Genomic DNA, 144,179 nt, shown 5'->3' on the forward strand with positions numbered 1-144,179 from the left:
CGCATTTCTTACACACTGGGTGCAAGGCAGAGCTTACAATGAATGGTGCACAAACTGGCTTTTGGCTATCTATCTATATATCTATCTAATATCTATCTATCTATCTATCTATCTCATATCTATTTCATATCTATCTATCTATCTATCTATCTATCTATCTATCTATCTATCTATCTATCTATCTATCTATCTATCTATCTATCTATCTATCATCTATCTATCTATCTATCTATCTACAGTGAAGGAAATAAGTATTTGATCCCTTGCTGATTTTGTAAGTTTGCCCACTGTCAAAGACATGAACAGTCTAGAATTTTTAGGATAGGTTAATTTTACCAGTGAGAGATAGATTATATAAAAAAAAAAATAATAATCACATTGTCAAAATTATATATATTTATTTGCATTGTGCACAGAGAAATAAGTATTTGATCCCTTTGCCAAACAAGACTTAATACTTGGTGGCAAAACCCTTGTTGGCACGCACAGCAGTCAGACATTTTTAGTAGTTGATGATGAGGTTTGCACACATGTTAGATGGAATTTTGGCCCACTCCTCTTTGCAGATCATCTTTAAATCATTAAGATTTCGAGGCTGTCGCTTGGCAACTCGGATGTTCAGCTCCCTCCATAATTTTTCGATGGGATTAAGGTCTGGAGACTGGCTAGGCCACTCCATGACCTTAATGTGCTTCTTTTTGAGCCACTCCTTTGTTGCCTTGGCTGTATGTTTTGGGTAATTGTCGTGCTGGAAGACCCAGCCACGAGCCATTTTTAATGTCCTAGTGATGGGAAGGAGGTTGTCACTCAGGATTTGACGGTACATGGCTCCATCCATTCTCCCATTGATGCGGTGAAGTAGTCCTGTGCCCTTAGCAGAGAAACACCCCCAAAACATAATGTTTCCACCTTCATGCTTGACAGTGGGGACGGTGTTCTTTGGGTCATAGGCAGCATTTCTCTTCCTCCAAAAACGGCGAGTTGAGTTAATGCCAAAGAGCTAAATTTTAGTCTCATCTGACCACAGCACCTTCTCCCAATCACTCTCAGAATCATCCAGATGTTCATTTGCAAACTTCAGACGGGCCTGTACATGTGCCTTCTTGAGCAGGGGGACCTTGCGGGCACTGCAGGATTTTAATCCATTACGGCGTAATGTGTTACCAATGGTTTTCTTGGTGACTGTGGTCCCAGCTGCCTTGAGATCATTAACAAGTTCCCCCCGTGTAGTTTTCGGCTGAGCTCTCACCTTCCTCTGGATCAAGGATACCCCACGAGTTGAGATTTTGCATGGAGCCCCAGATCGATGTCGATTGACAGTCATTTTGTATGTCTTCCATTTTCTTACTATATCACCAACAGTTGTCTCCTTCTCACCCAGCGTCTTACTTATGGTTTTGTAGCCCATTCCAGCCTTGTGCAGGTCTATGATCTTGTCCCTGACATCCTTAGAAAGCTCTTTGGTCTTGCCCATGTTGTAGAGGTTAGAGTCAGACTGATTAATTGAGTCTGTGGACAGGAGTCTTTTATACATGTGACCATGTAAGACAGCTGTCTTTAATGCAGGCACCAAGTTGATTTGGAGCGTGTAACTGGTCTGGAGGAGGCTGAACTCTTAATGGTTGATAGGGGATCAAATACTTATTTCTCTGTGCACAATGCAAATAAATATATATAATTTTGACAATGTGATATTCTTTTTTTTTTTTTTATATAATCTATCTCTCACTGGTAAAATTAACCTAGCCTAAACATTCTAGACTGTTCATGACTTTGACAGTGGGCAAACGTACAAAATCAGCAAGGGATCAAATACTTATTTCCTCCACTGTATCTATCTCATCTATCTCATATCTATTTCATATCTATCTATCTATCTATCTATCTATCTATCTATCTATCTATCTATCTATCTATCTATCTAATATCTATCTATTTCATTATCTAATATCGATCTATCTATCTTAGATCTTTCTATCTATCTATCTATCTATCTATCTATCTATCTATCTATCTATCTATCTATCTATCTATCTATCTAATATTTATCTATCTATCTAATATCTATCTATTTAATTATCTCATATCTATCTATCTATCTATCTATCTATCTATCTATCTATCTATCTATCTATCTATCTATCTATCTATCTATCTATCTATCTATCATCTATTTAATATCTATCTATCTATCTCATATCTGTCTGTGGGCGTGTTTTTACTTTAGACCATGTTGGCGTTGTCCAGAGGAGTGTATGACGCTGACCAATCAGTGACCAATCAGCGTCATACACTTCTCTCCATTCATTTACACTGCACTAGCGATATAGCTATATCGCTATGTGCAGCTACATACACAAAGACTAACATTACTGCAGTGTCCTGATTATGAATATACATTACCTCCAGGCAGGACGTGATGTGTATTCAGAATCCTGACACGTCTAAAGTAAAACACGCCCACTTAGGCATTAAGAAACGAATTAGCATAAAGCTAAAAATTGCTCATAAAGTGGTAAAAATAGATTGTTTTTCTAAATAAAAAGCACTACTCTCACCTACATTATAGCACCGATCTCCTTATGTAGTAGATAGGGCACTTATAATGTGGTGACAGAGTCTCTTTAAAGAGACTCTGTCACCACATTATAAGTGCCCTATCTACTACATAAGGAGATGGGCGCTGTAATGTAGGTGACAGTAATGCTTTTTATTTAAAAAAAACTATCTTTTTTCACAAAGTTAGGAGCGATTTAAGTTTATGCTAATGAGCTTTCTTAATGCCCAAGTGGGCGTACTTTTACTTTCGACCAAGTGGGCGTTGTACAGAGGAGTGCATGACGCTGACCAATCGGCATCATGCACTCCTCTCCATTCATTTACACTGCACTAGCGATATAGATATATCGCTATGTGCAGCCTCATACACAAACCCTAACATTACTACAGTGTCCTGATAATGAATACACATGAAATCCAGCCTGGACGTCATGTGTACTTCTGACTCGTTTTTGTGAGATTCCAGCAACGGATACGAAATCTCGCGAGATCACGGAGCTAAACGAGATTTGGTTTCACTTGCCGGAATCTCACAAAAAAAGATTCAGAAGTGTCAGGATTCTGAGTACACATGACGTCCAGGCTGGATGGTCATGTGTATTCATTATCAGGACACTGTAGTAATGTTAGGGCTTGTGTATGAAGTTGCACATAGTGATATATCTATATCGCTAGTGCAGTGTAAATGAATGGAGAGGAGTATATGATGCTGATTGGTCAGCGTCACACACTCCTCTGTACAACGCCCACTTGGTCGAAAGTAAAAGTACGCCCACTTGGGCATTAAGAAAGCTCATTAGCATAAACCAAAATCGCTCCTAACGTTGTGAAAAAAGATCGTTTTTTTAAATAAAAAGCATTGCTGTCACCTACATTACAGCGCCCATCTCCTTATGTAGGAGATAGGGCACTTATAATGTGGTGACAGAGTCTCTTTAACCTTTCCCCTGTCCTGTTATGGGTATGGGCAGGCTTGAAGAATTGAAGGAGATTCCATTTTTCCCTGTCGGATCGGATTGCATTAGTTAAAAATGATTGTTTTGCCTAAAATCCTTGACAGTCTTATCAATTGTCCTGTAATTCCAAAAGCATGGTTTGGGTCAATTGACTCTATGATATCAGATTTTTTGGGGGATGGTAAAAAACCCAGAATTAATTGTACGATATTTATGATATTTGCCGATATTTATGAATTTCATGACGCTGGATAATTGCAGGATTGTGAGTACTCAAGTGGTAGAATGTGGCACAAGGTTTAGGTAACGCTTAAGAAGTATGAGGTGAAATTTACAACATTTTCTTCACTATGGTATAACCCTTTTGGGTTAAAAAAAAGGCATCACTAAATTATCACAATTATTGGATAACAGTAAAATCATTAGTTTTAATCACTTAAAGTATTTATATGCACTGACTGACAATATGGATTAATTTAAATATCTCCAACTACATCATGCATTACGTGCAGAGGTGTTGGAGTAGTTTGTAGTGGATAATTGGACATTTTCCTACATTTTGGAAAACACAAAAACTAGAAAGGGGTGTTTAGGAAAAACTTAGGACTGTCACCTTAAACAGTGACTTACTTGAGGATAAAATATTAAAATGGTCTTGGGATTTGGGTACTCTCTCTAAAACGCAATGGGATGAATTTTGGACTACTCTAGTTAGTTCCAGGCTGTGCTCTTCATATAATTTGGTACTATAGAAAATATTACACGTATACTATACGCCAAACTTTTTGTATAAAATTGGTAAACGTGACTCAATCTGCCGTAACTGTGGAGAACAAGACGTAGGTCTAGTACACCTCTTGTGGCGCTGTCCAAAATTGTTCCGTTTTTGGCAAAAAGTTATAGAACATATCACCTCGATTTATGATATTCCTGTGCAATTGTCTATTTTAAAATTGGGGCTGTGGGAATCCTTTCTGGGTACTTGGCAGATCACTATGTTTATCAATTCATTATTATATATCGCAAAATAACGTATCGCCAAAGGTTGGCTGGCTAGAAATTCTCCACAAGTATTAATTTGGAAGAAATTAGTTAATGAGATGAACTCTTTTGAAACATATGACTTCAGGAAGAAACTTGTTAGGGAAATTACAAATCTTTATGAGTGTTGGCATTAGGGGCGTAACTAGGAAAGACTGGGCCCCATAGCAAATTCTTGACAGGGGGCCCCCCTGGGTGCCACAAGCAGCCCACCTTATAGATAGTGCCCCCTGTAGAATGTGCCATACAGCCCCCTGTAGAGAGTGCTATATAGCCCCGCCTATTGACAGTGTCACAACCCAACTACATCATGCATTACGTGCAGAGGTGTTGGAGTAGTTTGTAGTGGATAATTGGACATTTTCCTACATTTTGGAAAACACAAAAACTAGAAAGGGGTGTTTAGGAAAAACTTAGGACTGTCACCTTAAACAGTGACTTACTTGAGGATAAAATATTAAAATGGTCTTGGGATTTGGGTACTCTCTCTAAAACGCAATGGGATGAATTTTGGACTACTCTAGTTAGTTCCAGGCTGTGCTCTTCATATAATTTGGTACTATAGAAAATATTACACGTATACTATACGCCAAACTTTTTGTATAAAATTGGTAAACGTGACTCAATCTGCCGTAACTGTGGAGAACAAGACGTAGGTCTAGTACACCTCTTGTGGCGCTGTCCAAAATTGTTCCGTTTTTGGCAAAAAGTTATAGAACATATCACCTCGATTTATGATATTCCTGTGCAATTGTCTTTTTTAAAATTGGGGCTGTGGGAATCCTTTCTGGGTACTTGGCAGATCACTATGTTTATCAATTCATTATTATATATCGCAAAATAACGTATCGCCAAAGGTTGGCTGGCTAGAAATTCTCCATAAGTATTAATTTGGAAGAAATTAGTTAATGAGATGAACTCTTTTGAAACATATGACTTCAGGAAGAAACTTGTTAGGGAAATTACAAATCTTTATGAGTGTTGGCATTAGGGGCGTAACTAGGAAAGACTGGGCCCCATAGCAAATTCTTGACAGGGGGCCCCCCTGGGTGCCACAAGCAGCCCACCTTATAGATAGTGCCCCCTGTAGAATGTGCCATACAGCCCCCTGTAGAGAGTGCTATATAGCCCCGCCTATTGACAGTGTCACAACCCATTTGTAAATAGCGCCCCCCACCTCCCCCTTGAGGATAGTGCCATACAGCCCCCCTGTAGATATCGCCATAAAGCCCCCACTGTATATAGCGCTATACAGCTCCCACTGTATATTGTGCCACACAGCCCCCCTCCATTGTATATAGTGCCTTACAGCCCCCCTTAGTAGATAGTGCCACACACAGACCACTGTAGATTGCGCCAAACTCAGCCCCCTATAGAAAGAGCCACAGCCCTCCCCCTTATAAATAGTGCCATGCAGTTCCATGTGCATAGTGACACACAGATCCCACTTGTGTATAGTGGCACACAGCCCCCACCCTTGTGTATAGTGCCACACAGCCCCCTCTTGTGTATAGTGCCACAAGGCAATGGCGCATCCGAGAAAATTGTATCAGCAGGGAGATGTCAATCAAACATGGAAAGGTGGGTTTGGAGGCAGGACTATGTGCCTCTTAAGGATAACGGCACTGCTCCATGATCCTTTAATGAGTAATTAGCATATAGTGTGCGCCGTTTTAAAAGTGAATGTTAAAGATTTTGCTGCATCTGAAAAAAACATGCAAGGAAATGTTTGGAAATATTGTCAGGTCATGTATTACCGTATGGTGGCGGTTCTAGGGGTTAAAACTACCAGACAGGTTCCCATGAAATATACAATGAATTGAGAACAATTCCATCTGCCCTGCAATTTTGTTATTATAAATATATCCTCCAGAACAAAGCTCTGACATATATACAGCACCAGAACAAAGCTCATACATATATACAGCACCATAACCAAGTTAATACATATATACGGCATGAGAGCCAAGCTCAATACATATATACAGCACCAGAACAAAGCCCATACATATATACAGCACCAGAACAAACCTCAGTGCATAAACACAGTACTAGAACCAAGCACATACATATATACAGCATCAGAACGAACCTCAGTACATAAATACAGCACCAGAACATCCTTAGTACATAAATACAACACCAGAACCAAGCTCAGTACATATATACAGCACCAGAACAAATACAGCTCAATTTAGTGCAACCCCTGCCGTATAGGTTTGTATGGCGTAAAACTACAGCTCCCAGCATGGCCCGAACAATAGTAAGGATATGCTGGGAGATGCTGTTTGCTCAAAAAAAAAATCATACCACCCATCATCTCGCTGCAGATCATACAGTGACTACAGTGCTGATTAGAGGCAGAATAAACATTTACATTAAGTGACTCACCGGTCACGTCTCAGATTCTAGTTATTTTCTTCTCTCTCTGGTCCAAACATCTATGATGAATTTCTCAAGGCCATGACCCATTTCTGCAGTTTTTCGCTCACATGTCTTCAGCTTCTCACTTTTAAAACAGTTCTGCACCTGTAAATGAAGTTAAAATTCTCAACACCTCTAAATATAATAAAGCACCATACATTGCACCTCTAACTATAATAGCGCCATACACTGTGTCCCTTATTATAATAGTACCATACACTGTGTCCCACACACACACCATGCCCCCATAGCCCCCTGTAGATAGTGACCCCCATAGAGCCTCTGTAGATAGTGCCCTACATAGAAGCCCATGTAGATAGTGTCCCACATACAGCCCTCTGTAGATAGTACCCACATATGGACTGCAGAGCTGCAAGGCAATAGTGCTAACCACTGAGCCACTGCGCTGCCCTAAATATAGCTTTCCCTATAGATAGTGCTCCACGTATAGCCCACCTCTGTAGATAGTGTCTCACATATAGCTCCCCCTGTAGACAGTGCCCTACATATAGCCCCCTGTAGCTAGTGCCCCACAGGTAACCCACCCCTGAATATAGTGTCCCACGTATAGCCCACCTCTATAGAAAGTGCCCTAGAAATAGCTCCCCTATAGATAGGGCTCTACATATAGCCCACCCTTGTATATAGTGTCTCACATATAGTGCCCCACATATAGACCCCCCTGTAGATAGTGCCCCACATATAGCCCACCTCTGTAGATAATACCTCACATATAGCTCCCCCTGTATATAATGTCCCGCATATAGCCCACCCCTGTAGACCTGTAGCTAGTGCCCCACAGGTAATCCACCCCTGTGTATAGTGTCCCACATATAGCCCATCCCTATAGATAGTACCCTACAAATAGATCCCCTTTGGATAGTGCTCTACATATAGCCTATCCCTGTATATAGTGTCCCACATATAGCTCCCCCTGTATATAGTGCCCCACATATAGACCCCCCTGTATATAGTGGCCAACACCCCCACATATAGACCCCCTGTATATAGTGTCCCACATCCCGAGATATGGACCCCCCTGTAGATAGCGGCCCACATCCCCACATATAGACCCCCCCTGTATATAGTGGTCCACATATAGACCCCCCTGTATATAGTGCCCCACATCCCCACATATAGACCCCTCCTGTAGATAGTGCCCCACATCCCCACATATAGACCCCTCCTGTAGATAGTGCCCCACATCCCCACATATAGATCACCCTGTATACAGTGGCCCACATCCCCACATATAGACCCCCCCTGTAGATAATGGCACAGTTTTATTAGAAAAAAAACAAAAAACTTTACATACTCACATGATCCCGTTCCCGCGCCGTCCAATGGCAATGCAGATCTGCTCTCTTCTGAGCAGGTCTGCTGGACGCGTCTTTCAAAGGCGCTGATTGGCAGGGCAGAATGACTTGCCCCGTCAATCAGAGCTTTTCAAGCATGGAAGCGGCGCCATGACGTCATCGCGTCGTTGAAAGGCACTGATTGGCGGGGCAAGTAATTTTGCCCAGCCAATCAGCGTCATTGTACTGCGCTGAATGGTCAGGCACGGAATGCGCTAATGCATGTATTTGTACCTGTGTGCTATAGACGCAGGTACAATTACTGCACGACAGGGTAGCTGTCGCTATCACCGGGGCCCCCTCCGGTGCTAGCGATGCCTACGGGCATGAGGGGTCCCGTGTTGCCCGGCCCATACATGTTAGAGGCTCGGCGGCGCGGGCCCCCTAGTAGCGGCGCTACCACTGTAGCAACCATAACGGCTGCTAGCGGCGCCACCGGGCATATGGGGGGTGTGTCGGCTGGCAGCACGGGCCCCCTCAAGCCGCGGGCCCCGTAGCAGCCGCTACGGCTGCTACTGCGGAGGTTACGCCACTGGTTAGCATAGTTAAAATATTATTTTTTTTTCATTTTCTTTTTCTCTCTCTCTAACTTTCGTCTCATCGCCCTCTTATGGTGTTGGGTTAGGGGGTTAAGGGAAATATAATAAGAATTTTTATGCCTTACTGTTTTATTTGCAGATATTCTTTGAAAGTTTGTTTCGGTACTCATGGTTTTGCATATACAGCAAGATAAATGTGTACCTTTATCTTTTGCGCTTATAGTAGACATGGTTTGAAATATGATATTGTACAAGTGTTTTTTATTTACAGTAGATATTTCTTTTTTAAATAAAAAGTTGAATAAAAAAAAAACGAAAAGATGATTTATTATAATCACAGCAGGTATGATAAAAACATGCATCAATAAAATATCATGCACAGCATGCCAAGAGGGCTGCTACTTGGTGTGCTGTGCATGAGAATTTATTAATGCGTGCTTTTATCATACCTGTTGTGAGTATAATAGATCCCTTTTTATTTGCTTAAAAGTGTGTTGCAATACTACACTATCACATTTTATTTGCCTGGAATAGATTAAATCCAACCTACTGACGAAGGTAGTTGGAGGGAGAACTACTGGCCTCAGAACACCTTGCGGAGGTTGCTCACATCCATTTTATCACCTTCAACATCTACCCTGAAGGGACAAACATTGTGGAGTCTACCGTGTGAGTAGTGCCTTACCAGATAACGTCTATGTGGTGAAGTACAAATTTACATGGATTGAATTTTATGTTGTGGGGACTCTAACTTTTAACTGTCACCTGCTCCATTTATCTATACTGGATTTGCTGTTTAAATAAATATTTATTTAGAATTTCTGCCCCCCTTCTCCACATGTAGCATTATTATTTATAGATATGCATAGTTTTCCTCGAGCATAGGACTGTGGCCCATCTTCTACTTGCTACTAAAATTGCATTAGCGAGAAACTAAACAAGCCCTGTAGTTCCTACCATACAGATAGTGGTCCACATGGTGAACAACACTATCAAATGAGAGAATGATGACATTCAAAACTTGGGACGGTTGGAACAAGTATATGGAAAAAATCCAAAATATATTGTAATCCTTTTTTCCCTAGCAAGAAATTCTGTTTGTTACTTTTTGTTAAGTTGTTTTAATAAAACTGTGGATATCCCTCAGTTCAACCTGTTTATCTGCAATAATACATACTTTAATTCACACATATACAGTGGATCTAAAAAATCTACACACCCCTGTTAAAATTCCAAGTTTTTATCATGTCAAAAAATCAGTACAAGATTAATCATTTCAGAACTTTTTCCACCTTTAACCCCTTAGGGTATGTTCACACGGCTTATTTACGGACGTAATTCGGGTGTTTTACACCTCGATTTACGTCCGAAAATGTGCCTCGATAGCGTTGGCAAACATCTGCCCATTCATTAGAATGGGTCTTACGATGTTCTGTGCACACGGTCATTTTTTTTACGCCCCGCTGTCAAAAGGCGGGGAGTAAAAAAGACGCCCGCGTCAAAGAAGTGCCTGTCACTTCTTCAGACGTAAATGGAGCCATTTTCCATGGACTCCATGGAAAACCAGCTCCATTTAACGTTCGTAATGGACGCAGCAAAAAGCGCCTCAACATGCCATTACGCCTGAAATTACGGAGCTGTTTTCTCCTGAAAACAGCCCCGTAACTTCAGCTGTTACGTACGCTGCTGTGTGAACATACCCTTAGTGTCTAAGCCTGTTTTGGCCTTGTGGACACAGCCGATTTTTGCAAATCTGACATGTGTCAATTTATGTGGTAATAACTCCAGAATGCTTTTGCCTATCCAAGCGATTCTGAGATTATTTTCTCGTGACATGTTGTACTTTATGATACTGAAAACATTTTGTCGTTAAATTCAATATTTATTTGTAAAAAACACCAAAATTTAGAGAAAATTTGCAAAAATCTGCATTTTTCTATATTGTAATGTATCTGCTTGTAAAACAGATAGTAATACCACACAAAATAGTCACTAGTTACCATTTCCCATATGTCTACTTTATGTTTGCATTATTTTTTGAACGTGCTTTTATTTTTCTAGGATGTTACAAGGCTTAGAACTTTAGCTGCAATTTCTCGCATTTTCAAGAAAATTTCAAAAGGCGATTTTTTCAGGGACCAGTTCAGTTCTGAAGAGGCTTTGTGGGCCTTATATATTAGAATCCCCCTATAAAACACCCCATTTTAAAAACTGCACACTTCAAAGTATTCAAAACAGCATTCAGAAATTATTTTAACCCTTTAGGCATTTCACAGGAAATAAAGCAAAGTAGAGGTTAAATTTACAAATTTAAATATTTTTTTTACAAAATTCATTTGTAATACAGTTTTTTTTTGAAAAACAGAAGGTTTTACCAGAGAAACGCAACTCAATATTTATTGCCCAGATTCTGCAATTTTTAGAAATATCCCACATGTGGCCCTAGTGCGCTACTGGACTGAAACACAGGCCTCAGAAGCAAAGGAGCACCTAGTGGATTTTGAGGCCTCTATTTTATTAGAATATATTTTAGGCACCATGTCAGGTTTGAAGAGGTCTTGTGGTGCCAAAACAGTGGAAACCACCCAAAAGTGACCCCATTTTGGAAACTACACCCCTCAAGGAATTTTTCAAGAGGTACAGTTAGCATTTTTAGCCCACATGTTTTTTGTTACATTTATTGGAACTGGTCTGTGAAAATGAAAATCTACTTTTTTTCTGAAAAAACATACGATGTTTTTGTTTTTACAAGGCATAAAGGAGAAAAAGCACCCCAACATTTGTAAAGCAATGTCTCCCGATTACGGGAATACCCCATATGTGGTAATAAACTGCTGTTTGGACCCACGGCAGGGCTCAGAAGGGAAAGAGGGCCATTCGGATTTTGGAGCGCAGATTTTGCTGGAATGGTTTTTGGTGCCATGTCGTGTTTGCAAAGCCCTGGAGGGAACATAACAGTGGAAACTCCCCAAAAGTGACCCCATTTTGGGAACAACACCTCTCAAGGACTTTTTCTAGGGGTATAGTTAGCATTTTGACCCTACACGGTTTTTGCTGAATTTATGGGAATTATGCCGTGAAATTGAAAATGTAAATTTTTTTCTAATAAAATATCGTTTTAGCTCAGATTTTTTCAATTTGACAACAGATAAAGGAGAAAAAACACCCCAATATTTGTAAAGCAAACTCTTCTGAGCACAGCAATACCCCATATGTGGTAATAAACTGCTGTTTGGACACATGGCGGAAGTTAGAAAGGACGGAGCGCCATTTGACTTTTGGAGCTCAAGTTTTGCTGGAATGTCACATTTTCAAAGCCACTGAGAGGCCAAAATAGTGCAAACCCGGCAAAAGTGACCCCATTTGGGAAACTATACCCCTCGTGGAATTTATCTAGCGGTATAGTGAGCAATTTTTTGCTGAATTATTGGGATTATGCAGTGAAAATGAAAATCTACATTCTTTCCACTAAAATGTTGAATTGTTTTCATTTTCACAAGGAATAAAGGAGAAAAAGCGCCCCAACAATTGTAAAGCAATTTCTCCCGAGTACGGCAATACCCCATATGTGGTTATAAACTGCTGCTTGGATACACCGCAGGGCTCAGAATGGCAGGAGTGCTACTTGGCATGTAGATTTTGGTTGATTGTTTTTTGGGCGCCATGTCGCATTTGCAGAGCCCCTGAGGTACCCGTACAGTAGAAACCCCTGAGAAGTGACTAAAATTTGTAAACTTTACCCCTCAGGGTAATCATCTAGGGGTGTACTGAGCATTTTGATACCACAGGTGTTTCATAGATTGTATTAGAATGAGGCAGTGAAAATGAAAAAAAAAAAAAAATTCCGAAAAATATGTAGTTTTGCACCCAATAGGAGAAAAAACAACACATAATTTGTTACCCAATTTCTCCCGAGTACGGCAATACCCCATGTGTGGCCCTAAACTGCTGTTTGGGCACATGGCAGAGCTCAAAATGGAAGGAGTGCCATGTGGCTTTTAGAGCACAGATTTTGCTGGACTGGTGTACGGGTGCCATGTCACATTTGCAGAGCTCCCTTAGGTACCAGAGTAGAGTGTAAAACCATGAGAAGTGACCCCATTTTGTAAACTACACCCCTCAAGGCATTTGTCATTTGCCTGGACATATGACAGGGCTTAGGAGTGAAAGGCGCATGTGAGACATATTTTGGTGATTTTCACAGCATTAGCCCACAATGGCAGAGCTCTGGGATCAAGTAGTAAAACAAACCCCCAAGTAGTGACCCCCATTTTGGAAACTGCACCCCTCAAGGCATTTTGACCACACAGGTTTTTTTTTTCTAATAGAAATGAACGCTCAGTGAAAAGTGAAAATTGCAAATTTACACAGGTATGTGCCATTTTAGTGCACAATATTTTGTGCCCACTTTGTGCCGCTGACATCTATGCGTGCACGCTTCCGTGGTGTACAGAAGAATATCTGCTGTTGAAGAAATATCGCTGGCATCCTGGCCAGAGTGACCAAGCTACAGACCCCTGATGATAAGTATAGAAACGCGTAGGGTCAGGTTAAGTGAGGAATTTTTGCGTAGGGGACAGTGGTATTGATGTGTACCTTAGCATCAGGAGATTTAGGTGCGGTAACTGCAGGCTCCGGTGTGTTTTAGGGTCTTATCCACTGTTACACCAATGTTTAAACGCTGATTCCATATCGGTATCTTTGAAGTACACCCAGTCATAGAGGGTTCACAAATGAATCAGGACTGGGAGTGTTTGTTTAATACGTTTTTAAATACACACGGTGGGGCTTTTCACAGTGGTGATTGTACCCCTGTTTTTAGAGAGTTATGAAATAAAAGTTATACGTTTTACTCATAAATCACTTCAGTGAATTTGCCCACTTTGTGTCACTGAAGACAAATACCTCAAACTGTTAAGCGGGTTCTCTCGGGTATGGCGATGCCATATATGTGGACGTATACTGCTGCTTGGGCACGCTGCAGGGCTCAGAAGGGAGGGAGCGCCATTTGGCTTTTGGAGCGTGGATTTTGCTCGCTAGTTGTTTTGTTTGGGGGTTTTGCTGGTATTTCAGTTATGATGTGGGGGCATATGTGAGCTGTGCGGAGTACATCAGGGTATAATAAGAGCGTATAATAATTGGGTAAATAAATAATGATCCACAGATGTATGGCCGGTGTCGCACTGATAAATGGTGCCAGATCTTGTCCGCTTTTGGGCACTCTGCACATTTTGCATCGCCATATTCTGAGAGCCAGAACTTCTTTATTTTTTCTCCACCGGAGCTGTGTGAGGGCTTATTTGTTGCGGTACAATCTGTAGACTTCATTGGTACCATTTTGGGGTACATGCGATTTTTTGATCACTTTGTATTTCATTTTTTTGGCAAGCAAGGTGACCAAAAACCTGCAATTCTGAAGTTTTTTTTTTGGTTTTTTTATGGTGTTCGCCATGCGCTATGAATGACAATTTTACTTTATTCTGCGGGTCAGTACGATTATGCTGATACCATATGTATATAGTTTCTCTTATGCTTTGCAGCGTCTGCACGATAAAATCACTTTTGTTTCAAATAATTTATTTTTTGTGTCACCATATTCTGAGAGCCATAACTGAGGGCTTGTTTTTTGCGGGACGGGCTGCGGTTTTTAATGGTATAATTTTGGGGTACATGAAACTTTTAGATCCCTTTTTTTATTCTGTTTTGCGAGGGGCAGTGACTAACAAACAGCGATTCTGGAATAGTTTTTTCTAAAAAAAATTTACGGTGTTCACCGTACGGGTAAAATAGCGTGATATTTCTATAGTTTGGGTTGTTACGGACGTGGGGATACCACATATGTGTACTTTTTTTATGTTTTTTGGTTTTTCCTATATTAAAAGACTTATTATAGGAAAAAAAGGCTGTTATAGTGTTTTTTAACATGAAACTTAGTTTTTTTTACTTTTTTACAACATTTTTATTAACTTGTTTTAACTTTTTTTTCTGTCCCACTAGGGAACTTGAAGGCATGAAGCCCTGATCGCTATTCTAATACACTGCACTACCTACATTGTGCAGTGTATTAGAGCTGTCAGCTATTCACTGACAGCAAGCCAATAGGCTTCCGTACTAGGGGCCTAATAGGCTTCCGTACTAGGAAGCGATTGTTAGGCTATGGTTGCCATAGCAACTATCGGAGCACCCACGGGTGCCGATGGTTTTCATTAACAACCACAGGGTACGATCTAATCACTTAGATGCAGCGATAGCTGCATCTAAGGGGTTAATCGGCCGGATCGGAGCCTAGCTCCGGTCCTGACCGTTAGGGCACGATGTCAGCTGTGACAAACAGCTGACACCCGCGCCCGTGGCAACCATCGTAGTTGCCGAAGGCTACAAGACACATCGATGCATCGATCGCGTTGATGGATGCATCGAAGGAGTTAATCGGCCGGATCGGAGCCTAGCTCCGGTCCTGACCGTTGCAGAGGGGCATCGGACAGTTGATTACAGGTGGTGATAGCGCTGGCTCAGCTTCTGAGCCAGCGCCATCACATACACACGTTATGGAGCTGTGATTGGTCAGTCTGCTTTGACTGACCAATCACAGCGATCGCCGACAGGAGATTTCTATATATAATGTGTATATATAGGCATGTGCTGAAAAAAAGCTAATAAACATATAGAATATGGAATATAGCATATAGAAATAAAAAACAATGGTGTAAAGTGGCCAAAACAGTGTACTATTCCCCATTTAAAGGGGTTGTCCACTACCGGACAACTGATGATGTATCCACTAGATAGGTCATCAGTATATGATCTGTGGGGGTCTGAAACCTGGGCCCGCACTGACCAGCTGCTCCGGTGGCCTGCAGGAAGCGGATGCCATTGCACAGTATGCCGGTAGCAGTTGTCTCCGTACATTGCATAGCGGTTGTGCTGCTGAACTGCAGATCTGCTACTATTCACTGCAGCTCGGTCGCTATTCCGTTTCCGGAGACAACTGCTTCCGACATGGGCATCTGGAGGCCACCGGAGCAGCTGACTAGTGCAGGGTCTGGGTGTCGGACCCCCACAGATCATATACTGATGACCTAGCCAGTGGATAGGTAATTTGTCCTTTAGTGGACAACCCCTTTAAAAATAACTACATTGTTTTTGTCTAAAAAAAAAAAAAAGTCAAAAGTTCTAAAAATGTTTTTATAATTATATCTTTATTTTCTTTTATGTAGTTATATTTTTAGTTTAAATATACTCTTAAAAACTATAAGAAATATTTGAATTGTAATATGCTGTTGAACACTTAAAATAGATCTTAAAAGCTGTTTATTCTATTGTTTAATGTGACGTCCTGACAAATGGCAGCTTGAACATAATTAGGTTATTTGAAGCTGGTGTGGTTAAATGCATTACCAGTTCTGAGTGAATAAAAGTAAATTGTTCTGTCATTTACATTACACTTCAAATTCATCATATGATTTTGGTAGCTTTGTGCATTATGTAAAAACATGTCTCTATCAGATTCCCTCCAGTGATGAAGTCAGTAGAATTGTCGCTCATCAATCAATTATCTGTAGAATTCAATATATTCAAGCATTATGCCTATTTTATAGTGACAGTAATGATCTGCCTACACTTTCAATTGTAATTTAATTTAATTCATTTATACGTTATGCTCAGTACAAGCATCCAAAATGAACGCTCTACTGAATTAAATCACATTTTGCATACAGAAACAAGCAAATGGTGGTCATATATGGAAACGTGACACAGTATTTGTGTTTTGTTTTTTTTTTTGTTTTTTTGTGGCACTTTCTCTAGTATTCATTTTGTAGCATTCAATCAACTGAATATGAATTTGCATATAATTTTAAGGACATCAGCATGACTATACCAGTTAAATTGTGCCTAACCTTTCAGATGACTTTTCAGAATAAGCTGTCGTATGTGTGTACATGAGGAATAACACTATTTCTGGCCAGTATATGACTTGTATTCTGCATTATTTAGCAGATTTCCCCTCTAGAGATTCTATCTATTATTCTCCATTTTCTATGAGCTCGTGGGTGGAGCCTAATTGCTAGAAGCTGCAGCAACATGGGGAACATCATACAGCAGTGTAGCTGTGAATCCAGCACTGGGGTGAGATAAAACACTTAGGGCTGATTCAGACGAACGTGACGTTTTTGCGCACGCAAAAAACGCTGCGTTTTGCGCGCGTGTCAGCAGCGTGTGGCATGCGTATTTGGGGCGTGTGTGCGTGTATTACACTCGTACGGCATGCGTTTTTCCGGCGCGTATAAAAAACGCAAGGAGGTGTTATGTTTTCGCCAGCCTACAAAAAGCCCAACAATGCAACACCCCTGCTTGATGTGCGCACCTGAGCTGCAGCATTTTTGAGCTTTTGGTGCAACAGGGTGTTCGAACCACTATTAGCGGTTACTTTGCATGCCCCACTGCATTGATGCCACCTAGCTTGCTGGCCCGTGTTCTCTTAGCATGGATGGTTTCCCGGAGATTTGGGCAACGGCGTACCATGCTACTGCCGCACCGGCGGAGAAGAGGTAGGATGTGGGTTCACCCAATAGTGGCCCAACGCACCTCAAAAGGCCATTTTCATACCCTGTATGCTGACCTCCGTCGTCTCCCAGATAAATTTTGCTCCTTTTGCCGCCTGTCTGTGCCCGCCTTTGATATGCTGCTTGAGCTGGTTCGCCCAGGAATAACCTATCAGGACACCAACATGTGGAGCTGTATTTCCCCAGAGGAGCGTCTCCTTGTCACCTTGCGGTATGTTCGGTTTCTTAATCCAGGTTACACATTGGTTTATGTGCTTCATGTCCTACCTAACATGTTGGCTTTGTTGTTTGTGTTCCTGATTTCATGTTGATTTTTGGCGACAGGCAATAGCTACCATTCCCTTCATTTCGAAATCCTTCTTGGAGTGTCCACTATTTCCGGCATTGTCCCAGCAACCTGTGTGGTCCTGTGGCTGAGATTGAAGAGCAGCGTGATGCCTCATCAAACGGCCCAATACTGGCTTCGAATAGCCCAGCAGTTTGAAACCGACACCCAATTTCCCCATTGTATTGGTGCACTCGATGGGAAGCACATCCGTGTCCAGAAACCCCCCCACTCTGGGTCTCGATACTTCAACTACAAGCAGTTTTTTTCCATAGTCTTGCTGGCCTTGTCGGACTGTAATTTCTGCTTTACCATCGTCGACATCGGGTCCTATGGAAGCTCCGCGGATGCCCGCATATTTCGCTCGTCCAGAATGGGCCAGCGTCTAATGTCTAACCAACTTGATGTTCCCGAGCCTAACATCCTCCCTGACACCAGCGGTCCACCCGTTCCTTATGTTATGGTTGCAGATGAGGGTTTTGCCCTCAGCAGACAAGTCATGCGTCCATATGCGCGAAGGGGCTTGGATAACCGTAGACGCATTTTCAATAACCGGCTAGGCCGAGCACGGAAAAATGTGGAATGCGCCTTTGGCATCATGTGCAGCAAGTGGAGGGTCCTGATGACAGCAATGCAAATGTCGCCGGCCAATGTGACATCTGTGATCAAAGCCTGTGTTGTGCTGCACAACTTTTACCCGCATCCATGATGCCGCTCAAGATGGGGAATATATGTTAACAACTGTACCCACCACCAGCATCGCCCAGCCTGGTCGGCCAGCCTGGAGATGTACCCTGGCAGAACGTAGCCATTTGAGGTGTGGTGAAGTTAGAATTCTTTCGTAGAACGTCTGTTTATCCCTCTAGTCCTTTTTTGTTTGGGGGGGGGGGCAAAACTTGAGGCCCCTTGACGTAGGTTGCGAGCTTAAACCTCGGGTGGGGTTTGGAATTCCCTTTTTTAAAGCCACCAATTCCTTGACATAACATCCTTTTGTGTAGCCAAAGGATTTCCTGCCCTATGTCAGCGCCTCTTTCTGCGTGAGTGAAGCTAGGTATGGGCAACCAATAACTATAATAATACCTCAGTTCCTGGTATTCCAAACCCCTTCCGATCAACGAAGACCTCAACGATGTGGTGGAGAAATGTCATACCGTCCAAACCTCTTACGCCATGGCATCTCATAGCGGTAGAGGCTATAGAAATCGGTGAGATATGTAAAAGAAGGATTGTCCACACGGGAGTGAAATATATAACTTGGTCGCTTATGTTATTTTCACATAAACTACATAACACAAAAAAACATAGTGGGATTACATACCCCAACAAAATTTGGCACCAACATGATGCATTTCACATACTAACCAGGAATGGTTACAAGGCTGTCATGGCTTTCGGATATTTGCCCTTAGTATACACGGGCTTGCTCATGCGCCCCTACAGATTATGATATGCATGGGGCGGCGATGTGTATGCGGACATATCAGCAGCACTATGCTGTCCCCGGGCCTGATGAGGATGTTCCTGAGCAGCATAGTGGTGCTGATACTGTAGCTGGTAGCCGTGAGCCTGGATGGGAGCCTGAAAGCTTGGGGCAGGTAGGGAGTAGGGAGGGAAGTGACGGACAGGGCCAGCCATCGGCCCAGGGGAGAGGTGTCTTGGCACTGGAGCATATTGCGGCATCTGCGATATGGCAGGGGCAGGTTGTGAGGGCCCTGGCAAATGGACCCCCGCGGAGGGCATAACAACACTACGCCACTGCTCTATATCAGTGAAGCACCGCCCTGGACTAAGCGGGGTGTAGCACTGTCGAGGAGCGACAGCATGTTCGACTGTAGCCGCGCCAGCCTATGCTCTGGTACCCGGCGCATTAAAGGTGCCATGCTGCGACAAAAGAAATCGCAGTTGTCCTCATCAGCTGCACCCCGCAGGTACTTCAGAACATGCGCGTCCACCTGTGCACCTGCGGACGGGTTCACAGGGCGTCTGCTTAGGGGTGCTGCATGTGTAGGTGGCACTTGGTCCAGTGGGCCCGCTTCTGGCGCTGAGGCGACTGGGACAGGCTCCTCTCTGGTGGGGTCCGGGGTTAGGGTGTCCAGATTGTCGCTAGTTCTAGAATATAGGGGAGACGTCAGTTGAGGAACACATTTTACTGTTCAAAAACAAAGCATCTTTGCCGTATATGACATTTTTGCTAGGTCACATTTGCTAAAAGGGCCAACCACGAGTACTTACGGTCGCATGTCCATTATTTCCCGCAAGAACAACAGCTGCTCATAATAGATATAGCGGCGCTTCCTGGTGCCACCTTCTGCGCTGCGGCCGCTGGAACCATATTCTCGCCGGAACTGGTCCCTGATACTTCTCCACCGTCTCTTTACATCCTCCACTGTATAAATAATAAAGAACACATCATTCAAGCACCACACAAGATGTTACTACGCACACAGGCACTGCATAGAAACGACAGTATGACACCTACACACAAGAACAGACATTACTTTCAGCTACTAAAGATGCCACTGAACCGAAACGTTGCCCATGAGAGACATTGTTTCCACAGGCACACAATAGTCAATGTGGATGGCATTATACACGTATATCTAGACACACATATATACACTCACCAATGCGTTGGCGGTCGCGGGTGCGGCTGTCGGCCCAATCCTGCTCGAACAGCGCCTCGGCAATATGCTCCCATGCAACCTCTTTGAGTGTGCGGTCATGGTATGACTCCGCACGGGTGTTCCATACCTCCGGGCGCTCCTGAACTAAAGCGATCAGCTTAGCCACATCCATGTGGCGTGGCATGGCTGCAAGCTGATTGTGGTGCAGGAGTATACGGTGTGGCCTCTTTTTTAAAACCTAGTCTCTAAGCTACTTCCTGCTTTTCTGCTGTTTTGGACTCATTAGCATAGAGACAACGTGTCCTGCATGAAAAACGCGCGTTCCACGCAGGTGCCTCCGTATGACATGCGTGATTTTCACATACCCATTGACTTCAATGGGTGCGTGATGCGCAAAATACGCAGAGATATTGAACTTGTCGCGCTTTTTACGCAGCGAACAAACGCTGCGCAAAAACCACGGACTGTCTGTACTGCCCCATTGACTTTTATTGGGCTGTGCGTGGCGCGCGAAAACAACGCGCCCTGCACGGACGCAAATCACGCTAGTGTGAATCCGCCCTTAGGATGTGCACACGAGCTATTTTCAGACATAATGGAGGCGTTTTACGCCTCAAATTATGCCTGAAAAGACGGCTCCAATACGTCTGCAAACATCTGCCCATTGCTTGCAATGGGTCTTACGATGTTCTGTGCAGACGAGGTATAATTTTACGCGCCGCTGTCAAAAGACGGTGCGTAAAATTACGCCCGCGTCAAGGAAGTGCAGGACACTTCTTGGGACGTAATTGGAGCCGTTTTTCATTGACTAAATTGAAAAACAGGTCCAATTACGTCCGTAACAGACGCCGCGAAAACCGCGTGCACTTGTAAAAACGTCTGAAATTCAGGAGCTGTTTTCGCCTGAAAACAGCTCTGTAATTTCAGACGTATTTTGCGTTGCTGTGTGAACATACCCTTACTAGAAACTCAGTCTGTGTCTCTCCCCTCTTTATCACTCTGGTCCTTCTCTCCTCCTCCTACTCCCACTACCATCTCCATAGGCTTATTTGGGCAGCTCTAACCTGTTCCTTCAACAGGGGCTGGCTGGCAAATTTTAGCCTGGGGGCAAGCCCACAGCGCTGGCCCATGAGTAGCGGCCCATCCTAATCCTACTTACCTCCATTTGCCGTCTAACGAGGTAACTGGACTTTAAATCCAGCCATTGTTAAAAGAAAAGTGGTGGCTGGTTGTGATGTTTTCATATTGGAATCACACATGCATGTGCAGTCCCAGATACAGGGCTAGAATAATCAAGAGAACTTGGTCCCCTGTATGAACGTGGCGGGAGGTCATAAATGTGCACTGCTGCTACATTCATTCTCTAAGGGACTGCCAGAAATAGCCGAGCTAGTCTATCTCCGGCAGTCCCATAGAGAATAAATGGTGTGGCAGTGCGCATGCATGACCTGCCGCCACTTTCATACAGGTGACTTGGGAACCACGTTCTCTTGATTTAGGGAACCCCAGCAATCAAACACCTATCACCTTTCCACAGGATAGGTGATAAGTTGTTGTAGTGGGATAACCCCTTTAGAATCTGTAGTAACCCCTTTAGAATCTGCCTTTTTGTGGTTAGTGAGGTTTTTTTTTCCAAACATAGCGTGCTCTAGGTGTGGTGTTTTTTTTTTAGCCTTTTTTCTCATAGGCTTCTCTATAGGACTTCAAAAAATCCAGGAAAAAAGTGTACACAGAATGCCACTTAATAAAAAATGCCACAAAAAAAACACTAGTATAAATGCACCAAAAGAAACTGTAATATTTTAACAAACACAGGCATTTTAACCCCTTCCCTCTTTGGTCACTTTTGACCTTCCTGACAGAACCTCATTTTTCAAATCTGACATGTTTCAATTTAAGTGGTAATAACTTTGGAATGCTTTTACCTATCCAAGCGATTCTCAAATTATTTTCTTGTGACACATTGGACTTTATATTACTGGAAAAATTTGCTCAAAACATTCAGTATTTAATTGTGAAAAATACCAAAATTTGGCGAAATATTGCAAAGATTAGCATTTTTCTAAATTTAAATGTATCTGCTTGTAAGACAGGCAGTTATACCACACAAAATTGTTGCTAATTAACATCCCCCATATGTCTACTTTATGTTTTCATCATTTTTTGAACATCCTTTTATTTTTCTTGGACGTTACAAGGCTTAGAACTTTAGCAGCAATTTCTCACATTTTCAAGAAAATTTCAAAAGGCTATTTTTACAGGGGCCAGTTCAGTTGTGAAGTGGCTTTGAGGGCCTTATATATTAGAAACCCCCAAAAAGTCGCCCCATTTTAAAAACTTCACCCCTCAAAGTATTCAAAACAGCATTTAGAAAGTTTCTTAACCCTTTAGATGTTTCACAGGAATTAAAGCAAAGTAGAGGTGAAATTTTTGTAGAAATTCATTTTTAGTTCATTTTTTTGTAACACAGAAGGTTTTACCAGAGAAACGCAACTCAATATTTATTGCCCAGGTTCTGCAGATTTAGGAAATATCCCACATGTGGCCCTAGTGTGGTGATGGACTGAAGCACCGTCCTCAGAAGCAAAGGAGAACCTAGAGGATTTTGGGGCCTTCTTTTTATTAGAACATATTTTAGGCAGCATGTCAGGTTTGACGGGCTCTTGCGGTGCCAAAACAGTGGAATTCCCACAAAAGTGACCCCATTTGGGAAACTAAACACCTCAAGGAAATTATAGGGGGTATAGTGAGCATTTTTACCCACAAGGACTAAAGGAAAAAAAAGCACTGCAAAGTTTGTAAAGCAATTTCTCAACACAGTACCCCACATGTCGTCATAAACGGCTGTTTGGACACACAGCAGGGCTTAGAAGGGAAAGAGCGCTATTTGGCTTTTGGTGCTCAAATTTAGCAGGAATGGTTTGTGCGGGCCATGTCGCATTTACAAAGCCCCTGAGGGGACAAAACAGTGGAAACCCCCCACCCCCACAAGTGACCCCATTTTGCAAACTACATCCATTGAGGAAATTATCTAGAGGTATTGTGAGCATTTTGACCACACAGTTTTTTTGCAGAAATTATTGGAATTAGGCCGTAAAAATTAAAATCTCAATTTTTTTCAAAGAAAATGTAGGTTTAGCTAATTTTTTTTCTTTTCCACAAGGACTAATGGAGAAAAAGCACCGCAAAATCTGGAAAGCAATTTCTCCTGAGTACGGCAATACCCCATATGGTTTTTTTTTGCAGGACGTGCTGTAGTTATTATTGGTACCATTTTGGGGTACATGCGACTTTTTGATCACTTTTTATCCTATTTTTTGGGTTGAAAGTGACCAAAAAAACTGCAATTCTGGCATAGTTTTTTAGGTTTTTTTTATACAGCGTTCAACATGCGTTATAAACTACATGTTAACTTTATTCTGCGGGTCAGTACAATTCCGGCGATACCTAATTTATAGCACTTTTTTATGTTTTACAACTTTTTTGCACAATAAAATTACTTTTGTAAAAAGAATGTATTTTTTCTGTCGCCATGTTGTGAGAACCATGAAGTTTTAATTTTTTCGTCGACAGAGCTGTAGGAGGGCTTGTTTTTTGCGAGACGAGCTATAGTTTTTATAGGTACCATTTTTGGATACATGCGACTTTTTGATCACTTTTTAGTCCAATATTTGTAGGGCAAAGTGACCAAAAAACAGAACTTCTGGTATAGCGTGGAATAAATAACATAATATTTTTATAGTTCAGGCGGTTTACGGATGCGGTGATACCAAATATGTATGGTTTATTTATTTTTTTCAATAATAAAGGACTTCATAAGGGAACAGGGCGATTGCGTTTTATTTTATTACTTGAAACTTTTATTATATGTTTTAAAACTTTTTTTTGCACTTTTTTTCTTCTCATTATTTCAATTTAAACTTGGGCAGTTGTGTTTCTTGTAAAAGGGCTATATGGGCATCCATTTTTAGATGCCTTAAAATGTTTTCCCTCTTTGCTGGAGTGCTGATACCCCTTCACATTCCACGATACTATCTTGAGCTCAGACGTCATAATTTAGTACACACAAATTGATTTCATTTTTTAAAATCTGAACGTGAGACCCCTCCCCCTTGGGGTTCCAAACCTCCCCCACCCCACATTTACCCCCTTTCTACCTTTGTGTCAACCTTCCACCTCACATACGGTAACATAGTAAGTTGTTTCTACCTGCCACTTTTTCCCCGCCTTGCCCCTCCACCGCCTCCACCCCCTCCCCAATCAGCTTTATATGTCCCATATCACCTTTTTATATATATATTAGTGTTTGGTTAAGTGTTTTAAAGTGAACCCAGTGAACTTCACAAATTTAAATATTACTTTTCTCTGGTGGCATCATACGCTACTGACTGTATTATGCTATATCTCTTTTTTAATAGTAAGGGTATATTCACACACACTCTATTTACAGACGTAATTCGGGCGTTTTACGCCTCGAATTACATCTGAAAATACGGCTCCAAACCGCCGACAAACATCTGCCCATTGAAATCAATGGGGTTACGATGTTCTGTGCACACGGGCAATTTTTTTACGCGACGCTGTCAAAAGACGGCGCGTAAAAAGACACCCACGTCAAAGAAGTACATGTCACTTCTTGAGATGTAATTGGAGCCGTTTTTCATTGGCACCATTGAAAAACAGCTCCAATTACGTCCGTAATTGCCGCCGCGAGAAACGCGAGTACGAGCAATTACGTCTGAAATTCAGGAGCTGTTTTCTCCTGAAAACAGCTCCGTAATTTCAGCCGTAATGGACGCTGCCGTGTGAACATACCCTTAGTGTTATAGTGCTTTATGTATGTATTTGTTGTGATTTTTATCGTACGCTGTGACATTTTCCATGCTCTTTCTCTATTCAAATATTAGTATTTTCCCTCAGTATTAATGTACTTCCATAGACACTAAAAGGCTATTTTTCTTCTTTTTTTTTCTTTGTCACCCCCCCCCCCCTTCTACTTTGATAATAGCTTAGACATTCATATCTATTCCTCAGCTCCCTAAACTATTTTGCCCATTGCATTTTTCTTGTATCTCTAAATGTAGAAATAGTGTCAGGCTATCGACATTAACATGCAAGTCCCCATTCCTTTTTAATGAACAGTCCTGAGTCTTTCGTTTCCATGAAAGTCATCAATACTCCATGCAATATTGGAGTTTTTAATTTTTAATAAATTTGCAAATATTTCTAACATTTTGTTTTCACTTTGTCATTATGGGGTATTGAGTGCAGAATGATAGGGGAAAACTTGATTTTATTTTTCATTTTAGCACAAGGCATCAACATAACAAAATGTGAAAAAAGTGAATGGGTCTGAAGACTTTCCGAATGCACTGTATGTATAATTTATTTTATTTGTCTGCTTTGGGGTCTGAATTAGTTTTAGGGGGCAGGTCCTGGGTCAGAATAAATTTTAAAGGCTGGTCTAGAGTCTGATTTATTATAGGGGTCTGGTCGGGGGTCTAAATTAAATTTAGGGTTCTGGTATGAGGTCTGCATTAATTTAGAGGTCTTTTTTTTACATTTACATTTTTTTTAGGGGGCTGGTATGGGATTAGAATTGGGTTACAGGTATGGTCTGAGTTATTTTAGGGGTCTGGTCTGGTTTTCACGCTAAAAATAAATAAATAATAATAATAATAATAAATCTTAATGTAAACAGTTCTAGAAAGGTTGCAAAACATTAACGAATCAACATCTTTCTTGTTGGTGTTTAGTTTAGACCTACACCTGACTGCAGACAAAATTAGTTGAGTACCTTTAGTGTTTAGCAATGTAAAATACTATAAATAGACATGTATAAAAAGTCTTATAGATTTGCATCAATGTCTATAACCTTGGTGTAGGCTGTCATGATATTCACAACAGCAGAGCCAGATAGAAGACAATGAATTGTGCATCTGACATGAAGTCAGGGCTGGCCTCAGGATAAATGGCGTCCTGTACGAAATTTTCTTTCGGCGCCCCACCCCATCATACAAAAAAGCCCCATAAAAGAGAATGATGCCCCCCACACAGTATAATGCCCTTTTTAATGCATCCACACAGTATATTGCCCCCCCCCCCACACAGTGTAATGGCCCTTTAGTCTTCCCCACACAGTGTAATGGCCCTTTAGTCTTCCCTACACAGTATAATGCCACTTTAGTGCCCCCATACAGTATAATGCCCCCATAGCTGCTCCATACAGTATAATTCCTCCATAGCTGCCCCCCCCAGAGTATAATGCCCCCTTTAGGGCCACACACACACAGTATAATACCACCTTTACTGCCCCACATTATAATACCATCTTATGCACCCACACAGTATAATGCCCCGTTTAGTGCCCCCACACAGTATATTGGCTTCATTAGTGCCCCCCACACAGTATAATGCCCCATAGCTGACCCATACAGTGTAATGCCACCATAGCTGCCCCCAGCATTTTTCCCCCTTTAATGCCCTCACACAGTGTAATGCCCCATATTGCCCTCTTCCATAGTATAATGTCCCATTTAGTGCCCCCCAGACAGTATAATGTCACCCAAGTGTCCCCACTTATAAGTATAAATGCCTTGGAGGCCCGGGGAGTGAAATTTTTCACTGGGCGCTCCTTCTCTGCTTCGGCCCCGGCACTACTCTGAGTCTGACATACATTGCATTGCAATGTCATGTGACACGTCACAAGTCGGTTTCAGTGCAGCACCAGCACCGGAGCAGAGAAGAGCTGCCCAAGCCGGAAGGCAGCTGCAGAGTCGTCAGTCCTGGGCACCAGGGCCGGTTGTAGACAAAGTGTGAAATGCTGAATTACTGTACCAATAAAGCAGTAAATTCAGAAGGTGGTGTGCAGAGAACTACATCGCTGATTTCTAGCGCGTCCGGGAGTGTTGCAAGCCCCAAAGCAAATGTCCGCCTCTCACAAAAAATATTATATATATATATATATATATATATATATATATATATATTAATATATAAGGTAATATTATTAAATATTACCTGCATACTATTACTGAACACAACTCACTATTATAAGACCAATAATAGCACAAAATAAGTTCCACATATTACCGCCACATCATAACCACATACTGACTGAATAATACCCCATACTGTTACTGAATAATACCACCACACCATAACCACATAGTGACTGAATAATACTGCCATACTGTTTCTGAATAATACTGCACACCATAACCACATAGTGGCTGACTAATACCCCCATACTGATTCTAAATAATACTTGTAAAGCATTTGCCAGACACAGCTTCTGTGTCGAGCGCCCGTGGGCAATCAGTCTGCACCTGCTCCTATGTCTGTGAGTCTGACTCAATCTTCCACCACTCACGATGGCAGGCTTAGGAGTGGGAGAGCCTATCACAGCCTGGCCAGACGGAGCTAGCTCCCGCCCACTGTCTAATTATACCTGCCTTTCCTGTTCCTCCTTTGCCTGTGATTCTTCTCTGCTTATTTCCTGGCCTTGCTGCTACTGCTTGTACTACTCATCCTCTGCTTGTTATAGACCTTGGCTTTCTGACCACTCTCCTGCTCAGTGTTTTGTACCTCGTTCCCTCCAGGTTTGACTCGGCTCGTTCACTACTTTTGTTGCTCACGGTGTCCCCGTGGGCAGCTGCCCCGTTTCCCTAGCTTCTGTGTACCCTTGTCTGTTTGTCTGTCTTGCACTTACTGAGCGTAGGGACCGTCGCCCAGTTGTACCCCGTCGCCTAGGATGGGTCGTTGCAAGTAGGCAGGGACTGAGTGGCGGGTAGATTAGGTCTCACCTGTCTGTCTCCCTACCCCGTCACTACAATACTGCCACAACATAATCACATAGTGATTGAATAATACCCCCATACTGTAACTATATAATACTGCCAGACCATAACCACATAGTGACTGAATAATACCCCCATACTGTTATTAAATAATATCGCCACACCATAGCCACATAGTGACTGAATAATACCCCCATACTGTTACTGAATAATACCACCACACCACAACCACGTAGTGACTGAATAATACCCCCATAAAGTTACCAAATAAAATGCACTATGCAAAGACCAATATTACCACCATATAGTGGTAGATACCAGTTATACACAGGATAAAAAAGTAATCACCATAAAAGTGATTACGACACATTTATATCCAGTGACTCACAGGTGATATTTTCTCTAATTAGGGTCGTTGACTTTCCCTTTTTTTCTGCATCCGGCCCAGACCACTGTGTCGACTTATTCCAGCCATGATTCGTCTCTGCAGAATTTGACAAACAGACATGTTGGTTTCTCGCTTTTCAAGCACGCTACCCACCTATACCCCATCCTCTAAACAAACTCATAATCCACAGTGTCCCAGATGGTAATATTAATCCCTCAGTGCTCGACACAATAAAAGTGTCCCCACAGTAATAATACCCCCTTTGTGCCCAGTGTCGCTAGTGCCACTAATTCCACTGTCGATAGCACCACACACAGCCCCCCTCTTGTAAATAGTGCCACAGAGCTCTCCCCCTGTATAGTATCACACTGCTCCCCCTTGTGGATAGTGCCATACAGCCCTCCCCCTGTATAGTGCCACACAGCCTCCCTTAGTAGATAGTATCACACAGCCCTACCCCCTGTATAGCGCCACACTGCCCTGCCCCTTGTACAGTGCCACACAGCCCTCCCCCTGTATAGTGCCACACAGCCCCCCTCTTGTATAGTGCCACACAGCCCTCCCCTCTTGTATAGTGCCACACAGCCCTCCCCTCCTGTATAGTGCCGCACATCCCCTTTTGTAGATAGTGCCACACAGCCTTCCTCCCTGTACAGTGCCACACAGCCGCCCCTTGTAGATAGTTCCACACAGCAATCCCCTCCATTTTAGATACACAGCCCCCCTCTTGTAGATAGTGCCGCAGAGCCCCCCAAAAAAATGTACTTATCTAGCCCCGTTCCCGCGATGGACAGAGCGCTCCATGTTCTCCAGATAGGACACATGCGTAGGCCAGCTTGATGCAGTGACGTCATAACGCCGGCCTGCGCAGGGACTCTGCATGGCCTGCAGCCTATACTATTTAATTGTATCTGCGTCCTGAGGATGCAGATGCAAGTGAATGTGGCAATCGCTGGCACCGGGGCCCCCTACGGTACGAGCGACGCTACCGGGCATGAAGGTGCCAGTGCCACCCAGCCCATAAATTTTATGCCACGGATACTGTAGCAGCTGCCGGGCACTTCAGAAACGCAAGGGGAGGGGAGCCAGCACAGCGCCCCCTTCCTCTTGCTGGAGTGATGCGCCCTATGCGATCGCACAGGTTGCATACCCCAAAGACCGGCACTGCATGAAGCCTACTGCATTAGAACATGATAAAAGGTGATCAAAGGGATTATTAAAATATAGGAAATTTGTTGTACACCCTACAACCCAAAGAAAGTCTGTTTCTTGTCACTAGAAATACACTTCCAGTTATTGTGTCAAACTATCCATTACCAAAATGATTTGACTGTTTTGCTTAAAGGAACAGTGTCATGGCAAATAATTTTTTTATATGTTAAAGATGTTAGTGCTGTAATAAAAACGTTTATATTCATTTGTGTGTTTGTGTTTTACTGTTTCTTATTTTTACACTTTTTCTTCCCTATGGGGGCTGCCATTTTTTGTTCCATTTCTGTGTGTGTCGATTAACGACACACACAGACATGGAGTACGGCAGCCACAGTCCCATAGGGACTGTGAACGGCTCCCGTCCCATTCACGTCCGTGTACGGCGTCTGTGTGGGAACTGCGCATGCGCCGCTCCCACACAGTCCTATTCGAAATTGGCGCCGTCCGGCGCCATTTTCCTGTGGACCGGAAGTCGCGGCCGGACTGTAATATTACTACTTCCGGTCGCGGCTTCCGGACTTGTGCACATGGAACAGCGGCAGCAAAGGGAGCGGACGGGCCGGAGGGAGCCGCGGCGGCAGGAGCAGGTAAGCGATTTCAATGTATGTTAGTGTTTGTGTGTGTTTACTACTGTATGTAAACCTACTACACTGTGGGTTACCTCAAAAAATGGCGACACACAGTGTAGGAGGTTAAACCTTTCAAACCCCTCGTTTATCCCGGCACTAGCCAGGATAAAGGAGGGGGGGATGCTGAGAGCTCACTAGAGCGAGAGCTTTTAACCCAATGTTGCAATGCTGCAATTTTGGGAACTAGCTCCATCTAGTGACCAAAAATGGGTAGTATTATAAATTTGAAAAAATTTATAATATTTCCTGACTCGCGAAAAAAATAAAAAAAATTTGAACAATGTTTAATCACCCACACACTAAATGTTTAAATTTAAAAAAAAAAACATGTTTTTCGGGCGACACCATGCCTTTAAAGTTGGCTTCACTCATAATGTATAAAATACTGTGAATCTGTCAAAAAAATCCATATATGTTGCATGTAAATTTTGTTATGGATTTCAATAAAGATTTGGCTCCAGCAAAATACACAACAGTGAGGGCATGCTGCAGTTTCAGAAATCTGAACCATGCCTAAAATCCACTGAAGATGCTTAGCACTGTTTGCCAATGGGGTTTGTTAGAACACAATAAATTGCATTGTACTGTACTTTGTTCAAACTCTGCAACCAAAATTATGCAATGTGTGAACACAGCCTCTGTGTGCTGCCATACAGCCTCTATCAGGTCTCATATGCACATATTCTCCCTAAAAAGCAAAACATGAAATATGATTGAGCGTGTAACAATTTATTTATCTCTCAGATTTGCGTGTAATGCAACAAAAATACCCTTTGAATGCTTCTATATGGAATCTGAGGTATATGGAGGCACCTCATGTACCTCTTGTACATATTACAAAAGCCGTACTATGGCCGCATGCATGAGCCGTAAAAGTAAAAGAAAAACTAAAATGCTAAATATAATTGAATCAAGTTATAGAGATATAAACTGTAAAGAGTTGTTTGCACTTTAACTTTAAAGTACACTCTGAATTCACATGACAGAATCCAATGAATTCCACTACCTTGTCAGGTCTATTGATATCCATAACATTAAAATCAATAAAATGTTCAGCTGACCATATTGACTGAATAGTCTTTTCGCATTGCCCAGGGTCAAATAATATTGATTTTAATCATACAACCAGCTTCAGTGGTTACTGGATACCAGCCACTTGTTCTCCCCTATGGCAGATAGTATAGAGTGTTCTGGCATTCATAGTCATATCATACTAGATGACTTCACTGGTGTTCTTTGGAGGCCAGTCTGGCTCAATTATAACAGCATGATATTAATCCATATCCTCATTTAAATATCGGTGAAATGGAAACATTAAGCTGTAGAGATCTGATGTTCATTACATTTTTTTCTAGGCTAATTACTAGATTCATCCTTAATTATTCTCTGCATTGCTTTTGCCAGGATATTCTCTAGCCATTTTCTTTGACAAATGCCTCCTTTTCATGATCCAAAGGTCATTTTTTAAAATTCATAGCTCATTTTGAATTGTTAAAATGCCTTGCCCACAGGGATATTACCTCAACACATTCGACAGAAGATTGCAGCTTGTCCCTTAGATCTTGCAGACTGTATTTTGTCCCGAAAATTTCCTGCACTTGCTTGCGCCAACCATCAGCAAACTTTAATCATTATCACTACTACAAACTCTTTATTTAGCACATTCTCACAGTCATAGCTCCAATTAAAGTCCCTTTATTGTTCCTTTAGCAAGCTTTACTTCATAATGCAAGATGGTGGGAAGAAAAGTAAAAAAAAACATTATTTCAGAACCAAAATTAACTACAGTGTCATTTTACAGAGATAGGATGCAATACATCTTCCAAATCACTCTTCTGTTCCTATTGAAACCATGTTCTGCTAAAAGAGAATTTAGAAGTACCAACAGTATATAGCCAGCAGGAACTAGACATTAATATTGTCAACTTCTGCTCCCTCAGGATAAGGATGGATTTAAACCTGTACTGTACAGACTATAACAGGATTAGACCAAGGTTTTCAGCACTTCTAAACTTCAAAGCAGTACAAGGATAAGGAAAATGTGCTGCCTTTAATCTTCTTTTACAAGAAACTTCTATTACATGTTACCTTCTAGCTCAATATTTTGTCCAATTACTCTGGACTTTAAATGGTATAATATTACAAACATTAGCAGTGGTATTAGCATGCCTAATGATCTGTCCTCTACAGTAATCTGCCAAAGTTCAGCTATAAGGCAGGTTACAGGCACACAGTTACATCAGTTCATCATATTGTGATTGCTCATTATCATTGCTTTATGTGAACAGACCAAAGTAATGCACTGTTCTTTGTATGCTAAAACTCTGAATTAATATTTCTGGCCTATTTACCTGGGGATAGTGTGTTGTTATACTAATAAGGGAGGGATGTGCTATATAGAACCCTATTTTTAGGTACATTTAATGACATTTAAAGTCATCGAAGTGTAGTTCAGGTTCACTGCATGGGGAGCCATTACTTAATACACACTTAGGCCTAATGCAAATGACTGTGCAATTGCGGAGCTGCAATTGCGGAGCGTGCAATTCCCATCAATTGTGCAGGAAGTGTGATAGCTTCCTAATGGGGACATGATAACTGGATCGGAACGCATCTGACTCAACCGATGACTTATAATGTGGTACACAGGAAGAAGAACCAATAACGTCAACATTCCAAAAAAGCTTCAAAAATTAAGCAAATAATAAATATTTGCTTTTTTTTAATGCTGACGGTATTGCTACCGTGAATCCTTAAGTGTGCTGGAGCTGGCCCATAAAGACAGTCTGTTGCAATCTTACATCCCGTATTTAAAGGGACGGTGGTGCTGTTTCCATCCCTATTTCTACATTATTATGTGGTACGTCAGTTTTCTGTCAAGGTCCCTGTATTTTTTAATCTGATGCAGATTGCTCTATTCTTGCCTTCAAAAATACTGTGACCCCTGACAATAAAACTAAAAACGCCAGTGTCAATGGAGCCTAATATAGTTAGAAAAAGGACAAATATTTACAGCGCAAAGTTTGTAAGGTATTGTAGCCACAAATATTATATAAACTTAAAGAATAACTGTCGTTTCAGCTAACTTTTGGCATGTCATAGTGACATGTCAGAAGTTTTGATCGGTTGGGGTCTGAGTGCTGAGACCCCCACCGATCATTAAATAGAACAGGCAGAAGCACTCACTAGAGCTCTTTGCCTTTTCAGCTGCGATCGAAAATATTTATATGACTGAAGACGGGCTCACATTGAAAGTCTGAGAGTGTGTCATCATGCTGAAGACTAGCAGGGCCGGCGTCAGCACCCGGCGGACCCGGGCAAGTGCCGGGGCCCACCACCACTCAGCCGCCAGGTGCTGACGCTGCCGTCGTTATGGCATCACTGTCCATATATGGACAGTGATGTCAGGAGGAGAGAAGGAGTCAAAGGCAGAGCGCTAGCGGCTCTGCTTCGGGACTCAGTCTCTGGGGAAGCCCCTGACATCACTGTCCATATATGGACAGTGATGTCAGGAGGATAGGAGGAGTCCCAGGCAGAGTGCTAGAAGCGGAGCAGGAGTCCCAGGCAGAATGCTAGTAGTGCTCTGCCAGGGACTATGGCTCTGGGGTTGCCCCTGACAACACTGTCCATGTATGGACAGTGATGTCAGGGGCTTCTGCTGAAGCGGAATACCCAGCCAGAGAGTCGGCAATGCTGCAGCTGGGGATTCCACTCCTAGAGGGAACCCCAAAGATGCTACCTACATGGAGGGGCTGTGTGACACTACCAAGGAGGGTGGCTGTGTGGCACTACCAGGGAGGGGTCTTTGTGGCACTAACTGGGAAGGGGGCTGTCTGGCACTACCCGGGAAATGGGGGCTGTGTGGCACTACCTTGTAGGGGGGCTGTGTGGCACTACATTGGAGGGGGGCTGTGTGGCACTACCTGGGAGTTTGGCACTATCTACAGAAGACACTAAATTTATGGGGGTACAAACTGGGGACCTAACGTCTATATGGGGGCACAAAGTGATGTTTTCTGCCATTTTACTGCCGCTGTGAGTTCCCCCGCAAAGGTGCCTACTAAGTCTGTATCGCCCAAGAGCCTACATAAACCTGAAGCCGGCCCTGCATACTAGGATCGCAGTCAAACGGCCAAAGTGCTTGGGTCAGTATGTCATCCACAGAAGGAGGTATACTTTCGTCCCAACCCTTTGTAAACACTCGCAGGATGGTCAAATGATTGCTCAGCAATTTTCTATTGCTTTTACAGCATAGATAGCTTTGTCTGATTCCTCTCCTTTGTCAGTTTGGTTTTTCACTAGCTTTTGGCTTATGAACATGTCCTCCAAACCTGTGGACTGTGTTTTGTTGCCATGGCTTATATCTTGGATATATGGCATGCAATGTCAGATGCTGGAGGACCAACTGAGGAGGAGAAGGAGGCTTTGGGTTCATTCTATTGCCTCCCATCAGGCCTCCAAAGGGCACTTCCATGCAGCGGCTCATCGTCACACTGAAGTAAGAGCACATACTTTCCCCAACCATGCTGCCTTGTCACACTGATAGAGCTAGCACTACTGTAAATGCACCCTTCACTCATTTTCACTTTGCCACCCTGATAGTGCTAGTACTACCGTAAATGGCCCCTTCCCCCATTGCTGCCTTGTCACCTTGATACAGCTAGCACTACCATAAATGCCCAAACCACAAATGCTTCAGGCAAAACTACTGCCCCTCTCACAGCCTTTATCATTATGTGAGAAACCTAATAGAGATAGCACTACCACAAGTGCCCCCTTTACCAACCTAGCAGCTTACTGCCCTTGTAGTGGCAATGCCACAAAAAGCATATAAACCAATATTAATTGCAATGGATTCCTAAAATAGTGTGTTGCTATATGTCACTGAGCAAGGGTGGGGAGGCCTGTTAATAGGAATGTTTATCGTTTCCATTCTAATTATTATTATTATTATTATTATTATTTTTTCACATTCCTTGCTACTAAAAATACATTTCCGTCCCTGCATTTTTAATTTCTCCTGGGGTCATTCACCATTTCAAGGATAGTCATGTGATATCATCTGGCAGAGACTGAAGAAGATGGTGTTGCTCCAAGTTTCTTCTGGCTGCATGGACGTTGCACAGTTTCCTTACTGCATTGGCGCACTGGACAGTAAATACATCCATGTCAAAAACCACCCCACTCAGGGTCCTGATTCTACAATTACATATAGTATTTCTCGTTAGTGCTGTTGGCCTTGGCTAACAGTAATTACCGGTTTGCAATTGTGAATATCAGGTCTTATGGATGCAATGTGGATGCTTGCATTTTTAGGGCTTCCAGAATGGGTCAGCGGCCTCTTAGCAACCAGCTTGCCCTCCCAGAACCCTGCCCACTTCCAGAATTTTCTGGACAACCAGTCCCTTTTGTAATAGTGGCAGATGAGGGCTTTAGAGTCTCAACCCATGTCATGCGCCCATTCCCTAGAAGAGGTTTGGATACCAGAGCCCGTCAGTTTGTTAAGTGCACCTTTGGGATTCTATTAAATAAATGGAGGGTGTTCATGTTTACTTTCCAGATGGATTCGGAGAATGCAAACTTTGTGATGCAAGCCTGTGTGATCCTTCAGAATTTCACCAGGATTCACGATGCTACGTTTGATGGTGATATTGACCAATATGTCACATCACCAGTCACTGTTGATCAAAGTCCGCAAGGAATACCAGGAACATCTGGACTCCGCATCAGGGACTTCTATGCAAACAATTGAAAGAGCCCTGACGGAGCAGTTCCCTTGCAGTAGGACTACGTATATCCACATAGCAAGATATGGATTTAAAAGTTGTTCCTAGATCAGGTTTTGCTGTTTGTTTATTTTGTATTATTCTGGTCTGATGCGAGTTGCGAGCTTTCGTATTTCGGCCAAAATACCATATTTATCTATATGGTTGTTCGGGGACTCCTGGCCACCTCACCGATCAGTGGCTGGAGAGCAGCGAGACTGGAGGAAGATAGGACCGGGGGCCACATTCTAGCAATAGGTGGGGATCGCTGAGGTAGGACGCACATCTATCATACATTTATTTCATAGCCTGTGAACAAACTATAAATGTAATATTGTAATATTATGAGAATACCACTTTTAGGACTTGTTCCCACCAATCAGATTTGCCTCAGATTTTTCATGTATTTTTTAAGCCAGGAACAAAAATTAAACAGAAGCAATATATAAAGGAAATCCTATATAAAGGTCTGCTCTCCTGGATCCAATTCTAGTTTTGGCTTGAAAAATGCATGTAATATCTGCAACAAATCTGCACTGAATGAACAAGTCCTTGAGGCCACTTGAGTTGACTCATCCACCTCCCCTTTCCACCAACCACACCCAGTGGCAGATTAAGTAGATCATAGGCCCTGGACTGTTACCCAAACTTGGGTCCCCCTTCTCCACCGCCGACCTGCCACGCCGTAACTATTGTTAACACTACCTTTTTGTGCAAGCATTAACAAATGGGTGTTACGATTCCCCTTCCTATAATAAACATGTCAGGAGAGGTGACAGATTCTATATAAATCCAGTGGTTCACAGGTGACGTCTTCCCAGATTCTTGTTGTTTTCTTTCTTCTTTTCTTCTCTATCTGGTCCAGACCTCATGACGAGTTCTCCCGACTATGACCCATTTCTGCATAATTTGCCACTCAGATGTCTTCAGCTCCTCACTTTTCCAACATTTCCATACCTATAAACGAAGATAAAATTCTCATGGTGCCAACCTAAATATAATAACAACCAAACACTGCACCCCTGAATAAAACAGTACCAAACACTGTGCCCCTGAATATAATTGTGTCAAACACTTTAAAGTAAAGCACCACACACACAGTGCCGCTGTAGATAGCACCACACACAGCCCCCAGTAGATAGCGCCACACACAACCCCCTGTAGATTGCTCCACACACAGCCCCTGTAGATGGCATCACACACCCCCTGTAGATAGCGCTACATGCAGCCCCCTGTAGAAGGTGCCACAATTCCCCCTGTTAATAGTGCCCCGCATGCCCCCATGTAGATAGCATCATACACAGCTCTGTAAATGTTGCAAGTGTTACATGCTTGGTGATTAAAGACTGACACAGTTTTGGAAACTTTGAGTGCTGCAGTTCTTTTTTCTGATATCATATGCAAGCTGTCCCCTTTGGACCTGGGACATTTTTTCTGCGTGCACCACCCACTATTGGGAAGTTGACACCTCTTGCTGAGGGAATTAATCTTGTTGTGCTGCTGATTTCATGAAATCCCCTGTAGAAGCTGCCACACCTCCCCACTGTTGATTGTGCCCCACATGCCCCCATGTAGATAGCATCACATAAAGCCCTGTAAATAGCATCACACACAGCCCCCTATAGATAGAGCCACACAGCGCCCCTGTAGATAGCGCCACACAGACTCCCTGGAGATAGTGTCACACACCCCATGTAGATAGCGCTAAACAGCCCTCCTGTAGATAGTGCCGTGCAGCCCCCTGTAGATACCGCCACTCCCCTGAAGATAGTGCCACACACCCCGTGTAGATTGCACCACCCCCCTTGTACATAGCGCCACACAGCCCCCCTTTAGATAGCACCACAAAGCCCCTTGTAGAAAGCGCCAAATTGCCCCCCTGTAGAAAGCATCACACAGCCCCTCTGTAGAATGTGCCACCCCCCTGGAGTTAGTGGCACACTTACCTGTGCTGGCCTGGTCTCTTCTGACTAGGCCGCATCCAGCAGAGCGACGCAAGCAGCGCAATGACATTATCGCGCCATCTGCATCACAAAAAAAGGCAGAACGGCGGAGAAGGGAACTGCTGGTTCCCTTACCTTGCCAGTGATGTCAATTGTATCCACATCCAAAGGACGCGTATACAATTGAGTCCAGGGGCCTTCAGTTTTGTCACGGTTTTTGCCGCTATTCGCGGAAAAAATGTGACAAAACTGCGATGTGGTCTTTGGGCGGTCATGGGCCTCCCGGGAGCCTTTGGCCCTGGGTGACCGCCCATAACGAACCTATGGGGATCCGCCACTGACCACATCACCCACCAACCCCTTCATTAAACCCTCCATATAATAAAGAACACAAGGTTTTTTTTTGTTTTTTTTCTTAAACCCCAATTTTTTTTTACCACTTTTTTTGGGCTTCTAATTGCAAATAAGCACCAACATGTGCTAAATAAAGAACTAAACAAATGCATCAATATTATACTAAATTTCAAATACGCACCAACAGGGTGGCAAAAAAAATATTTTTTAAGACGCCTTCATAAGTCCTCAAAACGTTGGAGTGAAGTGGAGATAGTGGGTGTATCTCCAGCGTTTGGATTGGCACAGTCATGGCCATGCTGGTGAGAGCCAAACGTATAATCTGGCTAGCTGGAGTAGGCAGGGCACAAGGCAGGAGGACCATAGTAGTCAGGATTTCGATAATAGGCACCACCATAATTTCTGTCCTCTGTGTACAGGGGAAGGGAGTTATCATATTTCATCTGGCGACAGTGTTACTGCCTTAAAGGTGTAGGTACGGGTGTTTGATGGGCAGGTGGTGGAGGAGCCACAGATGTAGGTGCGGCATCAGATCTGCTGCGCCACTGTTTAGGTGACTGAAAACAATGGTGGGGGTTAGTTCAGTGGTGTGGTGAACTCCACCAGAGTCAAAAGGTTGGCCTGTGTTTACAATTGCTACTCTGCCGGAGGGAGCAAGGCGCACATAGTCTGCCAGGCTTCTGAGGAATGTATTTGCAGATTCCTTCTCTGCGTCCCAGTTGAGATAATAAAGCACCCTGGAGTCTACCTGTGCAGCAACCACAGGGGTCTCTCTTCTCTTCCCTTGGCCTCTTCTGCTAGATGCAGCAGTGGAACCAGCGAAACATTTGGAACTTGAAAAGTCTCCGGCAGTGTTGGGTCTTTTTGTGTAAGCTCAGAAGGAGGCAGTGTGGGAGTGGGAGATGAGATTGCCAATGCTGGAGTTTCCTCCACCTCCTCTTCCTCCGACTCCACACGGTTGTTCACGCTCCTTAGAAAAAAAAGTCAATAATACCTGTCCTACCATATCAGATGGAAAAGGCATATTACAATTAAACATACTATTACATAACTGGCCTGCTGTATAACTCGTTAGTGACCGCCCATGGGTGTTTTTGCATCGATCACTAACAAGCTTTATTCTGATGCAGTAGCCTTTTTACGGCACTGCATCAAAATAAAACAGAGCCGCCGGGAGGTGTTAGAACTCCCTGCTTGAAGTAGTCCTGCTCTAGCAGGCGGGATCGAAATCAGCATCGATCCCTCCCATTTAACCCCTTAGATGTGGCGGTCAATAGTGTTCGCCGCATCTGAGTAGTTTTAAAGGGCGGAGTTGTGTCGATGGTTTTTATGGCATCCGGGGGCCTAACACAGGTCTGCTTTAGTGAATGAGTTTTACACTGACAGACACTAATACACTGCAATACAGAAGTATTGCAGTTTATAATAAAAGCAATCAAATGATTGCCTAGTGAAGTCCCCTAGTGGGACAAAAAAAAGTTAAAAACAGTTTAAGGGCTTATTCAGACGAACGTATAATACGTCCGTGCAACGCGCGTGACTTTCACGCACGTCGCACGGACCTATGTTAGTCAATGGGGCCGTTCAGACTGTAAGTGATTTTTATGCAGCGTATGTCCGCTGCGTAAAACTCACGACATGTCCTATATTTGCCTGTTTTTCGTGAAGTCAATGGGTGCGTGAAAACCGCCCACGGCACATGGACGCACTTCCGTGTGCCGTGCGTGATGCGCGCTACAGTAGTAAAAACGATGAATTAAAACAGAAAAGCACCACGTGCTTTTCTGTTTACAAACATGCAAACAGAGTGTCACAATGATGGCGGCTGCGCGAAAATCACGCAGTCACGCATCATGTGCTGCTGACACACGGAGCTTTTATGGACCTTTTGCGCGCTCAAAATGCCGTTAATAATAAATAAATATCCCAAGTAAAAAAAAAAAAAGAAAAACCCACCTTTTTCCCTTATAAAATGCTTTGTTATGAAAAAAAAAAAAATGCAAAAAGGCTTAGTAAGTAGCATTTGGTATTGCTGCATCTGTAATGACCCCAACTATAAAACTATTACATTATTTAACCTGCACAGTGAACCCTGTAAAAAAAAATCTAATAAACTATGCCAGAATTGCTGCTTTCTGTTCATCCTGCCTTCCAGAAAATGTCATATAAAGCAATCAAAGAGTCAAATGTACTCCAAAATGGTACCAATAAAAATTAAAAGTCGTCCCGCAAAAAAAAGCCCTCATACAGCTGTCAGCAGAAAAAAAATAATAATATGGCTCTTAACCCCTATCCGCACGAGTAAGTAACTGTACGTCACCGCCGGAGGTTACTTCCCGCACGACGACGTACAGTTACTGAGTTTTTCCCGGTTCACACTGTCGGCGACAGTGTGCACCGGGAACCGGGAGGTCAGCTGTCGCCGACAGCTGACACTCCACTCTTGCCGGCCAGTGGTCCTTTACAGCTGATTTCGCCGAATTAACCCCTTAAATTCGGTGATCGGTTGCAATCGCCGAATTTTAGGGGTCTCTAGCATATCGGCAGACCCCGGTGCGAAATCGCAGGGTTTGCCGATAGTTCGTATGGCAAACGGAAGCCAAACAATGGGATTATTTTGGATGTTTGGGAGCACACATGGGGAAGGATACTTCTCAGGCAGCGATGCGGCCCTAGGGGAGGGAATATAAAGCGGTCGTATATTACAGCGGAAAATTCAGAGATAAATACCAGTGAAAAAAGTATTAGCATACTTTATTCTATTCATAGTTACCTTTTCACAGATTTGAGAGGTTTTGGCAGCAAAAGTGATGTGGGATATCCTCTTTAAGGAGACAGCCAAACGAGTTTGAGGTTTTTGTTGCAGTTTTAAATTTTTTTAATACTTATAATCAAAGCTGCATCTAAACTGGGTATAAAAAGTTTAAATACAATTTCGTTTTTTCCGCGGCTTTTGCTGTCCAGTACTGGTGTCGAATGTGTGAATGTGTGTGAATTTACTCTAAGGCTGGGTTCACACGACCTATTTTCAGACCTAAACGAGGCGTATTATACCTCGTTTTACGTCTGAAAATACGGCTACAATACGTCGGCAAACATCTGCCCATTCATTTGAATGGGTTTGCCGACGTACTGTGCAGAGAACCTGTAATTTACGTGTCGTCGTTTGACAGCTGTCAAACGACGACGCGTAAAATGACTGCCTCGGCAAAGAAGTGCAGGACACTTCTTTGCAAAGTAATTTGAGCCGTTCTTCATTGAAGTCAATGAAGAGAAGCTCAAGATTTACGAGCGTCAAAGACGACTCGCATAATGTGAGGAGGAGCTTTTACGTCTGAAACAACGCAGCTGTTTTCTCCTGAAAACAGTCTGTCTTTTCAGACGTAAAAGCCACTTCTCGTGTGCACATACCCTTAGGCTAGGTTCACACAACCTATTTTCAGACGTAATGGAGGCGTTTTACGCCTCTAATTACTCCTGAAAAGACGGCTCCAATACGTCGGCAAACATCTGCCCATTTCTTGCAATGGGTCTTACGATGTTCTGTGCAGACGAGCTGTCATTTTACGCTTCGCTGTCAAAAAACGGAGCGTAAAAAGACGCTCCGTAAAAAGAAGTAGAAAAACGTCTGAAAAGAAGCCTCAAAAGAAGCTCCAAATTTCATTCTCAGCTTCAAAAACGCCTGAAAATCAGAGGCTATTTTCTCTGAAATCAGCTGCATATTTTTAACCCCTTAGTGACCATCCCATTTTAGGCCCTAATGACCAAGCTATTTTATTCGTTTTTCTATAGTCGCATTCAAAGATCTATAACGTTTTTATTTTTTCGTCTACAAAGCTGTATGAGGACTTGTTTTTTGCGGGATTAGTTGTGCTTTTTAATAGCACCATTTTTGGGTACATATAATTTTTATATTAACTTTTATTAACCCTTTTGGGGGGGATTATAAAAAAAAACTGAAATTCCGCCATTGTTCTATGCGTTTTTAAATTGACGCCGTTCACTATGCGACGTAAATAACATGTTACCTTTATTCTATGGGTCGGTACGATTACGGCGATACCACATATGTAGAGGTTTTTTTATGTTTTACGACTTTTGCACAATAAAAACACTTTTGAACTAAAATTATTTGCTTTTGCATCGTCGCTTTCCAAGAGCCGTAATTATTTTATTTTTCCATCAATGTAGTGATTTTTTGGGCTTGTTTTCTGCGGGACAAGACGTAGTTTTGAATGGTACTGTTTTGGGGTGCATGGGACTTATTGATTCATTTTTATTATGAATTTTTGGGGGGCAATGGAAAAAAATTGCAATTTCGCCATGGTTTTTTGTGTTTTTTTTTTACGGTGTTCACTTTGCGGTTTAAATTACATATTAACTTTTTTTAATGGAGTCATTACGGTCGCGGCAATACCACATATGTGTACTTTTTTTTTTTTTTACACTTTTACTAAATAAAACCACTTTTTATGGAAAAAAAATGGTTTTATTTATTTTTTTACTGTACTTTTTATTAATAATCTTTATTTCACTTTGATGACTTATTTTATTAGTCCCACTAGGGGACTTTACTGTGCGATATTCCGATCGCTGCTATAATGCTCTGGTATACTTCGTATACCAGAGCATTATTGCCTGTCAGTGTAAATCTGACAGGCAATCTGTTAGGACGTGCCTCCGGCGCGTCCTAACAGGAATATGTCCAGGGCAGACCTGGGGGCTTTTATCAAGCCCCCGGCTGCCATGACACCCCATCGGAGACCCGCGATTTCATTCGCGGGCCGCCGATGGGTGACAGAGGGAGCGCACTCCCTCTGTAAACAAAGTTAAATGCCGCGGTCGCTATTGACGGCAGCATTTAACGGGTTAAACGGCCACGATCGAAGTAAACTTCGATCGCGGGCGTTGTAGCAGGAGCTCAGCTGTCATCAGACAGCAGAGCCCCGGCTCCTGCCTGCACGGGAGACCCGTGCAGGACTTAGACTAGGCTGACGTGAAAAGGCGTCAGCCTAGCCTAAAGCCCATTAGTGACCGACGTAAAAAGGCGTATTAGTGGTCACTAAGGGGTTAAGAAGTTTTTTGTTAAGAGTGTGAACATACCCTTAGGGTAAGTCCACATGGAGCGGAAATGCTGCAGATTTGCGCATGAAAAATCTGCAGAGAATTATAGTAGCATGCAACTAGATCAGATTTAACAGATCTCATCGGCATGATGCCAATTTTTTTCTGTGTGGAAATTGACCTGTGGTGCAGATTTTTAAATCTGAAGCATGTCGACTTTTTTTGTGGATTGAGAATGGATTTGTTGTAGATTTTCCACAGTCCGCAAATTCATATTTTAAATTAATGACTTTTTTATTTTATTTTTTGCTTCCTAGGAAATCCACAGTGGCAAATGCACATCAAAATCTTCATGATTCCTAATCCACATCAAATCCAATCTATGTGGAGCTAGCCTAAGATCTGTCAACAGCAGTTTCCAAGGAGTAACTTATTTTTTTAGTACACTACAAAAACATAGTGAAATGTATTCAGAAAGGTATATTTTCTTTAAAAATGCTAGATTTACATGCTGACTACATGAACATTGTTAATCAAAGTCGGAGGTTCACTTTATACCCATTTTATTGTTTTATATTTATGTATTTGTACATATGGAATTCCCAATCACATACTCTTAGGGTATGTTCACACGGTGAGGCAAAAACGTCCGTAATTTACGGAGCTGATTTGAGAGAATCAGCCTCTGAATTTTGGGCATTTTTGAAGCGTAATTACGCGCGTTTTATTTTTCTAGCTGTATTTTGGCGCGTTTTTGCACGCGTAAACGCCCCGTTATTAGAGGCGTTTTTTCGAACCGTATTTTGAAGCGTTAATTAGGCGTCTTCCATGCGTAGCAAAAATCCAACCCACTAGGGGCTGTACTTCTATTCCAGGCCTATAAAAATGCCCACCCAACATCACCAACTTCAGTTTTTCCCCTAATCAGTGGTTGTTTTTTGTTTGAAAATGAATTCCAGCAGCTTAGAAGGGCCATCCCAGCAGGACCAGCAGGGAGACCAAGTTGGAGAAAGGCGCATCATAGTGCGCCGGCGCCATATGGCATTCTTGATGCAAATTTTAGTCAATGTCATGCGCCGAAGAAGGATTCGTCAGGTAGGTTTGGACAAGAATGGATTGTGTTCAAAATGTTTTTAAAATGCATGTTCTTGCACATTATAATGGACCATATGGTCACACTTTCTGTTTCACAGGAGAATGAAAGGCCCCGAAGATCTTGGGTGCACCCCATAAATGTGCTGCGCACTGAAATGGGACACATTGGCCAGCTTTATGACGAGCTAAGACGGTGAGTTTGTTTTGTGGTGTTTTAAAAGACACTACATAGATGATATCTGTTAGGCCCAATGCACACGACCGTGCCCGCAATCACGGCCCGCGATTGCGGGCACGGCCGGCCGCTGACTGACAGCCGCATTTTCGGGCCTTGCTCCCATACAAAGTATGGGAGCACGGCCCGCAAAATGCGAAAGAACGGACATGTTCCATAATTCCCGGAACATTTCCACGGCACGGACACCCTTCCGTAGTGCTACGGAAAGTTGTCAGTGTTCAATGAAAGTGAATGGCTCAGTTAAATTGTGTTGGTAGGTGTGTTGCAGCAGCCTACAATTGCTGCAGCAGACAGCGTTTGTCATTAGAAAGCCACATGTATACCAAGTTATGGTAATTAGTTAACTGCCAGCAGTGGTTGTTAGCCTATATATTGGTGCTGTAGTTTAGCTATCATTTAGCAATGATACCTGCTTATACCTAAATCTTTTTTTATTTTTTTTTACAACTGGTGCCTACATGTGGGTAATTTTCTCAACAATCATGGATTTCTGTTGCACATGCTATGTTATTGTATTTGCCTTTTTTATCTCCCTTTTTTAGGCAACCTTAGTTCTCTATGTTGTTACCTTTTGCGTCTCTGGATGTCCTTATATTGTGTATGTCTCTACAGGTACCCCGACAAATTCTATAGCTTTGTGCGCATGTCTATCCCGGCTTTTGACAGCCTGAACGAGATGCTCGGGGTCCACCTTAGGAAGCAGGATAGCGCCATGCGGACGGCCATTCCTCCTGTGGAGAGGCTGCTGATCACGTTGCGGTGTGTTTGTATATGTTTGAAGGCTTGTTTTCAACATTGTGCTGTATTGAGGTTGTGAATGTAATGACAACTCATGTTTGTTTTTGTAATCTGATTGCTATAGTAATGATGTTGTTCCTTTTAATGAGTTGATTTTAATTTTATTTTTTTTTTGTTTCTTTTACAGATTTCTTGCAACAGGGGAGAGTTATTCATCCCTGCACCTGCAATTCCGTGTTGGCAAATCCACCATCAGTGGAATCGTCAGGTGCACATGCCAGGCACATGGCAGTATTTGCAGCCCATTGCGATGCCCAGTCCGACTCAGGAGATTTGGTTGCAGTTAGCAGCAGGCTTTCAATCTGTGGCCAATTTCCCCAATTGCATAGGCGCCGTCGACGGTAAGCACGTACGTGTGCAGCAGCCACCGCGGTCAGGATCACATTACTTCAACTACAAGAAGTATTTTTCTGTGGTCCTGATGGCGGTGGCTGATGCCTCGTATAAGTTTGTTGCTATTGACGTCGGCGCATATGGAAGCACTGGTGACTCCCGGGCGCTACTGACATTACATTTAGGGCGACACATACTGGCAGATCAGGTAACTCTACCTCCTCCCCAACCTTTTCCGGGTACCACGCATCCAGTCCCCTTCGTTATGGTATCGGATGAGGCTTTTCCACTGATGCAGAACCTGCTGCGCCCATACCCACGGAGGAGACTAGATGCCCGGAAGAGAGTCTTCAATGAGAGGCTGAGCCGGGCACGATGCTTCGTGGAGTGCACCTCTGGGATCATGGTTAGTAAGTGGAGGGTCTTTACCTGTGCACTTCAGTTGGATGCGTCCACAGTTGATGGGGTCATTAAAGCTGCCTGTGTTCTTCACAACTATGTTCGGGATCACGAGCGAGGTGACGTGGAGGTGGAGACACAGACAGCTTTCTGTGACCCCCACATCAACTGGAATTTAGGAAGACCATCCAACAATGGAGTACAGGTGAGAGATGCCTTCACTGACTACTTCATGAGTCCCGAAGATGCAGTGTCCTGGCAGGATTCCAGCCGCAGTGTTCAGCAGCCCATCCAGGAGTAGGCCAAAGACAACGTTTCTGTTTTTGTGAAGAAGATTGTGTGTACGGATCATACATACCCCCCTTACTACACTCTATGTGTTTGAACTATGTGGCATGCCGTAAGCTGCGTACAAACTGTTGAAAGATTCTATCTGTTGTTTATTAAAATCTGCATTCATGGTGGAAATATGCGTGCACATCCAAATATGGGTTGTGTCAATGGATCAGAGAATGTTACTTGCTTTGCTTTGTCCGTGTGTCCCTTTGTGTTTGTGGGAATGTTGTTGTTCATTTAAAACACATGTTTCAGGCATTAAAACTTTTTGAACACTTTACTTGGCACATGAATTTCCTTATTTGCAATTACAGCATTGCAAATACTGTTATGTCAAACAACAATAATAAAAAACGTTTACAAACAGGGCAAAAAAATATATGTGGCATCTGTACAAACAGTAGACAAATAAAGTGACTACATTTGGGTGAAACGGGGAGGAGAGTCATAATTGGAAGGTGGGGGATAATTGGGTGGGAAATGTTGGGGATAATTTGGTCGGAAGCCAGAGGTTGTGTATTGGGAGGGTGGGTAAGGGTAGATTGTTTCCAGGAACTGGGATGCAGCTGAGGGAATGGCTTGAGAGGGCGGGGGTTTGGTGTCTCGGTCTGGGTGTAGGCGTTAATAGGTCGTGGGCTCTGGGGCATTCTGGAGGATGGCTCCCTAAGGCCAGTGGTCCTATGGAGGTTGTAGACCAGCTCCTACAGGGGTGGGAGGGGGACTGCATTCTCGAAGGCTGCCCCCGCGGCTAGAGTGTAAGCCATGAAACTCTGGCCAACATGCCGTTGCATCTGGCGGCAGCGAGATGCAACGGCGTAGCCAAAAAAATCATACTCATCATCGCCGCCGACCCTCTGGATAAAGGACATGGCGTTGGTCTCAACTTCTAGTTGACGCTCCATTGTCTGGAGGGTCCTCCGAGATCGCTGTCGGGTGGAAGGAGAGCGGGTGGGGTTTGGCGGCCGTGTTGGTGTGCCAAGTGGCATCTGGGTGGCAGCAGGTGGCGCATTGGATTGTTCCCCCACTTCAGAGGAGGGTGACATGCCAAAAGGTTCCGCGTCTGATGGAGAGTGAGGCTCTACCTCCAGAGGGTCCTGGCGAGAAGTGGATGGAGTCGGGTCCCTCTCCCTCAGCTGCTGTTCCTCTACTGCAGCGGGACACTCTTCCATAGGTTGCTGAACATTTCCAGAGGATCTGAGAATGGTCAAGGAGAATATGATGTATTTTGGGAGCAGAGATCACTCTCATCCTTTATTGCAACACCCATGTTTCTTGGTGCGCTAACTTTTTGGCCCACCCACCAGAGCAAAAATTACAACCTAAAACATGCTACTTCATCAATACTTAGATACTAGCCAAAAGCACACACCTAGCGGAGAGGGACCAGCAAATGCTAGTTTGCTAGCATGACAAGTGGCATGACGAATGTTGGGCCTAACTTACTAGTTATCCAAATTATTCTATCGAGCAAATCCTATGCGCCTTCATGACACTGCCATGGTTGTAGTACAATGTGAACACGGGTATCACCTTGTGTTGACCGTCACGCCAAGGGCGAGGTACGCATGAGAATGCCATTTAGGGGGTGACATGAGTATGTTTGGTACCACTAATACCACATCTTGACACCCACACATAGTGCATGTCGGGTAGACACACTTCCAAGGGCGCCATCAGGAAGGAAACAAAAAATGCAAACCAGCTGTGCTAAGGTGGTACAAGTTTACAGTCATAAATGGGTTGCCTCTCTAAGCCAAGAAATATATGAGAACAATACCTATGCGTCTAAACGTATGCCTTCCAATGAGCTGCAAGACACCATAACAACATGTAGTGCTTTACAAATGGATGGGAAACAACTTACTGGCGGAGTGCCCTGTTGGGCAGCAGGAACAGCAGGAACGGACATTGTGACCCTTGTGAGGGAGAGGACCCACTCCTCTCTGCCTTCTTCAGGTGCCTCTGGAAGCGGTCGCGGACACTCTTCCAGCGTGTCTGTAGGTCTTTTTCTGAAAAAAAGAGGGAACATGAACTGTGGCCCAAAACATCAGACTATCCCTTTCAGCAAATGTAACTTCAGTTTGGAGTTTATAAAGAAAGTTAACTGTTGCATCAAACCAACCCAGCTAAGATGTGGGTATTTTGCATGGAAAATGTACTTGCTCATCTGAGGCATTTACGACTGTCATGCGAAAAACATTGCTGTGGCGATACACACCATTTCCCTTTATAACAACTAAACATCATCATTCAAATAACCTACATGGACAGATGACAAACACTCACCAATTTCGCCCTGCTCCTTATTTGAACACCTCACCCAGTCGGGGTACAGCGCCATGCATATTTCCTCCCAGGAGTCCTGTCTCTGGGCACAGTTAGAATAGCCAGCTACCTGCTTGTCCCAGAGATTTGGGCGGGCCTGCACCTTTACAACACACCAAGAAAAAAAAAAAAAATCAGGTATCCAATCCAAGTGTAAGGAAAGAGCATTATATTCTCACGATGGCTTCGTTTTTGCAGTGGGACAAAACACAAACACACACATGGTAATCTTTTATTTGCAACTCACAATCCCCTAAAAAAGGTAACACATAGTCTACCTACTCAGGTTACTTCATGAGGTAAAGGGCGTAATGTGGGCCACGGGGGATGTACATGCAAAGAAATGCAAGCCAGGAGGGATTGTGTGGTGTTTACACATTGCTGTGCTCCAAACATACATCAACCAGCCGCAATGAAACTAGGCAAATTCACACATAAAGTGCACATGTGGGGCAGACCTTGAACACACCATAAATTACATACAAATATGCTGCGCACATTGTCCATAAAATGTACCTACACAGAGAAAAGGACGATAAAACAATGTGGCCAGATTTAACATTGAGGACTTTCTAACAGAGAGTTTGCAGTTAATAACAGCTACACATGCGCCGTGAGGTCTGTGCGCAATGGCATGTGGAGATGTTGCAAAACAAATGGCATGTTCCTGAAGCAAATTTAACATTACATACATTGCATTGGGTACGGGTAGATTTGGCCCATGTATATCAATACACGCAGATGAAATAAAGACATGACATAAATGTAAAAACAGGGGCTAGACACATGGTTGCACATGCATAGTGTCTTCTGTGTACAATAATGAATTTTTGCGTACAAAATACATTATGGCTTTCATTTGCTACTTACTTCAGAGATGAGGGCATCCACATCTATATGCATCCTCCTGTAGGTTGGGGGTGCCATGGTGAAGATGACAAATGTGGGTAATTCCTAAGCACCTTGCAGCAAAATGGCTAAAATGGCCTTTTAAAATGGCTGCATTGGCATCACCCCTTGGGGGAGTGTTTGGCAAGTTTCAGACGTTATTTGAAGCGTCTTTTCAGGCGTCTTTTCATGCGTCAACGCCTCAAAATACGCTCCAAATGTGTGTCCAAACGCCTGAAAAGTGTTTCTGAAGAATACCATTGACTTCAATGGGATTACGGAGCGTCGATTACGTCCTAAGAAGTGACAGGCACTTCTTTGACGCGGGCGTCTATTTACGCACCGTCTTTTGACAGCGACGCATAAAATTACACCTCGTGGGAACAGACCAACGTAAAACCCATTGCTTTCAATGGGCAGATGTTTGCTGGCGCTTTAGAGACGTATTTTCAGACGTAATTCGAGGCGTAAAACGCCCGATTTACGTCCGGAAATAGGCCGTGTGAACATACCCTTAAAGCTTACAAGAAAAAAAGAAAAAACTAAATAATTTGCAATAGAAAGATAAAACCTGTAATGACTTTTTTCCTTGAAACTTAAGTTTAAATTTGTAGCAGATCATCAATTTTCAATTAGAGTCCAAAAAAGAATATTCTAGCCCCTGCAGGCTGTTAAACTTGTCTATAAATTACTATGATTTGTTAACAGTTAGCACTAGTTTGCTGACATTTGTCTAATTGTGATTTAAGGGAGACAGTTTTTTTCTTCTATTTTTTCCTGATATCATCATCCCAAGCTTTATCATAGTTTTAATTCATATTCTACAATACATTTTACAGAATGTTAAAGCAGGTTTTATGTTACAATGGGGCATTTTTGATGTTTTGAAATGTTCTTTAATGACAACACTTTTAGAATAATATATGTGTGGGCTTTCTTTTCTGTGTTTTTAGACTGACTAGAAATATATTACACACATAAATGTCTTATAGACAGTGTAAAATGTTCTCTTTTTTTTCGACTTTGCCCTTGTTCTATTCTTAATGACCCTCTCACGTGCCCTTTGAACATGCCGTGTTCATTAAATTACAATGCTTGATTTAAATTATGTTTTGCAAGGGATTTTACCTCCAGCACAAGAGAAATAATACTTACCTCTTAATGTTTTAAAATAAAGGTCAACAGATATATTATATACATATATTCCAATCATAGTGACACAACTGTGGAGTAGGGCAATAATTTTACAATAAATTCTTGTGTCTGCATGCCACTGGATAAATCATAGAACAGGAGAGGGACCAATGTGTAAAGGTTTGATAATAAAGTACTGTCACTTCCAGAAAGATGTTGCTGAATGATCCTCCTCTGTTTTCTTTGGATCCTTATTTCTCGTTAAAGGAAAGATCCCTTGATGCATTTAAAGTAGGATGAGATTCAATAAACCAATCTCGTCATTCACTAGGCTATTACACTATGTTACTTTGTTCACCATAGTCCTAATATTTTACATACTTTCCATTCTCTGCAACAGTATCATTTTATACATGGTTTTGTGCAAAAATCTTAATTTGAAAACATAAATGCTTAAGGTCATCTCCTTCCAATTGGAAAGAAAATTATAGTAGCGTAACTAAGTAAATATTAAAGCAGATCTGTCAGATGAATATGCTGCCGTTCATATATTAGCCAGAGTGGCAAAAAAAATATTGTCCCGTTTATCTAATAGGACCGATCAATACACCAGACTCATAGTTATAAGTATGGTGTATTCATAAGGGGAGCACTCCCCACTCCTCGCCCTACCTCCATCACCCCTCCTCGCAGTGATTGACAAGCTTCTATGTATGTGTCCTGTGCCTTCAATAACTGTTGCTAGTGGTGGGGGAGGCGAGATGGGTGCTCTTCTCATGAATAGACCGGACTCATAACTATGACTCTGGTGTATTCTTTGATCGATCCAATTAGCCAAATTATACAATATTCTTTTGTTCCGTTTTGGCTAGTAGGATGACGAACCTCCCAGCCCTCTCAGTGCTTATTGATGACTGGCTGCTAAGTATCGGCATAGACAGTAGCGCATCAATCTCTGTGAGGAGGTTAGGCAGAGTTGGTGGGAGTACTCCCCTTATGAATATATTTATTTATACTTATATATACTTATATCTATGAGTCTGGTGTCTTTTTAAATGCTCCTATTAGCCAAACGCCACAAAAAAATAATTGCTGTTTTGGCTAATAGGAGATTGAACCTGTCCTCACACTGTGCTGCTCTTATATAGGGCAGCAAAACCTGTTGACAGATCTGCTTTAAGCGATTTGAGCAAATCAACTCTTCTGATATGGCCTATTACATGTGTAGTAGCAGTTTTTAGTATAGAAATGAAAAAAATCATTAGTGTAATTGTAATGACAAGGTAGGGAGACAGACAGGTGAGCCCTAATCTACCCGCCACTCAGTCCCTGCCTACTTGCAATGACCCGTCCTAAGCGACGGGGTACAACTGGGCGACGGTCCCTACGCTCAGTAAGTGCAAGACAGACAAAACAGACAGGGGTACACAGAAGCTAGGGAAACGGGGCAGCTGCCCACGGAGACACCGTGAGCAACAAGAGTGGTGAACGAGCCGAGTCAAACCAGGAGTGAGCGAGGTAGAAAAACGCTGAGCAGGAGAGTGGTCAGAAACCCAAGGTCAATAACAAGCAGAGGATCAGTAGTACAAGCAGCAGCAGCAGCAAGCCAGGAAACAAGCATAAAAGAATCACAGGCAAAGGAGGAACAGGAAAGGCAGGTATAAATAGACAGTGGGCGGGAACTAGCTCCGTCTGGCCAGGCTGTGATAGGCTCTCCCGCTCCTAAGCCTGCCATCCTGAGTGGTGGAAGATGGAGTCAGTCTCACAGACATAGGAGCAGGTGCAGACTGATTGCCCACGGGGGTCGACACAGAACCTGTGTCTGGCAAATCCTTTACAGTAATGTGGAAATATATTTAATTGGATAATCTCATGGAGAAAACCTATATTTATTTGCCCTATGATGTCATATGGACATAGAGGAGGATCCCCCTCTCAGGACCCTTGACAGTTAGCCAGAGTGATGAGCCGCTAACAAAGAGTCTCTTTAACTCTGGCAGACCAGGCCACGCCATGTATTAAATGGTCAGCCATTCATATGTATTCAATGAATTGCCAGACACAGTTTACCCGGATAAAAACAGCTGATCAGCAAGGGGATTATGAAGCCTGAACAGTGAAGATCAGCTGATCGCCAAGCTTATATTCAAAAAGGGGTTGTTATAATTAGAAGATACTTCTAATGCAGGGGTGGGCAAACTTTTTGACTCGCGGGCCACAATGGGTTCTAAAATTTGACAGAGGGGCCGGGCCAGGAGCATTTGGAGGGAGTGTTTGGGCCGGATATACTAAAGCATTAAATGTAGTGTGTGCAAACCTCATAGCACAGTAAGAACACTACAACCCAATTTATTAACTGTCTTTCAAATGTGAAAAATAGCCCTTATCAGTTAATAAATTTGTCTCAAGGAATATGCAAGATATGTCATTTACATACTATTTCGCAGATACTGGGAGGAGGAAATGTAAATAGATTAAAATAACATACGCACTGTGATTTATCAAGAAAAAAGTTCTGTTGACTCTGTAAATTAGCTGCCAACCTCTGAGCAGTAGCCGCCCGTTCTTGTGTTGACTGCTTGCTAGCATAATTTGCATGCTTCGTGGCAAAGTGACGGCTGATATTGTACTCTTTGAAAACCGAAGGGCTTAATGGTGACGTGAAACGAAGTGAAAATTAAAGTGAAATAAAGAGAAATACGCGCCACATTAACAACGGTCAATGTGTTTTGAGTGCGCCATCTATTGGGAAAACGTGGGCATTGCAGGGAAAGGGGAAAAAAAAGGAGGTTTTTACTATAATTTGGACAAGTTCGGCGGGCCGGATTAAAAAGCCTAACGGGCCGTATGTGGCCCGCGGGCCGTAGTTTGCCCATGTCTGTTCTAATGTGTTGTTCATGTGTAGTGTGCTCTGGTCAATAGCTGTTTTGTGAGTCTGAGCTAGCTTGATGCCTACCTATTTATGTGTCATGCAAATACGTACAGTATAGTACTTTGGTATGTAAGGAAGCGAGAGTCTTAATTGTTATATAATTGTGCAGATATATAAGTGCACAGAAATGCTTCACACACCAGTATACTGCACAGAATCAAAAGCATGAACTAGAATGACAGCCTATAGTGGAAGAATTCTAAGAAGCTGGCCATTAGAACAAAATGGAATCAACTTCAGCAGGACAAAGAAAGATATACCTCACCAATACACCAGTAAGCTCAAGAGACCCTGATTTGGGGACCTATAAACTACAAGAAAAGAAGTTAAATTTGCTAGATAGCATTACAACCTGTGCGGATAATAATATAAACTTTAGAAATGTATAAAAGCAGTAATCCAGAAGAGTTTCAAAAAGAAAAAAAAGTCCAAATCTTATTTTCAAATGACATAGTGTGACTGGACAAACATTGCTAGCTGTTATCAGTATGGTTACATTATTGCACCAATAGGAACACGGGTTTGATGGCAGGTTCAGTGATGTGAAAAGTATTTCTTCTATTTTTACATATTTATTACACTTGATGTCACGGAGCCTGAGGAATGGGCTATAACGGTGCCAGCAGGGGGCAATGTGTACCCTCCTTGCCACCAAGGTATTTGAATTGGGGCTAAACTGGGCAGCAGAGTCTAAAGGAACCCCTGGTCTTCAAACTTTAACCCCTGTACATTAATGTGGACTTTGCTGCAGGGGAACCCCAGGTTGCCACCCCTGGAGTAGTCTTCCTTGATGATGGTTGATGTAACAGAAGCAGAGTGGTGCAGAGAGCTAAAGGTCAATGCAAGATGCAGAGGTTCGTAACTGTAAATGTAGCAATACGTCAGAGCAGGCAGCAGAAATTCATTACGGTAAACTTAGGTAAAAGGTCAGGGCAGGCGGCAGGCACAGATGATCAAAAACAGGCAAAAGGTCGGTACAGAGGAATTCAAAACAAAGACCGCAGTGATACACTTGGAATACTAGGAACACAAGGGAACCAAATTGCTTTGGCAAGGAGTCCAGGGCAGCAGGAGCCTTTTATAAGAGGGTGTCAGGGAAACCTGGATTTTGGCCTGTTCTGGCCCTTTAAGAATACATATATTAGACAAAGATAACCCAAGTAAACATAAAAAGATGTTTTTAAATGATGATTTAATTTATTGAAGGAAAAATTATATTCAGCCCTACCTGGCTCTTTGTAAAATAGTAATTGCCACATTAGCTACAGTTAGGTTCAGAATTACTTGGACAGTGACACAATCTTCATGATTTGGCCTCACATGCCACCACATTGGATTTGAAATGTAACAACTGAGATGCAATTGAAGTGTAGACTTTCTGATTTTTATTCAAGGAGTTGAACAAAAATATCCTGTGAAACGTTTAGGAATTGCAACCATTTTTCTACACAGCCTCCGCATTTCAGGGGCTCCAAAAAAATTGGATAAATTAACATTACCATAAATAAAATGGTTTTTTTAATACTTTGTAGGGAATGCTTTGAGGTAATGACTGCCTGAAGTCTGGAACCCATGGACATCACCAAACGCTGGGTTTCCTCCTTTGTGATGCTTTGCCAGGCCTTTACTGCAGCTGCCTTCAGTTGTTGCTTGTTTGTGGGTCTTTCTGCCTTATGTTCTGCCTTAAGCAAGTGAAATGCGTGCTCGATAGCGTTGAGATCTGGTGATTGACTTGGCCATTGCAGAATATTCCACTTCTTTGCCTTAAAAAAACTCCCGGGTTGCTTTCACAGTATGTTTTGGGTCATTGTCCATCTGTACTGTGAAGCGACGTCCAATCAACCTTGCTGCATTTGGTTGAATCTGAGCAGAACGTATATCCCTGAACACTTCAGAATTCATCCGGCTGCTTCTGTCTTCAGTCACATCATCAATAAACACTAGTGACCCAGTGCTTTTGGCAGCCATGCATGCCCATGCCATCACAGTGCCTTCCCCATGTTTTACAGAGAATGTGGTGTGCTTTGGATCATGAGCCGTTCCAAGCCTTCTCCATACTTTCTTCCTCCCATCATTCTGGTACAGGTTGATCTTATTTTCATCTGTCCAAAGAATGCTGTTCCAGAACTGGTCTGGCTTCTTTAGATGTTGTTTGGCAAAGTCTAATCTGGCCTTTCTATTTTTGAGGCTGATTAAAGGGAACCTGTCACCAGTATTTCACCTATTAAACCAGCAATACCAGGTGGTAGTGGGAGAAAAATCATTTATATATAACCTATAATTATCTTCTTAGTCGACTCTGTAGCTTTAGTATTCAGTTTTTTAGTGTTCCCACACCGTATGCTAATGAGCATAAAAGAGTCATATCTTCAGTTGAAAGAGTCAAATCTTCGTTTGAAAAGAGTCAAATCTTAATTCCTCAAGTCTTTCCGAGTTTACCCTGCCTCCTTACTTTTGATTGACAGCTCCTCGCATTCCCCCAGCACACAAAATCCTGCGCTTGTGCATTAATGTCCTATTCTGGTGTGTGCGCACAAAGGGACACCGGATTATTACGATAAAAGGCGCAAAATGTTTGCAGACCGTTATTTACAGTCGGAGGAGGAGTTTAGGAGAGGGGACAACGACAATGAACTTTTGATAGCAGCGGCCAGTGAGGGATAAGTAAAGTTCAATAGGTGAAATGCTGGTGACAGGTTCCCTTTAATGGTGAACCCTCTGTATTTGCTCTCATGAAGTCTTCTCTTTATGGTAGACTTAGATACCGATACACCTAATTCCAGGAGAGTGTTCTTCACTTGGGTAGATGTTGTGAAGTGGTTTTTCTTTACCACAGAAAGGATTCTGCGATCATCCACCACTTATACAAAACAAGAACACGGAGTATAAAGCCATATATATATATATATATATATATATATATATATATATGTATATACACTACCGTTCAAAAGTTTACGGTCACTTAGAAATGTCCTTTTTTTTTTGATTGAAAAGCACAGTTTTTTCCATGAAGATAACATTAAATTAATCAGAAATACACTCTATACATTGTTAATGTGCTAAATTACTATTCTAGCTGCAAACGTCTGGTTTTTAATGCAATATCTACATAGGTGTATAGAGGCCCATTTCCAGCAACCATTACTCCAGTGTTCTAATGGTACATTGTGTTTGCTAACTGTGTTAGAAGGCTAATGGATGATTAGAAAACACTTGAAAACCCTTGTGCAATTATGTTAGCACCGCTGTAAACAGTTTTGCTGTTTAGAGGAGCTATAAAACTGACCTTCCTTTGAGCTAGTTGAGAATCTGGAGCATTACATTTGTGGGTTCGATTAAACTCACAAAATGGCTAGAAAAAGAGAGCTTTCATGTGAAACTCGACAGTCTATTCTTGTTCTTAGAAATGAAGGCTATTCCATGCAAGAAATCGCCAATAAACTGAAGATTTCCTACAACGATGTGTACTACTCCCTTCAGAGGACAGCACACACAGGCTCTAACCAGAGTAGAAAGAGAAGTGGGAGGCCCTGCTGCACAACTGAGCAACAAGACAAGTACATTCGGGTCTCTAGTTTGAGAAATAGACGCCTCACAGGTCCTCAACTGGCAGCTTCATTAAATAGTACCCGCAAAGCGCCAGTGTCAACGTCTACAGTGAAGAGGCGACTTCGGGATGCTGGCCTTCAGGGCAGAGTGGCAAAGAAAAAGCCATATCTGAGACTGGCTAATAAAAGGAAAAGATTAATATGGACAAAAGCACACAGATATTGGACAGGGGAAGATTGGAAAAAAGTGTTATGGACAGACGAATCGAAGTTTGAGGTGTTTGGATCACACAGAAGAACATTTGTGAGACGCAGAACAACTGAAAAGATGCTGGAAGAGTGCCTGACGCCATCTGTCAAGCATGGTGGAGGTAATGTGATGGTCTGGGGTTGCTTTGGTGCTGGTAAAGTGGGAGATTTGTACAAGGTAAAAGGGATTTTGAATAAGGAAGGCTATCACTCCATTTTGCAACGCCATGCCATACCCTGTGGACAGCGCTTGATTGGAGCCAATTTCATCCTACAACAGGACAATGACCCAAAGCACACCTCCAAATTATGCAAGAACTATTTAGGGAAGAAGCAGGCAGCTGGTATTCTATCTGTAATGGAGTGGCCAGCGCAGTCACCAGATATCAACCCCATAGAGCTGTTGTGGGAGCAGCTTGACCGTATGGTACGCAAGAAGTGCCCATCAAGCCAATCCAACTTGTGGGAGGGCCTTCTGGATGCATGGGGTGAAATTTCTCCCGATTACCTCAGCAAATTATCAGCTAGAATGCCAAAGGTCTGCAATGCTGTAATTGCTGCAAATGGAGCATTATTTGACGAAAGCAAAGTTTGAAGGAGAAAATTATTATTTCAAATAAAAATCATTATTGCTAACCTTGTCCATGTGTTGACTATATTTTCTAGTCATTTTGCAAGTCATTTGATAAATATAAATGTGAGTTTTCATGGAAAAATCACAAAATTGTCTGGGTGACCTCAAACTTTTGAACGGTAGTGTATATATATATATATATATATATATATATATATATATATATATATATAAATATCAAATTTTTATTAAGCACGAAAAATGGGACAAACATTTAAAAGAAGTACATGATGAATAAGAAGACTCTATAATGTTACAAATTGTAACATGCAATCAGACTTTACATGTATTGATGAAAATACAGTACAAAGTGTAGTCCTTAAAAAAGGGTATATGGAATGGGTGGTATATTGCTCAACAGATGGCTATCCCCACATGTAAAAAACCGATCAAGTTATGGACACAATGGTCCTGGAAATAAATACACTGAAAGCCAAGCTAGTGGAAGAATCAGAAAGACCTTACCCATATGAAAAGTAATAGAAGCCTGGATAAGGTATAGGACACCTATGAGTACAGCTGAAGATGAATGAAGAGAAGTGTATGATGCTGATTGGTCAGCGTCATACACTTCTCTTTACTGCGCCCACTTGGTGAAAAGTAAAAAGAGAAAAGAGCATCATACACCAGTCAGTGTCATACACTTCTCTTCATTCATCTTCATACATCGCGAGATCACGCTGTGCTTTCACTTACTCCCACATTAACTTTACCGGATTGTCGGGAGAATGAAAAGACATCATCTCCAGCCACTTGGTGAAAAAGTAAAAAAAAAGCCCACTTGGGCATTAAGATCAAATTTGCATAACATTTAAAATGCTCATAACTTTGTCAAAATGTAGAAGATAGGGCAGTTATAAACTGGTGACAGAGCCTCTTTAAATATATAGTTACTATGGTTGAAAAAAGACATGTCCCCCAAGTTTAAAATGGAGAGGGGTTGTTGATCTTAGTTTCCTTCTATTAATCCAGAGGAAGAAAAATAAACTCATAAGGCATGAGCCTTTCTGCCCTAAAAAGTTCATTTACGACCCAATCAGACTAAATCACTCAAACAAGTCTATATTTTAAAGTATAACTTTTTGAACTTTGTGACTGCACAAATAAGCTATGGAAACAAGTAATGTTAAGGAGGTTTTATACTGGGCGATTATCGGGTAGACAAGCGTTCATAGAACGCTCGTTGACGATAATTGCCCTGTGTAAACAGGGCAGCGATCAGCAGATGAACGAGCAAACGTTGGATCATCTGCTGATCGTATTGTTTTAGAAAAGTAAAATATTATTGTTGTTGGCAGCACATCTTCCTGTGTATACAGGGAGACATGCTGCCGACATGATAATAACGTATAGGGACTAGCGATTGGAGTAACGTCCACTCATCCCCATCCATAGCTCTGTTTGACAGGAGCAAACAAGCGCCGATCAACGATGTCTCGTTGATCGGCGCTCGCTGCACCGACCGATTATCGGCCGGTGTAATAGGGTCTTTAGAGTTGCACATTGTAGGTAGAGATATCAACTTATGTTGGTTGATGAGAGCCCTTTCTTTTTTTAACTACTATACTGCCTGTTAACCCTGTAGACTCTCAACCATTTATAGATATAGTCATAAAAATTTATAAATGAATATATATATAACACTTTATAAATGAATATATATAACACTTACATTACATTTGATTAAGTTCTAGAATTTGACTCATTCTGAAGCATACAAATTTATTCTGCTGTAGCCATTCTTTGGTAGACTAAAATATGCATAGGATCATTGTTTTCCTGTGAATCCCAGCTTCTGTTAAAGGGTTATCCCCAACTAATAATATCACATGTCACTAGGACATGCCATGACATTATGATCGGTGGGGGGCTGACCTCTGAGACCCCCACCGATCACAAGGACGAAAGAAACATGGTTCTTTTGACTTTATCCCTAAACAGCGGTGCCCCACATAATTGTTGTTTAGGGAACTGCAACACAGCCTGATTCAAGTGATTTGGGCTGTGTTGTATTTCCCTGCACAGTGGGTGGCTGGTTGAGTCATTATGCAGATAAAATCTATGAAGGAGCAACAGTACTTAACCATCATTGCTACTCCTTCATTTCCATTTATTGACAGCTATCTCTGTATGCTTGCTCAAATAGTTAAAACGGGTAAAAAAAAACTAGAAATTACTGCTTTTCTAATTTATCATAACATATCTTCATGGAATATTGATTTCCACATTTACCATATATCTCTTTTGCTTTTTGATCTGTTCTGATATACAAAATTGGTCTCTGAGTTTCATTCGTTAAATCGGTGAAACTGCTGCCTGGTTATCCTCAGAGGACATCTTGCTGAACTTTAACCCTTTGAAAGAAAGAAAAAATAATAATAAATTGATTCATCAATCTGAAAAGGAACTTCAGGCAACATATCTTCTCCCCTCTGAGAGATTTGACTTTCATCCAGCTAGTTACTTTGTGTGTCATGTTGTACTTAATTAGTCTAGCAACAAGAAGACAGAGAGATGAAAAAGGGAATGAATAACTAATTCAGTGAATATTTTAATAACAATTACTCTATAACTTATTCCAGTAATGTAGGACGCTGTCTAATAAATAAACAATATTAGTCAAACTGATTCATTCACATAGTGTCTCTTACTTTGTGGTCTTATCCCAAAAATGAATAATGGTATGCTGCCTCATAACTGACAATTGAACAACCCAGAAATATGGGCACAAAGCACAAACTAAGCATTCATTTTGTAACTCGTCAATTCCATGTATAATTTAGATTAGATTCATACATATTTAATTATAGTTAAAGTTTTAGCAAGGCTTTGAAATGTCCTAAATTGTAATCGTCTTATGTTTTTAAAACTGAAATGTCTGACACAGTAACAGATTGAGATAAGTTTTCAGCAGCAGAGTCGGTTCCACATATCTCTTAAATGCAATTTCAACATTTTACTTGTAACAGCGAAATTTAACTGATTTGAAAATTAGGACAAAAATAATCCAAATGCATATAAGTGGGGGAAAAAATGGACAGAATAAAAAGAAGAAATTTTACTGAAATAAAATACATTTATATGTTGATTTAAAAGGAATAAATATGTAAAATGATTTAATGATAATTATTACCTGCATTAATACATTCCCAACATTTTCCATTGCAATTTAGAATTAGAAGTATAATACATGGTGAAATGTGGACCTTATCCTAATAATTAGCCATTCTTTATTCATTAATAAGAGGGGTTTTCTGGGAATTTACATAGTTTTATTTTGTGCTTAAATGGACACTAACTTTTCAAACAACTTATCTTAATCTATTAGTATACTTAATATATATATATAAACTCTGTAATTTACTGTCTGTTAAAATTTAGTTGTTTTAGCCATGAAAATTCTGTGTTTCTCCCTTCCTGTAATCTGCTGTCCACCCTCTGTTCTCAAGCAAAATCTGTCACTAGTTACAGAGCAGAGGAGACGGACTACAGGAAGTAGGGGTGTGTCCCTTCACTGCCGGCCCATAGAAGTCTATGGAGAGGGTGAGCAGGAGGAAAGAGCAGAGAGAGGAGACACACAGCCACGCTGCCCATACAGGTCTATCGAGGGGGGTGCAGGAGCAGAGTTAGAAAGACAAACAGACGCATTTAAGCATACTGTCTCATCCCAGTGCTGGATTCTCAGCTCTCATAACTGTTAAGTGCTGTACGGATTCTCATAACTACTGTATAACGTCCTTCATGCTGCTAAAGCTTTTATATATATATACTCACTCGCTAGCTCAGAGGAAAGTGGGCTTTCTAAACTGAACACCCAATTTAAGAACCACTAAGGGCCTGTTCACATCAGCATTGGCTTTCCATTCAGGGGTTCCGTCGGAGGTTTCCGTCAGGTGAAATACTCAACGGAAAGTCAAACGGAAACCTTGGCTTCCGTTTGCATCACCATTGATATCAACGGTGACGGAAACATTGTGTCACGTTGGGTTCGTGGACCCACTGAGCCATACCGCCTTGACGGTATGGCAGCTTGCCAACAGGGCGCAGGTCATAGTCTATAGTTCGTATAGTGTACCTATGGCAGGTCGGACAGTAGAAAGGCAGGCTCGGCTGGGACTAGGCAGCAGGTAAACGTCAGGCGTGGAGTAGCAGGACAGGCGTGGAATACAGCACAGCACGACTACAGCTCAGCACGGCACTTGACCAGGATTACAAGGGATACAGGATACAGGTACGGGGGAACACTGGGAACTGGAAAACACTAGGAGACGATTTGCATAGACAAACTTTGGGTATGACAACAATGCTCAGGCATGGGAGGAAGGGGCTAGGCCCTTCTTATAGCCCAGAGTGCTCTGGGAGCAATCAGCTCAATCTACCACCTGCATGCGCTTTGGCTTCTTAAGTCTGGACTGAGCTCGCGAGCGCACCCTGGTGGTCACTGTGGAACAGGACGGCCGTATGTGCAGATATCCCTGAAGAGAAGGGTGTCGACTGGATGGAAGGAGTTCGTGGTCAGCGACCACGGGCGTTACACATTGCTAACTGTTTCCAATTGTCACCATTCCGGCAGGTTTAAGTTTTTTAGACGGACTCAATAGCGCAGTTTTTGGCGCCTTTACAGCTACCCAATACCACCCTGCATATTCTACCCACCCCACACCACGCAGGGATTCACACAACAGGGTTAGGGTGTCGGCTGTTAAAAACAGCCAACTAGGTCCGTTTTGGAGGGCCGTTTTGCATCCGTTTTGCATCTGTTCCGTGTTTTCGTTTTTGACAAATTTTTAAAAACAGATGAATTTCATGTGTAGATAATGAAACAGTGCCCTCTGTAGATAATGCCGCAGTGCCCTCTGTATATAGTGCCACACAACCCCCTGTATATAGTGCCACACACGCCCTGTAGCTAATGTCACAGTGCCCTCTGTATATAGTGCCACACAACCACTGTAGACAATGCTGAAGGGCTCTCTTTAGATAGTGCCACCCCCCCGTACATAGTGCCACACACCCCCCTGTATATAGTGCCACACATGCCACTGTGCCCTCTGTATATAATTCCACAGTACCACCTGTAGATAATGTCACACAGCCCCCCTGTAGATAGCACAACACAGTGCCCCCTGTAGATGGTGCTACACAGCGCCCCATGTAGATTGTGCCACATAGCGCCCCTTGTAGATAGCCCCACTGAAGGTCCCTCTAGCAGAGGAATCCCCAGCCAGAGCATTGCGGACGCTGTGGCCGGGGTTTCCATCTCAGAGGACCCCCTGACGCCCCTGAATGAATCCCCATCAGCAGCATCGCCAACGCTGTGTCCGGGGATTCCCTAATGGAGGACCCCCTGACGCCACTGTCTATATGTGGACAGTGACGTCAGTGGCTACTCCCAAGAGGAGCCCCTGACGTCAATGTCCATATATGGACAGTAACCTTAGGGGTTTCCTCTAGGAGTGGAATCCTCTGCCACATTATCGGCAACAGCACAGCGATTAAAGTAGTGCTTTGCCCGGGGAATTATCTGCGAGCGGAGGAGCTCTCTCTGCTCCTCCGTTTTGAACTCATTCTGAAGCAGGGACCTGATCATTTCCTGCTTCAGTATTAAGTTCAACTGTGTCTGTGTCCTGAGGACGCAAACACAGTTGACAATGGGACATACCCCCGGCCGCACGAAGCAGCTGGACACCGCCAGAAATTCGGGACTGTCCTGCTGAATCCGGGACGGGTGGGAGGGTAGTCGTCAGGGTGTCCGCCTGGAGCAGAATCCCCAGCAATGCTATGACCGGGGATTCCGCTCCTATTTCACATCCACCATCCCGCCGGGTGCTGCCGGAAGGTAGATGCGGCGGCACCCGGCGTTCATCTGGCCACAATTAAATTTAATAGGATATGGCGCTAGACCTCCCTGGGAGCCGGAACCAAAAACTCTACAGGTAAAGTTTTTTTGATCCGGCTCCCAGGGTGGTCCGGTGCCATACGGCGCCACAACTGTTGTCCCCTGTGCCAGAACAGATCCCATAGAAAGCTATGGGATCCGCTCTAGCATCAGTTTGCCTCCGGCTTTTCTTCAACACGCCGGAGGTAAACTGAAGTGGACGCCGGACATATGTGTACGGCCCCTAAGTAAGCTACGTTTGCAATGAACTTTCTAGTAGCTTGGTTATCCAGGCCATGATCTCAGGGCCCACAGATTTTTTTAGACTCATGGTACATGTTTGCTTACATAGTGAAGTCCATACAAAAGGTCAATGAACCTCCTGTGTACATAGACTTATTTTTACATATGTTATGTGGGACAGGGCAGAGAGATGAACAAACACTATAACTAAAAAAGTTTAAAAGTTTGCTATGTTACATTACAGAATAGTTTGTAACTTGTAACTTTTTACAGATACATTCAATCACTTTTGAGATAAATATTTTAAAAGTTTGTTTAAATATTTTCTTTTTATAAATTATTCAGTAATTTGGTCTTTTCAGCTGTACGGACAGGTGTTGCCTGCGAGGATTTGCCTAAAGCATGTACTAAATATATACAGTATTATTTTAAACAAAACAAATTGAGTAAAAATATACAAAGTTCAGATCTTTAAAATCCAAAATGTGTAAGAAATTAATATGACATACTCTACATGCAATTTTTCAGTTACACTAATCAGGAAATATACCACAAACTAATAGCTGCTAGCAGTAGACAAATTTTATGATAGGACAGAAATACATTCAATATCTATAAATAAGTAGATAGATAAAAAATAGAAGAGCTAGCACTGGATCTGCACCCATACTTTGCCAGCTTGGTGCTACTCAAATCTTTTTTTTTTAGATAGATACAGTGAAGGAAATAAGTATTTGATCCCTTGCTGATTTTGTAAGTTTGCCCACTGTCAAAGTCATGAACAGTCTAGAATTTTTAGGCTAGGTTAATTTTACCAGTGAAAGATAGATTATATTTTTTTAAAAAAGAAGAAAATCACATAGTCAAAATTATATATATTTATTTGCATTGTGCACAGAGAAATAAGTATTTGATCCCCTACCAACCATTAAGAGTTCAGCCTCCTCCAGACCAGTTACACGCTCCAAATCAACTTGGTGCCTGCATTAAAGACAGCTGTCTTAAATGGTCACCTGTATAAAAGACTCCTGTCCACAGACTCAATTAATCAGTCTGACTCTAACCTCTACAACATGGGCAAGACCAAAGAGCTTTCTAAGGATGTCAGGGACAAGATCATAGACCTGCACAAGGCTGGAATGGGCTACAAAACCATAAGTAAGACGCTGGGTGAGAAGGAGACAACTGTTGGTGCAATAGTAAGAAAATGGAAGACATACAAAATGACTTTCAATCGACATCGATCTGGGGCTCCATGCAAAATATCACCTCGTGGGGTATCCTTGATCCTGAGGAAGGTGAGAGCTCAGCCGAAAACTACACGGGGTGAACTTGTTAATGATCTCAAGGCAGCTGGGACCACAGTCACCAAGAAAACCATTGGTAACACATTACGCCGTAATGGATTAAAATCCTGCAGTGCCCGCAAGGTCCCCCTGCTCAAGAAGGCACATGTACAGGCCCATCTGAAGTTTGCAAATGAACATCTGGATGATTCTGAGAGTGATTGGGAGAAGGTGCTGTGGTCAGATGAGACTAAAATTGAGCTCTTTGGCATTAACTCAACTCGCCGTGTTTGGAGGAAGAGAAATGCTGCCTATGACCTAAAGAACACCATCCCCATTGTCAAGCATGGAGGTGGAAACATTATGTTTTGGGGGTGTTTCTCTACTTAGGGCACAGGACTACTTCACCGCATCAATGGGAGAATGGATGGAGCCATGTACCGTCAAATCCTGAGTGACAACCTCCTTCCCTCCACCAGGACATTAAAAATGGCTCGTGGCTGGACAATGACCCGAAACATACAGCCAAGGCAACAAAGGAGTGGCTCAAAAAGAAGCACAGTCTCTAGCCAGTCTCCAGACCTTAATCCCATCGAAAACTTATGGAGGGAGCTGAAGATCCGAGTTGCCAAGCGACAGCCTCGAAATCTTAATGATTTACAGATGATCTGCAAAGAGGAGTGGGCCAAAATTCCATCTAACATGTGTGCAAACCTTCAAATCATCAACTACAAAAAACGTCTGACTGCTGTGCTTGCCAACAAGGGTTTTGCCACCAAGTATTAAGTCTTGTTTGCCAAAGGGATCAAATACTTATTCCTCTGTGCACAATGCAAATAAATATATATAATTTTGACTATGTGATTTTCTTTTTTTTTGTTATATAATCTATCTCTCACTGGTAAAATTAACCTAGCCTAAAAATTCTAGACTGTTCATGTCTTTGACAGTGGGCAAACTTACAAAATCAGCAAGGGATCAAATACTTATTTCCTTCACTGTAGATAGATAGATAGATAGATAGATAGATAGATAGATAGATGATAGATAGATAGATAGATAGATAGATAGATAGATAGATAGATAGATAGATAGATAGATAGATAGATAGATAGATAGATAGATAGATAGATAGATAGATAGATAGATAGATAGATAGATAGATATTCCTAGAATCAGGCAGCACTCCAGAGATGTAGCAAAAATAGAAAATGTGCTTTATTCCATCAGTCAAAACAGCAACGTTTCAGCTCTACCATAGAGCCTTCCTCCAGCTTGAGAAAGGCTCTATGGTAGAGCTGAAACGTTGCTGTTTTGACTGATGGAATAAAGCACATTTATCTATTTTTGCTACATCTCTGGAGTGCTGCCTGATTCTTGGAATATACATTTTGGGTGACTTTGGTCGTGTCCCTGGCGGGCTTGCACCCTCATCTTTATGAACTGACTGTGCGGTTAACATTTTTTTGATGATGGATAGATAGATGAATAGATAGATAGATATTCCTAGAATCAGGCAGCACTCCAGAGATGTAGCAAAAATAGAAAATGTGCTTTATTCCATCAGTCAAAACAGCAACGTTTCAGCTCTACCATAGAGCCTTCCTCCAGCTTGAGAAAGGCTCTATGGTAGAGCTGAAACGTTGCTGTTTTGACTGATGGAATAAAGCACATTTATCTATTTTTGCTACATCTCTGGAGTGCTGCCTGATTCTTGGAATATACATTTTGGGTGACTTTGGTCGTGTCCCTGGCGGGCTTGCACCCTCATCTTTATGAACTGACTGTGCGGTTAACATTTTTTTGATGATGGATAGATAGATGAATAGATAGATAGATAGATAGATAGATAGATAGATAGATAGATAGATAGATCGATCGATCGATCGATCGATCGATAGATAGATAGATAGATAGATAGATAGATAGATAGATAGATAGATAGATAGATAGATAGATAGATAGATAGATAGATAGATAGATAGATAGATGTTTCCAGCTTTTGTCTATTTTCTTTAAAGACCATTCCGTTACTATGCCTATGGTCAATTTCCCAACCACTCAGTCCAATCCCCTACTTGATCTATGCTTACAGTAATACCTTCCTATTTTGTAGAATATCATGGTACAAAACACAGAGAGCTTACTGTTGCTACGTATGTGGAATTGTTATGTCCCAAATAGAACCACAAAAAAAGAAAAGATTAGTCAGCAAAAAAACGAACAAACAATGAAAATTACAAGTCATCCTGCAAAAAATTAGCCATCATACAGCTTCGTTGATGAAAAAAATAGAAATGTTATGTGTCTTTGAATGCAGCAACACAAAATCAAATTATTTTGCAAGAAAAAAAAGTGTTTTTATTGTGCAAAAGCAAAAAAAAAAAAAAAAAAACGATAGAAATTTGGTGTTGCTGTAATGATAATAAACTGCAGAATAACGTTTTCATGTCAGTAAGGGTATGTTCACACGATGAGAGGCATTTACGTGTGAAAAGACAGACTGTTTACAGCTGCCTCGTTTCACACGTAAATGCTCCTCCTCGTAATTTACGAGGCGTCTGAGACGCTCTGAGACGCTCGTAAATCTTGAGCTGTGCTTCATTGAGTTCAATGAAGAACAGCTCAAATTACGTGGCAAAGAAGTGCCCTGCCCTGCACTTCTTTGCCGAGGCAGTCCATTTACGCGTCGTCGTTTGACAGCTGTCAAACGACGACACGTAAATTACAGGTTGTCTGCACAGTACGTCGGCAAACCCATTCAAATGAATGGGCAGATGTTTGCCGACGTATTGCAGCCCTATTTTCAGACGTAAAACGAGGCATAATACGCCTCGTTTAAGTCTGAAAATAGGTCGTGTGAACACAGCCTAATACCGCACTGTGAAAACTGTAAATCCCAAATAACAGAGGCGGAATTGCTATTTGTTTCCACCCTCCGAAAAAAAATTATACACTACTGTTCAAAAGTTTAGGGTCACTTAGAAATTTCCTTATTTTTGAAAGAAAAGCATAGTTTTTTTCAATGAAGATAACATTAAATTAATCAGAAATACACTCTATACATTGTTAATGTGCTAAATGACTATTCTAGCTGCTAACGTCTGGTTTTTAATGCAATATCTACATAGGTGTATAGAGGCCCATTTCCAACAACCATCACTCCAGTGTTCTAATGGTACATTGTGTTTGCTAACTGTGTTAGAAGGCTAATGGATGATTAGAAAACACTTGAAAACCCTTGTGCAATTATGTTAGCAGCGCTGTAAACAGTTTTGCTGTTTAGAGGAGCTATAAAACTGACCTTCCTTTGAGCTAGTTGAGAATCTGGACCATTACATTTGTGGGTTCGATTAAACTCTCAAAATGGCTAGAAAAAGAGAGCTTTCATGTGAAACTCGACAGTCTATTCTTGTTCTTAGAAATGAAGGCTATTCCATGCGAGAAATTGCCAAGAAACTGAAGATTTCCTACAACGGTGTGTACTACTCCCTTCAGAGGACAGCACACACAGGCTCTAACCAGAGTAGAAAGAGAAGTGGGAGGCCCTGCTGCACAACTGAGCAACAAGACAAGTACATTAGGGTCTCTAGTTTGAGAAATAGACGCCTCACAGGTCCTCAACTGGCAGCTTCATTAAATAGTACCCGCAAAACGCCAGTGTTAACATCTACAGTGAAGAGGCGACTCCGGGATGCTGGCCTTCAGGTCAGAATGACAAAGAAAAAGCCATATCTGAGACTGGCTAATAAAAGGAAATGATTAATATGGGCAAAAGCACACAGACATTGGACAGAGAAAGATTGGAAAAAGTGTTATGGACAGACGAATCGAAGTTTGAGGTGTTTGGATCACACAGAAGAACATTTGTGAGATGCAGAACAACTGAAAAGATGCTGGAAGAGTGCCTGACCCAATCTGTCAAGCTTTGTGGAGGTAATGTGATGGTCTGGGGTTGCTTTGGTGCTGGTAAAGTGGGAGATTTGTACAAGGTAAAAGGGATTTTGAATAAGGAAGGCTATCACTCTATTTTGCAACACCATGCCATACCCTGTGGACAGCGCTTGATTGGAGCCAATTTCATCCTACAACAGGACAATGACCCAAAGTACACCTCCAAATTATGCAAGAACTATTTAGGGAAGAAGCAGGCAGCTGGTATTCAATCTGTAATGGAGTGGCCAGCACAGTCACCAGATCTCAACCCCATAGAGCTGTTGTGGGAGCAGCTTGACCGTATGGTACGCAAGAAGTGCCCATCAAGCCAATCCAACTTGGGGGCTTCTGGAAGCATGGGGTGAAATTTCTCCCGATTACCTCATCAAATTAACAGCTAGAATGCCAAAGGTCTGCAATGCTGTAATTGCTGCAAATGGAGCATTCTTTGACGAAAGCAAAGTTTGAAGGAAAAAAATATTATTTAAAATAAAAATCATTATTTCTATCCTTGTCAATGTCTTGACTATATTTTCTAGTCATTTTGCAACGCATTTGATAAATATAAGTGTGTTTTCATGGAAAACACAAAAATGTGTGGGTGACCCCAAACTTTTGAACGGTAGTGTATATTTTTATATATGTACATTATACGTACCCCAAAATGGTGCCGTTAAAAAATACAACTCTTCCCGCAAAAACATTAGCCATATAGTTACGTTGACAGAATATTAAAAAGTCATGTCTTTTGAAATACAAAGATAAAAAAAAAAGAAAAAACCTGCTGCGTCATGAAGGCCAAAACTGGCTGCATCAGGGGTTAAATTGCATTACTGCTTTAATAACTATACTTATAAATGTGAGGTGAGCAATATACACAAAGCTAGGTCAGGACATACTACATGTGCAACCTGTAATACTGTGGAGGGGCTCTGCAGGCAAGGGGGCACTGCTACCTTAAAAACTAGAATAACAGTGTTACTTACTGCCTATTAGATCATATGTAAGGAACCAGTACACAGGTAAGAAACACAGGTGAAGGGTTATGAATGATGGGATATAGGGCCAGTGCCCCGCTGTCATCATATTAGGAGTTGGAAAACAAGGGGCCCACATACTGGGTGTTGTTAATGTCGGACCCTGAGGTAGGTTATTGGTTCTGTCTTTTAATAACAACCCAGCCACCCTTTTACCACACTTTTCAAAATTATAATTCTCTTATCCAAGACAGGAAACACTCTCTCATAATGTACCCAAATATGAACTTCCATGTTATCAGAAAGTGAAAAACATAAGTCTCTTTCTCTTATACACTACCGTTCAAAAGTTTTATAGTCACCCAGACAATTTTTTGTTTTCCATGAAAACCCCCACTTATATTTATTAAATGAGTTGCAAAATGACTAGAAAAGGTTAGAAATAATGATTTTTATTTGAAATAATAATTTTCTCCTTCAAACCTTGCTTTCGTCAAAGAATGCTCCATTTGCAGCAATTACAGCATTGCATTGCAGACCTTTTGCATTCTAGCTGTTAATTTGCTGAGGTAATCGGGAGAAATTTCACCCCATGCTTCCAGAAGGCCCTCCCACAAGTTGGATTGGCTTGATGGGCACTTCTTGCGTACCATACGGTCAAGCTGCTCCCACAACAGCTCTATGGGATTGAGATCTGGTGACTGCGCTGGCCACTCCATTACAGATAGAATACCAGCTGCCTGCTTCTTCCCTAAATAGTTCTTGCATAATTTGGAGGTGTGCTTTGGGTCATTGTCCTGTTGTAGGATGAAATTGGCTCCAATCAAGCGCTGTCCACAGGGTATGGGATGGTGTTGCAAGATGGAGTGATAGCCTTCCTTATTCAAAATCCCTTTTACCTTGTACAAATCTCCCACTTTACCAGCACCAAAGCAATCCCAGACCATCACATTACCTCCACCATGCTTGACAGATGGCGTCAGGCACTCTTCCAGCATCTATTCAGTTGTTCTGCGTCTCACAAATGTTCTTCTGTGTGATCCACACACCTCAAACTTTTATTAGTCTGTCCATAACACTTTTTTCCAATCTTCCTCTGTCCAATGTCTGTGTGCTTTTGCCCATATTAATATTTTCCTTGTATTAGCCAGTCTCAGATATGGCTTTTTCTTTGCCATTCTGCCCTGAAGGCCAGCATCCCGGAGTCGCCTCTTCACTGTAGACGTTGACACTGGCGTTTTGCGGGTACTATTTAATGAAGCTGCCAGTTGAGGACCTGTGAGGCATCTATTTCTCAAACTAGAGACTCTAATGTACCTTTCTTGTTGCTCAGTTGGGGTCCCACTTCTCTTTCTACTCTGGTTAGAGCGTCTTTGTGCTGTCCTCTGAAGGGAGTAGTACACACCGTTGTAGGAAATCTTCAGTTTCTTGGCAATTTCTCGCATGGAATAGCCTTCATTTCTAAGAACAAGAATAGACTGTCGAGTTTCACATGAAAGCTCTCTTTTTCTAGCCAGTTTGAGAGTTTAATCGGACCCACAAATGTAATGCTCCAGATTCTCAACTAGCTCAAAGGAAGGTCAGTTTTAAAGCTCCTCTTAACAGTAAAACGGTTTACAGCGGTGCTAACATAATTGCACAAGGGTTTTCAAGTGTTTTCTAATCATCCATTAGCCTTCTAACACAGTTAGCAAACACAATGTACCATTAGAACACTGGAGTGATGGTTGCTGGAAATGGGCCTCTATACACCTATGTAGATATTGCATTAAAAACCAGACATTTGCAGCTAGAATAGTCATGCTTTTCTGATTAATTTAATGTTATCTTCATTGAAAAAAACTGTGCTTTTCTTGCAAAAATAAGGAAATTTCTAAGTGACCCTAAACTTTTGAACGTTAGTGTACATATGGTATCGCCATAACTGTATCGACCCGCAGAATAAAGTAAAATTGTTAATTATAGTGCACGGTGCACACTGTAAAAAAAAAAAAAAAGAACAAAAAACAAATGTCAGAATTGTTGGTTTTTGGTCAACTTCCTTGCGACTAAAAAGGAATAAAAAGTGATCAACAAGTCGCATGATCCCCAAAATGGTACTAACGAAAACTACAGATTGTCCCACAAAAAATAAGCCCTCACACAGCTCCGTTGGCAAAAAAAAAAATTGTTCTGGCTAGAATATGGCGACACATAAGGTGCAAAGTGTGTTCCAAAAGGGGATAAGATTGGGCACCATTTATCAGTGTGACACTGGCCACACATCTATGGATCATTATTTATTTACCCCATTATTATACCACCTTATTATGCCCTGATATACACTGCCCAGCTTACATATGCCCCCACATTATAAACTGAAATACCAGTAAAACCCCAAACAGTACTACTACCAGGAAAAATCTGCACTCCAAAAGCCAAATGGCGCTCCTTCTCTTCTAAGGCCTACAGTGTGCCAAACAGCAGTTTACTTCCACATATATGGAATTCCCATATCTGGGAGAACCCGCTTCACAGTTTATGATGTATTTGTCTTCAGTGGCACAAACTGGGCATAACATATTGTGCATTAAAATGACATATCAGTGGAAAATTGCAATTTTCACTTTGCACTTTGCACCATCCGCTGCGCATTAATTTCAAATGAAAAAACACCTGTGGAGTCAAAATGCTCACTACACCTGTTAAAATGCCTTTGTAGTTTCCAAAATGGGGGTCACTACTTGGGGGTTTGTTTCACTATTTGACCTCAGAGCCCTGTATTTGTGGGCCAATGCTGCGAAAATCACCAAAATAGGCCTCAAATGCGCATTGTGCTCTTTCACTCCTAAGCCTTGTCTTATGTCCAGGCAAATGATAAATGCCTTGAGGGGTGTAGTTTCCAAAATGTGGTCACTTCTCGGGGGATTACACTGTACTCTAGTACCCAAGGAAGCTCTGCAAATGTGGCATGGCGCCCGAACACCAATGCAGCAAAATCTGCACTCCAAAGGCCAAATGGCGCTTCTTCCAACAGCAGTTTTGGGTCATATATGAGGTATTGCCATACTGGGAAGAAATTGAGTAACAAACTGTGTGGTGTTTTTACTCCTATTATCACTTGTGAAGATAAAATTTGGGAGCTAAAACGACATATTTTTGGAAAAAAATAAAATTGTAATTTTCACTGCCTAATTCTAAAAAATTTATGAAAAACCTGTGTGGTCAAAATGCTCACTCCAAATCTGCATGCCAAATAACGTTCCTACCTTTCTGAACCCTGCCATGTGTCCAAAGAGCAGTTTATAACCACATATGGGGTATTACTGGACTCAGGATAAATTGCTTTACAAATGTTGTGGTGCATTTTCTTCTTTATTCCTTGTGGAAATGAAAAAATGCAACATTTTAGTGGAAAAAAATTTAGATTTTCATTTTCGCACCCTAGGGAAGACAGGAGAGCGCTGCAGCCGAGTATGTGGGTGTGTGTGAGGAGGGAGACGCCGACATGAAGATACAATCCCGAGGTTGTGGCTGCCGGCAAGTGGGACGTGCCAGTGGTCAGCGACTGCGGGCATAACCGTACACCCCACTTACGCTCCCTCTTCTTAGGTGCAGAGCGTAAGAGGAACTTTTCGATGAGAGCTGGGGCTTTGATGTTGCCCTCCAGCTGCCAGGACCTCTCCTAAGGACAAAACCCTTTCCAGTCCACCAGATAGAATGTCTTTCCTGCTACCCTCTTGTAGTCCAGAATCTCTTTCACCTCAAAGATGTCCGAAGAACTGCTGGAAGCAACTGCAGAACGAGGAGACTTACTGTAGCGGTTCAGAACCACAGGTTTCAGGAGGGATACATGAAATGAGTTTGGGATTCTGAGGGTAGGAGGTAGCTGAAGCTTATAGGACACAGGGTTTATTTGTTGCAGAACTTCGAAAGGTCCGAGGAACCTGGGAGAAAATCTGTAAGAGAGGATTTTTTAGTGGATGTTTTTAGAAGATAACCAGAGTTTGGTTCTAGAGGGAACTGAGGAGGTACTCTCTTTTGCCTATCAGCATTCCTCTTCATGTGGTCGACCGCCTGTAGGACAGATGACCTGGTCAGTTGCCAGATGTGAAGAAAGTCCCCAAACACAGACTTAGCTGCGGGTACCTGAAATGTAACAGGAGCTGAAAGAGGGACCTGTGGATGTTGGCTGTAAACGATGAAGTTAAGAGTAGAGGCAGTAGATTCACTTGTGTGGTTGTTGTAGGAGAACTCGGCCCAAGGAAGAAGCTGCACCCAGTTGTCATACTGAACAGAAATTAAGTGACAAAGTTAATTCTCCAATATTTGGTTAATTCTCTCGACTTGGCCATTAGACTGAGAATGATAGGCAGAGGGAAAAGTCCAAATTTACATCAAGGAGTTTAAAGAGGGCTCTCCAAAATTTTGAAGTAATTTGAACCCCCCAATCGGACTCGATATGGAGAGGCAAGCCATGCAGACGAAAGATATGTTGTATAAAGAGGTTAGCCAGACGAGGAGCAGAGGGAAGACCGATTAGTGGGATGAAATGTGCCATCTTAGAAAAATGGTCCACCACCCAGACAGTAGTGCATCCAGCCGAGGGAGGAAGGTCCGTAATAAAGTCAATTGCAATATGCTGCCAGGGAGCATCGGGAACTGGTAGGGGTGGGAGCAGGCCAGCAGGTCTGTGTCATGTCCGTGGCTGCGGGCCGTCAGTTTCACTCTCCTCCTGACGGCCGCAGCCATGGGTTGGTTAGTGAGCGCTGGCCCCAATCTCCTCCTCACGAGACGCCACTCACCCCTACTCACTTCCACTCACCTCGGCCGGAACCTGTAGGGTGCACGCGCACGCTAGTGCCTGCTCTTAAAGGGGCAGCGTACGCACCGGTCTTTAATGAACTATCAGCCCATGAGTGCCCTGGACTATAAGAGGGGTTCAGCCCCTTGCTTCGATGCCTGAGCGTTGTTGTCGTACCCTATGTTTGTCTATGCAATGGTCTCCTAGTGTGTTCCTGTTCCTGTTCCTGTTACCTGTATCCCGTGTTATCCTGGTCGAGTGAAGTGCTGAACAAAATTTGGGCTGTGCTGTATATCACGCCTGTCCTGCTTCACCACACCTGACGTCTGCCTGCTACCTATTCCCAGCCGAGCCTGCCTTGCTACTGTCCGAGCTGCCACAGGTACCCTATACAAACTATAGACTTTAACCTGCGCCCTGTTGGCCAGCTGCCATACCGCCAAGGCGGTACGGCCCAGTGGGTCCACGAACCCAATGTGACAGTCTGGAATGAGCAGCTTTATTAAAGGCACAGACAGTGCAGGAGGAGACAAAATCCACAATATCTTTAGGCAGCGTGGGCCATCAGTATTGGCGTGCAATTAGGTCCCGAGTTTTACGGACGCCAGAGTGCTCGGCCAGTTTGGAACTCTGTCCCAAGTGGAAAATCGTTCTCCCATCTGCAAGACGGACGAAGGTCTTCTCAGGAGGAACGTCTCTAATTTGCAGAGGATTGACTAGAATAATACTGGAAGGGTCTATAATATATTGAGGAGTCTCTACGTAGTTTTCCATCTCAAACAGCTGTGACAGAGCGTCGACCCTCACATTCTTGTCAGCGGAACGGAAGTGAAGCACAAACTGTAATCGAGCAAAGAACAGCGATCACCCGGCTTGACGAGGATTTAACCGTTGAGCAGACTGGAGAAAGGTAAGATTTTTGTGGTCGGTAAAGATGAGTATAGGATGTATGGCACCCTCCAAAATGTCTCTATTCCTCCAAGGCCAATTTGATGGCCAGTAACTCCCAATAATTCACTGTATTTTAACGATATATATTGTGCTCCCACAAATATGAACATTTGAAAATTCACTGAAGTGATAAATGAGTAAAATGTATAATTTTTATTTCATAGCTATCTAAAAACAGGGGTACAATCACCACTGTGAAAAGCCCAACCGTGTATTTAAAAACGTATTAAACACAATACTCCCAGTCCTAGTTCGTTTGCGAACCCTTTGTGACTGGGTATGTAAACAGAGATATCAAAATATGGAATCAGCGTATAACATTGGTAAAGCAGTGGTTTGGACCCTCGTTCACACAGGAGCCTGCGTTAACCGCACCAGATTCTCCCAATGTACAGATGCACAACAATGCCACTGCCCCCTACGCAAAATTCCCTCACTTCACCCGACCCTACGCGTTTCTATACTTATCATCAGGGGTCTGTCAGTCTGGCCAGGATGCCAGCGATATATCTTCAGCAGCAGGTATTCTACTGCACAACACGGAAGCATGCACGCATAGATGTCAGCGGCATGCTTCACTCTGGGACTCTGAGTCACTATGAATTGAATAATCCGCCCCCTGGCTCCGGCAGCATACATCAAACAGCCAATCACACTGGCCCAGCACATCCATGATGCTCAACCGTGTGACTCCCGGCTGTCAGCTGACATACCCGGAAGTAACAATGTAAACAACACAGAGCATGCTGACTCAATGGGAGGCTGTAGAAGTATCTGTTTGCTACACAAAGCCTCATGCTATTCAAGGATGGAGTATAACACTATTTGGTTGGATATATGTTGCGGATCAGCTCAGGACCGCAATTGGACTACCACGATAGGAGCACCTACCCTGAAAATACATAATATATGGATGGAAGAACTACGTAATTGTAAACCTCACATAAAACATATGACACACTCCTGGACTCAATTGCCATACCTGCTACTTATTGATTGATATATTACAAGTGACTACACTGGGACTAGCAATGCATTACCATACCCCCACCCAGAGTACCAAAAAAGCCCTATGACTTGATATGGATTGTATATTAAATAAAACAGGTATAATTTGTTTGATCGTTTAAACCTTCAGGATGTACGCAAGCCAGTCTGTAGATCCATTGGGCCTCTTTACGCAGAGTGAGGTTATCCCAATCCCCTCCCCGTTTAGGAGGACGTACCAATTCAATTGCCTGAAATTGTAAACATTCTGCCCTGCCTTGATGTTTTGCATGCACATGTTTTGATATGGAAGTATCTCTTTCATTTGTAACATCTCCAACATGTTCCCTAATCCGGCGCCGAAACTGTCGTATCGTCTTGCCCACGTAATTCAGTGGGCACGGACATGTGATTAAATAGACAACTGCAGCCGTTTTGCAGTTCACAAAATCTCGGATATCATACTCAACCTTGGTGGTAACACTTTTGAATTTTTTTCCACTTTGAATGAAATCACAGGCTCTACAACTACCACATCTGTGTGTACCCGGTATCTGCCTGTCTAACCAAGTACCCTTTTGGATTATTGGATCAAAACAACTCTGCATCACCCTATCCCTGATGTTTTTACCTCTACGGAACGTGACTGAAGGCCATTGTGTTATCTGATCCGCCAAGTCCGCATCGGCTCCTAGGATACGCCAATACCTCTTGAGGATTTCCATGATCTCAGATTGTTTGGAGTCAAAAGTACCCATGAGCCTAGTGACCCTTTCCTCTTGACGTTGTCTAGGGACTAAAAGGCTCTGCCTATCTGCATCCCTTGCTCCCTCATAGGCCTTTCTAATTACCCCCTTAGGGAAGCCCCTCTCCTTCAATCTGTTTGTGAGGTCATGTGCCTGTGACTCAAAATCGTCCATTGAACTACAATTTCGGCGTACTCTCATGAATTGGCCTCTGGGAATCCCACGTTTGAGGGGATAAGGGTGACAACTGTTCCATTGTAGGAAACTATTGGTTGCTGTCTCCTTTCGGTGTACTTTAGTACGTATTGTGCCTTCCTTAGTTTTAATTATCTTAAGATCTAAAAAAGATAATTCCTGATCACTGATTTCACATGTGAACCTGAGCCCTAAATCGTTTGTATTAAGGGCTGCCACAAAATTATTGAATTCCTCCACTGTGGAATTCCAGAGCAACAACACGTTATCAATATATCTAATCCAGATACCTATTGATGAAGTCCACTTGACAAATTTATCCCCAAAGACCACTGTCTCTTCCCACCAACCAAGAAACAAGTTTGCATACGTGGGAGCAGTGGGACTCCCCATTGCTGTACCACGTTGCTGATGAAAAATACGGTCTTCAAAGATAAAAACATTCCTTTCTAACACAAAGAGTAATAATTGCAAAACAAGCTGGTTATGAGCCACATATTGAGTGCCCCTAGATTTTAGAAATGTATTCCACTGCTTCACAGCCAAGTCTATGTGGAATGGAGGAATACAAAGCCTCCACATCCAAACTCGCCAGAAATGTATTTTGTTCCAAAGTGATACCCTCAATTTGTTTTAAAACATGCATGGTATCACGTACATATGATGTGAGACCTAGCACAAACGGACGCAGCACCTGGTCTATATATGTACTCACATTCTGGGTTAGATTATTAATACCTGATACAATGGGTCTACCACGTAGGGGAGGATAGCCCTTGTGGATTTTTAGCAGGCTATAAAAGCATGCCATAATAGGAAATTGAGGAAATAGAAAGTTGAATTCGCTAGCACTGATCAAAGACCTGCTCTTTGCATCCCGCAGGATACCTAAAAGCTCCTTCTTGAACACTGCTGTGGGGTTATCTTTTAGAATGGTGTAACAGTTAGGATTGAGCAATATGTCCTCACACATTTTCTTATAGTCTTCTCGAATCATAACCACAATGTTCCCACCCTTATCGGATGCTTTTAGAATGATATTACGTCTTTTTTCCAAAGTGGTAAGAGCTACATGTTCAGACCAAGACAGATTGTTATCAATGCCCCTCATATCCTGACTCAAAGCTTTGATCTCTTCACCCACCAAATCTACGAACAGATCTACGTTGGTAAAATCTCCCAATGGCGGCAACTTCCTACTTCTAGTTCTTAGATTAGTAAAAGGACCCAGTCCTGGGGTTCTACTTGATTCTTCAAGTAACCCTTCCAGTGCTTCTAGTCCTTCTAAATCAGATTCCTCTAGACCCATTTCCAGACATTTTTTCCTGTTGTAATGTTTGAAAAACGTAATCCATTTTAATTTACGAGCAAACAAATTCAAATCCTTGATCCAGGTAAATGAATCACACTTTACTGTGGGGACAAATGAAAGTCCCTTCTCTAAAAGCATGATCTCAGATGGACTCAGATTATGTTCCGATAAATTAATTATTTGTAACTTATCCGTTCCTATTCCCTTTATAAATCCTTTTGTCCCCTCAGCATGTAGCGGGAAATGGGGGGATTGTTGGATAAAAAATGATTACTGCCACTATTGGAAGAAGCTCTGGCTCGGCCTCTATTCCTACCTCTGGCACCTCCCCTAAATTTTTGTCTACCACCACCAGTCCCTGAGAATGGGCCTACTCTTTCAGAGTCTGTTGTTTCACTCTCAGATGTAGAGGGGTCAGATTCTCTTTGACCCCTATTTCCCTGCTGCTGATGTTGTTGTTGTTGCTGATTAACAAAATCATAAGCTTTTTTCTCCCTAAATTCCTGCAGATCTCTCTGGAACTGGAAGTGCGTACGCTCTTTTAGATGACAAGTAAACCTCTCTAAGGATTGTTGCAAGGTTTTATCTTTTTTATCAAAACCTGGGGTATCAACCAGAGTCTTGACTGTCTCAATCTCTTTTTTCAGTTCCACACTGATGTGATCAAACTGAATAATCTCTTCCTCAACCAAAATTTGCATAAATCTCAGTGAACTCCCTGTAATCTCCTGCTCCCACCTCTCTTTAATGTTAGGTGTCTTTAATCTGGGGGCTGGGGTAATAGGGACTCTGAGGCCTCTAGGCACTATTTTGTTTGTGTAGCAAACAGATACTTCTACAGCCTCCCATTGAGTCAGCATGCTCTGTGTTGTTTACATTGTTACTTCTGGGTATGTCAGCTGACAGCCGGGAGTCACATGGTTGAGCATCATGGATGTGCTGGGCCAGTGTGATTGGCTGTTTGATGTATGCTGCCGGAGCCAGGGGGCGGATTATTCAATTCATAGTGACTCAGAGTCCCAGAGTGAAGCATGCCGCTGACATCTATGCGTGCATGCTTCCGTGTTGTGCAGTAGAATACCTGCTGCTGAAGATATATCGCTGGCATCCTGGCCAGACTGACAGACCCCTGATGATAAGTATAGAAACGCGTAGGGTCGGGTGAAGTGAGGGAATTTTGCATAGGGGGCAGTGGCATTGTTGTGCATCTGTACATCGGGAGAATCTGGTGTGGTTAACGCAGGCTCCTGTGTGAACGAGGGTCCAAACCACTGCTTTACCAATGTTATACGCTGATTCCATATTTTGATATCTCTGTTTACATACCCAGTCACAAAGGGTTCGCAAACGAACTAGGACTGGGAGTATTGTGTTTAATACGTTTTTAAATACACGGTTGGGCTTTTCACAGTGGTGATTGTACCCCTGTTTTTAGATAGCTATGAAATAAAAATTATACATTTTACTCATTTATCACTTCAGTGAATTTCCAGTAACTCCCAATCCCCAATTAAGTAATTGCGCTCAACGGGGGGAAAAAGTATTGAGTAGTAGCCACACACCACTGCCTTATCCATGGAGTTTCTCTGGAATAGAAGTGGACCTGCACCAGCAGAGGAAGTGTCAACCTCAAAGGGCTCTGTTTGGGATGTATCCGGATGATGGAGAATCGAGGTAAATGCTGACTCTGCCTCTAGGGTCCACACTTTAGCATTCACACCCTTCTTAATAAGGCCAGAGATAGGAGAAGTCAGCGACGAGAAGTTTAGGATAAACTGCCGGTAGAAATTTGTGAATCCCAGAAATTGCTGTATGGTCCAAAGGCCCTGAGGATGTGGCCACTCTAAGACGGACTTCACCTTCTCTGGATCCATTTTGAGACCTCGATCGGAGACAATGTAGCCCAGTAAAGGCAAAGAATTTTTCTCAAAGAAGCATTTCTCTAGTTTAGCATAGAAACAATTTTCCCTTAGCCGCAACGGGACTTGACAAACATGTTTTCGATGTGTTGTCGGATCTGGTGAGTAGATCAGGATGTCATCCAAATACACCACCATGCAGACATAGAGGAGGTCCCGGAAGATGTCATTCATGAATTCCTGGAATACTGCTGGAGCATTACACAGACCAAAGGGCATTACAAAATACTCATAGTGTCCATCTCGGATGTTGAAAGCGGTCCTCCACTCATCACCCTAAAGAATTCGGACCAGGTTGTAATTCGCATATAAATCCTGCTTAGTAAAAATCTTGGCTCCATGTATGCAATCAAAGAGCTCTGAGATTAGCGGCAAGGGATACTTGTTCTTGACCGTGATCTGGTTAAGATCGCGGTTATCGATACAGGGTTCGAAGAGATCCGTCTTTTTTCTTTACGAAAAAGAACCTGGCTCCAGCCGGAGTAGTAGACTTCCGAATGAATCCCCTCTCAAGGTTCTCCTTGTCATAAGCCGACATGGCATGGGTCTATGGCAAGGAGAGAGGATATACCTGTCCATGAGGAGGTGAGGCTTCTGTAAGCAGTTCTATTGGGCAATCGTAGGATCGGTGAGAAGGAAGAACCTCAGATTCCTTTTTGCTGAAGACGTCCGCAAAGCCAGCATAATGTAAAGGTAATCCAGAGAGAGAGTGTGGCAGAGAAGGCAGGATAGGACGAACCAGTGGCAGGCAGCGGTAAAGACACTTGGAGCCCCATTGGAGGACCTTTCCGGAGTTCCAGTCCAGAACCGGAGCATGTAAACGAAGCCAAGGCAGGCCCAGTAAAATAGGATTGACAGCTTTAGGCAGGACAAAGAAGGCAATTTGCTTTGCATGGAGGATTTCGACTTGAAGTCTCAGTGGTTTAGCCCTGAACGATATAGGATTGGGCAGAGGTTGCCCATTCACCGAGGCAACAGCCAAGGGTCTCTCTAGAGGAACCATGGGTAATTGGAGACAATCTACTAGATCCTGTTGAATGAAGTTGGCCGCAGATTCGGAATCCAGGTAGGCAGAGACATTATACGTTTTTTCACGAGAAAAAAGGGTCGCAGCACCGGACAGTTTGGGAGAGGATTAGGCTATTGCCGTTGTTCCACCTAGAGTTATCTCTCCAACCAACCCTAGGCGCTGGAGTTTCCCGGATCCTTTGGACATTGAAGCACAAAATGGCCTCCGAGGCCACAATATAAACAAAGTCGGCTGTTTTTCTTGAACGAACAATTTGAGTCGGTCCACTTGCATGGGTTCCTCTGGTGGAACAACAGTAGATGTAGCAGAGGTCGCTGAAACTTGGGTGGCAGTTTAGGGTACTTTATGTCTCGACGAACCCCCTGGATCTGTTCCTAGATTATCATGTCGATCTGGGTCGCTAACAAAATCAGGGCATCCAGGGTGGATGGAAGGTAATGGGCGGCAAGCTCATCCTTTTTTTGCGAAGACAGTCCTTGCCAGAAAGTCGCAACTAAGGCTTTATTGATCTAGGCCAGTTCTGCAGGGTGCAGAACTGGACTGCATATCCTCCAACCGTGTTTTCACCTTGACGGAAGGTGAGAAGGGATGCAACTGCGGAAGATAACCGACTAGGTTCCTCGAAAACAGTGCGGAAAGTCTGTCGGAACATTTACAAGTTGGAGATTTCAGGGCCCTTATGTTCCCAAATAGGATTAGCCCATGCCAGGGCCTTGCCAGTAAGGAGAGAGATGATGAAAGCGATCTTGGTCCCATCAAAGGGGAACAACCTTGCATGCAGCCTGAAGTGGATCTGGCATTGATTAATAAATCCTCTGCCGGTCTTCACTTCCCCGTCGTAGCGAGGTGGTAGTGGCAAGGAGATTCTGGAGTCAGCACTGACAGAAGGAGCAGCAGGAGGCGGTAGCAGAAAGAACATCCAATCGATGCGCGAGGTCATTCACTGCCTATAGGAGCTGATCCTGAAATAACCGAAGATTTTGCATGGCTGCTTGCAATGCTTGGAATGCCGTCGTGGTCTTGGGCTGACCAGCGGGGTCCATGGTCTGATCGTACTGTTACAGCTGTGGGGTATGTGGACCCACTAGACCACTCTGCCGTAGCGGAGAAGCAGCTGGCCAAACAATATTAATTAATAGTCACTCGGACAAGAGCACCTGTTCAGGCAGATGCTCAGAGTAGCAGACACATGGCACAGGTGATGCTTGGCGTGGCAGATGACACCTGCCGTGGCAGATGACACCAGCTGTGGCAGATGATTCCAGACATGGCAGATGATACCAGACATGGCAGATGATACCAGACGTGGAAAATGATATCAGACGTGGCAGATGAGGTACACACGACTCCAACAATAGGCTTAAAGGAACAGTGTCATCACAATATTTTTTTTAATATGTTAAAGATGTTAGTGCTTTATTAAAAACGTTTATATTTATTTGTGTGTTTGTGTTTTACTTTTTCTTATTTTTACACTTTTTCTTCCCTATGGGGGCTGACATTTTTTTTTCCATTTCTGTATGTGTCGATTAATGACACATACAGACATGGAATACGGCAGCCACAGTCCCATAGGGACTGCGAACGGGTCCCGTCCCATCCACTTCTGTGTACGCCGTCTGTGTGGGAACTGCGCATGCGCCGCTCCCACACAGTCCAATTTGAAATGCGCGTCCGGCGCCATTTTCCTTTGGACCGGAAGTCGCGGACGGACAGTAAGATTACTACTTCCGGTCGCGGCTTCCGGACTTGTGCACTTGGACCAGCGGCAGCAGACGGAGCGGACGGGCCGGAGGGAGCCGCGGCGGCAGGAGCAGGTAAGAGATTTCTATGTATGTTCGTGTTTGTGTGTGTTTACTACTGTATGTAAACCTACTACACTGTGTGTTAGCTCAAAAAATGGCGACACACAGTGTAGGAGGTTAGACCGTTCAAACCCCTCGTTTATCCCGGCACTAGCCAGGATAAAGGAGGGGGGGATTCTCAGAGCTCACTAGAGCGAGTGCTTTTTTCACAATTTTACAGCAAAAAGCAATGTGGTTGCTTTACCACATGCAATGCTGCAATTTTGGGAATAGCTCCATCTAGTGACCAGCAATGGGAAATATTATAAATTAGAATCTAATTTATAATATTTCCTGACTCGTGAAAAAAATAGAACAATTTGAACAATGTTTAATCACCTACACACTAAATGTTTAATTAAAAAAAAACAACATGTTTTGCTGGCAACACATTACCTTTAAGAACAGGAACGAAACACAGCAATGGGATACAGGATACGAGAAGCAGGAAAGGGAAACACTGGTAGCAAGATACAATTAAGAAACCATTTGCATAGACGAAAACAGGAATACTAACAACACTCAAGCAAGGAGAGGAAGGGGCGGAGCCCTATTCAAAGTCCAGGGTGTTACTGGGTTGATTGTTAGACTTTAGACAGGTGTGTGCGCTGGCCCTTTAAAGGGAATGTGTCGCGAATTAAACCTTTTTTTTAAGTAAGTTACTTATTTCTATTATATTTTGTAACTTTTTTGCAGTATTTTTTTTTTCTTCCACATGGTGGAAATTATTACAAATTAAATAATAATTAGACATGTTTTCCTATGTTGGCCACCAGAGGGAGCATTTCCCAGAATTACAGCAAGCTGAATAAGGCAAAGCAACGTGACTCACGGCTGCCGTAAATGTAGGAGGGAATCTCACCCCCCCTCCTACAAGCCAGGAAAAGGTGTCTTCAAATTGCTAAGCAGTGTCCGGCTGCCATTTTGGGTGTGATTGCACAAATGCTGCTGGCAGAAGCTATAGGACACACCAAAAGGGTATGTTCACACGCTTACTAAACAAAGGGAAAACAGCTCCTGATTTTCTGCCATTTTTTAATCAAACTCGCGTTTTTGGCAGCGTTTTTTACGGTTGTTTTTGTAGCTGTTTTTCTATAGAGTCAATGAGAAACGGCTCCAAAAAGTCCCAAGAAGTGATATGCACTTCTTTTTGGCGGGCGTGTTTTTACATGCCATTTTTGGAAAATGGCCGCGTAAAAAACGCCCCATTGGAACAGAACGCCGTATTTCCCATTGAAACCAATGGGCAGATGTTTGGATGCTTCAGATTTTTCAGCCGTTTTTCGGGACGTTTATGGCCCGAAAAATGGCTGAAAACGCTGCGTGTGAATATGCCCTTAGAATGATGAAAGTGAAGTGAATGACTTTTCAGTTGACAGCTTCACACGGCGTGTATTTGACAATTTTTTTTTGCGCATTTTACATGCCTCTCCTGCTAAATGTCTTTATCCCTCCATACTGCTGACAGTCTCCTCCAGCGTCCCCACCCAATCTTGTTGACAGTCTCCTCCAGCGTCACCATACAATCTTGCTGATAGTCTCCTCCAGCGTCACCACACAATCTTGCTGACAGTCTCCTCCATCATCACCACACAATCTTGCTGACAGTCTCCTCCAGCATCACCATACAATCTTGCTGACAGTCTCCTCCATCATCACCACCCAATCTTGCTGACAGTCTCCTCCAGTGTCACCATTGAAATCTTGCTGACAGTCTCCTCCATCATCACCACCCAATCTTGCTGACAGTCTCCTCCAGCTTCACCATACAATCCTGCTGATAGTCTCCTACAGCTTCACCATACAATCCTGCTGACTTTGTCTTCCAGCATGCCCACCCAATCTTGCTGACAGTCTCCTCCAGCGTCCCCATCCAATCTTTCTGACAGTCTCCTCCAGCGTCACCACCCAATCTTGCTGACAGTCTCCTCCAGCGTCCCCACCCAATCTTGCTGACAGTCTCCTCCAGCGTCCCCACCCAATCTTGCTGACAGTCTCCTCCAGCGTCTACACCCAATCTTGCTGACAAACTCCTCCAGCGTCACCATAGAATCCTGCTGACAGTCTCCTCCAGCATCCCCACCCAATCTTGCTGACAGTCTCCTCCAGCGTCCCCACCCAATCTTGTTGACAGTCTCCTTCAGCATCACCACCCAATACTGCTGACAGTCTCCTCCAGCGTCACCATACAATCCTGCTGACAGTCTCCTCCAGCATCGCCATACAATCCTGCTGACAGTCTCCTCCATCGTCCCCATACAATCTTGCTGACAGTCTCTTCCGCAGTAGAGGAGACTGTCACACCATTCTGTTATTGGAAAAACCATCTGCTGCTGACATTCTCCTTCCCGACCTCCTGCTGACGGATACCTCACCTCCTCACCCGATCACACCATCCACACTGACAATACATCTAGCGACAGAGGGGGGGCCGTCCGGGGGTCACGAGAGGGGGGTCTGTGAGAGAGAGAGAGGGACAGACAGAGACACACACACACCTTACCTGTAGTGCAGCCGGTCTTCATAATGGCGCCTGCTATCTCCCTACAAACCAGCTTCTCTGCATGTGTGACTATAAACTGCGTCTGCGCAATACAGAGCCACATAGCAGAAGCAATGAACGGCTCCCGTTCATTGTGTCCTATGCCCTGTGCTGCCATATTCCATCTGTGTATGTGTCGTTAAGAGACACATACACAGATTAAATAAAACAAGGCAGCCCCCAGTACAGTAAGAAAGTGTCAATAAAAAAAAGTTTGTGTGTGAAAACTTAAATAAAGTCAATATAATATTTTATTAAAAAAAACACTTAAATTAATTTTAAAAAAAATCATGACACTGTCCCTTTTAGGCCAGGAGTGAGCACGCGCGTGCACCCTACGGGACACAGGAGAGTGCTGCAGCCATGTGTGTCGGCGTCTCTGAGGAGGGAGATGCCGACATGAAGATACAGTCCTGCGGTCGGGGCTGCCGGAAAGTGGGACGTGCCGGTTGTCAGCAACAGTGGGCATAACACTTCCGTTTGCCAGAATCGGGAGAATTTGCTTTTTAAATGTTGGGGTGCATTTTCTCTTTTATTTCTTGTAAAGATGGAAAATGTCTACGTTTTATTACAAGAAATGTAAATTTTCATTTTCACGGCCTGATTCTATTTAAAGAGGCTCTGTCACCAGATTTTGCAACCCCTATCTGCTATTGCAGCAGATAGGCGCTGCAATGTAGATTACAGTAACGTTTTTATTTTTAAAAAACGAGCATTTTTGGCCAAGTTATGACCATTTTCGTATTTATGCAAATGAGGCTTGCAAAAGTACAACTGGGCGTGTTGAAAAGTAAAAGTACAACTGGGCGTGTATTATGTGCGTACATCGGGGCGTGTTTACTACTTTTACTAGCTGGGCGTTCTGATGAGAAGTATCATCCACTTCTCTTCAGAACGCCCAGCTTCTGGCAGTGCAGATCTGTGACGTCACTCACAGGTCCTGCATCGTGTCGGCACCAGAGGCTACAGTTGATTCTGCAGCAGCATCAGCATTTGCAGGTAAGTAGATACATCGACTTACCTGCAAACACCGATGCTGCTGCAGAATCATCTGTAGTCTCTGGTGTCGATGTGTCCTTGCTCGTCTGACACGATGCAGGACCTGTGAGTGACGACACAGCGTGATCTCTGGAGAACACGGCTGTGTCTGCACTGCCAGAAGCTGGGCGTTGTGAAGAGAAGTGGATGATACTTCTATACACAACGCCCAGCTAGTAAAAGTAGTAAACACGCCCCGATGTACGCACATAATACACGCCCAGTTGTACTTTTACTTTTCAACACGCCCAGTTGTACTTTTGCAAGCCTCATTTGCATAAATACGAAAATGGTCATAACTTGGCCAAAAATGCTCGTTTTTTAAAAATAAAAACGTTACTCTTATCTACATTGCAGCGCCGATCTGCTGCAATAGCAGATAGGGGTTGCAAAATCTGGTGACAGAGCCTCTTTAATTCAGCAAGAAAACTTACTATACCCCTTGATAAAATCTTTGAGAGGTGTAGTTTGCTAAATGGGGTCTTTTTGGGGCGTTTTCACTGTTTTTGGCTGTACTCTCTTAAAAAGGAGGCCCCAAAATCCACTAGGTCCTCAGTGGCGGATCCCCATATGGGCGTTTCGGGCGGTCGCCCGGGGCCCAAGGCTTGCAGGGGGCACATAGCTTCCCACACCGCACACAAGTGAAACAAAACTCTCCAGGGCTGCTGCTGCCGGCCGCAATCTAGTGATCATCGGTCCCACGTGCTGATGAAGAGGCGGGGGGAATGTGCAGGGGGAGTCAATTGCGGCCAGGGAACAGGGGCACAGCACATCAGCTATAGAGAGCAGACTGTCAGAGATTGTGATGGGCAGGTGCTGGAGTCTCCCTGACAGTCTGCTCCTCTGTGTAGCTGTACACTGTCCCTCCTGTCTAAACCTCCAGCAGCTGCCTGATAACGGCAAAACTAAAACTAGAGGGTGAAGGACCTGTGGTGACGTCACAGTCACATGATTAAGGTCCTGGAGGCTGCCAGAGACAAGCACCGCAGAGGAAGAGACTGGTAAGTAAGTGTGTGTGTGTGTGTGTGTGTGTGTGTGTGTGTGTGTGTGTGTGTGTGTGTTAGTTAATGTAAGTCTATATAGTGTGTGCTGTGTATATAGTGTCTATAATGTAAGTCTATGTAGTGTGTGTGTGTGTTTATGTGTGTGTGTGTGTGTGTGTGTGTGTCATAATGTAAGTCTATATAGTGTGTGCTGTGTATATAGTGTGTGCTGTGTATATAGTGTATATAGTGTGTGCTGTGTATATAGTGTGTGCTGTGTTTATAGTGTCTATAATGTAAGTCTATATAGTGTGTGTGGTTTTAGTGTGAATTGTATATAGGGTGTTTAATCTCACATTTTTTGTGTGCAAAATTATTTCCCACCCATAGAGCCCTCTGCAGTAAGTCAGATGCTCAGAACCCCCCCCCCCCCTGCAGTATAATCTCCCCCATGGAGCCCTCGGTAGTTATTATACTGCAGGGGGGGCAGAGCGTTTGATTGACTGTTCAGGGTTCTATAGGGGAATAACTCCTTCCCCCCCCAAGAGCCATAAGGGCAGATTTGCACGAACGTGTAATACGTCCGTGCAACACGCATGCTTTTCACGCGCGTCGCACGGACCTATGCAAGTATATGGGGCAGTGCAGACTGTCAGTGATTTTTGCGCAGCGTGAGTCCGCTGCGTAAAACTGACGACATGTCCTATATTTCTGCGTTTTTTGCGCATCACGCACCCATTGAAGTCAATGGGTGCGTGAAAATCACGCATGCCACACGGAGCAGTATAACTATGATTGCAAACAGAAAAGCACCAGGTGCTACAAACATACAGAGTGTCATAATGATGGTGGCTGTGCGAAAGGCACGCAGCCGCGCATCATATAGTGATGACACATGGAGCTGTTAAGTGCCTTTTGCGCGCGCAAAACGCCGCATTTTTTGCGTGCGCAAAACGCACACGCTCGTGTAAATCCGTGTCAGACACTTAGACCCTCCCATAGGGCACTCAGCAGTCAGTCAGATGCACTGGGGAGGGGTGTCTGACTGCTTAAAGGGTAACTAACGAAACTTTTAAAAAAAAATTACATGTCATAGTGACATGTCAAATGTTCTAATCGGTGGGGGTCCGGGCACTGAGACCCCACTCAGGTGAGTGCTTTGCCACTTTGTTTCTGATCGTCTTTCCTCTGATAGCCGAGCATGCGGTGTATGGGCACAACAGAAAGTCTATGAGTCCGTACACCGCGCCGAGAAAAGACAGTCAGAAATTAAGTGGAACAGCGCTCACCCGAGCACTCCTGCTGCTTTGTTTTAGTGATCGGTGGTGGTCTCAATGCTGGGACCCCCATCAATCAAAACTTCTGACATATCACTCTCACTATGACACGCCAAATGTTTTTTAAAAGTTTAGTTACCTCTTGGGGACTGAATTTATTGGTTTGAGTTAATGTATGGGCCTGAGTCTTAATTTGCTAGGGGTCTGGGGTATAAGACAATTTATGGTGTTTATTTCTGAATTTTTATGTTGCTATAGACGCTGAAAATGGCTACAGAATCAAGGGAAAAAGATTTCTCATCAGGAAACTCTGCAGTCATCAGGAGAAGTCGCCATAACGGTCTGTGTCAGATGGAGAAGAAAAGAGAACGACCCATCAGTGAAGACATCTCCTGTGAGTCATTGCATTTATCTGTCACCTCTCCTGACATGTCTGTTATCGGAAATCCTTGTATTCCACATAAAGTCTTTGTGTACCCAGGACTAATAGACAAATGCGTGTTACCATTCCCCTTGTCAGGAGGATGTGTCCCTACACAGTGTGATACTGTCAGCGATGGTTGGAGACTGTCAGTGTGTAGGGACACAGCCCTTTGACAAGGGGAATCGTAGCACTCATTTGTCAATGCTCACACAGAAAGGTGGTGTTTAATATAGACATGACGTGGCAGGGCGGTGGTGGAGAAGGGGGCCCAAGCTTGTGGAACAGCCCAGGGCCCATGGTTTACTTAATCCGCCACTGTAGGTCCTCTTTTGCCTCTGAGGCCTGTGCTTCAGTACATTAGCACACTAGGGCCACATGTGGGATACTTCTGAAAAATACAGAATCTGGGCAATAAATATTGAGTTGCGTTTCTCTGCTAAAACCTTCTGTGTTACAGAAAAAATGGATTCAAATGGATTTTGTGCAAAAAAAAAAAAAATGAAATGTGTACATTTCACCTCCACTTTGCTTTAATTCCTGTGAATCGCCTAAGGGGTCAAAAGACTTTCTAAATGCTGTTTTGAATACTATGAGGAGTGCAGTTTTTAAAATGGGGTGATTTATCTGGGATTTCTAATCTATTGGGCCTTCAAAACCACTTCAGAACTACACTGGTCCCTGAAAAAATAGGTTTTTAACATTTTCTTGAAAATCTGAGAAATTGCTGCTAACGTTATAAGCCTTGTAACGTCCTAGAAAAGTAAAAGGACGGTCAAAAAACAATTCCAACATAAAAGTAGACATATGGGAAATGTTAACTAGTAACTATTGTGTGTAATATAAAGATCCTTCTTATAAGCAGATACATTCAAATTTAGAAAAATGCAAATTATTGCAAATTTGAAATTTTTTTTGATGTTGTTCAAAAATAAACACTGACTATAACGAAAATTTTTTACCACTAACATAAAGTAAAATGTGTCACAAGAAAATAATCTCAGAATCGCTGGAAAAATAGAAGCATTCCAAAGTTATTACCACATAAAGTGACACGTCAGATTTGAAGAAATTGTATTGAATTATATTGGAAATTATATTGGAAAAAAAAAATTGTATAGAAACATGAATAAGAGTAACATCCAAGGTATTAGGTCGTACCAAGGTCCGGACTTATCATTTAGTGCGAAACGCACGTCGGATGTGGTGGAATTTATGGTATTTGCACTCCACCTTTTGGCTCTTATTTGCAGCCTGGGAATTTGTCCTTTTCCTTGGTATGGCCTCACGCCATTTTTTTAAAAATTAGAGGGGCTTGGCGGCAGGGACGAGGCTGCGCACGTCCAGACAGATTTGCTAGGACTTATGCCACAAACTCGATTTCACTCTGTGGCATATAGACAGAACGGATCCAACAAACCTCTTAAAGGGGTTGTCCTCTTTTCGTTTAATTTATTTATAGAATAGGAAATCATACAGTTTTCAAATATACATGTATTAGAAATGCTCACAGATTAGTCCATAGTAATGCATCCATAGGCTAACTGATTGGACTAAATGAGTCATTTTATACAAGTAAACACATGCACAGTGAAGTAGTTGTTCATCATTATTCCATCATTAGTTCTATTCACTTAGAGCATAAATATCTTCTCTATGTGGCCCTAACACATGTTTGTCATGTAACCCTGTTGCTAAATGAATGTTAAGGGTTACATAATGTGTGTGAGGGGGAGGATCACATGACTAATTCCATGTTTAGTTATATTCAGTTAGCCTGTGGATGCATTACACAGGACTAATCTGTGGGCTATACCATTCTACTGTGAAGAGAGAGGGAACTATTGCAATGTTATAAGAGGTATGTGAGCAGAATTTCTAATATGTGTGTGCTAGAAAACGGTATAATCTCCTATTCTATAAATAAATAAACAAATAGATAAATAAATTAAAAGAGGACAACCCCTTTAAGAAGCAATAAATCCCTTATATACAGTTAGGTCCAGAATTATTTGGACAGTGACAAAGGTTTTGGCATTTTAGTTGTTTACCAAAACATATTGAAAATACAGTTATATAATCAATATGGGCTTAAAGTGCAGACTCTCAGCTTTAATTTGAGGGTACTCACATCCTAAATTAAGGAAGGGTTTAGGAATTACAGCTCTTTAATATGTAGCTGTCTCTTTTTCAAAGGACCAAAGTAATTGGACAATTATCTCAAAAGCTATTTCATGAGCTGCATGGGATATTCCCTCGTTAATCCATCACCAATTAAGCAGGTGAAAGGTCTGGAGTTGATTCCAGGTGTGGCATTTTCATTTGGAAGCTGTTGCTGTGAACCCACAACATCAGGTCAAAGGAGCTCTCAATGCAAGTGAAACAGACCATCGTTAGGCTGAAAAAAATGAAGAACTCCATCAGAGAGATAGCACAAATGTTAGTAGTGGCCAAATCAACAGTTTGGTACATTCGTGAACTCCAAAAGGCCTAGACGTCCACGGAAGATGACAGTGGGGGATGATTGCAGAATCCTTTCCATGGTGAAGAAAAACCCCTTCACAACATCTACCCAAGTGAAGAACACTCTCCTGGAAGTAGGTGTATCAGTATCTAAGTCTACCATAAAGAGAAGACTTCATGAGAGCAAATACAGAGGGTTCACCACAAGGTGCAAACCATTAATCAGCCTCAAAAATAGAAAGGTCAGATTAGACTTTGCCAAACAACATGTAAAGAAGCCAGCCCAGTTCTGGAACAGCATTCTTTGGACAGATGAAACTAAGATCAACCTGTACCAGAATGATGGGAGGAATAAAGTATGGAGAAGACTTGGAATGGCTCATGATCCATAGCACACCACATCCTCTGTAAAACATGGTGGAGGCAGTGTGAGGGCATGGGCATGCTTGGCTGCCAAAGGCACTGGGTCACTAGTGTTTATTGATGATGTGACTGAAGACAGAAGCAGCCGGATAAATTCTGAAGTGTTCAGGGATATACTTTCTGCTCAGATTCAACCAAATGCATCAAGGTCGATTGGACGTCGCTTCACAGTACAGATCGACAATGACACAAAACATACTGCGAAAGCAACCCGGGAGATTTTTAAGGTAAAGAAGTGGAATATTCTACAATGGCCAAGTCAATCACTAGATCTCAACCCGATCGAGCATGCATTTCACTTGCTTAAAGGGAATGTGTCGCAAATTAAACCTTTTTTTTTAAGTGTTGTTACTTATTTCTATTATATTTTTTAAGTTTTTTGCTGTATTTTTTTTTTTTTCCGTATGGTGGAAAGTATTAAAAATTAAATAATAATTTGACATGTTTTCCAATTTTGGCCACCAGGGGGAGCACCAGGGGAATTACAGCAAGGTGAATAAGGCAAAGCAACCTGACTCACAGCTGCTGTAAATGTGGGAGGGAACCTCACCCTCCTCTCACAAGCCAGGTAAAGGTGTCTTCAAATTGCTAAGCAGTGTCCGACAGCCATATTGGGTGTGATTCTGAAGCTGGAAGAAGTTCTAGGACACACCAAAAGGCTAAGTGTATGTTCACACGCTTACTAAACAAAAGGAAAACAGCTCCTGATTTTCAGCCATTTTTTAATCAAACTCGCGTTTTTTAACGGCCGTTTTTGGAGCTGTTTTTCTATAAAGTCAATGAAAAACGACTCCAAAAACGTCCCAAGAAGTGATGTGCACTTCATTTTGGTCGGGCGTCTTTTTACGTGCCGTTTTTGGAAAACTACCACGTAAAAAACGCCCTGTTGGAACAGAACGCCGTATTTCCCATTGAAACCAATGGGCAGTTGCTTGTAGGCGTTCTGCTTCCGATTTTTCAGCTGAAAACATTGTGTGTGAACATACCCCTAGGGTATGTGCACACGATAACTGCATTTACGTCTGAAATGACGGAGATGTTTTCAGGAGAAAACAGCTCCGTCATTTCAGACGTAATTGCTCGTACTCGCGTTTTGCGAGGCGTCAATTACGGCCGTAATTTGGAGCTGTTCTTCATTGAATTCAATGAAAAACGGCTCAAATTACGTCCCAAGAAGTGTCCTGCACTTCTTTGCCGAGGCTGTTATTTTACGCGCCGTCTTTTGACAGCGACGCGTAAAATTACAGGTCGTCGGCACAGTACGTCGGCAAACCCATTCAAATGAATGGGCAGATGTTTGCCGACGTATTGGAGCCGTCTTTTCAGGCGTAAATCGAGGCGTAAAACGCCTCGTTTACGCCTGAAAATAGGTCGTGTGAACCCAGCCTTAGAATGATGAAAGTGAAGTGAATGACTTTTCAGTTGACCGGTTCACACGCCGTGTATTTGACATGTTTTTTTTTTTTGCACATTTTACGTGCAAAAAAAACACATAAAAAACGCTTGATTACACTTGATTTTGCGTGTTTGGGGGATGTGTGTGTGTGTGGGGGGGGGGCTCTCAGCTGATTCTTCAAAACAGCTGATAAGCGGCTATGAAGTATCAGCGGCACCCGTGCACAATCCGCTCTGCCACACACACACGGGAAAAGTCTTGAAGGGGTCGTCCAGGAAAACATGGCGCCGCACCTGTCCTCAGGTCGTGTGTGGTATTACAGCTCTGTCCTATTCACTTCAATGGAGGTGAACTGCAATACCAGACACAACCTGAGGACAGGTGCGGCACAGTGTCTCCAATCCGGACACCCCTTCTGTCCTGAGATGACCCGATGGGGGAGGCGGGTGTCAGAGCCACCCACCGCCATCACCGCAGACAGAACCACAACTACGGCATGAGGGCAGGGCTTGTCCTGAGTGCACTGTCTCTTGTTATGGACAGAGTTATAGTCACATGAACCCCGTCTGATGAACCGGTAACCTAGGTCCGATCACATGACAGAGGGGGTCACCAAAAACCCTGTGCACCCTCAGCCCGTCCATCCAGCCCTTTCCTGGTTATATCTGCGTCTGGGAAAGCTGGGTGACCACCATTACCCCTCATACTGGAGTGTTTAGGGATGTGACTAATGAACCTCTCACACTCCAGTGGGAGGGGTAATGGTGGTCACCCAGCTTTCCCAGACCCCTGAACTGTAAATTCCTCTAGTTGTGCTGAGACTGTTTGGGGATGTGACTAATGAACCTCTCAGTCTCAGCACAACTAGAGATATTTATCATTCAGGGGTCTGGGAAAGCTGGGTGACCACCATTACCCCTCCTACTGGAGTGTGTTTGGGGATGTGACTAATAAACCTCTCACACTCCAGTAGATGGGGTAATGGTGGTCACCCAGCTTTCCCAGACCCCTGAACGATAAATCTCTCTAGTTGTGCTGAGACTGTTTGGGAATGTGATTAATGAACCTCTCAGTCTCAACACAACTAGAGAGATTTATCGTTAAGGGGTCTGGGAAAGCTGGGTGACCACCATTACTCCTACTGGAGTGTGTTTGGGGATGTGACTAATGAATCTCACACTCCAGTAGGAGGGGTAATGGTGGTCACCCAGCTTTCCCAGACCCCTGAACGGTAAATCTCTCTAGTTGTGCTGAGACTGTTTGGGGATGTGACTAATGAACCTCTCCGTCTCAGCACAACTAGAGAGATTTATCATTAAGGGGTCTGGGAAAGCTGGGTGACCACCATTACTCCTCCTAGTGGAGTGTGTTTGGGGATGTGACTAATGAACCTCTCACACTCCAGTAGGAGGGTTAATGGTGGTCACCCAGCTTTCCCAGACCCCTGAACGATAAATCTCTCTAGTTGTGCTGAGACTGAGAGGTTCATTAGTCACATCCCCAAACAGTCTCAGCACAACTAGAGAGATTAACCGTTCAGGGCTTTCCCAGTACAGTTCCATCGTGTGTCCTTCACACAAGGGAGGGGGGGTGTTTCAGGGGGGGCCGTTTCGGGGGTCACGAGAGCGGGGGTCTGTGAGGTAGAGAGTGGAACATGCAGAGACACACATCTTACCTGCAGTGCAGCTGGTCTTCAAGATGGCGCCTGCTCTCTCCCTGCAAACAGCTGCTCTGCTCTGTGTGACTCTGACCTGCGTCTGCGCAGGACAGAGCCATAGAGCAAAGTCAATGGGACGGCTCCCGTTCATTGACTCCTATGCACAGTAGCTGCCGTATTCCATCTCTGTATGTGTCGTTAATCGACACATACAGAGATGAAAAACAAAATGGCAGCCCCCATAGTGAAGTAAAAGTTAGAAAAAAGAAAAAAGTAAAAAACAAACACACACATAAATAAAAGATTTTATAATAAAACACTAAATGCAAATTGATATCAAAATTTTTTTTTTCGTGACACCTTTCCTTTAAGACAAAACCTAAGGAAGAAAGACTCACAAACAAGCAACAACTGAAGACAGCTGCGGTAAAGGCCTGGCAAAGCATCACAAAGGAGGAAACCCAGCGTTTGGTGATGTCCCTTGGTTCCAGACTTCAGGCAGTCATTGCCTGCAAAGGATTCTCTACAAAGTATTAAAAAAAACACATTTTATTTATGGTAATGTTAATTCATCCAATTACTTTTGAGCCCCTGAAATGCGGAGGCTGTGTAGAAAAATGGTTGCAATTCCTAAACGTTTCACAGGATATTTTTGTTCAACCCCTTGAATTAAACCTGAAAGTCTACACTTCAATTGCATCACAGTTGTTTCATTTCAAATCCAATGTGGTGGCATGCAGAGCCCAAATCATGAAGATTATGCCACTGTCCAAATAATTCTGCACCTAACTGTAGTTAGAACGACTAGTCACTGAGCTTTCCCAGAACAGCAACACTTTGAGGCTGTAATGGTGACCACAGGTTATATAGCCCTGATACTATATGATAGATAGGCACAATGTATCAGAGCAGTATTGTGTGCATTTTATATATCCAATATGTCATCCATCACAGCCCCATAGAGGTTGTTATCCAGCTTTCCCAGACGGCAGAATGCCAGATCTGCCTTGTCATGCATTCATAAACCCCCAATTCGAAATATCATAGCATAACTAGTCAGATTTGTTATTCAGGAGCCTGGAAAAGCTGGGTAAGAATCCCTGTGAGAGATGGTATATGAGCAACAGGAGACAGCAATGGGAGAAATGGGTGATATCTCTGGGGATGTTAAATCGAATGTGGACAGGTTAGTGGCATTGTTGTTTTGGTTAGATCATGCGGCCGAGAATTTGCTGTATTTGTGGCTGCTCTCACCTTTGGTTTTAAGCTAAGGGGGCTGAGGGATGTCAAAAAGGTTTTCTTAGTGGGCCATGCTCTGGGTGTACTGCATAGGGGTGTGGTGATTCGGGGTAGTAGTTGCTCCGTGTCTTTCAAGATGTGTAAATTAGGAGCATTAGTCCATGTGGTTTGTCACACTCCTTACAAGAGTAGGTTTTTTTGGCTAGCGTTATTGCTAGACTTTTTTGGGGCTCTCCGTGTGAGGGAACTTATTTCCCCTAGCATGTCCCGCCTGGGCGATCTGTTGCAAGATGATTCGTGTCCAGTGGCGGATTAAGTATACCATAGGCAAAGGGCATGCTATTCAAACTTGGGCCCCCCTTCTCCACCGCCGCCCTGCTGCGCCGTAACTATTGTTGACACTACCTTTTTGTGCAAGCATTAACAAATGGGTGTTACGATTCCCCTTGTCAAAGGGCTATATACCTACATACTCACAGTCTTCAACCATCACTGACAGTCTTCAACCATCACTGACAGTATCACAATGTGCAGGGACACATCCTTCTGACAAGGGGAATGTTAACACCCATTTGTCTAACAATTCCCACCTGTACAAATAATTTTTGTGAAATACAAGGATTTCCTATAATAAACATGTCAGGAGAGGTGACAGATTCTCTATAAATTCAGTGACTCACAGGTGACGTCTTTTCAGATTCTTGTAGGTTTTTTTTCATCTTTTCTTCTCCATCCGGTCCAGACCTCTTGACGACTTCTCCCAGATGTGCCCCATTTCTGCAAAATTTGCCACTCACATGTTTTCGGCTCCTCACTTTTCCAACATTTCCATACCTATAAACAAAGATAAAATTCTCATGGTGCCACAAACTACGCCCCTAAATATAATAATAATCATACACTGTGCCCTGAATAAAATAGTATAAAACACTGTGCCCCTGAATATGATTGTGTCAAACATTGTTTAGTAAAGCACCATATACACAGTGCCCCCTATAGATAGCGCCAGACACAGCCTCCTGTAGATAATATCACACACATCCCTGTAGATAGTGCCACATACCACCCATGTAGATAGCATCACACCCACCCCCCGTGTAGATAGCATCACAGACAGCCACACAGCCCCCCTATATATAATGCCACACAGCCCCGCCTGTAGATAGTGACACACAGCCCCTCTGTTAATAGTGCCACACAGACTGCTCCCTGTAGAGAGTGCCACATATCCCCCTGGAGATAGTGCCACACACACACCCCCTGTAAATATTGCCACACACCCCCTGTAAATAGTGCCACACACACCCCCTGTAAATAGTGCCACACCCCCCTGTAAATAGTGCCACACATCCCCCCTGTAGATAGTGCCACACACACCCTATGTAGATAGCACCACACAGTCCCCCTGTAGATAGAGCCACACAGTCCCGTACTGTAGATAGTGTCACGCACATCCCCCTGTAGATAATGCCACCACCCCTGTAGATACGTTACACAGTTCCCTAAAAAATGTACCACCCCCTGTAGAAAGCGCCACACTTACCTGTCTCCAACGATGCAGGCCTGGTCTCTTCTGACCAGGCCACATCCAGCGGAGCAAAGCAAGTGGGAAGATGATGTCATTGTGCCACGCCTGCATCACAAATACTGCCAAATGGCGTGGAAGGGAACCGATGGTTTCCTTGCCTTGCCAGCAATTTTAATTGTCCTTTGGACGCGGATACAATTGAGTCCAGGACCTTCAAGTTTGTGGCGGTTTTTGCCGAAATTTGCGATCCACTGTGTGGATCTGTATTAGAACAGAGTAATTTGTGTTGCACCATTCCAACACAGACCAGGCGGGACATGGTAGAAGGGACGTTCTGTTTGGAGTCCCCAATGTGAAGGTGTGCCCTGTTCGCTACCTTAGGGGTTTTGGTGCAGTGGTTCTTCGATTCATTTCTCCGCTTCTGAGATGTGAGGATGGGTAGAAGTTTTATAGAAGGTGGCATTAGGAGCTGCGATGTAAGGGTCCGGTGTATTGATCATTGGTTATTTGTGCGGTTACATTCTTACATACAGTACACCCACATATGCTGTGATATGTTGTTCTACCTGTCCTGTGTTATTGTGGTTTGAGTTATGGATGGAGTATTTTATGGTTGTATCTTCAGTTTTTTTTCTATTGTATTTATCCGATGTCTGTGTGTTTGTTAATTCTCTTTTTAGATCACTGCTTGTGTTTGGTCTGTATTTTACGGCATTCCTACGTATACTGGGGTGCCCTGAGGGTGGATGTATGACTGAATAGGCATCAGCTGGGTCTTCCTTGGAACAGTGCTGTTCTCCACTTGCTTGGATTCAGAGGAGCCAGGTCTTGCCTGAGATCCAGACATCAAGAGCAGCTTGACCATGTCCTAGATATACTAGTGCTTTATGTAGGGGGAATGATTTGGGTTTCCTCACTTTGTGTGAGCTTGTCAGGGATGTGAAGCACGATCCGCTCTGTTTGTGAATTTGGAGCCTGGACTAATCACGGTTTAGTCTGACATAGTTCCCAGACGTTAGTGGGAACTCGCTTGTGTGGAAAGACTCAATGAGAATCGGCTCACATCAAGGTCAACCCTAACATTACTGTGGCCAGCAATGGAGGAATTTATGTTAGGCATTGGGATTTAAAATTGGACGAGGGTGGTTTCTGGAGAGAGGATGGTATCCATTTGAATGAGGTGGGGATTGATATGTGGTGCTTTGCCCTTCAGGACAGTATTGAGCCTGCCATTAGTATGTGTAGGAACACACACTGATGGCTTATTTGCTGTGGCAGCAGAGTCCTTGAAGTTGGTCATTAAAAGTGGTAGGGGGAGGCATTGTGGGTATGCATCCCACCAACATTTTAAGGTGTGGTTTTCAACTGTCTGGCTGGACGGTAAGGGTGTTATCCCTTTGGAGTTGGTGCTTGTTTTACCATTGGTCATCTGCAGGTGTTCTTGGTGCCACCAAGCCTGGTTACGGCTGGGGATAAATTGGTGTGGGCTGATGGACGCCAGATTTATGTAACTTCAAGGACTTCCCCTATTATTCATGTAGTCTTGTTAACTATGAAACAGCTCTGTGGTTATAAATAGTGTTGTTATTATTATGACCCTTTTAGGGTCATGCTATGTGAATTCTATTATGTGAATTCTATTATATTTGGTTATAATTGTTTTCTAATTTTTCTTTAATAAATGGCTGCTTTGGCAAATAAATCCATCCCTTAATGTCTGAGTCTACATTTAATTGTACTAGGTAGAGGAGGGTTGCAACAGATGGGGGGTTTTATCCTTATTACACGTCTCTAAATACCCAAGTTAAGCAGTCTGCTCAATTGTGAGTGCTTGCACCGTGCATATTTTTACCAGAAATGCAAATATAATCTGTGATTCATCATGGTTCATTTAATCATGACACCAGAAAAAAAATGGAAAAAAATTATCTGAATAAAATATACAGGTCTACAAATATTACTGGGCTGTTAACCTTGTGCTTGTTCTACAAACAGTGCATTTCCGCCCTACTGACTAATAGAATGCAGCATGGATTATGACAAAATGCTGTCTAAAGCCCTTAAATAACATGGTTTGTAATGTATTATGCTTCTTGAATGCAAAAAGCATATCAAGACTACCATTTTAGAAAATAGTTTTTCAGATGTGAACGTCAGAGGATGTGAACTTTCTTTGTTTCAGATTACCTTTTAGGGCAATTTGAGTACATAAATTAATAATAATTTAGTATATAACAGAACAATGTATCAAGGATGCTTCCCTTGAATAAAAGTGCTTTGCAGTGAAAAGCAGGACATAAAACAAAAATAGATCTGTAAAGTGGAGGAAAAACATTTAGTCACAGCTCTTAAGAAATTATAATCTTCAGACCCTTTCAGTATTTTCACATTTTGTTATGTTGAGGCCTTGTGCTAAATTTAAAAAAACAACAAGTTTTTCCCCATCATTCTGCACTTAATACCCCATAATGACAAAGTGAAAACAGAATTTTAGAAATAGAAAGGACGAATACAGGACTATAATGCTTAAATTATGATACTTAAGGTTTTGTCCTGGAACATCCCGGGTCTTATTGATAGACCGAAAAGGTTAGTAGTCTTGAACCTAATTTCCTGCTACCTTCTTGCAATAATTTGCTTGCAAGAAACACATCTGCCAAAAAAGATGTCTGATGGTTGTCTAATTTTTCTAGAGTATGTATCCTGATTCACAAAAACCTACAATTTTAATTATATTCAAAGTCAATTGATAAGGAGGGCCGTTACATATTTCTACATGGAAGAGTGCGTGGAACGGTTATGATAATAGCTAATATATACATCCCTTCCCCTTGTAACCCGGAAGCTTTATTTAAGCTATATGAATATTGGTGTGAGAAAAACTGCTGCCCTATACTGGCAGTAGGAGAGTAAAATATTGTCATTGACCCACAACTGGATAGATGGAATAAATCTTGGGTATCTAAATATCATCATTTTCATTCTCTAGACTTATACATGAATTTGGGTGGGATGCATTGAGGGTATATAATCGTCCAATTAAACTATATCTTTGCTATTTAAAATCTTAAAACACATTCTCCTATATAGATATGGCTTTAGTCGATAACACTTGCATGCGAATGATTTAAAAAGTAGAATATACAACTGTCACGGTCACAGGGTATGTGGACCCACTAGGCCGCTCACCGTAGCGGAGAGGCAGCTGACCAGGTCACATTCTATACAAAAGTCTATAGCAGTTCGTAACACTTGGGTACCTGAACTAGTCCAGACAGTGGCTGTGGCTTCAGCACGGATGGGGGTTTGGTGCAGCAGGTAGCGCCAGACGTTGCGGGCAGTATCCGATGTGGCAGAAGACACTGGACGTGGCAGAAGACACTGGACGTGGCAGAAGACACTGGACTTGGCGGAAGACACTGGAAGTGGCAGAAGACACTGGACGTGGTGGAAGATACTGGACGTGGCAAACGACAGCAGGTGCAGTAGACATGACTCCAACACTATTAGGCACAGGAACAAGAACAGCACGGGATACAGGAATGGGTAACAGGGCACGGGTAACAACTGGAACGGGAAACACTAAGGGACCATTTGCAAGACAGACTTGGGATAAACTAACAACGCTCAGGCAAGGATCAGAAGGGATGGGACCTTCTTATAGACCAGGAAATCATGTGGTAATAATGATGATTGTTTTACAGGTGTGCGCTCTGGCCATTTAAGATCTGGCACAAGCATGCATGCGCACCCTACGGGACACAGCAGACCGGAGCGGAAGGAGATGGGGACCAGCGCTCACGGATCCACGGCTGCAGGCGTCGGGAGGTGAGTAAACCTGACGGCCCGCGGCCATGGACTCTACAACAACTTAGGGGATCTCAGATGATTCACCATTAGTTGTCAAATTTTGTAATTCTTCAAGAGAATCTCTTAGAAGCTTTAGGATACATTAGAGCTCAAGGAATTATTTTCTACAAATGTCGATACTGCAAGCAAAGTTCCTCATTTAAGCATCTTGGAGTGATGGTGCCCAGAAATGTATAATTATATATCTCTAAAATGTATCCTTATGATATATAAATTTATGTTTTGATAACAGTGTTGATTTATATCATATGCCTTGGAAATGTTAAAAAATGTATTTATAATATAAGGAAGTGATTAAAAAGTTAAAAGGTATGCACAAGTTGGATATCCGGATGCCTCTGGTCCTATGTAAACTCGGTGATAGTTATAAATTGAGGACCTCTGTGTATAAAAATAAATGTATTACTAATGCCCTCTTTGTGGCAAAAATTTTGATTCTATGACTTTGGTTGTCAAATAATATTCTATCATGTGCAATCTGGAAAAATTTGCTTAATCTTATGATATTTAGAGAGAGGTTGATATACAATAAGAAAAATCAGCAGGCTTTTTTCTTTTTTTGTCTGGTTGGAATCCATGTTTATAATCTCTAAGGACGAATACGGGATCACGATGGGTGTGATGATCCGTGGGTATGTGGACCCACTAGGCCACACCGCCGTAGCGGAGTAGCAGCTGGCCAAACAACAGTCTATACAGAGTTCTAATACAAGAGTACCTGTGATAGTCCAGACAGTTGCAGAGGCTTAGGCACAGATGAAACTTGAAGGTAGATGAAGCCACACGTGGCGGATGATATCAGGCTTGATATCAGGCTTGGCAGATGACACCAGACATGGTGTATTACAGCAGGCGTGACAGGTGGCACAACACGACTCCAACACTCTAAGTCTCAGGAACAAACACAGTACGGGATACAGGTAGCAGGGCACGGGAACAACGGGAACAGGATAACACTAAGGGACCATTGGCTAAGACTAACATGGGAATACACAACAATGCTCAGGCAAGGAGTGAAAGGAAAGAGCCCTTTTTATAGTCCAGGGGGTCATGGGAAATTAGTAATATTATACATGAGCGTGCGATGTCCCTGTAAGGCCGGGCAAGAGCACGCGCACCCTACGGGACACAGCAGAGCAGAGCGGATGTGAGTGCTGGCGAGGAAGGAGGGGTGAGTAGGATTGACGGTCCATGGCCGTGGACATTACAATGGGTTAATATGTGGTTTTTTTTTTCCCTTCCTCTTCAGTACTCCTCTCCTTCTGGGGTGGGTGGGCTATATAAACATGTAATGCTATTTGTATTTTTGTAATCACATAAATTGAGAATAAAAAAAAATAATTTTAGAAATTCTTGCAAATTTATTGAACAGGAAAAACTCAAATTTCACATGGACATAAATATTCAGACTGTTTGCTATGACACTTGAAATGTGGCTCTGGGGGCCTCCCATTTTTCGAGATCATCTTTAAATAATTCTGCACCTTGATTGGAGTCCACCGTTGGTAAAGTTTATTGGACATGATTTGGAAAGACACAACCCTGTCTGCAGCACTCTACCATTCTGGGCTTAATGGCAGAGCAGCCAGAAAGAAACCTCTCCGCAGTAAAAGAAACATGAAAGCCTGTCTAGAGTTCGAAAAAAAGCATCTAAAGGACCTTCAAACTGTGAGAAACAAAGATTCTGTGTTCTGATGAATCCAGGTTTGACCTTTTTGGCCTTAATTCTAAGCGTCATGTCTGGAGGAAACCAGGCACTGCTTATCACCTAACCAATAATATCCCTACATGGTGGTGGCAGCATCATGCTGTGGGGGTATTTTTCAGTGGCTGGGGCAGGGAGACTGGTTAGGGTTGAAGGAAAAATGAATGGAGCAATGCACAGAGATATTCTTAATGAAAACCTGATTTAGAGCGCTCCGGACCTCAGACTGGGCCGAAGGTTCACCTTCTAACAAGACAAAGACCCTAAGCCACACAGCCAAGACAACACAGGAGTTTGCTTAGGGACAACAATGTGAATGTCCTTGGGTGGCCCAGCCAGAGCCCTTACTTGAACCTATTCGAACATCTCTGGAGAGACCTGAAAATGGCTGTCCACCGACGGTCCCCATTCAACCTGACAGAGCTTGAGAGTATCTGTAGAGAAGAATGGCAGAAAATCCCCAAATCCAGGTTTGCAAACCTTGTGGCATCATACCCAAGAAGACTGGAGGCTGTTATCTCTGCCATAGGGGCATCAACTAAGTACTGTGTAAAGGGGCTGAATACTTATGTCAATGCAATAGTTTAGTTTTTCCTTTTCAATAAATTAGCAAAGATTACTAACATTCTGTTTTCACTTTGTCATTATGTGGTATTGAGTGCAGAATGATGTGGAAAAACGTAATTTTTTTTTATATTAGCACAAGGCCTCAACATAAAGAAATTTGAAAAAATGGAAAGGGTCTGAAGACTTTCCGAATGAATGGCATATACACTGTAATATAATAATACAGACAACAAATCTCACAGGACAGGTAAATGGCTGGATGGTATAATTATAATGTATTACCACCTCCAAAATATCTCAAGAGAAGTTATTACGAAAAATAGAAACTCCAAAATTACATATATTCACATAGAGAACAAAGGAGCTAAACACTATTATTGAAAAAGTAAAAAATAGCAATTTTTATTAAATCAATTTAAAAATGAGGACATGTATAAAACCACAGAGGAACCGAAAATTAGATCTGTACAACGGCCAAGAATAAATTAGTGTAAACACCACATGTGTTCATAATATAGGGATACACAATACCTGTTGTTTGTATTGGTTAGACAGGCAAGTGCTGTGGTTTAAATAGTTCATATTATAAATACCTGATAGAAGACGATCTCAATCGATTACTTTAAACAATATACATATGCAACCCTATTACAACCAAGTAGTATATGTGGAATAAATTCACAGACTGTAATATAATAATAATAGTAGCCAAAGCATAAAAAACTTGCCTAATATTGTTTAGGTCCCCCTCGAGCCGCCAAAACAGCTCTCAATCTTCGAGGCATGTAATCCGCAATACTGCTGAAAGTGTCCTATGGTATCTGGTGCCAAGACATTAGCAGCAGATCCCTAAAGTAAGTACCGTAAGTTACGAGGTGGGGCCTCCATGGATCACAAGTGTTTTTCCAGCAGAGGCCCCAGATGCTCGACCAGATGCTCGATCAGATTCAGATCTGGGGAATTTGGAGGCTAAGTCAAAACCTTGAACTCTTTGTCACGTTCCTCAAACCATTCCTGAACAATTTTTGCAGCGTGGCAGGGCGCATTACCTTGCTGAAAGAAGCCACTTCCATTAGGGAATATCCTTGCTATGGTGGGGTGTACTTGGTCTGCAACAATGTATAGGTAGGTGGTACGTGTCAAAGTAGCATCCACATGAATGCTAGGCAGTGGTGGATTAAGAAGTCCATAGCGGGCCCCTTCACCACCACCGCCACCCTGCCTTGCAATGTGCTAGCATTGCTGTGTTAGCATTGAAAAATAGGTGTTACTATTCAACTTGTTAAAGTTCTGGGTCCCTATATACTGACAGTCTCCAACCATCGCTGACAGAATCATACTGTGTAGGGGCACATCCTCCAGACAAGGGTATGGTAACACCCATTTGTCTATTAGTCATGGACTACACAAACACTTTTTGTGGAATACAAGGATTTCCTATAACAGACATGTCAGGAGAGGTGACAGAGTCTCTGTAAATAGTTACTCACAGGTGACATCTTCTCAGATTCTAGTCGTTCTTTTTCTCTATTCTTCTCCATTCGGTCCAGACCTCTTGACGACTTCTCCTGGCCAAGACTTATTTCTGCAGAATTTGCCACTCAGATGTCTTCAGCTCTTTACTTTCCCAACACACCTATAAACGACTAATACAATTGTGTCAAACAGTGTAAAGTAAGGCACCACACACACAGTGCCTCCTGTAGAAAGTGCCATTCACAATGTCCGCTGTAGATAGTTCCCCATATAGAGCCCCATCCAGATAATGCCCCTCAGAGCCCCATGTAGATACTTCCCCTCAGAGCATCCTGTAGATAGTGTTCCATAGAGCCCCCTGTATATAGTGTTCCAACCCCCGTACATAGAGCCACACACCCCCTGTAGATAGCGCCACACCCCCTGTAGATAGTGTCACACCCCCTGTAGATAGCGCCACACCCCTCTGTAGATATTGCCACACCAAACCCCCTGTAGATAGCACTACACCCCCCTGTAGCTTATGCCACATAGACCCCTGTAGATAGAGACACACACCCCCCATAGATAGCGCCCCACTGCCCTCCTGTAGACAACGCCACACTGTCCCCCCTGTAGATAGTGCCACACTGCCCCCCTGTAGATAGTACCACACTCACCTGTCCACGTTCCTGCGCTGTCCTCTTCTCTAGCATTGCAGTCCTGGTCTTTTCTGACCAGGCCTCATCCAGCAGAGCAATGCAGGCAGCGCAATGACGTCATCGCGCCTACATCACAAAAAAAGTGCTGAATGGCGGGGTTGGGAACCAATGGTTCCCTTGCCTCGCCAGCACTGTCAATTGTATCCGCATCCAAAGGACAGGGACACAATTAAGTCCTATAATAGGGCCTTCCGGCCCTTGTGACAGTGGCCTTTCTGCCTCATACACAAAGCAGTTTTGCCACATTTTTTGCTGCGATTCGTGGCAAAAAACATGACAAAACTGAAAATGTGGTTTATTCCCTTCCTGCATTCAAAGGAACATATCACACACCTATGCCGATGGAATAGCCACACCTACTTTTTCTTATTGCGGCCTGCCATCAGAAACTCTGGGCTGCGCCATATTTGGCCTACGACCGGGACCTCTGCATTACTTCACAGTCTTGCCTTGCTGGCCTGCTTCAATACAGAATTCATGAATCCTAACCATCCTGGAACCAGTGGGACAGTACCGGAATATGGGTGATGTCCTGCTTTCCTTGAAAGCCTGTGGAATCTTCTGGTTTCAACCGTATCTGTGTTCTCAGCCAGCAGATAAAGGTGAATACAATAACGAGGCAGAGAGCAGTCAGCTCCCTGCTCCAGCATTCACTATGTGACACCTGCCATCAAGCCTACCTGTGCCCAGCACAGACCGGAGAAGACCTGCAGAGGCACTCGTGTGAGCGCTCAGCCGCTTCGTGTCTGTTCGGCTTTTTCTGGAAATAAATGTATCGTGTACGGACTCAATAGAAAGTCTATGAGCTCGTACTCCAATACATCGGCTTTCTGGAAAAAGCCAAACAGACACGAAGCGACTGAGCACTCACACAAGCGCTTCAGCTGCTTCGTTCTAGCGATTGGTGGGGGTCTCAGTGCTCTGAACCCCACCAATCCAAACTTCTGACATGTCACTATGAAATGTCAGAAATTTGTCAAACATTTAGCTACACTTTAAGGAGCTACAGTGACCAAAAAACAGCAATTCTGAATTTTTTTATATTATTTTTTTTTTACAGAACTCACGGTGCAAGTTAAATAATGTTATATTAGAATAGTTCAAACTCTTATGGATGTGGCTATGCCAATTCTTTAAAAAAAAAAAATTTCGCATTATTTTAGATCAAAAATTGGAGAAGGAAGACAATCCCCTAGCTGGACTAAAAAAAATAATGTAAAAACAGTTCAATTACATTTTTAATAATGTAAAACAAAAAATGTATCCCCTAAAATATTGTAAAAAATAAAAAAGTAAACATAATTGGTATCACCATGTCTGTAAAAGTGCAAACTATGAAAAATATTACGTTATTTAACCCGCCAGATGAACGTCGTAGGAGAAAAAAAATTCACAATGCCAGAATTGCTGTTTTTTGGTCACCTCACTGCCCAAAAGAAATTAAATAAAAAGTAACCAAAAAGTAGAATGTACCCAAATATGTTACCAATAAAAACAAGTCCTAACACTGCTCCATTGACGAAAAAATAAGAAAGCTATAGCTCTCAAAATATGACGACACGAAACATTTTTTTTTTTAAGAAATTGTTTTTTCTTTGTAGTAGTACATTATAAAAAAAGCTAAATAAATTTGGTATCACCGTAATCGTATTGACCCACAGAATAAAGCTAACATGTAATTTTTACCACATGGTGAACAACGCAACAACGAAAGCCAAAAAGGAGTGGAGGAATTGCCATATTTCCTCGTGTCCTGTACATTATATGGTACTTTAAATGGTGACATTAAAAAATACATATCGTTCCACAAAAACAAGTCCTTATACAGCTATGTTGATGGATAAAAAAGTTATGGATTTTGGGGGGGAGTGAGGAAAAAATTAAAAGCCGAAAAATTCCAAGAAGTGCTCTTAATACTGGTTATATTTGGACTTATGTTACCTGTATAAGTTTTGTAAAGGGTTGTACGGTGCAGCTGAGAACTATCTGTAGTCCACACAATGGCTGATCTGAAAATATTGTCATGGAATATTAGAGGTTTGGGCACGCCACAAAAGCATCTGATGCAGTTCTCACACATCAGATCCTTTAGCCAGCACATCATCTGTCTCCAAAAGACCCACTTTGTCCCATATAAGATGGGCCTTTTATATAAACCATAGGTTCAATGGGCACTGCATTCCTGCCATCCCTACTATTCCAGAGGGGTATCTCTACATATTCACAAAAATGTAAGATGGGAGGTCAAAAGAGTCAGTTAACAAATGTGAACATTAGACATGTCTTTCTACGTGCCCTCACAGATGGTGCTGCATTCAACATTCTTGGTGTTTATATCCCCCCCAGCCATATTACATTTTTTATATTAGGCAGCGTTATTTGTAGCCACCCATCTGCATGCCAAAACTTTATGTATGGGGGATTTCAATATGGTACATTACACTCTCTTGGATACGTTTTATCGACCTGCTGACATAACTCCTACACCATCCACTACACAGTTGAGCACTTTTCTGGCAGAATTCCATTGGTTGGACTATTGGAGATATATTGGAGACACAGACATCCAACATGGCCTTCTCATGCCATAGTTTTGCCAATAACTCTCTAACCCGGATCGATTACATGGTAGGCACTGACTCTTTGTACCTACGACTTCAATTCATCCTATATAGCGCAAGATGTATATCATACCACTCCCCTTTACTGGGGATGTTTACAAGGGGCCCTCCTACTATTATGTACAGAGCTATTATCAACCCCTTCTGGCTTAACTAGATTTGGCCTGAGGATATAATCTCCGACCAGCTGCAGGTCTTCCTCTAAATCCAGAGATAACCCAAATGCTAGATTACAATGGTATACACTCAAAGCCTATCTCAGTGGCTGCTTGCAATCCCCTATTTCTTATATTAAAGAGGAATCAGTTTGTAAGATATCAGAACTTGAAACATTATATCTAGACCTAGAGCAACGATATATATCTCGAACCTGACAGAGGCTCACAGGTCAGCTTGGCTGCATGCCGGAAGGTTCTATCTACAGGTCCTCCGAGAAAAAGCGACAGCAAACAATTTTCCTTAAATAATCAGCCTCTGAATTGGGAAATCAGTCTAGTAAGCTACTAGCACACTTGGTAAAGCATTCCTCCACATCATCAGCTATCCTAAAGATATACTCTGCAGCGGGGGATTTACTGCAGCAACAAAGGGAAATTCTGCATAGTTTTTCCCAGTTCTATACAGAACTGTATTGCTATGGACTATCTAAATCACAACAATAAATTGATAGCTAATTAAACTCCTCGCTTTTTCCATCTTTAAAAGATGTGCAGAATTTCCTACAAGAAGGGGTAATCACACTTGATAAGGCAACACAAGCCTTAAACTGACCTGAATAATGGAAAGTCCCCGGGCCCTGATGGAATATTTTAGGAGGTAAATGATAGATACAAACAATCAGAGACTATCCCGGGGACTGCAACCTGAGATAAACCCTGCAGCAGATTCCATACCTACATGAGGGGGAAGTGAAGGGATGCACCTCATTGACAGTGACATAGCTATAGGGGTTGCAGTGGTCGCAATTACGAACAGGCCCCCGAAGCCAGGGGAGCCCACGGCCCCTCGCACAACGTCTATTCACAGTTATTATAGTAACTGGGGCCTATGTATAAACTACATAGGCCCCTGCTACTATAGTAACAGTATACTTACCCTCCTCACTCCTGAACCAGGTCCGGGTGCAGCGCTGGTCCAGATGCCTTTCAGCGTCATGATGTCATAACCCTATGTGCACAATGTCATGATGCTGAATGGAGCCAAAAAGGACACTGCTCAGGAGCGAGAAGAGTAAGAATAAGATTTCTGTCTTCTGGGGCCCTGTATCTAAGCCTACCTGTCACGTAGTGTTCGTGGACCCACAGGTCGCATGTTAAAGTCTATAGTTCGTATAGGGTACCTGTGGCAGCTCGGACAGTAGCAAGGCAGGCTTGGCTGGGACTATGCAGCGGGTAGACGTCAGGCTTGGAGTAGCAGGACAGGCATGGAATACAGCACAGCATGACTACAGCTCAGCACGGCACTTGACCAGGATAGAATGGGATACAGGATACAGGATACAGGATACACTGGGAACTGGAAAACACTAGGAGACTATTTGCTTAGACAAACTAGGATATGACAAACAACGCTCAGGCACTGCAGGAAGGGGCTGGGCACATCTTATAGTCCAGGATGCTCAAGGGCTAATTTAGCATTAAAGTCCGGTGCGAGAGCTGCCCCTTTAAGAGCGGGCACGAGCGTGTGTGCGCGCACCCTACAGGACCCGGCCGAGGTGAGTGGAAGTGAGCGCTGGAGTCTCCTGAGGAGTAGAATGGGGCCAGCGCTGGCCGACCCATGGCTGTGGCCGTCAGGAGGTGAGTGAACCTGTTAGGGAGATCTTTTGTTTGCAGGTGCCCAGTCCAGATTTGGCATCCGAGTCCTGGGAATGTATGCCCCAAGGTTAGGTCCTCCAAATCTAGCCCTAAGCTGGACCTGTAAACTCTCCTTATGCCCCTGAATATTGCTCCAGTACTGACAAGGGCAGTACCCAAACTGTGCCCTAGTAACTGTGGCCCCGGCACATCCCTATGTACATTTCCACCCGGGGCCAGCGGAACTCCTCAGGGGACCTAAAGAAACTGTGCCACAGTGGATTCTAAGACCAGCTCCCCACCATAGTTTTACTAGTGGAGGAGGGGGCTGTAGCTACAAAAAGGGCTCACTAATTCCAGGCAGCATGGGGTTTTTTTTCTCTAAAGTTTCCAGTTATTTTATGAATTCCTTGGCTCTCTACTCACACTTCATACATTAACTGGGAAGCGCATTGTAAACATACAGTATTTCCTCTAAATATTGTCAGCTAAACTGTCTGCCTAAACCTACTTCTTCACTACCTGAGAGCACATCAATTTCTCAACTTTCTGTTAAAAACTCATTACCTTCACACTATGAAGAACTTGAGGTTGACTGTGATAAAAAAACAACGCAGATTTGCAACCTTCGCATCATTCATATGATTGCCCAATAAAAAGCTGTTACCCTGAGCTAAAATGTCCTTTGGTCATACAGTATCTATACTCCACAACATTGAAATTGCAACACCAAGAACGGAAAGCTGTAAGGTTATGCAAATCGAGGAAGTAGCAGGTGTCGCTAAGAGCTGCAAATGATCAAATTTTCAAGCACCTCGCTCCAGTTTGTGGCATGTGGGAGGTTTGGGAGAAAAACAACGAATGGGAATGACAGCAAGAGGTGCACGGAGGCGAACTTCTGCACAGATGGATCGTCTGATTAGAAGAATGGCGCGTAGTCATTCATTCCGTACTGCAAGTGAAATTAGATGTCATATCTAAAGGCTAGGGTGGCAACCAGTGTCGACACTAACCACCAGAAGGCATTTGCACGATATTGGGCTACGAGCCAGACGACCAACTACAGGTGTTCCATTGACCACACAATGACGCTCTCAAAGGCTATAATGGTGGACAGTAAGACGGCAATGGAGGGTTATCCTCCTCACCGATAAGTCCCGCCTGGTAGGAAATGCCTATTCCTTTAATGATCTCCATGACTACTGTCCAGGGTACTGGGCGGTTCTGTTTTTTCCTTGAGCCTATCAGATTTGGTCTAGTATTTATACCTGTCCTTCTCACTCAGTCTTTGCTTGTGATTTTCCTTACCTTCAGGTGTCTTGATCAAGCTTCTGACTAAACCCCATACCTATGACTTTTGGACTTCTTGGAATACGGACCTCGGCTTATCTCTCGTTAACCCCTTGTTTGCTGATTTGGATTATCTGCTCCCAGCTGGCTCTGACCTATGCTTTACCTGGTATCCACTTGCTTATTGATTTTGGACTTTCTGTTTAACCTCTGGCTGGATGGTTATCCACTTTATCCTGACCATCTTTTTAAGGTTGTCATGACTACTAGCCTAGCTTCTGGGCAGCTCTGGTTTGAGTTGCAGAGCCAATCTAATTTCTCTGTCTTTCATCCTATCAGATCCTAGGGTGGAGTATTTAAGTCTGGTTATTTCTGTCATTGTTGCTTGTGAATCTTTGTGTATGCATGTGTTTGATCAAGCTCCTGATTATACCCTGTATCCTTTACTATTTGAACTTTTGGAACTGGACCTCGGCTTGTCTTTGTATTTACCCTTTGCTTACTGATTTGGACATTCTGCTCCCGGCTGGTTTTGACCTCTGCAATTCCTGATATCCTTTTGTTTTGCGATTTTGACTTTCAGTCTCTCCTGCTTTGGAACTCTGTTTGCTGTTTACCCTCTGGCTGGTCTGGTTATACATTTTAGTATTGCCTGCATTGCACCTCCTGCCCAACACCGTATTCTGTTAATGCAACCTGGGTTCTATGCAGCCAAATCCAACCTGACTTGCGGTGGGCTATGGTGAAGACCATAGAATAGCCTTAGACTCTGCTGATCGGAGTAGTGACGGACTCGAGGTAGATTTACCTGCACAGTTGATCCAGACTGTCTCCAGCTGTCTTTGGGGAATCACTCGCATAGCAATTACATAAACCTGCACTCTGGGGAATTGCTCAAATAGTGATTCCATTACACCACATGGGCAATGCCATGAAGATGTCTTCACAAGGGAATATCACACCGGTCCTACTCCCGGGATTTTGGGCTGGGGTAGCATAATGTATGGTAGCCGAAACCCTCTAATCTTCATTTCAGGTACACTAACAGCTCAGTGTTACATTGATTTGGTCGTGAAACCAGTGGTTCAGCCATTTCTCCAAAGTGTCCCAGAAGCCGATTTTCAACACATCAACGCCAGGCCGCATGTTGCTGGTGCTACTATGAGCAACCTGCGTGGCCTAAACCTGCTACCATGTCTCCCATCGAGCACATCTGGGACGTCATTGGTTGGCAATGCCCTAGTGCATTCAGTGTGGCATAACAAATCCTAGGACCGCAACCTTGGAATCCAGCAGGTAAACTCCACACCACATTGTACGGGTTAAAGGTGCAGAAAGGGAGGATTCTTTAGATTTTTCACCTCAGGTTAATCATCACCAACCCAAAAACGGTCTCTAGGATTCACCTTCCTTGCCTGTTGTCTGACTTTTACTGCGATGGAGCACAGTTCACGTTCTGACAAGTATTCCATATTGACTTACAAGTCCAATTCAGCTAAGATGTTCTACTCTACATCACTGCTCTGAAGCGGTCACCCAAGTTCTGACCTACGCTAGCCAAGGATAGGCATCTGAGTGTGCTCTAGGGAAAATAGTCAAATAGAGAGCGTTACATTGAAAATGACATCATGAAAATTATAATAAATAAAATAGCAGTTGTGACACATATACTCTTCCTGTTAAAAAGTAACCAAGTACCAAAATGAGTACTAACATTTTTAAACTGCATCTACTATAATCCATATCTGTGGTATCTAAACTCTGTTGCTCTAATCATGTGCTTATATTGCCTAGACTACTGTATAAAGACACTTCCAAAGCTGTAGTACTGTGAATTATTTAGTAAAAGTACTTATAAATAGACTATATGGACTATATAGACATACTGTATTGTCGAATAATTAAACACAATCACAGCCATTGTATTCAAAATACAATACATACAGTACGTACTACATTGCCTGTTAGCCTTATGTGAATGTTTTTTGTTTCTTTTACTATATCAACACCGTATACCTTAGTAATTCCCAAGCTTTTTACCATATGACAACCCCTAGATAATGTCTCATCCTGGTAAAGTATTGTAAAAGTAAGAGCTCTTTCCATTACTGTCTTCCAGGAAACCTTTCACCAGGTTCCACAGAATCATGGTTGTTAACCCATTATTGACCGTCCATAGGTATTTTTACGTCAGTCCCTAACGTGCTTTATTCTAATGCAGTAGCTTTTTTACGGTGCTGCATCAGCATAAAACAGCGCCGCCAGGAGGAGGACAAGCATCGATCCAGTCCATTTAACCCCTTAGATGCAGCGGTCAATAGTGAACGCCGCATCTAAGTAGTTTTAGAGGGAGGGGGCTCCCTCTCTTACCCCATTGGCACAGCCACGATCGTAGGTGTGCTGATGGTTTTTATGGCAGCCAGAAGCATAACAAAGGCCCCAAGGTCTGCCTTTAGTGAATGCCTGCAATTATTCACGTGACAGGCAATAATACACTGCAATACAGAAATATTGCAAAAAAAGTTTAAAAAAAAAGCTGTACTCCAAAATGGTGCCAATAAAAACGAAAAGTCTTCCCACAAAAAAAGGCCCTCATACAGCTATGTCAGCAGAAAAATAAAAAAGTTATGGCTCTTAAAATATGGCAACACAAAAACTTTTGAAAGAAAAGGGTTTTCACTGTGTAAAAGCAGTAAAACATATAAAAACTATATAAATTTTGTATTGCCACAATCATAACGACCTGCTGAATAAAGTTATTATGTTATTTATACCACACGGTAAACTGTGTAAAATTAAGACGCAAAAAAAAATTGCAAAATGTCTGTTTTTTTTTCATTACTCCCCCCAAAAATTTGATCAAAGTTAATCAAATTATATGTACCCCAAAATGCTGCTATTAAAAAATGCAATTTGTCCTGCAAAAAAGAAGTCCTAACACAGCTGTGTCGACGGAAAAATAAAAAAGTTATAGCTCCTTGAATGCGACGATTGAAAAACGTAAAAAAATTGCTTGGTCATTAAGGAATAAATACCTTTGGTATTAATAGCTTAACCCCTTAGTGACCACCAATACGCCTTTTTACGGCAGCCACTAAGGGGCCCTTAGGCTAGGCCGTCGCCTTTTCACGGCGGCCCAGTCTGAGCCTTGCACGGGTATACCGTGCAGGCTGGAGCGAGTGCTTGGCTGTCTGATAACAGCCGAGCTCCTGCTCCAACGACTGCGGACGTTTAACCCGTTAAATACTGTGGTCAATAGCGACAGTGGCATTTAACTTATTTACAGAGGGAGGGAGCTCCCTCTCTCACTCATTGGCGGCCTGGAAATCCAGTCGCGGCCCTCCGATGGGGTGCCATGGCAGCCGGGGGCCTGATAAAAGCCCTCAGATCTGCCCTGGGCATATGCCTATCAGGACGTGCCGGATTTACACTGACAGGCAATAATGATTTGGTATTCGAAGTATACCAAAGCATTATAGCAGCGATCTAAAGATCGCATAGCAAAGTCCCCTAGTGGGACTAAAAAAATAAGTAAGTAATGTAAAATGAAAATTAATAAAAATTACAGTAAAAAAAAAAATAAAACCATTCTTTTCCATAAAAGGTGGTTTTATTTAGTAAAAGTGAAAAAAAAAAAAGTACACATATATGGTATCGCCACGACCGTAATGACTCAAACAATAAAGTTAATATGTAATTTAAACCACAAGGCGAACACCGTAAAAAAAAAATGTAAAAAACAATGGCGAAATTGCTATTTTTTCCATTGACCCCCAAAAAAGTCATAATAAAAGTTAATAAATAAGTCCCATGTACCCGAAAACAGTACCAATCAAAACTATGTCTCGCCCCGCAAAAAACAGGCCCAAAAAAAATCACTACATTGATGGAAAAATAATAAACTTACGGCTCTTGGAAAGTGACGATGCAAAAACAAATAATTTTAATTCAAAGGTATTTTTATTGTGCAAAAGTCATAAAACACAAAAAACTTCTACATATGTGGTATCATAGTAATCGTACCGACCCATAGAATAAAGATAATGTGTTATTTACGCCGCACAGTGAACAGCGTCACTTTAAAACGCATAGAACAATGGTGGAATTTCAGGTGTTTTTTCTATTCACCCCAAAAAAAGTTAATAAAAAAAAAATGAACCCCATTAAAAGGTACAACTAATCCCGAAAAAACAAGTCCTCATACAGCTAGGTCGGCGGAAAAATAAAAAAGTTATAGCTCTTTGAATGCGACTATAGAAAAACAAAAAAAATAGCTTTAGGGCCTAAAATAGGCTGGTCACTAAGGGGTTAAACACAAATTTGCCTGTTTAGTTTGATATATCTGAAATGAAAATAATGATAATAATAGTAACAATAATCTTTATTTATATACAGCAACATATTCTGCAGCACTTTACATTTGGAGAACAAACAAATTAACAATGAGGCAAAAAGAGAGAGGTCCCTGCCCATAAGATTTTACAATCTACATGAATTGAGAGGAGTGACATAATAGGCACATGCAGAGCCGGTGTTAGGGGGGGGGGAACTGGGCAACTGCCCGGGGCCCACACCATCCCAGGGCCCTCTGCGGCGGAACTACCACTATAGCAGCCGTGGCTCTTGCCACGACTCTGGCTCTTGACCCGACACATAAAATTTATGGGCCAAGCAGCACGGTCTTCCTCATGCCTGGTGGTGTCGCTAGCACCAGGCTGCTCTTGGTGCTAGCGACTGGGAAAGTCAATTGTATATGCGTCCTCAGGGCGCAGATACAATTGAATACTATGGCAGAGCAGCTCCATGCTTTGCCATTCACTAGGCTACAGGCCACTTAGGCCTGCAGCCTATAAGACGTTAGGACAGAATCCCATGCGCAGGCGGAGTGATGACATCACCGGATCATGCCGGCCTACACAAGGGTCCCATCTCGAAGCTGTGAAGCAGCTCCATCCATCGCGGAAAAAGGTCTATGTTTATATAATTTTTTTTATTTTGTTTGTGGGGCTGTGTGGCACCATCTACAAGGGGGGGGGCTGTGTGGCACCATCTACAAAAGGGGAGTCTGTCTAGCACTATCTACAAAAGGGGCGCTGTATGGAAATATCTACAAGAGGGGGGTGTGTGACACTATCTACAAAGTGGGCTGTGTGGCACTATCTACAAGGGGGGGTGTGGCAGGGGGCTGTGTGTGGCACTATCTACAGGGGACGCTGTTGCGCTATCTACAGGGGACACTGTCGCACTATCTACAGGGGGTATCAAGTAGGCATTATTACTGTGTGGGGGCACAAAGGGGGCACAGTTAGTGATGGGGCACTTTTATTGTGTCTAGCACTAAGAGATCATTATTACCATCTAGGGCACTATGGATTACGAGTTTGTTTAGAGGATGGGGTATAGGTTGGGAGGGTGCTGGAAAAGAGAGAAACCCAACATGTCTGTGTGTCAAATTCTGCAGAGACGAGTCGTGTCTGGAATAAGTCATCACAGTGGTCTGGGCCAGATGGAGAAAAAAGGGAAAGTGAACGAATCTAATCAGAGAAAATATCACCTGTGAGTCACTGGATATAAATGTGCTGTAATCACTTATATCGTCTGCAGAGCTCCTGTGTATAACTGGCATCTAGCACTATATGGTCACTATATGGTGGTAAAATTGACCTTTGTATAGTGTTTTTTATTCAGTAACAGTATGGGGGTATTATTAAGTCACTATGTGGTTATGGTGTGGCAGTATTATTCAGTAACAGTATGGGGGTATTATTCAGTTACTATGTGGGTGTGGTGGTATCAATCAGTAACAGTATGGGGATATTTAGTCACAATGTGGTTAAGGTGTGGAGGTATTATTCAGTAACAGTATGGGGGTATTATTCAGTAACTGTGGTTATGGTGTGGTGGTGTTATTCAGTAACAGTATGGGGGTATGTCATGCCCATGACCGCGAGCCGTCAGGCTCACTCACCTCCTGACGGCCGCATCCATGGGTCTGTGAGCACTGGACCCCATCTCCTCCTCAGGAGACGCCAGCGCTCACTTCCGCTTCTCTTGGCCGGTTCCCGAAGGGTGCACTTGAGTTAAAGTGCCAAATTAGCCCATGAGCCCCTGGACTATAATAGGGGCCAAGCCCCTTCCTGCCTTGCCTGAGCTTTGCTGTCGTTAGTTTGTCTCTGCAAATGGTCTTCCAGTTCCAGGTGTTTCCTGTTCCTGCTACCCGTAATCTGTATCCCTTGCTATCCTAGTCAAGTGCCGTATTGAGTTGGAGTCGTGCTGTGCTGTGTACCACGCTTGTCCTGTTACACCACGCCTGGCTGCCAAAGTCCCTTCCGAGCCTGCCTCGCTGCTGTCTGAAGCTACCACAGGTACACCTATACGAACTATAGACTTTGACCTGTACCCTGTTAGCCAGCTGCCATACCGTTAAGGCGCTACGGCCCAGTGGGTCCACGTACCCAACGTGACAGTGTATTATTCAGTCACTATGTGGTTATGGTGTGGTGGTATTATTTGGACCTTATATTGTGTTATTATTGGTAATATTGGTCTTATAATAGTGAATTGTGGTCAGTAACAGTATGCAGGTAATATTTAATCTGGTATAGTGGTATGATTTGATAACTGTATATGTATATAGATCATTATTTTGGGTTAGAGGGGGGACATATGCTTTCTGGCTTGCAAGACCACTAGACGCGCCAGAAATCAGCGATGCAGTTCTCTGCTTCTGAATTGGCTGTATGATTGATACAATAATTCAGCATTTGGGGCCCCACTTTTAACTTTGCCCAGTGCCACACTTTGTCTACAACCGGCTCTGGGCGCATGTAGCTAATTTTGACCAAGGAACAAGTCCCTTGTATTTGCAAGTTGAATATCTATAAAGCTGCATGAACCAGTCGCCCAGCCATCTAAGCCACCAAGTGCTGCAACAAAGTTAGCTAATTGAGGATAGAGTGGGGTGAAAAAATATTTGACCCGGTCAGGATGTGTATGGGTCATGAACTATGGTTATGTGACAAAGGCTGCCTTGAAGAAATGAGATTTTAAGGAAAACCTAAAGCTCGGAATGTTAGGCGCAAGTCTAAAGGTACCAGTTCCTCAGAGTGAGTGCAGCACAGGAGCAATTTTGCAGACCAGAGTGAGAGTATGTAATAAGGGAGGATCACGGTCGTAGCTCATTGGCTGAGCAAAGAGCAGCAGTGGGTTGTTGAACAGACATAAGAGTAGGGATGTATGGTGGTGCAGCATTGTGGAGAGCTTTGTAGATTAGTTGGAAAGTTTTGATTTAATTCTGCAAAAAACAGGTAATCATTGTAATTAGAGATGAGCGAACTTTTCAAAAGTTCGGTTCGGCTAGTTCGCCGAATTTCACAAAAAAGTTAGATTCGGACCGAACTAGTTCAGACCGAACCTGTCACTTCCGTGCGCCGAGCATGCTACTGTCCAGGGTGCTGATAGAGTTAATGGGCTGCACTAACTCTTTCAGCAACCTTGACAGTACATGCTCGGTGCGCGGAAAATACAATTTTTTAAATGTAATAAAAAAATAAAAATTATACGTTCGTACTTACTTTCCTCCTGTCCGGCCTCCAGCGATGACGTTTCATCCCTTTTGCCGCTGCAGCCAATCACAGGCTGTAGTGGCGGTCACGCACGTCAGGATGACGCTTCATCCCACGTGACCGCCTCTGCAGCCAATCACAGGCTGCAGCGGCGACATGGATGAAACGTCATCGCTGGAGGCCGGACAGGAGGAAAGTAAGTATGAACGTATTATTTCTTTTTTTTGGCATGTATGTATGTTGTCATGTATGTATGTATGTTTGCATGTATGTATGTTGTCATGTATGTATGTATGTATGTATATATGTGCATGTATGTTTGCATGTATGTTGGCATGTATGTATATATGTGCATGTGTGTATGTATATTTGCATGTATATATTTGCATGTATGTATGTAGGTTTGCATGAATGTATGTTTGTTTGTATGTATGTATGTATGTATGTTTGCATGTATGTATGTTTGCATGAATGTATTTTTGCAGGTATGTATGTTGTCATGTATGTATGTTGTCATGTATGTATGTATGTTGTCATGTATGTATGTATGTATATATGTGCATGTATGTTTGCATGTATGTTGGCATGTATGTATATATGTGCATGTTTGTATGTATATTTGCATGTGTATATTTGCATGTATGTATGTTTGCATGTGTGTATGTTTGCATGTATGTATGTATGTTGGCATGTATGTATATATGTGCATGTATATATTTGCATGTATGTATGTATGTTTGCATGTATGTATGTATGTATGTTTGCATTTTATGTATGTTTGCATGTAAGTATGTATGTATGTATGTATGTATGTATGTTGTCATGTATGTATGTTGTCATGTATGTATGTATATATGTGCATGTATGTTTGCATGTATGTATATATGTGCATGTTTGTATGTATATTTGCATGTATATATTTGCATGTATGTATGTTTGTATGTATGTTGTCATGTATGTTTGCATGTTTTTATTTTTGCATGTATGTTTGCATGTATGTTTATATATATGTGCATGTATGTAATTATGTTTGCATGTATTTATGTTTGCATGTATATTTGTGCATGCTTGTATATATGTATGTATGTATCTTTGCATGTTTGTATGTATGTATGTTTTCATGTGTGTGTATGCATGTATGATAGTTTGCATGTATGTATGTATGTATATATGTGTGTATGTTTGCATGTATATATGTGCATGCTTGTATATATTTATGTATGTATGTTTGTATGTTTGTTTGTATATATGTCTGTATGGCCATGTATGATACTATCTGCAGGCGCCCTGTATCTAAGTCAACTTCGCGGCAGGCTTCTATACATGGTATAACAGTCAGTATCACACATTAAACTGAATCTAAGCCTACGACATGTTTTATTTCATTTTTTTATTTTTTTTTACTGGTTTGGTGTTTGGACTACGTCGGTTTCGAGGAATACTTCGATGACGTTTTTTTTTCTACAATAAAATGGTTAATGAGGGTTGTGTTGGGGGTGCTTTATTTCAATAAAATATTTTATCTATATCTTTGTCTTTTCAAATTTTATTACTACCACTTTAGTAATGGCTGCTGTCTGAGTGACAACATCCATTACTAAGGCGAGGCTTAGTGTTAGCCGGTGCAGAGGCTAACACTAACCACCATTATTACCCCGGTACCCACCACCACCAGGGGTGCCGGGAAGAGCCAGGTACGATCCAGTACCCGACCATCTGTTGTGATGGTCGCGCTCTGGGGCGGCCGCAGGCTGGTATTATGAGGCTGGGAAGGGCCAAAAACAGTGGACCTTCCCACCCTTGTAATGCTAGGCTGCTGCTGCTGTGTTGTATCTGGCTGGTTATAAAAGTGGGGGGGACCCCATGTCATTTTTTAAAAATTTTTTTTTTTTTAAAAAGACATGGGGTTCCACCCAATTTATCATAACCAGCCACATACAACACAGTGTTATTAGCCTGGGAATGGACAAAACCAGTGGCCCTTCCCACCCATGTAATGCCAGACTGCTGCGGCCTTGTATATGGCTGGTTATTAAAAATGTGGGGGACCCGTCTATTGTTAAATTTAAAAAAAAACAACGTGGGGTCCCCCCCATTTTTATAACCAGCCCGATACAACACAGCAGCAGCAGCCTAGCATTACAAGGGTGGGAAGGTCCACTGTTTTTGGCCCTTCCCAGCCTCATAATACCAGCCTACGGCCGCCCCAGTACCCGACCATCACAACAGGGTACCGGGGTAATAATGGGTGGTTAGTGCTAGCCTCTGCACCGGCTAACACTAAGTACCGCCTTAATAATGGACGCTGTCAATCAGCCAACTGCCATTATCTAGGCACTAATAAAGTTTAAAAAAAAACACAAAGACAATTCTTTTTTATTGAAATAAGAAATCCCCAACAAAACCCTCGTTAACCATTTTATTAAAATTTGAAAAAACTTAGATCTACGCAGTAGTCCAACGAATCGAAGATGTAGTCCAATCGGTACATCAAAATCTGCAACAACATAAAAAAACAGTTATCAATGTGAACAATAACAATACTTCTACTCACCTACACACATATATACACGCACACACACACAAACAACCATACACAAACACACACATATACAAAAACACACACACACAAACATCTACACACAACCATATACACACACACACATATACACAAACATATACACAAACACACCCATATATACACAAACACACATAAACACACATATACACAAACACACATATAAAAACAAAAACAGACAAAGACACATACCCAAACACACACACTGTTTCTTTTAAATGCTGCTGGGGAACCCGCTCGATCCACTATATAAGGCTGCGCTATAGTGCAGCATTTAAAAGAAACAGGATCCTGACCTGTCCATAGAGTTTAAGGCAGCACAGAGTATTTCAGGAGATGAGCGTGCAGATTCAGTGCTGCTGTGAACTCTGCTCTTAACATTACGTAGCTCTCAGTCTGTTACCTCTCCTCCACTCCTGTCCTCAAGAACACCTTCACATGATTGGCAAGTCACCACGTAATGGTAAGAGCAGAGTTCACAGCAGCACAGAGTATTTCAGGAGATGAGCGTGCGGATCTTGTGCGGGGTGGTGACTTGCCAATCATGAGAAGGTGTTATTGAGGACAGGAGTGGAGGAGAGGTAACAGACTGAGCTACGTAATGGTAAGAGCAGAGTTCACAACAGCACAGAATCTGCACGCTCCTCTCCTGAAATATTCTGTGCTGCTGTGAACTCTGCTCTTACCATTACGTAGCTCTCAGTCTGTTACCTCTCCTCCACTCCTGTCCTCAAGAACACCTTCACATGATTGGCAAGTCACCACCGTGCACAAGATCCGCACGCTCATCTCCTGAAATACTGTGCTGCTGTGAACTCTGCTCTTACCGTTATGTGGTGACTTGCCAATCATGAAGGTGTTATTGAGGACAGTAGTGGAGGAGAGGTAACAGACTGAGAGCTACGTAATGGTAATAGCAGAGTTCACAGCAGCACTGAATCTGCACGCTCATCTCCTGAAATACTCTGTGCTGCCGTAAACTCTGTGGACAGGTCAGGATCCTGTTTGTTTTAAATGCTGCACTGTAGCGCAGCCTTATATAGTTGATCGAGCGGGTTCCCTAGCAGCATTTAAAAAAACAGGATCCTGACCTGTCCACAGAGTTTAAGGCAGCACAGAGTATTTCAGGAGATGAGCACGGCCGGCCACAGGCAGCCGGTCGTTTTTCCAAGCCGTGCTCCCATTATGCACACGACCGTAAAAACACCCGTTATAGGCTTCTGTTACCCACGGGTACCTTCCCGTTTTCTCACGGGAAGGTGCCTGTGCCGTTAAAAAAATAGAACATGTTCTATTTTTCTATTTTACGGGCCGTGCTGCTATAATTAGGGTATGTTCACACGACAGCGTCCGTAACGGCTGAAATTACGGGGATGTTTCCGCCTGAAAACATCCCCGTAATTTCAGCCGTAACGGCATGTGCAGGCGCTTGAACGCCGCGTCCATTACGGACGTAATTGGCGCTGCTATTCATTGGAGTCAATGAATAACGGCTCCAATTACGGCCAAAGAAGTGACAGGTTCACACGAGGCGTAATTTACGCTCCGCTGTCAAATGACGGCGCGTAAATAGACGCCCGCGTCAAAGTAGTGACCTGTCACTTCTTTGGCCGTAATTGGAGCCGTTATTCATTGACTCCAATGAATAGCAGCGCCAATTACGTCCGTAATGGACGCGGCGTTCAAGCGCCTGCACATGCCGTAACGGCTGAAATTACGGGGATGTTTTCAGGCGGAAACATCCCCGTAATTTCAGCCGTAACGGACGCTGTCGTGTGAACATACCCTTATAATGACAGCACGGCTCGTAAAAGTGGCCGGCTGCCCGTGGCCGGCCGTGCTCGTAATTACGAGTCGTAATTACGAGCACGGCCCGTAAAATAAAAAAATAGAACATGTTCTATCTTTTTAACGGCACGGGCACCTTCCCGTGAGAAAACGGGAAGGTACCCGTGGCTAACAGAAGTCTATGGGCCCGCTATTTCGGGTCGTAATTACGACCCTTAATAACGGGTGTTTATACGGTCGTGTGCATGAGGCTCCGTAATGACGGGTGGCTACATGTGTGCACCCGTCATTACGGCAGCGTTGCTAGGCGACGTCAGTAAATAGTCACTCTTCAGGGTGCTGAAAGAGTTAACTGCTCGGCAGTAACTGTTTCAGCACCCTGGACAGTGACTACCGATCACAATATAGAGTACCTGTAAAAAAAAAAAGACGTTCATACTTACCGGGAACTCCCTGCTTCCTCCAGTCCGGTCTCTTGGCCGTTGCCGTGGTGACGCGTCCCTCGCGACATCCGGCCCGACATTCCTTGATGACGATGCAGCCCATGTGAGCGCTGCAGCCAATCACGGGCTGCAGAGGCCTCTGCAGCCAATCACAGGCTGCAGAGGCCTCTGCAGCCAATCACAGTCTGCCGCGTCAGAAAAGAATGTCGGACTGGAGGAAGAAGAGGGACTCGTCCGCAAGACAACGACCAGGTACGTATGAAATGCTTTTTATTTTATTTTTAATCAGCAGCCTCTTTTCTCTATCAGTGATTGATAGAGATAAGTGGCTGCCGATTTGTATAATATTTTTGACCGGGTTCGGTCAAAACGGGTTCGGCCGAACCCGGTGAAGTTCGGATTCGCTGCGAACCGAACTTTTCCGGAAGTTCGGACCGAAACCGGGTTCGGTTGTCCCGGTTCGCTCATCTCTAATTGTAATGATCGACAGAGAGCAAAAGCATTCGTTTAATAGAAAGATCGACCTCAATGCTTCATTTATGATGAATTGAAGCAGAGCCAGTTTGTTTCGTTGAATGACAGTTAGTAGTAGGTTATAATAATCAAGGCAAGAAATGATCAGGTCCTGGATGTAGTGTTTTAGCAGTGTCAGTGGTGAGCTAGGGACAGATACAAGTGATGTTTTAACACCTACACGCACGAGTAAGTAACTGTACGTCGTTGCGGGAGGTTACTTCCCGCACGAGGACATATAGTTACTGAGTTGTTTCTGGTGCACAATGTCGGTGACAGTGTGCACCGGGAACCAGGAGGTCAGCTGTCGCCGACAGCTGACACTCCACTCTTGCCAGCCAGTGGTCCTTTGCCGCTGATTTCGGCGAATAAACCCCTTAAATTCGGCGATTGGTTGCAATCGCCGAATTTTAGGGGTTTCTAGCATATCGGCAGACCCCGGTCCGAAATCGAAAACATTGGCTTCCGTGTCTGCCATGGACGGAAGCCAATCAGGACCAACCTTCGATTGAGGCCTTGTGGCAATGACTGGCCTCAATCTAGCACCTGGATTTATGAGCCACTACATGGACACACGTCACATCCCCCATCAGACTAACTCCAGATGCCTTAACTTCTAAGTCATCACCCCTATAACCTCCATTTTATTGCCCCGGCTTATCTTAATGATATATCACTGAATGTACTAATTGTCTTTGTGCAAAGCTTGAATTCTGAGCCTTGTTCAGGGCTGCATAATGGCCCTCAACTAGGTAGGGATTCAGAACCATGGCAGAGCCATTTATATGTGTTTTTGCTTTTCAATGCCGGAAATGTAACATATATATATATATATATATATATATATATATATATATATATATATACAGTGAAGGAAATAAGTATTTGATCCCTTGCTGATTTTGTAAGTTTGCCCCCTTTCAAAGACATGAACAGTCTAGAATTTTTAGGCTAGGTTAATTTTACCAGTGAGAGATAGCTTATATAAAAAAAAAAAGAAAATCACATAGTCAAAATTATATATATTTATTTGCATTGTGCACAGAGAAATAAGTATTTGATCCCCTACCAACCATTAAGAGTTCAGCCTCTTCCAGACCAGTTACACGCTCCAAATCAACTTGGTGCCTGCATTAAAGGAACAGTGTCACGAAAAAAAAATTTTTAACATCCGTTTGATTTTAGTCTTTTATTAAAAACTTTTATATTTATTTGTGTGTTTGTGTTTTACTTTTTTTTATTTTTACACTTTTTCTTCCCTATGGGGGCTGCCATTTTTTACTCCATTTCTGTATGTGTCGATTAACGACACATACAGACATGGAATACGGCAGCTTACAGTCCCATAGTGAATGCGAAAGGGGCCCGTTCCATCCACTATGGTGTACGCTGTCTGTGTGGGAACGGCGCATGCGCCGCTCCCACACAGTCCAAGTTGAACTGAGCGCTGTCCGGCGCCATTTCCCTGTAGACCGGAAGTCGCGGCCGGACAGTAAGATTACTACTTCCGGTCGCGGCTTCCGGACTTGTGCACTTGGAGCAGCGGCAGCAGACGGAGTGGACGGACCGGAGGGAGCGGCGGCGGCAGGAGCAGGTAAGTGATTTCTATGTATGTTCGTGTTTCAGTGTGTGTTTACTAGTGTATGTAAACCTACTACACTGTGTGTTAGCTCAAAAAATGGCGACACACAGTGTAGGAGGTTTGACCGTTCAATCCCCTCGTTTCTCCCGGCACTAGCCAGGATAAAGGAGGGGGGATTCTGAGAGCTCACTAGAGCGAGGGATTTTTTTCCAATTTTGCAGCATAAAGCAATGTGGTTGCTTTACCACATGCAATGCTGCAATTTTGGGAATTGCTCCATCTAGTGACCAGTGCTGGGAAATATTATAAATTAGAATCTAATTTATAATATTTCCTGACTCGTGAAAAAAATATAAAAAAATTAGAACAATGTTTAATCACCTACACACTAATTGTTTAACTAAAAAAAAAAAAACATTTTTTGCTAACAACACATTCCCTTTAAAGACAGCTGTCTTAAATGGTCACCTGTATAAAAGACTCCTGTCCACAGACTCAATTAATCAGTCTGACTCTAACCTCTACAACATGGGCAAGACCAAAGAGCTTTCTAAGGATGTCAGGGACAAGATCATAGACCTGCACAAAGCTGGAATGGGCTACAAAACCATAAGTTAGACGCTGGGTGAGAAGGAGACAACTGTTGGTGCAATAGTAAGAAAATAGAAGACATACAAAATGACTGTCAATCGACATCGATCTGGGGCTCCATGCAAAACCTCACCTCGTGGGGAATCCTTGATCCTGAGGAAGGTGAGAGCTCAGCCGAAAACTACACGGGGGGAACTTGTTAATGATCTCAAGGCAGCTGGGACCACAGTCACCAAGAAAACCATTGGTAACACATTACGCCGTAATGGATTAAAATCCTGCAGTGCCCGCAAGGTCCCACTGCTCAAGAAGGCACATGTACAGGCCCGTCTGAAGTTTGCAAATCAACATCTGGATGATTCTGAGAGTGATTGGGAGAAGGTGCTTTGGTCAGATGAGGCTAATATTGAGCTCTTTGGCATTAACTCAACTCGCCGTGTTTGGAGGAAGAGAAATGCTGCCTATGACCCAAAGAACACCGTCCCCACTGTCAAGCATGGAGGTGGAAACATTATGTTTTGGGGGTGTTTCTCTGCTAAGGGCACAGGACTACTTCACCGCATCAATGGGAGAATGGATGGAGCCATGTACCGCAAATCCTGAGTGACAACCTCCTTCCCTCCACAAGGACATTAAAAATGGCTCGTGGCTGGGTCTTCCAGCACGACAATGACCCGAAACATACAGCCAAGGCAACAAAGGAGTGGCTCAAAAAGAAGCACATTAAGGTCATGGAGTGGCCTAGACAGTCTCCAGACCTTAATCCCATCGAAAACTTATGGAGGGAGCTGAAGATCCGAGTTGCCAGACGACAGCCTCGAAATCTTAATGATTTACAGATGATCTGCAAAGAGGAGTGGGCCAAAATTCCATCTAATATGTGTGCAAACCTCATCATGAACTACAAAAAATGTCTGACTGCTGTGCTTGCCAACAAGGGTTTTGCCACCAAGTATTAGGTTTTGTTTGCCAAAGGGATCAAATACTTATTTCTCTGTGCACAATGCAAAAAAAATATATATAATTTTGACTATGTGATTTTCTTTTTTTTTGTTATATAATCTATCTCTCACTGGTAAAATTAACCTAGCCTAAAAATTCTAGACTGTTCATGTCTTTGACAGTGGGCAAACTTACGAAATCAGCAAGGGATCAAATACTTATTTCCTTCACAGTATATATATATATATATATATATATATATATATATATATATATATATATATATAAGAAAATTAAAACCCCACTGTGTGACAGAGATACAGTTGTTTCTGTTAGCCAACAAATATTATAGACATTTAAATACTCCCCTGAGGAATGCCAGAGAAAATGAAGATAACGTTTCAGACCAAATAGGTAATGCAGATTTGGAAACATTTAGGAAGACAACACAAGCTCCTGTCTGATTCTGTCATTCTGATGATTTGGCTGCAAGTCCCGCAATGTTTTTTCCATGGTTGCTTTTTCAATATTTTAAGTAATTCTGTAGTCAAGTCTGGCAGCTATTGTAGTCTATTTTCACCTTTTTTTGTAAGTTTGTTTATTTTTACCAGCAGGAAGAGCTTAGACATAAATTATTTTATATGTACTAAAATCAAAAACTGCAATTTTAGCAGTGGAGCAGGCATGGAATGCCATCTAGTGGAATTCCAATAGAGAATAGTATTAGCAAAACAGCAAATACTGGAAAAAGCTTGCGGATTGACTTGCTGTGGCATTAGCAAGATGCTGGATCAACCGACCTTGTCTGTCTTAAAAGCTGACTAACTCAAGTATAAATGCTGGCACACCAGTAACTTTTGAACCTTTACAGCGGAGAAGCTTTATTTAATTTGATCAAAGATTACACCAGAGGTTTCAAATTGCCCTCAGCAAAGACATGCTGCTATACTTTCATAGATTTGTGAAGACTAATGTTATTTATGGTTTATGAGCTAACTCTATCTTATGTGTTCAAATGAAATGAAACAAAATCCTCCAGTAAAAGCATTGAAGATAAACTCCTTTACCCTTGAATTAAGCCATCAAGGTGCCACATTAGTTTGAATAATTTGACTGTGGAAACAATGGTGGTGTAGGACTAGTCATACGGGCAATTAACTTAATTGTAACATTAAACTATTCTGGAATGCAATGAAGTATTGCATAAATTAAAATAAAATGATTACTGGTACCATAAAAAGATATAGCTGGATTGCATTTACGTCTTGCCTAAATTAAATCAGGTATGAATACATAATTGTTTATGCTTTTACATAATAGATATAATGAGGACTATAACAAGCCTTTTAAAAGCAAAGCTAAAGACCAGTTTGAAGCCACTTTAAATAATGAATTAAGAATGTGCATTGGGATAATTCCAATAATAATCTGCAGGGCTGCGAGAAATTTCATATCCCTTGTGCTTTGCACTGCAGACCCATTGGTAAATACAAAGCACCATTTACAGAATAGTTCAATAAGAAATATTGATAGGTACCTTAATAAAATAACATATGTTCAGAAAATCTGTTGAGTTTTTTTTAGTTATACAAATCCTCAATCTTGAATAAATAAATGAAGGATGCTTAGATCTATTTTATGATGGTGCTTTTAAGGGTGAGGCAAAGCAATACGGTGCAAAAAGCAAGCAGAACAGCAGCATTGACATACAGGGTGGTCTACATATTCGTTTCCAAGATGTCTGCTCTTGAATAAATTGAATAGACAATATTTTTAACATATGTCCATGTGCATATAATTTATTTTGGTATGTTTTTTCATTAGGTTTTAGCAACTACAGCATCTGTTTCTGAAAAATGAATGGACAATGTTCAGAAAGTTTTAAAAAAAACTATCACAGAACACTAAATATTAACTCCTTACCTCCGCAGCTAATTTTTGTTTTTTCATTTTTGTTTTTTCCTCTCTGCCTTCTAAAAGCCATAACGCCTATATTATTTTTATTAACAAAGCCGTATGTGGGCTTGTTTCTTGCGGGTTGAGTTGTTGTTTTTCATGGCACCATTTGACGTACCATATAATGTAATGGGAAACTGCAAAAAAATTCTTTGTTGGGTAAAATAGGCAAAAAACAGGGTGGGTCGGGACGAGCTGTACTGCATGCGACATTTTATTCCATGTTTTTGAAGAGCTATGGTGACAAAAAAAAAACATTCACTCTGCGGGCTGAATAATGTTATAGAAAAGCTTTATTTTTTTACTGATGTGGCATAACCAGCTATGTTTATTTTATTATTTTTTCATTATTTTTGGATAAAAATGGGAAATGGGGGGGGGGGGGGTCTTGAACTTTCAATATATATATTTTTTGGTACATTAATGAAAAAACTTTAACTGTTTTTCACTTTTTCATTAGTACCCCTAGGGGACCTGAACCAGCGATCGTTGGTTCGTTGGTTCGCTTGCACGATATACTGCAATACTAATGTACATTGTATACCTTATTATGGGTTTATACTGCAGCAGGTATATTGACTATTTATGGATTTTGAGACCATGTTGTTTTTTAAGTGTTTCTAATTGATTGTCGAATAATGTATCCAATAAAATTTACATTACTTTCATGATTTAGGGTGTGCACATTTTTCTAAAGGTGTTATTTTCTTACATTGTAATTTATTGTGATTCTCACTAACATTTTTTTTTCTAAGATTAGATCATTGACCATATTCATCTGGACTCCTGGTACTCTGAGCCTTCGCCTCCTGCTTTTAGTGAGACATTGTGATAAAAGGCTTACCAGAATTATGCCTAAATTATCTAGTCACAGTTTGCACACAGTTTTTAGATCTTTGTCATCACCAGCAAATCTCTAAACAATAGGTGACCTTGGAATCCCAACTCTCCCATACATCCCTCCACTTTACCCTGATACCTCCATGGTTCACGCACCTGCCAGAGATCTTCTGTATGTGTTTAGAGTCTTATTTCTGGTATGCGACTTTGTCTGGTCTTTCTTCTCCACCAGGGTATGTGACTCCCTTTATGATAATCCACAATTTCCTATTGGACGTGAAAAGTCTCATAGCTTTGGCCTTACCCTAGCTCTAAGACCCCTCTTGAGACAGGTTCTTTCAGCTGCTTCATTAAAATCCTTGTCTAACTAATCCGGGTCAGCACCGGGAGATTGTTTTTTTATATATAGACAACTTAGACAGTTTTATTCCTCCCTTACCCCCCAGGCATCCTTACATAGGTCTTTAATGCCATTAGAAGCCTTATGTTGCCAAACTTCACCTCCCCTGGACACAATCTCCTCAGTCTATTGTTTGCTTTAGGACAGCGAGTCCGCTGACACCAAACCCAAATGGAAACAAGACTTTAATAAAACTTTTACAGACAAAGAACTCAACCGTATTTTTTGGACTATAAAACACACCTGACTATAAGACATGCCCAAGTTTTAGACAACAGAAAATAGGAAAAAATTATTTCATAATTTACAAAGAAAAAACTATTTGTTTAAAAAACTATTTGTACTGTTTCACCACATTCTGAGAGCCATAACTTTTATATTTTTTCATCGATTGAGTGGTGTGAGTTCTTATTTTTTGCGGGACGAGCTGTAGCAATACCAATTTATTTAAAAAAATAATTATATTTTTTACATTGTGCTTGGGGAAAAATGGGAAAAGGGGGGTTCTTTGAAGCTTTAATATATATATTTTTTTAGACTCCTGAAAATGTATCTAAGGCCTCATGCACACAAACATGTTTTTGCCGCCGCAATTCACCCGCAAATCTAAGTGTGAATTGCGGATCCATTCATTTCTATGGGCCCATGCACACGACCATGGTTTCCACGGTCTGTGCATTGGCCGGAAACCTGTACCACAAAAAGATAGGACAAGTCATTATACGGTCCGTGTTTGCGGTCCGGGCTCATTGAAATCCGGGTTTACGGTCCGTAAATTGTGGGTGGCCGGCGGATGACACTCCTCGGCTGTCTGTGCCGCAATCACAGGTTGTGCACATGGCTACTGTCAGGTGCATGAGGCCTAACTTTTTTTTACATATTTTATTACTTCCCCATTGAACCAGCAATCGTTAGATCATTGGTACAATACACTGCAATACCACTGCAATAATGCCACCTAAGCCACTAAATATAAATAAATATGCATTACTGCTAAATCTACTTACAAATAGGGAGGTTCTTAGTGCACATTTTGATCAAAAAGTGTTTGCCCACCTGCCACGACAAGGCGACCTCTGTAAGGTGGGGACCTAGTCTGCACATACACCCAGAACTGGGACTATGCCTACAAACCATCCAAAAGTGTTTGTTGGAATGTACAGTACAAATTTTTGTTGTGTTTATGTGATTCATATATGTGGGGTTAGTGACTGCCTCCATTTTTGTTCTTGCACTCCTCCCATTCTGCCCTGGGAGATTTTAATTATTTTAATGCTGGATCCTACCATCCCCAGATATATATGTAGGCTTAGTCCCAGTTTTGGGTGTATGTGCAGAGTAGGTCCCCACCTTACAGAGGTCGCTTTGTCGTGGCAGGTGGGCAAACACTTTTTTGATCAAAATGTGCACTAAGAACCTCCCTATTTGTAAGTAGATTTAGCAGTAATGCATATTTATTTATATTTAGTGGCTTAGGTAGCATTAGTGTTCGCAGCGTGCTGTCGCCATTTCTTTTTCTGCTGTATATTTGCAGTCACAGGTGTTCCTGCACCTGCATACACGTTTTGTATAATTTTGTTGGAATGTGCTGTTCAAATTTTTGTTGTGTTTATGATATCCACAGGATATGTCATAAATGTTAGATAGATGCGGGTCCTACCTTTGGGACCCGCACCTATCTCTAGAACGGGGCCCCCTAAACACCGTTCTAGCTTTTTGTGCTCACGCTGCCTCCCGGCCACTTACTGATTACATGGTCGGGAGTTACAAAAACAGCTGAGATACCCTGTTTCCGTAACTCCCACAGAACTGAATAGTAGTTACAGAAACAGTCCCTCATGGGAAAACCCCTTTAACTAGTTAAACGGCGCGATCGCTTTTCCTGTCCGTTAGAGAAGCGTGTTAGCTGTAAAACACAGCTGCCACTCCTCACGTGAGCCCGCTCCAAACATCACCGGCACATCATGGGTTATGAAGGGGTTGAGGAAGCGGTCAGGGGGGTCTGGCGCAGCCGGGCCCCTTGACTGCCGACTATAAGATGCAGGGACTTTTTAGCAAGATTTATTCTTGCTAAAAAAAATTGTCTTTAAGTCCAAAAAATACGATATTTTGATTTACTAATAGATAGTAGATTTTGTGCAGAATTCAATAGCGAAATTTAAAAATTCTTTCTAGATGGTAACGATAGAACCAAAAATATCCACAGGACAAAAAAACTGTCAATTTAATGAGAAAAAAGCTTTATTGTATAACACATATAATCAAAGACAATTGTAAAACACTTAAAAGGAGAAAGAGAACCCACATTAGTGGCAGGGAAAGGTGAGTACAAAGTCCACTGCAAGAATGGTAAACGGACATAAAACATGTGCTGTTAGGAAACGTCCGTCCCTTTAAGATTACCATGACTACTAATCTAGCTTCTGGGCAGTTTTGGTTTTAGTTGTTGAGCCTATTCCACTTCTCTGTCTTTCTTCCTATCAGATTGAAGGGTGGAGTATTTAACCCCTTAATGACCGCCGATACGTCTTTTACGGCGGTCATTAGTGGGCTTTATTCTAGAGCGCCGCTATTCTACGTCGCTGCTGTAGAATAAAGTAAACAGAGCAGGGAGCCGTGAAATCTCCCTGCTCTCAGCTGCCAGACGTGGCTGAGGCCTGGGGGCGTCCCTGCTCTGCCGGGTGAGATCGATATTAGTATCGATCTCACCCGTTTAACCCTTCAGATGCGGTGCACAATAGCGAGCACCGCATCTGAATGGTTTTGGAGAGAGGGAGGGAGCTCCCTCTCATCTCACTGACACCCGGCGATAAAATCGCCGAGTGTCTGTGTCTTCTATGGCAGCCGGGGGTCTAATAAAGACCCCCAGGTCTGCCTGGAGCGAATGCCTGCTAGATCATGCCGCAGGCATGACCTAGCAGATGCCTGTCCGTTTTAAACGGACAGGCAGTAATACACTGCAATACAAAAGTATTGCAGTGTAATATAATAGCGCTCGGAGCATAGGGAAGTCCCCTAGTGGGACTAGTAAAAGAGTAAAAAAGTTTAATAAAGTTAATAAAAAAAAAAAAGTGAAACAAAAAAAATGAAAAACCCACTTTTTCCCCTTACAAAATGCTTTACTATTAAAAAAAAATACAATAAAGCAAAAAAGTGACACATATTTGGTATCGCCGCGTCCGTAACGACCCCGACTATAAAGCTGTTACATTATTTAACCCGCACTGTGAACGCCGTAAAAAATAAAATAAAAAACAATGGAAAAATTGCTGTTTTCTGTTAATCCTGACTTTAAAAAAATGTGATAAAAAGTGATCAAAAAGTCGCATCTACTCTCAAATGGTACCAATAAAAACTGCAAGTCGTCCCGCAAAAAACAAGACCTTATACAGCTATGCCGACGCAAAAATAAAAAAGTTCCAGCTCTTTGAATGTGACAATGTAAAAATGTAAAAAATGGCTTGGACATTAGGGCCCAGAATGCAAGCAGGGGGAAGGGGTTAAACCTGGGTTGGTTTTGTTTTCTTTGTTTGTGATTTTCCTTGTCTCCATGTGTTTGACCAAGCTACTGACTATACCCTGTACCTTTGACTATTTGCACTTTTTGGAACTGGACCTCGGCTAGTCTCTGGATTACCCTTTGCATACTGATTTGGACTTTCTCCTCCCGGCTTTTTTTACCTCTGCAATCGCTGATATCCACTAGCTTTGTGATTTTGACTTTGTTTACCCTCGGGCTGTCTTGTTATCTGCTCTGGTATTGCCTGTATTGCACCTCTTATCCAACACCGAACTTTTAAAACAACCTGTGTTCTATGCTGCAAAGTCCAACCTGCCTTGCGGTGGGGTCTGGCGAAAATCATAGAGTAGCCTTAGATTCTGTTGATCAGAGTTGTGACGGATTTGGGGTTGCAGATTTATTTGCACGCTCATTCCTGACCGTCTCCAACAGCCTTTGGGGAATCGCTCACCTAGCAATTCCATAAACTTCAACCCTGGGAATTGCTCAAATGCATTTTCCAATTTAATTCAGGTTTAGTCACAGGTACTCGGCTGGCTCCAGGCTGGTTCTCCCCAGATTGTATTTCCTAAATACCGGACAGAGGTGGACTAGGAAGCCATTACTAATGTACTAGAGCAATAGGCACGATGCAGCAGCACAGCAAACTATATGAAATATCTGTGCAAAGCCACAAGGAACCCAACTTCAAACCAATCGATATGGAGATGAAACTCTAGGTGAATAATCTCTATACAGATGTGTCCACCCTTACCTTTGTGACAGAGCATCGCAAGATCGTGTTTTTTTTCTAAAAGCTGGTCATCTTACGCCACACATTAAAGATGAGTAAATTTCGGTCTGAAGAAATTTGTTGTTGCATCGAAAGTGCTCCGATTGCCCTGAAAAGTAATGTATGACACTCTGAGGTCTTCTAGGCATTTATCTAACTCCTTTCGTGCTATTAAACGACAAGGCAGCATTGGTAATGTCAAAGTGACAGCAACATATATGCCTTTGGGTAAACGGATGGTAGGCAGTGGTAACAAACAGCTTGTTTAAAAACACAGAGCACTGTCTGATTTTCTTTGCTTTTTAAAATTAAAAAAACTCTACTTGGATACAGGCTAAAGTAAAACTTCACTGTATAAAAGCTTGACGCAAATCAAAACTTACATTTCTGGTGGCACGTCTGTGCCGACTTTTATCAGCAGGCAGAGATATGCTATCAGCACCAGGATTTAAACTAAAATTAAAATCTATTTATTTGAAAAAAAAATCACTTGGACACAGACTGAAGTATAATGGCGCTGTATGAATGATTGACGCAGAACAATACACCAATTTATGGTGGCACTACTAGATATATGCAAAACAATGAGTAATGTCACCTCTGTGATGTCTGTTTTAGCAGGTAGCAGCAAGCTTTCAGCACCAGGATTAATATTATTTGTGAATGATGTCATGAAGATTGGTGATTGGTGTAGGAAACGTATTGTATAGCTGCAGCAACACTCACTCACAGCAATGGCTGCCTTTGCATGCCTAATAACTAACACATTGACACTGACTGACTCCTATCTCTCTCTAAATCAAATTATTGTTAATCTAACTATGTATTCTCTTCTCCTCACTATGAAACAAACTCACTGACAGTAATCCACTATGTATCCGTATTCTGTGTTTTACTATCTCTCACTCTCTGTCTGACGTCCTGTCTCTCTAATCTATATACCTACAAAGCACCAGCATTTTATCTTAGTGGCTATGACTAATATAACTGTCTTCCACTGAGTCAGCATTGACCCACACACTATACTCCTCATGATTTGCTGTGCTATAGGGAGGGCTGCCTGCAAGGTACTGTAAGAAAACCTTCTGTGCTGCCGTCTTAAACCATGTAATTTTTATTTTCTGTCTTCTCTTTTTTTTATATGTAAAATGGTGGCTGCCAATTTGAACGATTTGTGCAGAATGAATCCCAAAAGTTCAGTGCAAATTCGATTTGTATAGAATTAATTTTCTCTTCTTTACCACACATCTCAGGATATGTTGAGATAACAATAACGTTAAGGAAGTACACATTTGTATATCTCTTCTGTTAATCTACCTTTTCCCTATAACTGAAGGTGATACAGTTGCCTCATTTGCAGTTGAAAATTGTTAATTTTTTACTTTATTCAAATCACAAATGATTTGGGCTTTGTAAGACGCATTATAGTGGTGCGTGCATATCATTCAGAGCTTCCTACTGATCAACAAGTTTTAAGAAATAAACTTCAGAAATACAGACAAATAAAGATTGAAAACAAAGAAATGAAATGCACGTTTAAAATAATTTACTATACTCCTACGAAATTGTCAGTACTTTTTTTACTGGCAACTTCACAACCACAGCCGTTTTGAAAGACATGTTTTGACACATATTACAAATCTAGTTCTTAAAATCTGGATACCTGTAACAATTTCTATTGTTGACAACACTGACTTTAACTTTTAGCTTTTTCTCTCTGTCTATCATAGAAGACATTTGCTGCTCTTTGAGCATTGCCTTTGAAGTATATTATACATTTCTTTAGTAATAATTCATGTTATTTTGAAGTTAAAATTGAAACGTGCATGTGCAGAATAGCTAAGTACATTTTAGTACTGCCAAGCAGAGAACAATATCACTGCTTGTAGAAATATACAGGGCTAACAAATACCGAACACATTGACATAACAAACAACCACTAAAATAAAAACATTATGCACTAAAATGAGCACAGTTTCCAGATGGCACATTAATCCGTACTGGCTCTATAGATGTATGGAGTTAGCTGTTTTCTTGTTGCTAAACAAAATATGTTCTTACCAGACTGAATCATAAGAATGGGGCCAATGCAAGCATAATATTAGCCCTCTTGTCATTCAAAGGAAAACTTACATTACCAAGTGCGTGTCTAGAGATCCAGATAGTAATTACATTATATGAAACATTATATGAAACAGAAAAATATTTATGAATATTTCATAGACACTACTCACAAATGTAAATCCATGTAGAAATTACAAATCTTTGTGGCTATTAAAGAGGCTCAGCTGTTTTTAGCAGAAATAATGCAGGAAGTTATTGTGTATGAGGCAGGGAGAGGTGTATGCTAGTTTTATTCATCTGCTATGGCATTTTTTTGGAATAATGCATAAATATTTCAATATCGGATTGTACTTTGCAGAAGTATAAACATCACCAGGGGAGAGGCAGCGAACTATGGTGCAGCTGCCTCTTCTGCCTAGGTGAGTGTATAACAAAGCCAACAGTGTAATTCACAGGAGAACTTCACTGCTGATCAAACAGAAGGAGTTAACCCTCAGATGACAAACAAATCTAACATTTGATGGAAAGTGGCACTGTAAAATGTAACCTTCACTTGCTTATCACGAGAGGGAACAGTGTTAGCTATATGCTGTAAGGCCATTATGACTGGCAATATAACATATATGTTGTGTTACTAACTTATGGGCACTAAAATTATCACTATTTTGTGGGATCTGTAACTGGCTCCATTATACGATGCCATGGTGGCCAATATTACATAGGCACCAAGCCAGGATGTCTTGTCTGGTGGCGGGCATTATTAAATATGCACTATTGATGGCACTATAATCTGGGCATAGTAGTACCAGCCCCTAAGCTACCAGTTAATATGTGGGTACTATGGCTAGTACTATTACATTGACACTATGGCTGGTATTATTACATGGATAGTAGTATTTTATTAACTCTAAAAGATGAATGTAAGTAATATGGCTGTTATTAAAACATTGGCACTGACATACGTTTGACTTAGTCATATGGGCACTACTATACTACTGGCAAAGTTGGCTGTATACTACTATATAGCTGAAATTACTATTTGGATATAATGGGGGGACTCTACTTACTGTGCTATCGTTACTATTTGTCTTGCACTTTTGCTTTGGCAAAAATGTTTGGGCAATAAGTAGAGATGAGAGAATCGATTCTACACTAATTGAATTTGGTCTGAACTGCCCAGAAGTTTTGTATTCAGCAAACTTCCCTACAATACGTGCAGGTGGCAGTCAGTTATGAGTGGGTATAGATGGATGATAGTACTGATGCTGGCCTTTAAAGGGGTTCTCCACCTTATATGTAATTCTTTTTAAAAAGTGATATACTAATATACTGTGTTAAGAATTTTCTGACCAATTTTATTTAATCTTGGAGAACCAGTTATCCGGCTCTCCTCCCCGGGCAGCTCCTCTGCTCTCATCCAAAAAATAGTTGCTAATGGAGGGCTACATGACACAACTCCATCAATTCACCTATTGTAATGCACTGTGCTTGCGCTAGTTTCCTAGTGTGCACGCGCAGATGAAAGTGTATTACGAAACTTTCAAATGCGCTGGCACATAAGGAAACGAATAAAGGCACAGTGCATTACAGTAGGAAGCCTTTTTCGACTTTCTTTTATGCCTTAATCCTCATAGGTATACATAATTTATATTCATGTGATCACTTTTTGATTGGTCTAGATATTTTACCAACAAGTTAAACTGGATTATGTCTACAAAGTAGAATAATCAAGCGGGGACATGGTCCTGAAAATGACTACTGAATTGTAAGTAGTTCTTTTATTGTCTTTTACAAGCTGGGTGAAAGCCTGTTCCATTTTTTGCGGATGTTTATGGACTGTGGCTGGTGCGGCTCAGTAAAAGGCAAGGGCACTGAGAAAGCATGGAGTCTTCTGGTCATGTGCAACTTCTTTGTTAATTAAATATCACTAGGATACCCCATCACTTTGTGATCTTTGGGAGCCTGACTCCTAGGGCCCCTGACAACTAACTAAATCTAAGGACAGTAGCCCCTTTGGCTTTTTCCCTTCATAGCAGCACTCCCATCCACCTGTTGTGTAGTGAATTGCAACACAGTTCTGTTCAAATGAATGGGAATGAGCTGCAATACCAGTAATAGCCCATGGACAAGATTGATACTGTCACTGGAATAAAGCGCCCGTATTTTTAAAAAAAAATCTGATTCAACCCATTTAAAGGGAACCTGTCACCAGCATTTCACCTATTGAACTTTACTCACCCCACGCTGGTCGCTGCTGTCAAAAGTTCATTGGCATTATCCCCTCTCCTAAACACCTCCTCTGACCTTAAATAACACCTCTTATGGTCATAATTCGCCCATCTCGTTCTATCCTCTTCTTCTGCCCACCCATTGCCACAAACTGGCCCGCCCTGAATGCCGAAATCTCGACTTAGATAGGACGCATGTACCCGTCATGTATGGTCCGACACCCTTTCCTGCTTCGTCCGGGCCTGAAATCTAGTTACTGCGCATGTGCCGCTATGGTGTCCCGTTGTGTGCACGCATCAGAGCAGGACATTGATGCGCAAGTGTAAGATTTTGTATGTGCTGGGGGGGATACGAGGAGCTGTCAATCAAAAGTAAGGAGGCGGGGTTAACTCGGAAAGGCTTGAGGAATGAAGATATAACTCTTTTCGAACTAAGAAATGACTCTTATGCTCATTAGCATAAAGCACGGGAACACTAAAAAACAAAATACTAAAGGTACAGAGCCTACTTTTTACCCACTACCACCAGGTATTGCTGGTTTAATAGGTGAAATGCTGGTGACATGTTCCCTTTTGGGTAGAAATTGCTGGGATTATTTAAAAAATTTTGTTTTGTGTATTTTAACACTAATATCTATGTAATTATTTCTAGAGGTTATGAGATTTGGGGATAATAAAATAGTGATCATGTTGGATGTCATTCTTGTAATTTGTCAAATTTGAGGCTTTGTATTTCTTTAAGTTAAATCTAAGAATGTCGAGATCTCAGATTCATAGTAAATTTACATCTGAAAACAATAATTTGGTAGTAACTACTGGTGGTTAAATCTGACTGCTGAAAATGCTGTAGTATTGATATGGCTGCAGCGAAACCTCCACAGCGAGGGCTGCTCTTTGTAGTGGCTCACAGCTCTAGCCATTAGCGGGATTCCCAAGAGAGAGAACTTTCCCTATGGCATACAAATGCCTTAATGGGACAAACTCTTAACACTTAAAGGGGTATTCTCAACATCATAATCATGGCCCATTCCATATCCTGCAGGGTCACCTAAGGGAAAATTAAGCATTACACAGTTGAAAGCAAGAGACTGTCTCTGTAATAGACGCACAAGCTAAGTCCTCCAAAGAGAAAAAGAGAGGGAGAAAAAGACAATCTAGGTTTAAATAGCAAGCCTTGATGAGCTCATCAGAAACACTCCAGGAGAAAGCACTCTAGGAGAAAGCATCCCGTTACATAGCAAAAGAGCACAGAACCAGGAAAAGTTAAATATTACTTTGCTGCAACAGTAGGGTGTGTTTGTGTAATAGAGACAGAATGACACAGAATCCTGGGATGGGACCTATTTGGCACATATAACATACAAGGGCCTAAAATTCTTTCACTTTGGTACCTCAAATGCAAGTTTCCAAGGTGCTCTGTATATTATAGGTGCGGAACAGGAAATAACAAAATGGCTGCATGATACTTAGATGTACAGAAATTGCCAAAATGACACTGCCCTCTCCGAAATCACTCCTTGGCTGAAACTGCTCTGCCCGCCTCTTCAATTTACTCTGCACATAAGGCCTCATTTACACGAGCGTAATATACGCGCGTGCGACGCGCGTGCTTTTCACGCGTGTCGTACGCACCTATATTACTCTATGGGGCAGTTTAGACGATGCGTGAATTTTGCGCAGCGTGAGTGCGTTGCGTAAAACTCACGACATGTTCTATAATCGTGCGTTTTTCACGCAACACGCACCCATTGAAGTCAATGGGTGCGTGAAAACAACGCATGCCACACGGACGCTACTGCGTTGCATGCGCGAAAATCACGCAAGAGCTGTCAAAAGGATGAATGTAAACAGAAAAGCACCACGTGCTTTTCTGTTTACAAACATCCAAACGGAGTGTCAAATTAGAGATGAGCGCACCGAACTTCACCGGGTTCGGCCGAACTCGTTTTGACCGAATCCGGCAAAAAATGTTCGGGTACGCGACGTCAGGAGACAGTCACTGCCCACGGTGCTGAAAGACTTAAACTGTTTCAGCACCATGGACAGTGACTTTCGATCGCCATATACATATACGTGTAAAAAAAAACAGAAGTTCGGACTTACCGATAAGTCCCGGCTCCTTCCTCCAGTCCGACCTCCCGGGATGACAATTCAGGCCAAGTGACAGCTGCAGCCAATCACAGGCCAAGCACAGGCTGCAGCCAATCACAGGCTGCAGCGGTCTCATGGACTGCCGCGTCATCCTGGGAGGTGGGGCCGGATGACAAGAGAGGGACGCGTCACCAAGGCAACGGCCGGGAGACCGGACTGGAGGAAGCAGGCAGTTCCTGGTAAGTTTGAACGTCTTTTTTTATTCACAGGTTGCTGTATATTGTGATCGGCATTCACTGTCGAGGGTGCTGAAAGAGTTACTGCCGATCAGTTAGCTCTTTCAGCACCTTGGACAGTGACGGGCGTCGACTAGCCTCATCTCTATGATGGCGGCTGCGCGAAAATCACGCAGCCGCGCATCATACACGGATGACACACGGAGCTGTCAAATGCCTTTTGCGCGCGCAAAACGCAGCGCTTTTTGCGCACGCAAAACGCACACGCTCGTGTAAATCAGGCCTAATACTGATGAAACTGAAAGTTCTCAGCCCCATTTCAGCTGCTTCTTCCTGCATTTGGATCAGAAAGCAGAGAGAGTTACCTGAAGGAGCAGAAAGCTCTCTGTATTATCTACAATGTGCCTGCAGGGTATGGTCAGAGCAGGAAGTCTGGGTGGTGCCGCTTCAGCCAAAGCTGCACAGCTCTTAGTGACGTCAGAGAACGGGGCTTTGTTTTGGCAATTTTTTCTGTACATTCAGTAACATCCAGCCATTTTT

This window comes from Rhinoderma darwinii, chromosome 1, assembly GCF_050947455.1.
Source record: "Rhinoderma darwinii isolate aRhiDar2 chromosome 1, aRhiDar2.hap1, whole genome shotgun sequence".
Lineage (NCBI taxonomy): Eukaryota > Metazoa > Chordata > Amphibia > Anura > Rhinodermatidae > Rhinoderma > Rhinoderma darwinii.